This window comes from Chrysoperla carnea, chromosome X (assembly GCF_905475395.1).
Source record: "Chrysoperla carnea chromosome X, inChrCarn1.1, whole genome shotgun sequence".
Taxonomy (NCBI): Eukaryota; Metazoa; Arthropoda; class Insecta; order Neuroptera; family Chrysopidae; genus Chrysoperla; species Chrysoperla carnea.
The window spans coordinates 33,252,476-33,374,417 of record NC_058342.1 but is presented as its reverse complement, the minus strand read 5'-3'; the positions used below and the strand labels follow the sequence as shown (position 1 = coordinate 33,374,417).

General features: G+C 31.6%; 8 protein-coding genes and 4 non-coding genes across 18 annotated transcripts; 8 read left to right on the top strand and 4 right to left on the bottom strand.

Annotated features, from left to right (window-relative positions):
• Positions 1 to 5,595: 5,595 nt before the first annotated feature.
• On the bottom strand, positions 5,596 to 22,989 carry LOC123302710 (nipped-B-like protein A). Of its 2 annotated transcripts, XM_044885762.1 has the most exons (19): positions 22,978 to 22,989; positions 22,747 to 22,810; positions 22,195 to 22,455; positions 20,054 to 20,222; positions 19,464 to 19,582; positions 17,970 to 18,468; positions 16,639 to 17,611; positions 14,915 to 15,194; positions 13,999 to 14,151; positions 11,038 to 13,700; positions 10,518 to 10,907; positions 9,967 to 10,231; positions 9,158 to 9,348; positions 8,452 to 8,763; positions 8,140 to 8,286; positions 7,545 to 7,915; positions 7,260 to 7,434; positions 6,694 to 7,056; positions 5,596 to 6,052 (listed from the first exon to the last, which is right to left on the bottom strand). In XM_044885762.1, exons 3-19 carry the CDS (start codon positions 22,256 to 22,258, stop codon positions 5,837 to 5,839), a joined length of 7,350 nt encoding a protein of 2,449 aa, XP_044741697.1. In that variant the 5' UTR covers positions 22,259 to 22,455; positions 22,747 to 22,810; positions 22,978 to 22,989; the 3' UTR covers positions 5,596 to 5,836. The 2 variants fall into 2 exon arrangements, with proteins under 2 accessions (XP_044741697.1, XP_044741698.1); XM_044885763.1 differs by lacking the exon at positions 22,978 to 22,989 and having other exon boundaries at positions 22,747 to 22,813.
• A 2,268-nt stretch (positions 22,990 to 25,257) lies between these two features.
• On the top strand, positions 25,258 to 28,812 carry LOC123302745 (probable ATP-dependent RNA helicase Dbp73D). The gene is made up of 7 exons (XM_044885818.1): positions 25,258 to 25,398; positions 25,460 to 25,775; positions 26,286 to 26,567; positions 26,809 to 26,986; positions 27,231 to 27,422; positions 27,505 to 27,979; positions 28,375 to 28,812. The coding sequence occupies exons 1-7, from the start codon at positions 25,376 to 25,378 to the stop codon at positions 28,763 to 28,765; spliced, it is 1,857 nt and encodes a 618-aa protein (XP_044741753.1). The 5' UTR covers positions 25,258 to 25,375; the 3' UTR covers positions 28,766 to 28,812.
• A 1,665-nt stretch (positions 28,813 to 30,477) lies between these two features.
• On the bottom strand, positions 30,478 to 39,981 carry LOC123302755 (cysteine protease ATG4C). The gene is made up of 7 exons (XM_044885833.1): positions 39,528 to 39,981; positions 34,817 to 34,936; positions 34,543 to 34,749; positions 32,827 to 33,108; positions 32,282 to 32,503; positions 31,937 to 32,133; positions 30,478 to 31,451 (listed from the first exon to the last, which is right to left on the bottom strand). The coding sequence occupies exons 1-7, from the start codon at positions 39,742 to 39,744 to the stop codon at positions 31,236 to 31,238; spliced, it is 1,461 nt and encodes a 486-aa protein (XP_044741768.1). The 5' UTR covers positions 39,745 to 39,981; the 3' UTR covers positions 30,478 to 31,235.
• Positions 39,982 to 42,059: 2,078 nt separating this feature from the next.
• LOC123302776 (apolipoprotein D-like) lies at positions 42,060 to 44,204 on the bottom strand. The gene is made up of 4 exons (XM_044885866.1): positions 43,957 to 44,204; positions 43,681 to 43,865; positions 42,368 to 42,579; positions 42,060 to 42,224 (listed from the first exon to the last, which is right to left on the bottom strand). The coding sequence occupies exons 1-4, from the start codon at positions 44,202 to 44,204 to the stop codon at positions 42,060 to 42,062; spliced, it is 810 nt and encodes a 269-aa protein (XP_044741801.1).
• A 9,351-nt stretch (positions 44,205 to 53,555) lies between these two features.
• LOC123303068 (protein masquerade-like) lies at positions 53,556 to 66,219 on the bottom strand. Its single transcript, XM_044886166.1, has 8 exons — positions 66,090 to 66,219; positions 62,510 to 62,769; positions 60,817 to 60,889; positions 57,866 to 58,621; positions 56,022 to 56,231; positions 55,719 to 55,953; positions 54,943 to 55,220; positions 53,556 to 53,878 (listed from the first exon to the last, which is right to left on the bottom strand). The coding sequence occupies exons 1-8, from the start codon at positions 66,217 to 66,219 to the stop codon at positions 53,556 to 53,558; spliced, it is 2,265 nt and encodes a 754-aa protein (XP_044742101.1).
• Positions 61,567 to 61,639, top strand: Trnak-cuu. The gene has a single exon. It is a non-coding gene; the product is annotated as a tRNA-Lys (tRNA).
• On the top strand, positions 63,173 to 63,245 carry Trnak-cuu. Its single transcript has one exon. It is a non-coding gene; the product is annotated as a tRNA-Lys (tRNA).
• Positions 64,373 to 64,445, top strand: Trnak-cuu. Its single transcript has one exon. It is a non-coding gene; the product is annotated as a tRNA-Lys (tRNA).
• A 1,242-nt stretch (positions 66,220 to 67,461) lies between the features above and the next one.
• Trnae-uuc lies at positions 67,462 to 67,533 on the top strand. The gene has a single exon. It is a non-coding gene; the product is annotated as a tRNA-Glu (tRNA).
• Positions 67,534 to 70,812: 3,279 nt separating this feature from the next.
• LOC123302738 lies at positions 70,813 to 88,614 on the top strand. The gene is made up of 6 exons (XM_044885808.1): positions 70,813 to 70,967; positions 83,738 to 84,085; positions 84,683 to 84,952; positions 85,609 to 85,735; positions 85,807 to 85,986; positions 86,533 to 88,614. The coding sequence occupies exons 2-6, from the start codon at positions 83,875 to 83,877 to the stop codon at positions 87,854 to 87,856; spliced, it is 2,112 nt and encodes a 703-aa protein (XP_044741743.1). The 5' UTR covers positions 70,813 to 70,967; positions 83,738 to 83,874; the 3' UTR covers positions 87,857 to 88,614.
• Positions 88,615 to 93,974: 5,360 nt separating this feature from the next.
• On the top strand, positions 93,975 to 98,408 carry LOC123302775 (adapter molecule Crk). 4 transcript variants are annotated; one of them, XR_006535553.1, is made up of 7 exons: positions 93,975 to 94,239; positions 94,325 to 94,447; positions 95,798 to 96,002; positions 96,139 to 96,267; positions 96,497 to 96,613; positions 96,677 to 97,414; positions 97,466 to 98,408. XR_006535553.1 is itself a non-coding variant. In XM_044885864.1 (6 exons), the coding sequence occupies exons 1-6, from the start codon at positions 94,205 to 94,207 to the stop codon at positions 96,890 to 96,892; spliced, it is 825 nt and encodes a 274-aa protein (XP_044741799.1). In that variant the 5' UTR covers positions 93,975 to 94,204; the 3' UTR covers positions 96,893 to 98,408. The 4 variants fall into 4 exon arrangements, 2 of the variants coding, with proteins under 2 accessions (XP_044741799.1, XP_044741800.1); XR_006535554.1 differs by having other exon boundaries at positions 97,448 to 98,408; XM_044885864.1 differs by having other exon boundaries at positions 96,677 to 98,408.
• Positions 98,409 to 103,749: 5,341 nt separating this feature from the next.
• On the top strand, positions 103,750 to 117,314 carry LOC123302713 (zinc finger MYM-type protein 3-like). 3 transcript variants are annotated; one of them, XM_044885767.1, is made up of 16 exons: positions 103,750 to 103,777; positions 107,373 to 107,623; positions 107,925 to 108,835; positions 109,082 to 109,361; positions 109,757 to 110,188; positions 110,656 to 110,932; positions 112,101 to 112,303; positions 112,597 to 113,144; positions 114,215 to 114,335; positions 114,397 to 114,806; positions 114,880 to 115,090; positions 115,246 to 115,371; positions 115,587 to 115,708; positions 115,787 to 115,937; positions 116,010 to 116,109; positions 116,991 to 117,314. In XM_044885767.1, the coding sequence occupies exons 2-16, from the start codon at positions 107,374 to 107,376 to the stop codon at positions 117,163 to 117,165; spliced, it is 4,317 nt and encodes a 1,438-aa protein (XP_044741702.1). In that variant the 5' UTR covers positions 103,750 to 103,777; position 107,373; the 3' UTR covers positions 117,166 to 117,314. The 3 variants fall into 3 exon arrangements, with proteins under 3 accessions (XP_044741702.1, XP_044741704.1, XP_044741701.1); XM_044885769.1 differs by lacking the exon at positions 103,750 to 103,777 and adding an exon at positions 105,545 to 105,937 and having other exon boundaries at positions 115,787 to 115,925; XM_044885766.1 differs by lacking the exon at positions 103,750 to 103,777 and adding an exon at positions 105,545 to 105,937.
• Positions 117,315 to 121,942: the final 4,628 nt, after the last annotated feature.

Sequence of the window (121,942 nt, the reverse complement as noted above, 5' to 3'; positions counted from 1 at the left end):
ACGTACGCTCGCTTAAAAAGACTCGAGACAACTGAAAAAATAAATAAACGAATTTGACGTTTTTTCGATCAATATCTCAATAGCGATGGACGATAGGTCAAAAATGTAAAGGACCTTAAATTGTAAATCGTGAGAAAAACAAAAAAGTATTGCAATAAATTTTCGTATCTCAACGGAGAACTGAGTTATTATAAAAAAAAAACTGAATTTAACCCTTTTTTCAAGATGGCGGAAAATCCACAAGGAAATTTCGGTCGACAATTCGAATTTGACCTTTTCTAGGCCTCCTCATATTTGAACAATGATTTTAGGACATATAAATCAAAATTTCTTTATATCAGATTTTGGGAAAATTCGTATATATAAATATTTGCTATTTCTATTGGACTATATTCGTGAAAATATTGACCGATTTTCTTTGTACACTTAAACGATTTAATCAAAATTAGAAATGGGAATGCTAAAAACGATCAAATTATTTTATAAAATTTTTACAACTTTGTTCACTTTGATAAATTCAAAAGAAATAGGATTTCACAGTAGAACACTTAAGGCTACCAATGGACCCGTCCATTCAATTGACACTTTATACGCATCCACGCACATTAGTGTAAATCCGGGAAGTGGGTGCAAAGAGGAAGGGATTCAATCAAAATATTGTTTTATCTGATTTGCTAAGTTACATTCAAAATTTTGAAAGATTTCAACGCCAATATTAATTAACCAAGATAGCTTCAAGAAATCTACATTCAAGATCTTTTTGATCAGTGATTCATCGAAATTATTGACGAAAATCTACATATTTGGATTAATCGTGAATGCAAAAAATATGCGCGATAATTGTAGGGAACTATATTACAATGATTAAGGATGTATGAGCACGGTAGTGGGGGCACAAATTTAAAAAATTGATATTTTCAATTTTGATGAACTTGACGATATAAGACGAAAAGTAAAAATACAATTTTTCGATATCTGGCGTATTTTTCAAAATATCGAAAATTTTGTTTAATTATTGAGCTTTCGATATTTGGTTAACCAAGGCAGGTATCGAAAAATTGTATTCTTATTTTTCGTCTACATTCATGAAGTTATACTAAAATTAATCATCAAAGTTGAAAATAATATAATAATAATTTCAAATATACAGGGTGTTCTGTCATTGATAGCAGAAAATTATACCAGTAAATTAAGCTTATCAAGACAAGTGGAAACGCTCTTTACCAAATCTCGATCTGAGGCCTGATTCGAGAGATATAGCTATGGGAAAAATAAAAAGATTTATAAATTCACAGACCTATCAAATTCATTAAATTAGTATATGCCACTTTCGAATATAGAGGGACTATCATAAAACAATTTAATTGATTGTAAATTGATTTAACTGGGTATCGAATACTAAAAAAAAATATTTTGTTATCTTTATTTATAAAGAAAACAAAAAAATAATACATATTTATCAAATTATTTCACCAATAAAGAGACACTTAAATGTGGGAGGTATCAAATTATACATTTATATCGATTAGGAGGGGATTAAATTGTTTAATACATAACACATAATGTCAACACAACAGCTTTGATAGAACAGCCTTGATTGTGTCCCCCCCGTACCTATATTAATATATAATTAGATACCTTCCCACATCTAAGTGTCTCTGTATTGGTGAAATAACTTGATAAAGTTTTTTTATTCTTTATAAATAAAGACAGCACAATATTTTTTATCAGTATTCGCTACCCAATTAAATCAATTTACAATCAATTATTGTTTTATGATAGTCCCCTCTATATTATCTAAGTGACACCTACTAATTTAATGAATTTAATAGGTCTGTGAATTCATAAATTTTTCTATTTTTCCCATAGCTACATCTCCGGAATTAGACCTCAGATCGAAATTTTGTAAAGAGCTTTTCCATTTGTCTTGATAAGCTTAATTTACTGGTATAATTTTCTGCTATCAATAATAGAACACCCTGTATATCAGATATATGTTGCAATATTATTGCCCGCGAGTTATTAATAGTAACGTAGATCCCTGCAATTATCGAATTCTTAGGAGCCGTAAAAAGCACGATAATCGTAGTTTACACTAATGTATGTACGATAAATTTTGTATTGGACGGGCTCATTTTTCATTGTTTTACATATTTATTTTTTTTTGGTAAATTTGCAATATTTATGGATCCGATCCTATTGCCAAATTTGTACATGAGTATCAATTTATACAGAATTTTTTATTATTATTTTTTTTAATACAATCGATAATTTTTTTGATCGATAATCGATATATATTTTTTTTTACATGAATTACATTGTTTTAATTTTTCTACAACAAAATTTTGCAATTTTCACATGGAATTAGTTTTCAAACCCAAAGTAAAAATAAATTAAAAAAAAAAAAAAAAAAGATTTAGTTGGTCCCCTAAAAAAATTCTATTCAAATTTCGAATGATTCAGAAAGTCAGATTTATTCGTAATTCGTAACACGTTCAGAATTAAGTTTCTACCGAAATTAATTCCGAATTTCTCAAATCAATTACGAATCTCGCTTCGTAGTAAATTTTTTCAACAAAAATTATCACAGCTTGAAAAAGTTTGATTATTCAGATTTTATTGCTATAAAAATAATAAATAAATAAATAAATTTGTAAAAAAAAAATACCTCCAGACTTTCTGGAAAAACCATTAAACATATTTTTTTTTGCTAAATCCATGTAAAAATAGTTATAATTGCATCCCATTTTTTTTAGACAAAACAAAAATATTAAATGCTTGTTTATTTGTTTCTGCGTCGGCGCAATCATGGATTAACTCGATGGGTTCTAGGTAATAGGCAGTGGTTGAGAGAGAGAGAGAGAGACAGAAGGGGGGTGGTGTTGACGGAGGGTGATAAATAAATAAAAAAATTGTATATTTATTATAAATATAGAAAATTTCTTTTATTATATTCAAGAAAAAACTTACAATTTTAAAACTAATTAAATTTTTTTTGAAAAGACAAAATTTACACGTTTAATTGTTTCTTTTAAATTACGCGCATGCGTATAAATAATACGACTTTTATTTTTTAAATTTTGTTATTTAACAAAAATACATTTTGAGAGAGGGTTGAAGGGGGTTGGAAATTTTTCGGGAGAAAACAATTTTTATATAGTGCGTTTTCAAAAAAAAGGCAGGCAGGGTGGAGAGAATCTAATTGAGGGAACGTTCACGTATGTAGGAACCTTCAAGAATTTTTGCCCGTTCTAGATTATCAAGTCCCAAAAAAAATATCTCACGTTTATTTCGGTTCCATTTCTTGTCATGATCCTACGAACACAGAAGGAATTAAAAACAAAAAAATAGTTAAGTAGAACGCACCCTTTTGAAATTACTCATACGTAATAACCATGCGCAGTACAATTACAGAGTGTTAGGGAATATATTGTTTAGAAAAAAGTTTGAGTATCTAATCTCGCCAAATAATGACAAAAAATTCTTCTTTTGTGAACTAAAAGCTAATTAAACGATCTAGGAAAATATTGCGAAATACAAAATATACAATCAATTAATAAATATAGAATTTTCTGACAAAAATTCCTTATCACAAAAGTCTCGTTGAGGGTCCATACCATGACTATATTTTTCTAATTTATATAATAAAACATTTCCGGATCTGTTTCATAGTCAACGGATCCAGGATAAGAAGATCTTGCAATCAAAATTTTCTCATAAAATCCCTTTTTCACGGTAAAACGCCTCAAAATAATGATCCTACAAGGAAAGCAATCCTTGGAAGAGATAATAAAATTTATCCTAGAATTCCTCGATCGCTTAATAGAGTTTCGTTCACGACCAGAAAAGAATTTTCTCGAAAACAAAGAATTCATTTTCATAATAAAACTAAAATGACCCTGTATTTATTTAAAAATAAAATAATAAATAATTGTACACGCATGCGAATGAATAATAAATCATGCGCACAAATCAGTTTGTGTTAACAGGGGGTGAGGAGAGTGGTTGAGGGAGGTAGTATTTTGTACGATCATGCGCACTGAAATCTGATTCATACGTATACGAATTTTAAAAAAAAATTTTCAAACAAGCATTTAATATTTAAACAAAAAGAAAAAAAATTAACAAAACAGGGGAGGGATGTGTTTATACATGATTGGAAAAGGAGGGGGTGAGGTTGTATTGTGGTAAAAAATCAAAAAAGTAAAAAATTAAAAAAAAATAGCTTGTGATTTGTACGTTTTCGATCAAAATACAGTCAAAATCAGTTATATCGACACATTGCTTATTATGACAAATTTGATAAAATGACATATCGGTTTTAGTGACCAAACATCTTTGGTGTTAGTCATCTATAACGATCAATATTTACTATTTTGAACATTATTCACTTAATTTTGAGTTGAATACAATTTATTTATGATATTTTGCTAATTTTTTTTGTAAGGAACAACTTAACGAAATTTTTTACTACAATGTAGTCAAAATATTAAGAATTGTTATGTTACTAGGCACTCATTTGTTCTTTCACTTCGAGAAAAACAGAAAGCCGGGTTGTTAAAACGCCAGATAGAATTTCAAAATGTCGAGTTGGGGCGCCGCATCACAAGTGTAACAGAATTGTCAGTGTCGATAATGTCACATATATGTCCAATTCATAGCTTAACCGGCGCCGTTCAATTAGTGGCCTGCACGATCTTCAGCCATTCATTTTTTAGTAATGCGTATATTGCATACAAATCATCTATTGTTCGAAACTGATAATAATTTGACAGTGTAGTTGTTATCAACCGATACAGAATGACTACATGGCTAATCACTCAACGTACATCGTACGTCTCCGTGTTTTTTCGGGTTACCATATATAAATTATACCACATAGTATGTATAAAAGACAAAGCATCTATTGTTTGAAACTGACAGCATACTATACAACACTTAAGGAGTAATCTCCAATTCGTTCAGGCCAGTAATTGAACGGGGGCGATTAGTAAAAAGGCTAGGCTGTTAATTGAACGGCCAGCGGAAGATAATTGATGTACCTGTGACGTAAAACTGTTACTAAGTAGGGGCTCATTTGTCGCTCAACTAAACTTTATGCTATTTCATCTTGTCTTTTGACGACCGAGCTTTCATTTTTTTCCTCAAAAAAGAATCCTGTTTATAAAAAATTCACTAAATTAGCTCCTAGTAAAGAGAGTGATAAAGTGTCGGATATAACACTTCCGTAAATGTCATTATAACCGGTTTTTGACTGTAATGAAATTTTGAAATGTATTATTTGTTTTGTTTTTTTGTTTTTTTTTTTTAAATCAATTTTTTTTTTTTTTTTGGGTTTTTTTTCATTTTTTTACTTTATAAAATTTTTTCTGTTAATTACTTTAATTGTTAAAAATATTTTTAAATTCACTTAAATTGTGTTGTAATTTTTAAATTTTCATTTTTTTTTTTTAATAATTATAGTTTTTTTTTTTTTTAATTTTACTTATTTATAATATTTTTTATTTCACTTTTGTGCAATATTATTTAAATTTTATCTTTTTTTTACAAAAACAAAAGAAGAATATTTTAAATTTTCTTTTAAGACTTGGGTTTCTTTTTTATATAAATCACTCACGCAGACGCAGCACTAAAGAATTTTTTTTTAGAAGTTTATTTGTATTCTTTATTCACACTGTACTCTAAATAAAAGCTGATAGTGTTTTTTTTTTTTTTATTTATTAAATTATTATGTTTTTGTCACACACGTTCCTTACACACACTGTATATTATTCAAGTTGAGTTTGTGTCTCAATAACAAAAATAAATCACCTACTGAATGGTATTAAATCAGTTGTTACGCTAAAAAGTCTGGATCACTGAAGTCATCGGAATCTGAGCCTGAGGATGTTAATATTTTTTTCCGTTTTCGTTTTGTTCGCGATTTTTTCGATTTTTCAGATGCACGATGCGATCGTGATCGATTTCTTGTATTGTTATCGGAGGTTAAATCAACGGTCGTTATTGGCCGTCGATTTGATATCACTAATTTTGGAACACGTGGCGGACTGTCCTATTAAATTAATTTTTATTATGTTAATATTTTTAAGAAAAGAAAAAAGAAAATTTTTTACTAATTAATAAAATATTTTAGTTTTAATCAGTGGCAGATTTGATGGTAATGACGCCTAACCCAAACGTCTTCGTAAATGAACTAGAGGCGCCCTTTTATAGAAATTTGTATCGACAGATTTCGATAACAATTTTTAAAATCAAACCCAACAATATAACCTAAAATTTTTTAATTTTGACGCCCCTTAACTGTTGTCGGCCTAGACCCACGGGCCTAAGCCTAAACTCCCACTGGTTACACCATGTAGACGAGTTAATAGAAGTTAAAAAGAAATTCGTGTGAAAAACTTGTATACATGTGTGCTGTCGATAAAGCCTCTATTGTTTGAAACTGACAATAACCTGACGGACACAGCACACAGTGTAGTTGTTACCCACAAATCCAAATTGATTACTTAGCTACTCAGCCAATGTACATCTATTAACTCCACTAAGGTTTCTGATTCACACAGATAACAATTTAAAGGGACGTTGTTTCGACTTCCACTTAAAACTATGTAATTCTAACAACCGTACGTTAAAATCAACGCTAGTGTGACCATAACCTGAATATTAAATATAGAAAGAAGGTATTCGACTTACTTTTGTTAAATTAATAACAGGTGTATCTGGAATACCACCCAATGGATCCTTCTCTTGTACTTGCAGCTGTGAGGATGAATTGTACGCGGATTGAAAGGATTTATTGGGTGATGATTCACTAGTCTGAGATGTAGATAGATCCGTTGATATTTGTCCACTTTGATTCTGTGTTGATGGATACGTTGTCTGGCCACTGGTCTGACTGGTCGCTGTGGGGTTTGTTGCGTTACCAGTTGTGTTGTTAACTGCATTAACTGGGTTACCAACCAAACGACTTTGGGGATTTGTTGATGTCGACTTATTATTCGCGTTATCTTCGTCTTCATCATCGTCTGGGTCCAGTTTTAACATTAATTGTTTAAACTAAAAATCAAACACAAAATTAATTCAATTTTTACCCGACTGCGCGAAGGGAAGAATGCATGTTTGTTTATTGAATATCTCATTTATTTTCACTTTAACACGAAAAATAATCCTTGGTCCTAATAAATTTTTCCTAGGATCGATATTTTTCGATTTAGATCCGAAAAAACATGGTCGTGACTTGATTTTTTAAAATTACTTACGTCTACATATTGACTGACTAAATCTTTACGTCCCACTTCATCCAGAACGGGTGGTGGTGTGCCTTGTTTTAGTCGTGTTAGCGTCGCTTTTGGATTAAATATTGAATTTGCTTTTCTGGTCACTGCTTTTTCATATACTTTTGCTGTCTCCGTTGGTGAATATTGTAAAATTTTACTAAAAAAACAAAAACACTCGATTAAAAGTAGAAGAAAATCACTTGTTTCATACTCTTTCTTTCGAGAACATAAAAAAATTCCCAAAAAGAGATCTTCCTCTCAACTTACCTATCACTAATACCATAAGTATCTTTTAGATGTTGTTTTAGAACCAGGAGTAGCAGACATCCTTGTGCCGCCGTTATACAACTCTGTAAGGGTTGTGTATCTTCTGGTAATCGTGCTAGAATATCAGCTTCATCCTCTTCATCGAAATCATCAATGATTTGTGTTGAAGCAGCAATTGATGGAGCTATCTGTGAATAGGACGGCGGTATCAACAGTGACGATGATACAGAATCCGTTGAATGATTCTCTTGTGATGGCAATTGTGTTGAATCATTATTCTCAGATGATTCGTTCTGTTGATTTAGAAATTGGAGTTCTTGGAGATTTTGTTGTAATGATGGTTGTTGAAAACCATTTATCGGTAATAAGGCCTAAAATGTTAAAAAGAAACATTCAAAACATTTTAATTCAAATCATTTTAACATAGACCTCCATAAAGAGAATCAAAAACACTCGGACTATTACGAAATGTTACAGCGGGGCACATATCATCATCTTCTCAGATAGTCAGGCCTCACTTCGGGCCCTTGAGTCGTCTAGTTTTATAGTAAATTTTTTAAAATTTCCATACAAATAGAATACAATATGTGCTTACCTCTCTAAAAGATTGTAGTAAATTTGTCCCTGAGACTGAAATCATAATATCAATATGATGAATTATAAATAATGGCTCGTCCTGTACTTGAAACGGAAAATATGCTAAATTATCAGCTAAATACAGCATATATGATAACGTTGTTCTCTGTAATTGAAAATCATCCAAAAATTTAGCAAACATCGCTTTAAAATTGTCAAAAACATGGTCACATACATCAAAAACGTAAATAAATGATATATATATATAATTTTGGGATGTATTTGACCATGAACCATGTGTACCGTGTGTGTAAAAAGTAAGAATACTTACATTATGTTCATCAAATTGTTTTAAAATAGATAAAACAATTGCACGCCGTTGTTGCTTTGTATTACGTAATATTGAATAAAGAAAACCATTTAATGCTGTGGGTGGTTCTCCTTGTTCTTTAATACGATAGCCACGTACAATTTCATCCGTTTGTATGATACGCTGTAATTGATTCGATAAACGAATACCATATTGTGATTTCATGTGTATAAAACCTGGATACTTTTTCTCAATATCTTGTAGCTGTTTATCCGCACAATGCGATACGATTTTCTCTTCATCGGTGCTCATACTTATCAAATATGGTACAATCTATAAAACAATAATATCAAATCTTTATTAATATTCAATATTGACGGAGATAAGCAACATGAGAGGCTATCAAAACTCAAATAATCTAATCTAACCTGGTTAGGTTAGGTTAGAGCAAAGAGACAAATGACGAACAGACAAATGGGCAACAGAAAATGGACTCTTTAGGTGATTTTATGAACACCTATATCAAAAGTTTGTTCGTAGCATCAATATTTTTAAGTGTTAGAAATTTGGAACTAAACTTAATATACCTTGATATATTAAATTAAAAAGTAAACTCTGCCCTTAAAATTGTGTTACCTGGAGATCTGGACCTCACGGTCTTTAGCCAAAATCCCACACTAATTTTGGAAAGTCTAATAATCGAACTTTTCTAGTCGAATAATCTTACCTGAACAGGATGTACAAGACCTTGTTGCAAGATCAAATGTATAACTCGCATGGCTGTGTGTCGTACAACAATATTAGGATGTATAAACGATTGTAAAATTTCTTTTAAATACAATTGAATAACTGTACTGGCCATTCCCGATGACACATCACCCATTTCCTTTAGATTTTCATCCTTTGAACGTTTCGCCCCTAAAACACAAGATATAAAATTTCATTATTCACATAGATCACTAAGAGAGTAAGGTTATGCACTTGAGGAAGTTGGATGAGGGGTAGCATTCAATGCTAAATGTATAGAGCTTCTTTGCCACTACCATCGAGTGAAATTTTAATAATAATTGTCCCACAAAAACCCTTGAATATTATGAAAAAAGTTAATAAATATTGCGTGATAATAATTGATTTATATTTATTTTATTTGGTTTTCTTGTAAAATATGAGACAAATCATATATGAATTAGTTCATTCCACATTCCATATGTATATCATTCATTCTCTCGGTAAAATCTAACACAAATTGAAACAATTCTACAACAAATTAGTATTTGTAAAATTATTCTAACCTAGCTTTATTTATTTATACTTGGAGTAAATGAATCTGAATAAAGAAAAAATGTGTCTGAAAAAGTTGTTAATCAAAGAAAAAAACAAAGTGAAGTAGTCGCGAATATGTTGAAATTTCACGAGTGCATTACAAAAATGTTTATCTTTGTCATATATTGTTTTTCAAATTCTTATCGTAAAAAAAACGTCCTTACTCCCTCTTAAATGTATAATTAATTGGTGAATAATTTTTGGATAACTTACATTCTTGATCTTGTTTAATCATACGCATCTCTTCCGCCAGTAAATATGTTTCAATATTACGTAACACTTCAATCTTCATTTCTAACGGTGAATTTGTATTGACTAACATACTATGATAAAATTGTTTTAAACTGTCTAAAAGCATAAAATCATAATGGCGGACACATACTGCACCAATCGCCATTAATGTATTCGCTTGAATATTTTTATCGTTTAAATTAAGATAAAACGTTAACATATTAAATACTTGATCTTTAATATCACTCTGAAACAAAATAAGATACATATTAATATCACAAAACAAATTAATATCACTCTAAATCAAAATATTTAGAATACTCCAGAAGTTCCCTTTCCTTCAAAGGAAGTTCTTATGAATTAAACCCTCAAAAAAACTTCCCTTCCTGGCCACAGCCCTTTAAAGATTATGCCTACCATGACCTTTGAAGGGTTTTTGAGGGTTTGACTTTTTCAAAAATAGTGGAATACCCTATTACAGTGGGTTCGGTTCCGTTTGTGTAAAATAAATATTTGAATGTATTAATACTTACAGGTAAATCCCGTATAACATCCTTATCAGTGAAATCAAAATGTCGTAATAGAAGACCAACGGTGTACATGGATCGTCGAACCGTTGGTTTATATTTCTCCTGATTGATTAACGTTGGATCCTTTTCTATTAATTGTTTATAGTTACCTAAATTACCATAATATTTATAAAAACAATCACGTATTAATTTAAAATTTCTGGTAACATTGTTCACAATTGAACTTAAACATGCGATACAACTTGCAACAACAGCTCGATCACTTTGTACTATTAATTTGATTGCATCCTCTTCTAATTGTGCTAAGAATGTCTCTGACGGATGTATTATCAATGGTACAACTAATTCTAATGTTTGAGCCACATAACTCACTATTTGATGATCAAGTTTTGTCTGAAACAAAAATTTTAAAACAAATTAATATTCATGAGCCAGTCATTACCTCGGAAAAAACGAGGTAGATAAGCATACGAATTTAACAAGCTAATCTATCTAAGAGGAACAATAAATTAAGGGTACTTACTTGACATTTGTAACTTAAATACGGCTGTAGAGTACTGGCATGTTTAACCAACAATTGTGGACGTATTTTGGCAAATAAATATAGAGTAATTAAACATGCGACTAAACGTTCAACACCAGCTTGTCCACCTTCCTGGCCTTGACCGCCTTCCTCCAGTCGTAACACATTCTCAATTAAACAATCAACAATCTGTCGACATGCTGTCAACAGTGACTTTGGTGGTTCGGATACAACTTTCGTTGAATCATCTTTATCCTCGCGCGGTTTAAACAACGATATTAACAACATTTCAAACCATTCCATTCCCATATCTTTCGAGGAAGCGACTACATCAATAATATTCATAACTTTACGTAATAAAATATCCGAATCGAATGCCTGTCGTTCTGGGGTCGGAGTAAACCACATGTTTTGAAAGACTTCCATTACTAGCTTCTTGATACCTTCTTCATCGTTGACCCGTCGTATCATTTTAACACAAATCTCAGGTATCTTATGAAATTGAGGACATTCGATACAAATATCTTTTAATATCTTGATAACACGCTTACGCACACTAACACCCGTATCCAAGATACGTGCTAACAACATATTATAATATTTATCGATTAATTCTGGACGACTTAGAACAAATTTACCAACTAGATCAACAGCTGCCTCTCGTACGGACGTTGAAATATCGAGCAATGAATGTTTCACACCAATTTGCATATCAGATCGTGCCAAAACCGATGAATCCGCTTCAACAATCATTGTTAAACATTTGATTGCTTTCGTACGGATTGCAATCGATGTTTCACGTAACACGATTAAAATATGCTTTAAAAATTGATCGAAACTCTGCGAGAACGAGCGTTTTGATGCTAAATATTGTGAAATTAATTCGGCACTTTTATAATCGATGTACGTTTGTAGTACTTGTACACGATTACCCGCTGATAAGTTATCTTGAAATGGACGAATTTTACTGATATAAAACTTTTTTCGTTCCTCGATCATACGATAAAGTTCATTTTGATCCGTTGTATTGTTCGCTAATCGATTTAAAGGTTCATCCATTTCGGAATCAGACCCAGAATCATCACTAGCTTGTTTTGACTTCTTCGATTTGCTATTTGTTTTATCCGATTGTTTATTACCCTGATTTGCAATTGTTTTCTTCTCAGAAATAGCATCACGAAACCATTGAACTAAATAAAAATGGCGAGCGTAACGATGAGCTTGATCTTTTTGTCCGTTCACAGCTAGATAATCCAATAAAACCCGTTGTAAAAAATGGGTACGCTCCTCTTCGGGACTATTAAATTTTATTGTTTGTTGTTTCGATTTAGATGAAGCATTATCTTCATCACCATCTTTGATCTCTTCATTTTTAATATCTTTAATCATTTGATCAATTGTTTCTAATTTACAAGAAGATGTTACAGCATCTTTACGTATTCTTGCCGCGATTACACCAAGATAATCAAGTGACGCAACACGTAAGGCCTGATCCTGCGTTTTATTTGTAAAATTATAAACTAACATTGTACCTAAAAGACTGAGTAACATCTCCGAAGCGGGCCATTCAGGTTTATTTACCGTCGTTAATAAATCCTGGACAAAATTCTCGAATAATGGACGATAATCAATATCCTCATTTTTATTACCACATTTACCAAGGAACACTGTTAAAAATGTTCCAGCCGTGGTTTTTGCTGTCTCGTATTTATTATGTATTAAAATATCTTTGTCAATTGTTTTTGTACTTCCTCCTCCAGCACCTGGACCACTATCGTTTGGAATTTTATCTTTGTCGTAGGAAAGTGTTTCAGGTAATGCGACGACACATTGAATTAATTGTAAAACTAAGGCGGTTAACATTTGGATATATTCTTCTGTATCACTCAGTAATCGATATGAACGAAGACCTCGCTTACTGCTTGGTAATCGTGCTATCGATGAAAGAATATCGTCTAATAATAATCGTCGATGATTCTCGTATCTGGTGAATATTGTTGTTACTAATTTTAAACACGATAATTGTAATTCGCTAACATTATCAACGAAAAATGGTGCAACACCCATAGACGACGCATGTAGCACCGTCGTATCGGTTAACGTTTGAAGTTGTAATAATTCCGCAAGTAAAGCAACAAGTTCATGAATTTTATTATACAATTGGACAATACTTTTCTCACGAACTTGTGTACTCGTATGCTGTCGACTATTACGTTTACGATTATCAACCTTCTTCTTGCTAGTGACTCGATACACCGAATCAAACGATGGAAATATCGTGTTGTGTAATTGATACTTTATAAATAGGATAACACGATCGATTGTATCCTCCAGGTAAACACGTTTAGACATATTTGGTGATGTCATCACGTACATACAGGTTAGAGAAGCATCTACAGCGCTCATAACCCGTTCCATTGCTGTTTCCATCCACATTTGTCGTATATCTTCATTATCGTCGGGATCGGTTAATGGAGATATTCGATCTCCGCCACGTATGCTGTGTTCGAGTAGATTTAATAATCGTACAAGACGATCAGCTGGTATCATATGCATAGCACCGAGGGTTTTCAGTTTGGCTGCCTCACTGCATACTTCTTGGAGTTGATATCGGGATATTAATGGTTCTTCTGATAACATAACATCGTCATCGTTGCGCCGTTCTATAACATTTTTTTATTCATTCGATTAAATATACAATCTAGAAATTCGAATTTCTAAAGGGAAATCGTTTCAAGGCGAATAAATTGTTAGCTAGTAAATTGTTCAAGTTTAAGGGATTATATCCAGTTCCAAGCACAATAAAACGAGTTTTTTTTGGAATAATAAAATTTTCAGAGAATATACGAAAAAATCGATTCTTTGAAAATTCTAACTGGATATAACCCTTTAAGGGAAGAAAAACCGGAAGAAGAATATTAAGTTCTCTGGGATGTATCATAGAAAGAAAAATATACAAACCAAAATATGTTTCATCAACATTTTTCAAAACGTTGTCGATTGATCGACTAAATCGTACATAAGTATTTGTTTCCATTAATTCTTCAATCGATAATTTTTCTAGAACGGGAACGAACCTTCGTTCAACCTTTCGTAATTTTGGTTTTGATACTTCTACAAACAAACAAAAATCAAAAATTAATAAAAAACAAGTGAAAAACATACAATGAATGAGTTAACTGTTGAAATACCCTGTATATAATGTGTTGAATGTCAGGGTTATAAATTAGAAAAGTTTAAAAAGTCAATACAATTATTTATTTGATTTTCGAAAACTTTCGAAAATATTTTCTATAATTTTTTTCGCTATCGAGAATATATTACAACTCCACTAGTTGAAGCTATCTGCAAATTTTCAACTCCCTTTCTTTTATAGTTTTGGAAAAAATGGACTCCAAAATTTTGTCCCTAATTTGCGCCCTCATGGGTAAACAGTGATGTTTACGAAAAAATGTTTCAAACAAAAATTGTTAATTTTTTGATAAGGAACATTTTTTACATTTAAATTTTTGTTCTATCTCTAATGGTTTACAAGATGGATCCTACGGACAAAAATCCCAATATTTTGCTCATTTACGAACACAACCTCACTTTTTACGTCCTAATATCTTTTTTCTGTTTTGAGTTATCGTGTTTATGGACGGACAGGTCGACAGACAAAAAAACGGGCAACCGGAAATGAATTTTATGAACACCTATACTAAAATTTTGTTCGTAGCATCAATATTTTTAAGAGCTACAAACTTGGGACTAAATTTAGTATACTTTCATATATATTAAATATATACAGGGTATACAAATTCAGAGCAAAAATGTAAAATTTGAATAAAAAAGATGAAACCTTAAAAATTAAGTTTTCGTTCTAGTCCAGACTTACCAAATGTAGGTGTTTCGGGTTCTTTGATAGCATTTACTTTGCGTTTTCGTACATTGATTAGGGACGTAAATGAATCTGTTTGCTGTGGTGTACCCAGATCATCTTTACTATCGTCCGTAATCCGTTTAGTCCCTCGTCGTGTTGTTTTTGGTTCGAATGAAACATCTTCTTGGTCGGATTCATCTGTACCCTGATTCGATGTTGTTATTCCTAATTTACTAGCAAGTTGCGGTCGATTTTCAGCGAACTCACTTAAACTTCGCTGCATTAGCGCCTGATCCTGTAAATATATACATTATTTAAACTAGTGAAACAAAATTCAATTCAAGACCTTTCCAAAGACCTTTTATCACCTAGCTTATTAATTAACAAAAGTAATGAACCTTTGAATATTTAAAAACATTTTATCGTTTTTTCACGGAAAAATTTCGGCTTTTCGATCCGATTTTGGATTGCAGAAAAGCTAATAATCCCAGATCCTGGTAAAAATCATTAACCAAAGTAAATTGATCGAGATTTCGAGATTTTTTGGTTGAAACTGATGCTAAATATACGAGTTCCAAGATATCGATACAGAATCAGGTCTTCAGAATCAAATTTCGGACTCTTATCTCAGAAAGGATGAATCCAATCATTAAATGAATCTAATTTTTGTATTCTTTGGGTCAAAATTACCGTATATATTGAGTTTTATCCAAATCTTAGCTTTGCCGATAACATAATAATAATGCGAAAATGAAGAGTACCCATTCTCGAGTTTCGGCTTAGTTTTCGAGTAATCCAAGCCTACAGTAAAAAATTTGGAATAATATATTATGGGGCCTTGGAAATCAATAATTAATGTATGCTCTAGTATTCGAATATTTTATTAAAAAATTATCCAATTTCCTTCGCTTTAAGTGAAAACCAAGAAAAACAAACGAAAATTTTCTTAATATCCGCTCTATTATATTACATTTAAAAAAGAAATTTGGCATTCAAAAACAGGGGAAACATACCTTCGTATTATTTTCACGCATTTTCACATTATGAACGACACACTAAGACTAAGACGAACAATTAAGTGGTGTGATTCTAATTATTTATTTATAAACAAAAGACATCAGCTTTATACATTCAAAGCCTACTATTCTTGCAATTCAAGAATTATATAAAAATGAGGCGCGAAAATTAAAAAATATATTCCAAAATTTATTTGAACATTTACATTGTAGTATAGTCATCTGGTTTTACCTGAAAAGTTTTCCGGGAGTTTTGAAAATCAGTGATTTTATAGATTTTGAGGTGCTCTTTTCGAATTTTCACTTTACTACCTTGTATCTTTGACGCTCGCGCCGCTATATTGGAAAAATGACGTCGAGAAAGAGTTTTTTGACAATATCTCCTTTTCGAGTCATTTTACGAGGAAAATATATCCATACAAAATTAAACCTCAGAGAAAAATGCCTACTATTTACGTTTTAACAATTTTTTTCGAAAAACCAAGTTTCGGTGTACGAACGCCGCAAAGTGATTAGAATACCCCCTTAAATTCTCTGTATCTTTAAATACTTGTGAAATCGAAAACTCATTAACTCGAAATTTTTCGCATTTCCCTTGAGGTTAGAGTTATCGAGGTTCCACTGTAAATTGACAATAGATGTATTTGGGAAATCAAATCTGGTTAAGATCAAACTTTAAGGGTCTCTCCTTTTTGTAACAAAAGTATAAGTAAATTGACTTACCTCTTGAGTGATACGATTAAGTCGGACAACTGGTTGAGGCATACTGACAGCCGTAGACGGTTTATTACTTGTAAACGATTGTTCACCAGTTGAAAATGAGATAGGTGTCGAAGGGGCTGCTGGTGCATCACTAGCTTGTGCTGGTGATGGTCCTCGAATATTCATTGGTTTAATCACATGATCCTGTCGTGTCTCACGCTCACTAACATTCGAACTGATCGCACCACCGACCGTACTAATCGCTGACGCAGACGCGGATGTCGTACTAATCGCACTGGTGTTAGGACGTCGTGACACTGTATTATTATCGATAGCACTAGTATTATTAAAGTATGTTGGGTATGTGGGATTGGACGTCGTCGTCACATGATTACTATTCACCAGGTCATGTGAAGCACTGCTCGTTTGTGTCTGTAGGGTTGGATTTTGTTGAGTAAAACAACCCACACTGTATGGTGTATTGTGTTGGGGTGCTTTTATGATAGACGTATCCGTTGAACTGGCTTGTGGTGGATTATTTAAAGGCACTCGATTTGTCTCTGACGTTGCATACAATGCGTTAACAGTTTGTATTCGTTGCACTGGCAACACTTGTTCAAAATCTTGTTCTAAATTATTATTAGTTGCACTAGATGTCGATGAGGATGATGCCATTTGCGATGAATTATGATGAAATGACGTGTAATCTGGATGATTACCTGGTACACTCTGTTGATGGTGGCTACCATCAACAATCGTTGTATTTTGTGTTGTTACACCTGGTGTTGTGAAACCAAGCGTCTCTGTTGATGAACACGATGAAGACGATGTTTGTGTACCAGACAAATATGATGAATCAATTGATGGCGGATGATGTAATAACGTTGTCGGCGTCGGCACTTGGTCATTTGTACAATTTATTAATTGATTACGTGAAGAAGACACTAATGGAGTTGGAGGTGTTGCTATGTTCTGATGATGATGCCCATAACTACTAAAATTATACAAAATTACACATAAATCAGTTTTTTAAACCCTTATTATTATTATAATTTGGGGATCTTAGATAATCCCCAATTCAGTGTCATATTTACACGGCAGAAGTCTGTAGAGAGTCCAGGGAGCAATCTCGACAGAGAATTTCTAGGCTTTCTGCAATTGCTCTGGCTTAGGCAGAATTCTGTAGCTCCATTTGTTTCAAACAGAGATACTTCGGCTCGAGGGACAAATTATTCTCAAAGACAGCAAAGAGGTCACCGTAATCATTAATCGGGATGCTAGGGATTCATTTACGGCACCCCTATTATTAGTAGTATTTAGGGTAACTTAATTAACTTGAAAAAATTGAATACCTCTGGACTATAGAACTAGGTGACGCAGAAGTTGGTGTTTGTTGTTGCTGCTCTGAGCTTGGTGTTGTATTATTGGTGTTATTATGATGGTAAACTTGTTGTTCGGTTATAACTGACGGTCGATGAGATGACGCTGACGTGGACGATGACGTCGATTGCTGCGCTGATTGCTGCGATGAGTTTGAATGAGGTACTACTGTTGGTACAACAAGTGGAAGACGTGCTGATGCTGGACTTGCTGGACTACCTTGTGGTGTATGCCGATTTGGTCCACATTGCGTTTGTGGTGATAATTGACTCACACCACCAGATGTCTCTGATGATGATTGGCTTGCTGTTTGCGGTTGTGATGTTGATGATGAATTTGTTGATAAATAATTTGTATCATTTATTACACTTCTACCACCACCTGCAGCACTTCCTATCATTACATTTGGATGATTCCAAACTGGGGTCAGCGGAATTTGTTGCTGTTGCTGTTGAGCACGTATTGCATTTGCTGCAAATAAATACAAACTATTACACATTGATCATGCGCACATACATACTATATTAATAAGATCTACAAATATACAGAGTGCTAGAAAAGTGGTTGTTAAAAAAAATGTGGTGATATTAACTTTCAAGGTCACTGCAAAGTGACCTCTCAACTTTTAACTCGTAAGAGACTTTTACTTCGTCTTGTCTAAAGCTGCAGATATTGCCGAGATTAATTGTCACTTTTCTTTTCTCCCATTCCTCAGGGCTTTGTTTCTTTACTCAAATATTCGATTCCTGGTCAATACTTCTGAATTATTTGTAAAGATTTCATAAAAATTTCCTACTTTTCTGGAGTATTGTTGTAATTTGTTTGGTTGAGTTTGTCAACTATAGAAGAGTTGGTTAGGTTCTGAAGTTTTTAGCCCTTACTTTCAAAAATGAAGCATTATTACAGAAATTTTTTGGTCTATTTTTTCCTAAATCCTTTGAATCGTATTGCTCAAGCAAAAATGCTTAAGTTCAAGGATTCTATTGAGATTGTACAAACTACATAATCTTAGAGATACTAACTTTAGCGGAAACTCCTGAAGCTTTCTTATGAAGATTACAGGTCCTAATACTATAATCCACGATCTTCTCGAATGTAATCTTTCTTCAAGAAGCAAATGCGAAGTCTTATTCTGTTGGGGGGTTGCAGAAAGACAATTCGTAATTTACCGAATCAGGGAGTGAATAAGAATCTCGTCTAGCTAACTAGAATTTCATTAGGGCATGCGATAGGGTCAGTTGTGGTATCACAATGGACCCTATGGTCTAAGAGTGTCCTATCCCAGGACGGCCACTCTAACCTAACCTAACCATCTGTTAATAGCAGGCATCTTTCACAGTGAGAAATTTATTTTTGCCGGTGAAGAGATGTTCTCAAAGAAGGTATAAAAAAAACCTTAAGGGTCCAAAGAGCTAAAAACCTGATTGCGATATCCCTTAAAGTTATTTTAAGATAAAATTACTTACCCTGAGGTCCATAATTAAATACGTTTGGATTTTTTTCTAAAATTGCTTGTAACAATTCAGGTTTACACTGTTGCTGGTCCACATGCTGTTCCGTACTGGCGTAATGATCTTTTAATTCTCTACAAAATTAGAACCAAAGTTTTAGAAAACAAAAAATGGAACCAAAATCTTCGAAATATCCTCAAATATCGAAAGTTAATTTTACCTCAATAACTTTTCAATAATCAAAATGCGTAAATAAATTACGCCGTAGCGCAAACTATTTTACGGAAATTCTTTCGATTGATGAGAATATTTATGGGAGTTACATATAATTCAAGATTAAATATTTACAAAAGTAAAATAAAGTAGAATATTTGAAATAAAAGAGTGCGCAAATTTAATTTGCACTTGCGCATAATATAATACATAAAATTGCGGGAAATTCAATAACATGAAATAAATCCCAAATAAATAATAAATAAATAAATTAACAAAACAATAAATTAATTAAAAATTTGTGTTTGATTCAACAAAATGAATTATATGCAACCCCATCTCTGCGATTATAATATTTAATTTGGTTTTAATTTTGTGGAAAAAACACATACATATAATCCGTGGATGATTGCAACAAAGAATGTACAAGTTGAGGTATCAGAGCGTGCTCCCGTGTACCCAGCAAATTCTGCGCTTCTTCCGCGACACGCGGATGAAACAACAGAGATTTGTTGCTTAATGTCTGCAGCAATGGAGATGGCAGAGGCATTTCAGGAAGAACTGAAAAGCACAAAAATAAAAACAAACACGTACACAAATGAGTTTCAGAAAGAAACAATTTTTCATTTTTTTTTTTTATTCAAAATTTTTAAAACGTTTTCTTTTCTGTTCGTTAAACTCCCCGCAAAATATAATGAATTTATGCAATACATCACATTACTCCCATGTTTATAAATTGTATAGGAAATATGAAAAACATGTGTCACAGATGTTTATAATTAACTTAGATTGCCAACTTTTATCAATAATAATGGAGTTTAACATCCATTTTTCAAGCATACATCTATAACAGACGCCACCCATATCATTTATGATGTGGGTGGAGTCGGTTACACCACGATGACAGTGTGATCAATTTATCGCCCCTTTAATTATAATTGATCAGACTGCCGCTACCTGGATTCGAATCCGAAACCTCCCAGTCAGTAGTCAAACGATTAAATGTAGTTGCGCCTTTACTCACTAGGCCACTGAGCTGGTTTGCCAACTTTTATGGAAATAATTACGTGGAAGTTGAGTAGAATTCTAGTTATTTCTAGCTCTTAAAACGCAGCGATCACGATTTCAACGAAATTAGAGGAAACTCTCTAAGTGAATTTTAACTAAACAAGGGCCAAAAAATCCTTCGCGTAATACCGATCAGGTACAATTCGAAAATAATTTTGAAGACTAACAGAAATCTAAAAAAATTTAGGCCAATTTCGTCTAGTTTTACAAAAATTCATCATAAAAGTTTTCATTCATCAAGGAAAGTATACTTTTCTCATCAATTTCTGGGTAGAAAATTGGATAAGACTCTAAATACCAGAAATTGAACTGAATTGGTTAGCGATCTAAGGTTAATACATAAATCGTCTTCATTTAAAATAAGTCACAAAATACTCTAGGTTTATTATATAAACATCTGTGAGGGTTGGTTGGAAAAATGAAAAACATATCAGAGATGTTCATCATATACTTAGATTGCCGATTTATGAAGATTAGATACGTGGACATAATCCTAAAACTATGATCGTTATGAAACGAATATCATTCATCTTTATACGATAAGTACAGTGACGGATTTAATGGGAAGCAAAGTAGTTTCTCACTGGAAATAGGAGGGCCCCAAGTGAAAGGATACCACAAGAAGGACCCAAAGTTCAGTAACGAAGGCTCAAAAAAAGAAGGAATAAGACAAATTATCATAGAAGGGCCTCACAAGAGGTCCCAAGTCCAGTAACGAAGACTAAAAAACGTCTCTATTTATAGATATTCAGGTACCCTAGGGATATTTTTCCCACTAGGCCTTTTTCCTTAAATTCGCCACTAAAGATAACGAAGATTGTTGAGATAAATAATTTTAAAAAATCTACGCGAGTTAATTTTGGAAATTTGATGCCCTAGATATTATAATTGGTCAAATTGGACCATTTATTTATTCAAAAACTAATTAAAATCGAGTTTGGGCGTTATACAAAAATTATATTCGTTTCCATGCGATAAATATGCTACGTAAAGACGAGGAAAATGTCTATTGTTAGGAAAATTGGATTAAACAAGAAATTTATCGAATATTAAACTTCGATTAATAATTTAAAATCGATGAGAATTTGTTTTGAAAATCAAGTGCCATAGAAATTTTCAGCTTAGTAAAATCGGACGGTTAATTAATCCAAAAGAAAATAATAATCAAATTATGAGCGATAAAAATGTTACATTAGGTCCTAGTGACCTGGGGTTAATATCTAGGGCAATCAGTTGGCAGTTTAAATCATAATATAAACATCTATGATCTGTATTCGATTTAAAAAATAATTAAAAATTAATTTTTTGTCTAGAAAAATTCATTCCACAAATGTTTTTCACAATTTCCATAACTTCTTGAACCCCACAAAACAATCATGGGAGTAAAATAAATTTTGGTGGGAAAATCAAAACGTATGGAAAATTTCGAGAAAAACAAAAAGAAAAAATTTGAACAAAAACTTACGGTCAGTTAAACTAGCGACCCCTGCCAAGGTAGTGATCGGAACGCTCGGAATCTCTCGATCCATGGTCAAACACTACCGATGCACAAGGCTCTGTCGAACCATGGCGTCGCCTGAGTTCATCCACAATCACAACTTACTCACGAATCCCATAACGTTGATTTGTATAAATTTTGTAGCGTATTCGTAACAAGTAGTTTTCAGTTTCAGTTTGTTTTATTTTTTTTTCAATTATATAGACACAAAAACTTTGCACAAATTACCTGAATCAAAATAAAATGTCACTTGAAAACACTTAAAAATTGACATAATATGTCATAAATAGTAAATCAAACACAATAGAAGATGACATGAATGGTGACATAAATAGGTTCCACTGTACCATAATATTTTGGTTACTTGGTATTCGTAAATTGTAAGTTAACGGTTTAGAAGTTAAAAAAAAGTGTTTATTTGTTAGAGAATCGACGTGAATTCGATCAAGTAAGGTTATTCAAACGTTTGCCGTAATGAGTACAGCAAATTTAACGCATAAAACATAAAAAGTTCAGTACCTGTTATCAGCATTTTTCAATACTAAAAATTGTTTTGACATTAAAAACTCAGTATTTATTGAACCTGTAACACATAACCCACTGTTAAATATTTACATTAAACAACAGTTAAACAATTTTAAATGAGCACTTTAGTATTTATTTATCAATTTTTTATTATTTTTATTTATCCAAATTATAACGAATATTGTGAAATTCAATGATTTTTATTCAATCAAAATTAATACCTACATTATACAGAATCAGAATCCAATGGCGACACAGACAGTTATTGGGGAGGCAAGCTTATTTAACAATTGGGCTATTTCTTCTTATTCTTTATAAAATATAGATTGTTTGTTTCTTCAATAAAATTCAAACTTACATCGTATCATTATAGATGGCGTTATCTTACATTCATACAGGGTGGAACATTTTTTGCAACTTGTCAAATTGACTTATTTATTTATAACATTATTTTATAAAAATTTTTATAACAAAAGCAAAATAATTGTAATAAAAGAGAAAAAAACAAGAGGGGGGAGGGGGAGATTGCATTTAAATTTGGAGTTTGGACTTGTTAAGGAAGGTACAAATTTCAGAAAGGATTTCATAATTATTTAAGGATAGGAGGTGGGGAATATAATAAGGGACAAAAACATCCGTAAGGGCTAGAGAGCAAAGGCAGAGCAAACGTGATGTGATTTATATCACAATAATGATAGCCGCATCTACATCTGGTGTCGGGGACAATTTGTATTCGATGTAGATGGGCGGGTAATGAGTTGTGTCCTGTTCTCAAACGGCCAATCATAGTTATATTTTTTCAACCCACGTCCCATTTGTGGAACCTTGTTTTCAAGTGATGGGATTAGCTGTAGCTCATACAGTTTGGGCCTTTTAGACGATGTATTCCACATTTGGGTCCAATCACTCAGCATAAAAGTCTTGCAGACGGCCCACAGATCTTGTGCGGGTGGATTCATCTTCTGGACCAGTTTTCAACTTGACTTATATACCATGTGATCAAAAGTTAGCGTCAAGCGTTATCATGGAATTGCACCTTTATGCTTACAATACATTCTATAAAACTTCGCTCCATCATAAATTACCACCCGGTAGTCGATACATAGTACGTATGCAAATCTCTAAACTATGGAGTGTCTCTAAAGTAAATAAAGGATAATTTGCAACATTATTTTGTGTCTTCTTAGAAAACTGATAAGATCAATCGAAATAAAGCCATTGCTTAAAAATAACATTTTTATTGGTTATATTTATTTTTCAGGAGTTCAGGTAAACATTGTAGAACAAAGTTTTGAAAATAATCGACCAAAACGATCATAATTATTATGAAAAAGAAAATAATTCCTAACTAGAAATCGAAATATTTCAGGCTAATTAATTGAAAATATTTTTTAAAAATCCCAGAAAATATACATAAAATCTAACCTTAGATTAGGGACCATTTTACATTACGAGTGCTACCATCTATGATTATATAAAATAGTTATCAAAGATTTTTTGATTTTCAATATAATCGATTAGTAAATATTTTTTCATTATTTTAAGAAATAATTTTGTAAAAAACAAACTTATATATAATTTTAATTAATTGTTTTTGATTTTCATTAATTTACTTCATTTATTAAACAAAGATCAGTACTATCGATAATATAGATTCCTTTATGAACTCTATGACTAAACAAAATCCAATATAAATAAATTTCAATCTTTTCTTTAAAACATTTAATTTTCCCATAATATTTTATGAATTATTGTTGAAATTCTATTTTCTCTATTCGTAGGCTTTTAAAGAGAAAAATTTTCCATTCTATGTAGGCCATTTCAGTCGTTTTATATGCTTCCAACAAAGATAAAAAACTATGTTTATGAATTGACGTATCAAAATGGAAGACATTTTTTTCCATTCAGTTTTCACCATAGAGATAGTATAAAATAGAATAGGTGTAAATAATACAAATTTATTCTTCGATCATTTCATGTTCGTAAATTCATCCTTAAATCATTTTATTCTTAGTTAACATACACTTAGAAAAAAATTACCCTTCGTAAAAGATAACTAGAACCCCTAGAATATCAACAGCCAACTCGCATTCCTGGATATTTCATTATAGAGTTAACGAAAGAGCCAAAAAATTTAAAAACCCGTGCTAACTCGACCCCATTAACAGTAGGGTAAACTCGTAGAACGCCTGGGTATTCCAATAACAATATTAAACAATTTTAATATAATATTTGTGCATTTTTTGCATATTTAATAGTTAAGGGACGAAATGTTAATGTACGGGGATATTTTACTCTGTTACCAAAATCCTATGTAAATTGGGTAATTTCGGAGAAATTTCAAGCGATAATTAAAACAAATTTTAATCGTAATATAATTATCAATTTATCGATCACAGTTTAGATAAATGAAATTTGATACTTTTGGATCTCTATCTCGTAATAATATCTTTATGGTTTTTGTTTATATTCATAAACTTTCCTACAGATGGCTACAAAATATAAAAATGTGAACCATGTGTATTTACAAAATCAGTAAAATTATAAATTAATAAAAAATTTAAGTATTAAACATTTTATTATTGATATTTTCTTAAAATATCAAAACGTTTGAGTTTAAATAATGTCTTTATTTCAAATACGAAGGTAATCATTAATATAATACAAAGTGGTTCGTAAAAATATCACACAGAAAATTTTATTTTAGATATGTTGGAGACGATACAATCGTATCGTCAACCGATAAAGTTCCAAAAGAGGTAGCCGAAAAGAATTTAGAACGATTATTAAAGAAGACAGAAAAACGGAAACGTAATCGCGAGAAGATTAAATTTAAAAAAGCATTTCCACTATCAAAGAAACATAAAACAGAGGTTATCAATGAACATGAGAGGTTACCAGAGGTACCCCAACAAAAAGAAGAAATTGAAATTGTTCTACCTAAAGAAAATGATATTGAAAAACCTCAAACAGAATTTTCATTTCAAGTTATTGGAAATGATAAACTTAATAAAATTAAAGAAGTATGTATCGAAATTTAATATTACTAGTTATTACCCGCTCGTTTTATTGGGAAATTCCCAAATTTATGGGTCATTATTAGACAGAAAGTACTTTCTTCCAACTCTTTTTTGGTCATATTGTTATAAAACACTTTTTACTTAACCTTACTTTTGAAAAATTAGGCTTTTTTTCAAACGCTTATATATCGAAAACGGCGAGGTTGTGTAAAAAATGTCAAGAGTCAAAAAGTGTTTAGAATGGTCCAAAATATAATATCATACCCTTTTTAAGACTAGATCCACAAAATAATCAATTTTGGTGAAAATTGTCAGGAGAGAAAAAATGCTTAGAATTGTTTAACATATAACATCTAAACATCTTTTTGGATGAAATTTTGTTGAGTACACTCAGAAATCATTTTTCATCGGCTTCCATAAAAATATGTTGGCACGGAGTTTCTTTCTGAGTCAAATACTTTATTTCCTCGATTAAAACATAAATATTGATATATTGATTGATGAAATTTCTAGGTAAAACGAGTTTTGCCCCATTGGTTAACACATCCGGTTCAAGTTGATGGAAATTTAAAAGAGTTGAAAGTGAAAATTGAAGATGTTATGTACGTGGAAAAACAATTTCAGGATTTGTTACGAGAAAGTGGTGTAACACATTATTTTCCAGTACAATCAGCTGTTATTCCATATTTTCTACAAGAAATCAATAAACCTTATCCATATTGGCCACGTGATATATGTATTTCCGCTGCCACAGGTAGTGGCAAAACCTTAGCTTTTGTTATACCCGTTATTCAAGTAATTTGTTTTTTTAAAGTCGCATAGTGGTTGGAAAATTCAAAAATCTGACTAAAATGTAGTAGGCCTAGACCTTACAGACCCTACTAAAAATTTCCAACCTTTTTCAAATCTCTCTGCTTTTGGAATTCGATTAATTTTTTTATATAGAAATTTCATGTTTTGGATTTTGGTCAGTTTTTCGAAATTTCCGACCATTGCAAGTTTTTAAAAATGGATAATTATATAAATATAATTTCAGGCATTAAAATATCAAGTTGTACGGAAAATTCGTGCGGTGGTTGTTTTGCCTGTAAAAGAACTTGCAAGTCAAGTGTTTGAAGTATTTAGAAAATTTGCAAAATTAACAAAAGTTCGGGTGACTTTATGCACGGGTAGAATACCATTTGAAGCCGAACAGAAGACAATAATACGAAAAAGTATGCAAAGAGGGCTATGTAGTTATTGGAAGCTTTTGTGTTGGCGGATTCCTAGTCTCTTTGTCTAAAGGTCTTGCATGCCTTGCAGGTGCAAATAACATGTATAGATAATCGTCAGATCGTCCTTCATACAGACCCTACAAGTGAGGTCATCAGAGAATTTGAATACGAAAGTTTCCAAAACGAATTAAAACGAGACCTCCCGATTAACCTGTGCTAATTGCTTTTTTTTATCATTTTGTAGTCGATGACCAGGAATATATTCATTTAAGCGATATAATAGTAACCACTCCTGGAAGACTTGTGGATCATATTCATATGACACCTGGATTTACGTTAAAACACTTAAAATTCTTAATTTTGGACGAAGCAGATCGAATGATTGATCGCGAACAAAATGATTGGATTTATCACTTGGAACAACATATGCGAAAAGGTATAAAAAATTACAGGCTGTCCCAAAACTTTCAAGTAAAAAATTTTATTAGTGTACTATTTATATGAATTTTTTTTTGTAGAGGAAGCAAATTTTCGTGTTGGTAAAATAAATTTACAAACTTTCCAAAATACGAATCCTCCACCACAAAAAATTCTTGCATCCGCAACATTAACACAGGATCCAGAGAAATTATATCAAATTGGATTATTTAAACCAAAACTGTTCACATCGAACACAGCCAATGGTCAAATTGAATTAGAAAATGTGAAAAATGATGATATTGTTGGAAAATTAGCAATGCCACAAGAATTAAATCACAAGTATTTAATCTGTTCGATTGAAATGAAACCACAAGTTTTGTTCTATTTAATTACGAAGTTTAAAATGACGAAAGCTCTATGTTTTACCGGTAGCGGTTTAGAAGCACATCGGTTAACTTTGTTATTACGTCATATGTCCAATAATCAGTTTATTGTGGAAGAATTATCGAGTATTATGAGTCCGAATTCAAGGAAAATCACTTTAACGAACTTTTCAACTGGAAAAATTAACATGTAAGTTATCAATTTTACGTAAATTAACACAAAAAGCACTTAAGGGGATTGTGGAAATGGGGAAAACCCAGAAATTTTCAATGAAGGAAAGCCATAGATTCAAAATGTTCGGGTTTGAAACCTTGGATCTATCTTTCTTGGAAGAGATCCCGACGGAGAAGCTATGGGCTCTCTGTGTGTGCGTCTGGCCTCGGTAGAATCCTTTAGCTTATTCTGATTTTAATAGCGCCTCCTACCCGAAGACGTCTTGTCTTCGGAGGGCACAGGACTCTTGGTCTAGGTGCTAGGGACCCACTAGCGGTACCCCTCTTTTGTTTTATTACTATTATTATGCCCTACCCTACTTTTATTGATTAATTACTTCTCTAACATCGTAAAAATCTTTTTTTTTTCAGTTTGGTAAGTACAGATGCCCTAGCTCGAGGTCTCGACATTCCGGATGTGGACTATGTAATATCATACAATGCACCTAAGCATATTGAAACGTATGTGCATCGTGTAGGACGTACAGGACGAGCCGGAAAAACAGGAACAGCAATTACCTTAGTAAATACAAAACAAAAATCATATTTCTTGAAATTATTTACGAATCAAGTGAATCTAGAGGATATAACTGTTGAAGATGAGATCATTCAAAATGAAACACCAACAGAAGTTTACCAAAAAGCACTGGAACAAACGAAATTGGATTTGGATAATGAAAAACAATTAATGGCGGATAAAAATCAACGACTTAAAAATGTTAAAAAGAAACGAAAGATTAAAAAGAAACAACCAACCACTTAAATTTAAAGCTATATCTTTATTTGTTTTTTTGTTGATTTTTGAAATGATGTCCAAAAAAAATATTTTGATAAATAAATAATGATTTTCATAAAGTTTTGAGTTATTTGTTTAAGCTAAAAATGGAAGGTGGTTGAACTTAGCTACCTCTTCTCATTAGATGCCGATATGTGTTTAGGAATTATAGGTCTAAAATCGGGCGTAATATTTGAAAGAACAAATGAAAATTTGGGAATAATTCGAGTGTCCGTTGTCTGACATGTTGAAAATTGAAATTTTTATTGTGACACCCTTTCTTATTTTAGCTCTATCAATAGCACTAAGAGAAGGAGATAAGTTCAGCCACATCAATGTGGAAGATTCCATTTTAGGATATCTTTTCATAATGATGCCCTACCCCTATTCTGTCATAAAATTTCGAAGAATTTTAGTTTGTCTATTGACGTGCAAAATAAGTGACAAGCATCACCATAAAAAAGTATCTTTAGTTATAAGCCCATGACCCGGGCACCCGTAAATACTAAAATTTATTGTTTCGTAATTTAAATAAGTGCGCGTTCATTCGTTTTTGATAAATAATTTCAAAAAAAAAGCCGAGTGTTGTAAACTGTTCTTGAGCTCGGTTTTCTTTTGTTAATTCATATACTTTCGAGCGAATACCATAGAGCTGTCATTGGCATACGATTGATCGCAGTACGGAGAGGCAGATAAAGTAGACGTGTATTGCTGTCTTCATCTCTCTTGCACGCCTACTATTATGGCTTTACAGCTCTATGATATTATGTCTATGGATAATATTCATATCAATCTTCCAAAATACTTGAATGTGTTGTCAATATTCCGATTCGAAGTAATCAATAAAAATCAATGATTAAACCTTTGGTTTTGAGAAAAAAAAGGAGCATAAGTAAGGGGAAGGGAAATGAAGGGTATAACGCAGTAATCTTTGTTTTTTAGGTTAAAATACCATAGAGAAGCAGCCAGGTAACTGCTAGTAATCAATAACAAAATGAAATAATTATTTAATGGATAACATATATCATATTTAAAATTTCGATGTCGTAATTGTCTTTGTTTTTAACGTTGAAATTGCCCAGCGAAGTATTCAGACAACTGCTAGTAATTAATACATTCAGTATGCCACTTATCTATTCAAAGACGCAAGTTTAAAATAACCAATCGAAATTATTCTTTAATGGATAACTATGGGCGTTATAAACTAAAGTTCTTTTTATTATCACTAGATGGAGTCTTTCTTAGTATTCAAATCCAATATTCTATCGATTTGCAATTGAAAAATTATCTCGAAATATATTTTAGCACCTTTTTAATTCTTTATCGAGAAAACGTTAGGAATAGGCGACCATCACATTTTATTGTTGACGGGTGTCCGGGTCGCGAAGATTTTGCAGTTGAGTCATAAGAAATGTATAGCGCCATTTTGATTTCTTTTTTAATTTACAATTTTTTTTTTGTTATAAGTTAGTGCTGCTTTGCACGCAAAATAATGTCACTAGAAAATAGTGACCAACAAATTTTTAACAATAGCTTTACAATTATAATTTTGATCCACAAATTGGATCCAAAAAAAATTGAGGTTTAAAAATGTACAATTTTCATTTGATTTAAGTTTGATTCGTTCAAAATTTGTATCAAATCTATAATTGTAAAGTCTTTATAATAATTAATATTTAAAATTTAATACAAATGGGAAAATAAAACGAATATTGCGCATATTATATGCGCACTAACAATAAAAGGGTGGGGATGTATCACTTAAAAATACTTAAAAACTAGGAGAATGTGAATTAGGATGATAAAGGATACCTCATAAATTAAATGAAAAACACCTTTCGGTTAAATCGTCTAGAAATTGAATGGGACCAGAGTTCCAAAAGTATTAGTAGCCGTGAATTATTGCTATGTTTCAGATTTGAACCATTTTAGAGATAAAAGATACTTTTGGTCAGCGTGTTAACGCGGTTTTCTGGTCTAGAAATTTGAAAAAATCAATTTTTTTGGTGGATTGTTCAAAATTCGAATTATTTTCGGGGATGCAGCGAATTTTCTGGTAAAGATTCATTAAATGTTGATAAAAAGGCCTTGACAGACTTCTGCAGTTCAGCCTCCCTTTTACTACAGTGAAATCTCGATAACTCGAGGCTCGGTAAGTCGTAATCCTCAGTAAGTATTTTATTGCTGTGTATTTTGTAGCCCCCACTTCACATTCGAAGAATTTTTAATTTTTAAAAATTTTCTTATAATCTTAGTTTGAAAAATGCCTACAATTTAGGCTTCTAAACCAGAATACTCCCTTAAGAATGGCCTTTTACCTTTATTTTCAGACAATTTGACCCCGAATGGTTTTTTTCTCTTAATTTGTGTGGGGTTCAATATTAATGGGTGAATAATTTACATGAAAAAGAAAAATTAAAAAAACACAATTAAAAAAATTTACACACAATTTTCGAATTTAGAGAACTTCGAACTCTTCACTTTCTAGATCATTATCAGAATCTTGTACTGAAAAATTAGCGTATTCTGAGTCTAATAATGGATATAAAGATCGTATTGGTGGTGCTGTGTTTGCGTCACTGCTTTTACCATTACAAAATACAAATAATGGATAATCAGATCCACTTTTTGATTCTGATGTGGAATTTATATGAACTGATGGTGGAATCAGGAACTGAAACAAAAAATTTTTTTAAAATAAATTTTAAAGTGATTTTAAACCTACAATATTGTAAAATATTTATTACATTTAAACTTTTGTTCTATCTCTAACAGTTTAGAAGATGGGTTCTATGGACCCAAGACCCAATTCACCTATATTACTCATTTACTAATAATATTAACACAATTAACTCAGTCAATTGTCAATCTACTGTTTTGCCATAAGACCAATGTAAAATACGCCTATTTTTTAAGTTATTTATTTATTTAACTGATCGAACAACCCTTCCCCACCACCCCTAAGATTTTCAGAATTGATTTAGGCTTAACCGAACTTCATATAAAAGAAAAATAATGCCTTTTATTCAATATTACCCTGACACTCATACATCCTTAATCGATTCGAATACAAAAGGTCACGAACATTCTGATTTTAAAATTGATATCACCTGAATTGTAGGTCATTCTGATTATAAAATATTGCAAGGAACAACTTACCGGTTTAATATTGCGTATAAAATTATAAAAATCTTGTTCTGTATGACAATAAAATCCTATACAACACGATGGATCCATTTTGCTAAGGTGCATTTTACGTGGTGATCGACAATGAAACGATGTTAAGGGGAATCCAGGTGCCCAAACATCAACCATCTCTTGACAGTAGTGAGGATCCAAATGTATTAATTTATCATCTAAAAATAAAATTTTAAAATTGGATTATTGAGAAAGTCAAACGATTTTAAACGGACTTGGGGGATATCCTCAAGGAAAGCATAAAGGATCTATAGGTCTAGGTGTTAAGGAAGAAACTTTCTGTCTACTTTTGTGGAAATTGCGTACCTTGGTAACCAATAAAATAAAGCGAATGTCTTGGTCGTCCACCAATGATTCCAATACAATTTTCAAAACTTAATAGCGTGGTTAAACAGGGAGCGTAAATAGGATTCAATTTTTCCGTTCCTAATCGAACTGGTACTAATAATACTAAGGATTTCCATTTTTTTGGTGATGTTGGATTCCGTGATGATACTAAACATTCATCCAAAACATCTTGAATATATACTGAAAAGAAAGGAAAAAAACATTCGAGATTAGTTTTTGAAAATGCTTGCGTGATCAGGATGGCGTTTAAATTGGTTTCATAAGATTCCCTCAGTCTTTTTGTGGTTAAAAGAAAGATGTCTTCAAAATTCAAGTTTAAAGACTCTAATCTAAGGCAGACATGAGCGAGTTATTTTAAGTCGAAGTCACCATTGTTATAACTTTATTGTGCAAACTTTATCCAAGTCCGCATTGCACACGAATCTCGAAATTCTCGTACTAAGTAGGTTTTTAAAGATCGATTGCCATCCATTCGGATGAATTTTCTTTATAAAAAATTTTACCAGCACAATCTTGTGAAACATAAACAGCAATATCATCGAATTCGTAGTTCTCTTTTGATGCTAATTTCACAGCTTGTTTGAGTATGTGGGCAACGGATGCTGGTCCATACCAATCACCAGGTCGTTTACCAGCCGTTTCGCCAAGCGTAACCAACGTATGTATTGATAATGGACTATTTGGTGAGGGTTTATCACCAAACCATTTGATAATCATACGATGTGTTGCGTCATCGGTGAAGCCACGTCCGGATGTAATCTGTTCATCGGGATTCCATCGCCAACCTAAAACATATTTTTTTCAAATCGTAAAATCAATTGATAACGACTAAAACGGTTGCGAAATTATTTAATGAACATGGTTTTCGTATAGAGCGGCCACAAGAAACTACCTTGAAAAATATCTGAAGAGGAGTGACACCAACCACAGATACGTCTAAAAACAATATTTCGGATCGATTTCTGGCGTTATCTAAAAAACTACTGGTCCAATCATTAAATGAATACGATTTTTGCTTGTTTTGGGTCGAAATTACCTTATGTACTGAGTTTCATCGATATTGGTGACCAATACTTTTTTTCGATTTTTCGTAATTTTCTTAAGGGGTACCCCTTAGAAAAAATCGAAAAAATTGTGACAAATTTTTTGTTTCGGAATTTGATTAAAATCAGTTTATAAGACAAATTTGACCCAAAAAATTCAAAAATCGTTGAAATGGATCGATTGGACGGGTAGTTTTCGAGAAAAACAATATTTCGGGTCGATTTTTAGCATTATCTCGAAAATTATCGGCCCAGTCATTAAATGAATACGATTTTTGCATTCTTTGGGTCGAAATTACCCTATGTACTGAGTTTCATCGATATTGGAGATCAAAAACTTTTTTTCGATTTTTCGTAATTTTCATAAGGGGACCCCAGAAAAAATCGAAAAAATTGTAAAAAATTTGTTGTTTCGGAATTTCATAAAAATCATTTTATAAGACAAATTTGATCCAAAAAATTCAAAAATCGTTGAAATTGAACGATTGGACGAATAGTTTTCGAGAAAAACAATATTTCGGATCGATTTCTGGCGTTATCTCGAAAACTACTGGTCCAATCGTTCAATTTCTACGATTTTTGAATTTTTTGGGTCGAAATTACCTTATGTACTGAGTTTTATCGATATTGGACACCAAAAACTTTTTTTCGATTTTTCGATATTTTCTTAAGGGGTACCCCTTAGAAAAAAATCGAAAAAATTGTAAAAAATTTTTTGCTTCAAAATTTGATAAAAATCAGTTTATAAGCCAAATTTGATCCAAAAAATTCAAAAATCGATGAATTTGAACGATTGGGCGAGTAGTTTTCGAGAAAAACAATATTTCGGATCCATTTCTGGCGTTATCTCGAAAACTACTGGTCCAATCGTTCAATTTCTACGATTTTTGAATTTTTTGGGTCGAAATTACCTTATGTACTGAGTTTTATCGATATTGGAGACCAAAAACTTTTTTCGATTTTTCGTAATTTTCTTAAGGGGTACCCCTTAGAAAAAATCGAAAAATTCATGAACAATTTTTTGTTTCGGAAATTGATTAAACTTGGTTAACAATACAATTTTGACCCAAGAAATATGAAATACAAAGCCCTATATTTTGGAAATTCCCGATTTTTTCCATTTGTGGCCACTCTGGGAATATAAATTTTCGATTATCTAGATTTAAGATTACGTACTTCTGCCTAAAAAATGACACACTAACGCTTGTGCGAGCATCATTTGTCCAGATCGTAACATGCAACCCCATCCACAATCTGATGTAAATGTTGATCCATTTAATATTGGAAATTCACGACGATACGTCAGCCATACTCGACTAATAAAATCTTGTCGAAATCCATCGATACCGTCTGATTCACAATCATCAAATTGCGAGATATTACCTAAAAAAATCAAAATAAATTTAAAAAAAAGAAAACGATACACAGAATCTGGAAGAAAAGTTCTTACCTGCAGATCCAGCTGAAATCGCTATGTCAGGTTGACTATCAGCTTTTCTACGATAACATCGACCTAATAGAATTACTGGAGATTCTTTGGAAAAATTTGTTTTGATTTTTACGGCCCATCCTATAAATAAAAAAATTACGATTAAAAAAATTAATTTTCGATCAAAATTATACCATGTATACATGAAATATATCAAGGTATACTAAATTTAGTCCCAAATTTGTAACGCTTAAAAATATTGATGTTACGAACAAAATTTTGGTATAGGTGTTCATAAAATCACCTAATTAGTCCATTTTCGGTTGTCTGTCCGTCCGCCTATTATCACGAAAAGATATAGCAAGCTTTACAGCGTGCTTTGGACGTAAAAAGTGAGGTTGAGTTCATAAATGAGCAACATGGGTCAAGTGGGTCTTGGATTCGACCCATCTTGTAAACCGTTTGAGATAGAACAAAAGTTTAAATGTAAAAAATGTTTCTTATAAAAAATAAACAACTTTTGTTTGAAACATTTTTTCGTAAACATCACTGTTTACCCGTTAGTATGTATGTATGTGTTTGTTTATTACTATGTATACTAAGGAAGTGAGAAGAAAGATACTCTCACTACTTTGTGTGTAAGAGTGACTATCTTTCTTTACTTACATGGCATAAAAAAAACATTGTGTAATCAAGACTGTCTATACATGGTATTTCAACAATTAACTCAGTCAATTGTTTGTTTTCACAACGAGCTCAATTTTTATCAATATTAATTTTTCAATATATTCCTCATACAATCAATCAATCGATGTTGATTGATAGCTTTAGAAATTAGCTTTTATTCACCATTTTGTGTTCTCTAGTTTTCCATTAATTTGCATGTAGTTTAATTTATTGTTTAAATTTTTATTAAGAAACTTTCCCCCCTCCCCCAAAGCCCCTCGACTCTCCTCTTTGTATTGCTCATAACGTGACGTCACGTTAGTGTCATAACAGGTAGTAATTAATATAAATATTTTAGATAGCTTCGTTAATCAAGCATAAATATTAAATATTTTAAAATTCAATATTATTTATTAATTAATAATTAATGTTTAGGTAATCAAAATACAATTTTGTCAGACAAATACAGTTGAAATTGATTATAGCGACATTGAAGGCAACTTCAATTATGATTTTTTAATTAAAAATAATAGTTTTCGAGATCGCATTTGATTCGTCGACAACTCAAGTTGAATCATTCAACGTTTTATGGTTTCCCTCAGTTTATAAGACAAATTTGACCTAAAAAATCCAAAAATCGTTGAAATTGAACGATTGGGCGAATAGTTTTCGAGAAAAACAATATTTTGGATCCATTTCTGGCGTTATCTCGAAAACTACTGGTCCAATCATTAAATAAATACGATTTTTGTTCTTTTTGGGTCGAAATTACCTTATGTACTGAGTTTTATCGATATTGGAGACCAAAAACTTTTTCTCGATTTTTCGTAATTTTCTTAAGGGGTACGCCTTAGAAAAAATCGAAAAAATTGTGAAAAATTTATTGTTTCGGAATTTGATAAAAATCATTTTCTAAGGCAAATTTTATCAAAAAAATTCAAAAATCGTTGAATTTGAACGATTGGACGAGTAATTTTCGAGAAAAACAATATTTCAGATCGATTTCTGGCGTTATCTCGAAAATTGCTGGTCCAATCATTAAATGAATACGATTTTTGTTTTTTTTGGGTCGAAATTACCTTATGTACTGAGTTTTATCGATATTGGAGACCAAAAACTTTTTTTCGATTTTTCGTAATTTTCTTAAGGGGTACCCCTTAGAAAAAATCGAAAAAAACGAGAAAATTTTTTTGTTTCGGAATTGGATAAAAATCAGTTTATAGGACAAAATTGATCCAAAAAATTCAAAAATCGTTGAATTTTAACGATTGGACGAGTAATTTTCGAGAAAAACAATATTTCGGATCGATTTCTGGCGTTATCTCGAAAACTACTGGTCCAATCATTAAATGAATACGATTTTTGTTTTTTTTGGATCGAAATTACCCTATGTACTGAGTTTCATCGATATTGGAGACCAAAAACTTTTTTTCGATTTTTCGTAATTTTTTTAAGGGGTACCCCTTAGAAAAAATCGAAAAAATTGCGAAAAATTTTTTGTTTCAGAATTTGATAAAAATCAGTTTATAAGACAAAATTGACCTAAAAAATTCAAAAATCGTTGAAATTGAACGATTGGACGAGTAGTTTTCGAGAAAAACTATATTTCGGACCGATTTCTGGGATTATCTCGAAAACTACTGATTCAATCATTAAATAAATATGATTTTTGTTTTTTTTGGGTCGAAATTACCTTATGAACTGAGTTTTATCGATATTGGAGACCAAAAACTTTTTTTCGATTTTTCGTAATTTTCTTAAGGGGTACCCCTTAGAAAAAATCGAAAAAAACGTGAAAAATTTTTTGATTCGTAATTTGATAAAACTCATTCAAGGTAGTAAAAAATTCTTCATTTTCACTTTCCGTCTAAAATGATTCGTCTATTTGATGTGGAAATAGATAATAAGTAATAAATATTAAAATTCAATTCTTCTAAAATTGCTAAATCAGTGCAAGGTTGACATCTTTTTGAAAATTCAATGTTAACTAACTCTAATTTATATATATTCATTACTACCTGTCACATGATAATTATATACAGGATGTTCGGGAAATAATACTCAAAATTAATCCAGGGTGCAACATCTGTCCTGACTTGCCATGCCCCTTGGCACGTCCATAAACAACAAGTTTCTGAGATATCGATTGAAGAAATTTACCCTCATATAATATCTTATCTCAGAAATTATTGTCATAAGGATTCGATTTTTGCATTTTTTGTGCCAAAATTACTCTAAAAAGGGTTTTTTGCCAACTGTTGGAAATTTTCTTACGGGTTTTTCACAACGGGAAAATAACAAGAAAATTTTTTCTTCAAAATTTAATAAAATTTGTTACATAGGGTAATTTTGACCGAAAATTGCAAAAAGTTCTGGGAAAATACTAATTGAATTAAAATTTTATATTTTTTGGGTCGTAACAATCCAAAAACATGAAAATTTGGTTGACTTTCGGCGATAGATCGACATATCGAGGTTATACTGTAACCAAATTTTATGATTATTGTACATGAATTTCTCAATCAAATTGAATTTTAAAGTCGTACAAGAAAATGTTTTACGATTGTGAATTAGTTTAATTTTAACGCATTTTCGAAATTCTTTCCAAATATATCCCGGACTTTCCCATTACTGGCATTTTGCCATTTACGTAATGACATTAATTATTTTGACAGATTAAAATGATACATATGATATTTTCCGGTTTTATTTTTAGTTTATCTGATTTTTATACCATGTGTATATGAAATATACCAGGGTATACAAAGTTTAGTCCCAAGTTTGTAACGCTTAAAAATATTAATGCTACGAACAAAGTTTTGGTATAGGTATTTGGTTCATAAAACCTATTTCCGGTTGTCCGTTTGAATGTCTGTCTGTCTGTCAACAAAATAACTCAAAAACAAAAAGAGATATCAAGTTGAAATTTTTATAGCGTACTTAAGGCGTAAAAAGTGAGGTTAAGTGCGTAAATGAGCAACGTAGGACCCATCTTGTAAACCGTTAGAGATAGAACAAAAGTTTAAATGTAAGAAATTTTTCTTATAAAAAAATAAACAACTTTTGTTTGAAACATTTTTTCGTTAACATCATTATTTACCCGTGAGAGCGCTAATACATATACTAGGTACATATACTATGTATACACGTATTGTATATATTTTTAAATTTATACGTTACAAATATTATGTATGTGTTTGTTTAGCATATAATATATCCATTGAGGAAGTGAGAAGAAAGATACTTTTATTTTATTACTTTGTGTGTAAGAGTGGCTATCTTTCTTTACTTATACATGGTATTTCAACAATTAACTCAGTAAATTGTTTATTTTCACTTTTTTAATATCATTGATCATACTTGTTCCTGATTTTTTTAGAAATTCCTACAGATTAAAGCCATACTTGATTTGTTGTATAATTTTCCTTAAAATAGCATTTTCCAGACTCCCTTTTAAAGGGGGTCTACACCACTTTAAAAAACTTGAACCCTTGAACCTTTTTAAAACTAATTACTTCATAAAAATTAATTATTTTCATTAATATTTTGGTTTTTACAACTTGAGAATGATGTACAGGGAGTTTCGTATATACATGAAGAGAATCAATTTGTTTGCTAGGTGAATATCGGGATAGTTCCTAGCCAAGCCAACCATAGCTTCATACCTCTCCCTTCCTGGCATTTTCCTATCCCTTTTTATGACATGTTCTGTACAATGTTTGTGTTGGTTAAGGAAAAAATGAATTAATTGAATTAATTGGGTAATCCGATAAACATTGATTGTAAAAATGGGAAGATCGTGAACTATTCCAATTTTTCGAACGCATTATTTTGAAAATTAAAAGAAATGAGTAAACAAAATTCCATGAAAACAATATCGAACGACTTAATCTTAAAATGACGAATCGTAAACAGAAACAAAAATTGCACAACAAAAAGAACACATGAAAAATAAAGAAAACTGGAAAATTTGATAACAAAATAGTAAACAGAAGTTTGTAAAATTTATAGGTCAAATGATTACAAAAATTACAAAACAAAAAATGATAGCGAAAATAAATTTTACCATATTTCATGTTATTCCACATGGATAGTAAACGAGTTTTCACTTTTCCTTCAACTTCAGCATAACTGCTTTCATCCACATCAACTGCAACTGCATTTGTTTGTGTGTTGTTCGGTGGCGGTGTGACAGATGAAGTTGACGATGAAGATTGCAAATTTTGTGAAGATTGTGGCCGTAAAAATCCTAAACGTTCTCGTGACAAAATCTGTGTATTCATTTTGGAATCAATTTTTTTCGCACTAAATCACTCACATAAATTACATTTTAATATCATTGACAACTGATTTTAATGTGATGGAATCTTAAGGTCTAATCAGATCTTTCAACAAGTTTTGACAATAAACTGTGTTCATTTGAGATATGAAATATCGTTTTATATATCAGATGTTCAACTGTTTCACTCCATCTTTGTTTAACTTATTGTTTATCACTTGTTTTTATTATGTTGATTGTCTTTTGTTTTAGTTTAATTTTAATTTTGCATTGAAATTATTTATTTATGGTAGATTTAAACTCTACCTAAACTCGACTACGACATTTTTGTATACTAGATCACCGATCAGTGATCTCTATAAAATATAATTTATATGCGGAGACGTAGAAATTAACATTTTGACAATTTTATACATGATAAGAAGATGAAACCCGTTGTAAAATCAACGGGTACAATCACCCGTACCTTCTATACAATGTGTCTGTAAAATGCGATCGTTAATAATAACGAAAAGGATTCACGGATACTATCATGATGAACAGAATATTATCGTTTTCGAGGAAAAATTAATAGTTTTTACCTGTGATTACATTCGTTTACTGATCCATGGGTTGATTATGACTTTAATGGGGTCCAATTAACACGAGTCTGCAGATTTTTGGTTAAGCCTATGACTACGTTGATTCACCAATCCTCACAAAATCCTAACTCCAAATACTTTGATAATATTCTGTTGATGCTAATCATTTACTCCAAATTATGTTAGCTTGAGACTCACCCTAAACACACGATAGTTGATCTACTTCAAATTATGTTAACGTGAGACTCACTAATTCAAAAATTTTTGTCAAAAGACCCAATATGGCCCTGTCAAATTAATAAATTATTGAGCATCTTGCTATAAGAATGTCAGGCTTAGGGTCAAGCGTTTGAGTCGAAGTGTCCCATGCCAGCGAATTCGTTGGATCATTCTCTTTTACGCCATTGTGGTCTGGTATCTGAAGATCAGTCTGATTGTGTTCAGCCTAATCGTTAGCAAAAAAAGCAAACATGTATTAGCTCAATCCGTAGGTTAACCCTAACGTACTTGGGTTGAGTTAGATCTAGGGTTGAATAGGTTTAAAACCAAATTCAATGTGTTTTTAGCAATAAAGAAAGAGTTTCTAACAAAATGTTTCTCAAGAACAAATACTTGTTCTGAAACGACGAAATTATTTCGAAAAGGGTGGTTTTTTTGTGTAAGAGAAGGGTATCCATTATCCAAGATGGCCTTATGAGGTTCATGAGAGGAAAAGTAGGTTTTAAAACAATTAAACGCAGGTTAAGTTAAAATTTAATAACTCCATATAATTTTTTAAAGACAAAAAACTTTCAGGAAAACAATATTTTTTCCCAAGGTGAAATAGGTAATTATTTAGCGGTAATTCCAAATTGATTACTAGTTATTCCGAAATTTTATTATTAATTTAATATTTGATTTACTTATCTAATTAACTGTGAACTGGTTGGATGATAAATAAAATAATTTCGAAATGCCTTTGAAAATACCCATTCATGCCTATAAAATGATCCATCTGCGAGATATTTCTACTTGGATCAAGGGTAGAGGACATTGAATATGACAGATAATTATATGAATGATATTTGACTGGCAGAGACATCTAATTGTGAATTGTTAAACTTCTGTAAATTACAGATATCTGTATTCAAAAATAAACAATTATAAATTGTTCTATGAGCTAACTGACCCAGAGAGGATCCTCTAATCATAGATAAAAGATTTGGTTGGGTTACTCTGACCCAACTCACCAACAAGAGATCTAAAATCGGTTTTCCTGTGATAAAATATCATTTTATTAGCTTCATTAAGACATAAATAGGTCAAACTTTGTTTTTGAAAATGAATTATAATCTATTCATTCATGAGTTTGCATATCCATAAATAATATGAAAATATGCGTTTTATGATTTTGAAAATATACAAAGTGTCCGGAAAATTAATACAGAAAAAAAAGTTAACAAAACACGGAAGCAAGTAAAAAATATGTAATATACTATTCTTTATTTTTTATTATGGCGGTACTTGAATTTCTTTAAAAGCTGCTCATAAGATGAAAAATTAAGCATTACATTTTCTGAACACTCTGTATTAACATTAAATTTGTATAAAGTTAAACAATAAAATGATCTAATTTGTTTCTGAGGATAAAATGGGAAAATAAAATTTTCACACGTAAAAGAAAATTGGTATATTTAATAAAAATAAATAAATACATAAATATTTAAGGAAAAACTATTTGAAAATGTTTGCTGTTTGTTTACGCAGATTGAATTTTCTCAATCAATTTTTCCGGTTGACTTTCGGGCTTAGTGTTTAATACTGTTGATTCTTGAGGTAGTTCTTTGATTTGTTGAGGTGCTTCAATTTTTTCGAGCTCTGATGATTTTAAAATATGTTCAGGTACAGAAACAGCAGATTTTTCCTAAAAAAAAAAATTTAATTTTGTTAATATAATCTCTATTTGTATACAATAAGGGTGACAATACATTTGCTGATTGTATGTAATATGAATTTCTCAATAGCAAATATATTCCCAGCCTTATATTTGCATTTTTTTACACATACCAATCCTTGAGATTTCACTGCACCATCATTTTCATCTACTTCATCAGGAGCAAATCCAGGAGTTCCGAAATCATCGGCTGTTAAAGCACAACTTTCTTGATCGGTTTTCACGAAGAATGCACGACTGATCTTATATTTATCTAATACTCCATATGCTTTTTGTAAAACTGTACCGGCTGGTAATCTTTCACGTGTCATTACCCATGCATTTTCTGAAAAAGAGAATCATTATAGTTCACGCCAGAACACACAGGGATCCTAAATTATCCACTCGATGCGATTTTAAGGAGATATGCAAGGATTGAATAATACTAGACATTTCAATAAAACTTTATAAGTACATTTTTTGATTAACAAATTTTCCAAAAATTACAAAAAATTCTTAGGTCATTGGGATTTTTATTAATTTTTTTATCGTTCAAAGTTGGCTGAAAAAATGATGAATCATATAGTTTATCCTTTTCAATTGGATATTACTCAAAAAATCTAGAGAGTGTGATAAAAAACTATCTAAAATATTTAGACAATCTTGTAGTTTATAATAATACCATCAAAATATAAGGTTGTAATGATATCAAAACAAAATTTTAATTTAATTATGAGTTCATCGAAGATCCATCATTTGATGAACAGATACGACTATAGTTAGTTTATTAATGATTGAAGAGCGATATCTATATTATCAAATTTATAAGCCTCACTTACACACAATATATTATATATTTTTGTAGTTGCCTCCTATTTTAAAGCCAAAAACTAAACTTGACTACAACGCATGTATTTGGTCATAAGTATGTACCGTACAATAAACCAAAACTTTTTACAATACTGTAGGTTTACAATCACCTTAAGATAGTTCTTGTCAAAAAATTCTCTTGTTAATGGGTACTATTTTTGACAACAGTGTACAATACTAAGACATTATTAGTGTATACGTATACTCAAGAAATACATATAAGCGATGTAAAAGCAGGGTAGATTTAGGGTTGAAATAATTTTTATCTTATTTTCAACTTTGATGAATTTTGTTATAACTTCATGAATGTAGATGAATTATCGAAAGCTGAATAATTATAGAAAAATTTCGATTTTCACTAATTTTAAAATTACGCCAGATATCAAAAATATATCGTCAAGTTATAACATAATTCACTATCAAAATTGAAAATACTTTTTCGCTTAAAACTGGTGAATTTATAGCTTTGACCGGAGATTGGAGACCACTTCGAAAACCCAAGACTCCGACCCAAAACCGGATGGAATGGCAACCCTATTAGTATTTTAAAAAAATCCCAACTTTTGTTGATACTTACGTGTATGAATTGGTCCAATTCCACTGCAAGCCCATAAAACAGCAAAACTATCATAATCAGTATCCAAGATAACGTAAGACGTATCATACGATACTGGCAACGTATTATATTTAACGGTAATACGTCCTTCACCACCCTTTGCAATTTCATTAATTTCACCATCGATAATACGTTTCACACCAGTTCTAACAAAATCAACATCCAAATTTTAAAATCATACTCCTCCCAAAAAAAAAATCACCCAACCCCAAAAGGTAAATCGAAATTTGTACTTACATACGATTTGTAATTTTATTCGACACAAAGATTTTACCATTTGGACCTTTTGCATAATTGGTGGTAACACATCGGGAACCCACTTCACTGAATGTAAAATACCGTTCGGATTCATACCATTTACCCAAAAATCGATTCATGTTAAAATCGGCCATTGGTATGTAGCCAGGACAGAATCCTAAATTTGGTACTTGTGCAATTATATTTGGAGTAATTACTCCTAGAATTACAATTAATTTGAAATACATTTTTTGTTTTTTTGATAACACCAAAACAATTAAATATTGATTTAAAGAATAAGTTAAGTAAACTTTACACTGGAAGGTATTTTAACGAAATGATAAGTAAATGATTTGCAGTTGGGTCTTTATATAGCCATAGCAGCCTATAATCGTGTGTAGCGGGTACCCGTTTATTGTACGTACAATCAAGTTACGTTAGCGGCTTGTTGGACTCGTTAGTAAATCTTTCCAAGAACGGAATCTATACCATCTCCAGTTTGTAATTTCTTTAAATTCACTATTGCAATTATTTATTATGCCCAGTACGTATCAAAATATTATAAGTTTGGTCTAAAATTTGTAACGGTTAGAAATATTGATCCAATTTCAAAATTTCCCTAAAAATATAGACTTATACACTGTATTGAAGGTCAACGGAGAGGGATTTAGGTGTACATATTAGGTGTTGCATGCAAGAATAGAAGCGGACGAAATGTGGTTCTGGCGTAAAACTTTAAAAATCTCCTGCATTAATAGAATAAGCAATGTCAAAGTTTTACAGTTTGCGCATACATTGCGAAAACTAGCAAATAATATAAAAAAAGACGGACACTCTGGTTGCAACGGTAATGAGAGAGCAGACAAGCTGGCCAAACTGGAAACCACCATGGCTCCCACTCAAGAAAAGCTTGCGAGGATGCCATACCAAGAAGGTCTTAACAGATTAGGAGATAATCTGAAAAATCAACAATTAAAGGCATGGACCAGCTACGAGGGAGGGCGAATCGCCAAAAGCCTGTTGGGTAAAGGAAACTCGCTCGGGAACAGAGCCGAGGAGATCTTGAAATTAAACAGAGCTGATATTAGAGTCATCGTAGAGTTACTCACAGGGCATGATAACCTGAACAAGTTCCAACATCAGATTGGAAAAAGACAATCTCCCGCGTGTGACAGATGCGGAGAAAATTCAGAAGAAACATCGATCCACTTTCTCTGTTACTGCCCGGCGCTCATACAGCAGCGAAGGAAATTGTTTGGTCCGGCCATAGTCGAACCAGAAGAAATTAGGAAACTCAGCGCTAGGCAAATCCTGGATTTTAGTACATCAGTTGGTTATAATAGCCACTGAAAAGCGTAGCGGGGATAGAGTACAAGGGTCTATTTGGCTAGGTGCTCTAAACCATTGCTTCGAGGCGCGATGCTCGAGCATGGCCCGCTAACCTCCATACCATACCATCTCTCCCCTGGTGGGGAGAAGATAAATAATTAAAAAATTGGGTTTATTTGACGATTGGTTGAGTAGTTTTATGGTATCGCCTGAAATTGTATGTATTTTGGAGAGATGAACTAGATTTTTACTTTTTTTGATGACTTTTTCCCTACGTATTTATTTTTTTTTTTAAATCTGCAAAGCCAAAAAAAGTATTGAATTCCTTGGCATCTTTTTAAGCGCAACGATGGAATCCCAACGATTAAATTTGAAAAAAAATAAATTCTGGTATGTAATGTGTATTTATGGAATAGATATACTATAATTTCTCTAAGGTCAAGTATCAGGAAAAAGCGATTTAACTATTGAAAGGAGTGTCGATTGATCATAACGGGTCTATATATTAATGATTCTCTATATTTTATTTATAATGTTTACCTATGAATTGATAATTTTTACAAGACCGTACCGATATCAATAATTAACATCTTTAGAAGGGGGGAAAATGAGTTCTCTCTTATAGCTAAACACATTTAAGTGAATTTAACATGAAATTTAATTCATTTCGAAGAAATATTTCAAAACAAATTTAATTTATATCAAAAAAACTTTAATAAGATGAAATTGTTGATCAACTTCATTTTAATTTTACAGGGGAAGTGGGCTTAGCAGAGGCGGATTAAAATTTTCGCCTGTAGGTAGTTTCAAAAACTAGCCCCTCCCCCGTAATAAAAATGTATCAATCAATAAAGACTTTTTTTACCCGACTATCAGTCTATGTCTGTTCCTATGTGGCACACTAGAGACCAAACACGTGCACCGATTTTGATGATTCTGACGTCAATCCATTTGTCTTAACAAAGCAAATGCTACTGAAGATATGGCAGTAATGAAAATTTAATATGGCTACCACTAGACGCCATATTGTGAAAATGTAAGTGTGTTCCTATCTGGCACACTAGAGACCAAACGTGTCAGCCGATTTTGATGATTCTGACGTTAATCGATTTGTCTTAAACTTGCGAGTGCTACTGAAGATATGGCAGTAATGAAAATTACATATGGCGGCCACCAGAATATTGCTGTTTTCTAGGGGTAGGAAGTTAGAAGTAGATTTTGATCTATCTACTTTCATGAACATTTAAAAAACAAATTGGCCCAACAGGTTGAGGTACAAAAATATATCTTATTTTACACTTTTTTCGTCTAAAATAATTAATCTGTTAAAAATACTTGGAGTGTCAACACGCACGTTTTCTGATCGAAAAATGGGCTTCCATACTTGATGGCCATTCAGACGTGAATCATGTCTTACAAACTGTTGGTTTGCGCATCCACTACATGTGTTTTATCAAAAGATATGTGAAATGTATTTTTACTACGCCCATGTTGCTTACTTTAAAATTTGCAACAAAGTATAAGATTTAAAAATTCGTCATATTTGTTTATATTCAGATTTAAACAATACAATAAATCGCGCTAATTTTTTAAATTACCAAGTGATAATTATTTTTGTTAAATACTTTCTTAAATTATTATGAAACTTTCCCGTGAAAATGTTTATATAAAATTTGATGCGCCCGCGCTGTTTAATTATAAGAAGATGAACACTTAGTCTTGAAGAAAGTTATGTGCACATGAATATAACAATGTGATGTTCTTTGCGTATTAAATTTGTTTTATTTGAAAATCGTGATGAAAATATTAAATCGCGATTGTTTAAAAAAAAAGAGCCTCGTGAGAATCAGGGCTCCATAACTAAAGTCATATTTTCCCCGCATTAAATGCTTCTTATTATTCAATTTTGATAAATTGTACATTTTCGTTGCACCAGGCACCTCTGAAACCAATTCTGTGACTATATTCGTGTTCAGTGACCCAAAAACCCTCGTGTAACGATTTTGAATCGATTATATAACAAATTTCCCAAAAACTCTACTAGACGACGAGAAACCGTTTACCCTAATCACCAGGTACCTCTGAGACCAATTCTGTTACGATATTCGTAACAGATCCGACTTACTCCTCAATTTTTTCGAACTTTAATCATTTTTTGTGCTTCGTTTCTTCGCCCATAAAGTTTTTGGAAAGAACAAAAATTATACTTTTTGCTTAGGTCCATAGAATTTATAACTTTCCTCGGTGACAGGAGACACACTTCGAAAACCGGAGGAATGACAATCTCCCCGTTCACCTTTGAGACAGTGCATAAGTGTATATTTTTGGGGAAAATATGACGATTCTAAACGTTTTTCAACTTAGCAATACATTTGTCATATACTATTATTTACACTTGTATTTATATACATATGTACCATACAAAGGCAATGTCCTACAATGGCCTAATGAACTTACCCATTTTAACGATCATTGGCGTTTCTAATCAATTTGTATTTAGTTATAGGCCAAATGTTTTGGGATTGCAACATCATTATGGTTAAAACTGTTCAGATTGATTCATAATATTACTAACTAGCAATTGTCCCCTGGAAGTTCATTACCAAGGCAAGTCATTAGATTGTAGGAATTTAGTAGGATTACATACTTGGTCTATCGAAATTGGATAAAATTTGGATGTGATAGAGCAAATTAAAATTTTTTGTATTTTGATGACGTCATAAAGTTAAAAAATTAAATTTTTTTGATAACACAGGCAAATTTGATCCGATCTTATTGAAATTTTTTTTGAAACCCACTAATTTTGGGCCAAACTTTTCAGCTTTGATGTCAGTTATTTGCTAGCTATCACTTACGGGGTTAATTTCGGGACCATGAATCCAAATTCTTTAAATATATTATAGCTAAGTTAATTTTGACCACAAATTTGAAAAGTTTGACTCAAATTTAGTATAATTCCATACTTGGTTTATCAAAATTGGGTAAAATTTGGGAAAGATAGAGCAAAATTAAATTTTTTGGATTTTGATGACGTCATGAAGTTAAAAAATTCAATTTTTTTGATAACACAGGCATATTTAATCCGATTTTATTAAAATTTTTTTTGAAACCCACTAATTTTGGGTCGAACTTTTAAGCTTTGATGTCAGTTTTTTGCTAGCTATCATTTATGGGCTTAATTTCGGGACCAGGACTCTAAATTCTTGAAGTCTATTATAGCTAGGTTAATTTTGACAACAAATTTGAAAAGTATGACCCAAATTTAGTAGGATTCCATGCTTGGTTTATTAAAATTGGGTAAAATTTGGGAAAGATAGAGCAAAATTAAATTTTTTGGATTTTGATGACGTCATGAAGTTAAAAAATTCAATTTTTTTGATAACAGAGGCATATTTGATCCGATCTTATTGAAATTTTTTTTGAAACCCACTAATTTTGAGTCGAACTTTTCAGCTTTGATGTCAGTTTTTTGCTAGCTATCATTTATGTGCTTAATTCCGGGACGAGGACTCCACATTCTTGAAATCTTTTATAGCTAGATTAATTTTGACAACAAATTTGAAAAGTATGACCCAAATTTAGTAGGATTCCATGCTTGGTTTATTAAAATTGGGTAAAATTTGGGAAAGATAGAGCAAAATTAAATTTTTTGGATTTTGATGACGTCATGAAGTTAAAAAATTCAATTTTTTTGATAACAGAGGCATATTTGATCCGATCTTATTGAAATTTTTTTTGAAACCCACTAATTTTGAGTCGAACTTTTCAGCTTTGATGTCAGTTTTTTGCTAGCTATCATTTATGTGCTTAATTCCGGGACGAGGACTCCACATTCTTGAAATCTTTTATAGCTAGATTAATTTTGACCACAAATTTGAAAGGTATGACCCAAATTTAGTAGGATTACATACTTGATTTATTAAAATTGGATAAATTTTGGATGTGATAGAGCAATATTAAATTTTTTTAGATTTGGTATATTTTATTTTCGAAAGAATTACTCCGAATATCAGATAAATTGAATGCAAATAATTGAATTAGGTACATGTTGGATATACGCCTATGAGTGGGCGAAACGTTCTTAAAAAAATAATCTGTTTTCAATTAAAAACAAAAACGTTCCATTATGTTTTGACCCAATAATTTCATTTATTATCGAATTAATTAATCATAATTTTTGTAAAAAAAAAAAAAAAAATAATTAACATAATTACCTCCATGTATGCATTAATATAATAATAGAAGTGATGTTAAGCATCCGAAAATTTAATTTATGACTTTTCAACGGATTTTTATGATCACTTCAGTTAAAGAATTCTCACGGTACGAACTCAAATTTTTACAAGTACGCAAAATATTAACGTTTAAAACTCCTAATTAAACAAAGTGGAAGATATAGAATTGAGATTAGATTACATATAAAACTCTTTTTTGCAAGAAAGAAACAGACAAACATCTTTGAATGGTTATAATTTCTTCGTTTTGAATCAATTTTAATTTAACTTTCAAAATTTATTCTAGTATCAAGTCTACTTTTACATTTTTTTGGGCACTGTGGAAAATTTAATATCAGATTTGAACTGACCTATTTTTGGAACTACAGTTGATAGTATCATCTTGAGTCGCAATTCTACTTGTTTTTTCCGCTATGATTTTTCATTTATCAATTCTCATTAATGAACTACGATCCTATTCATTATAGAAGTAAACGCTATGTTTGTTGTCACACTGCTCGTCCCTCTATTATTCTAAACCTATTTTGTCATTTTAATAAATATGCTCTGATAAGCCATTAGAAGCATCAGTGACATTACAATGTTAAATAGTACTATTCACCAGAAGTATTATCAATATCACCAGTCAGTATGGGCCTGACACCCATACTCAATACAGGTTTGACAGTAATTATATTTCAATGCAGTCAGGATCTTATGAAATCAATTTAATATCTATTCGAGTCCGTACGTTAGATGGGCTTAGGAGACAATCGTTTTTTGTCGACCACTTAAATCTGCCACTGCGTATATGTTATATAATATGGAGGCTATGTGGAGTTCACACCAAATTTTGTTATCAATTTAAAGAGTCGAGAAGGGATGATGCGTAGTATGCCTACATATTATTTACTTACAAAATTGAATATATTTTAAGAATGCTTTTCAAAAGTTTCATAATATTATTAAAACTTAAAATATTTCAACAGATTACTATCTAGAAAATCTAACTAAAGTCTAAGAACATTGCCAGAATTTTCAAAAAAGAAGATGGATAAAAATACACAAAATAATTACCTTAAAAAATAGTTACTACGCGTCCTAGGAACTGCGTTTTTTTTCAAATATTCAAGTAGGATTACATACTTGGTTTATCAAAATCTTATTGGAATTTCACTTATGTGCTTAATTCCGGGACCAAGACGCCACATTCTTGAAACCTATTAGACCTAGGTTAATTTGAAAAGTATGACCTAAATTTAGTAGGATTCCATACTTGGTAGTCAAAATTGGGTAAAATTTGGGAAAGATAGAGCAAAATTAAATTTTTTGGATTTTGATGACGTCATGAAGTTAAAAAATTTAATTTTTTTGATAACACAGGCATATTTGATCCAATTTTATTGGAATTTTTTTTCAAACCCACTAATTTTGGGTCGAACTTTTCAGCTGTGATGTCAGTTTTTTGCTAGCTATCATTTATGGGCTTAATTTCGGGACCAGGACTCCAAATTCTTGAAATCTAATATAGCAAGGTTAATTTTGACCACAAATTTGAAAAGTATGACCCAAATTTAGTAGGATTCCATACTTGGTTTATCAAAATTTTGCAAAATTTGGGCAAGATAGACCAAAATTAAATTTTTTGGATTTTGATGACGTCATGAAGTTAAAAAATTCAATTTTTTTGATAACACAGGCATATTTGATCGGATCTTATTGGAATTTTTTTTGAAATCCACTATTTTTGGGTCATTCTTTTCAGCTGTGATGTCAGTTTTTCGATAGAAATCACTTATGACCTTAATTTTGGGACCAGGACTCCAAATTCTTGAAATCTAATATAGCAAGGTTAATTTTGACCACAAATTTGAAAAGTATGACCCAAATTTAGTAGGATTCCATACTTGGTTTATCAAAATTGGGTAAAATTTGGGAAAGATAGAGCAAAATTAATTTTTTTGGATTTTAATGACGTCATGAAGTTAAAAAATTTAATTTTTTTGATAACACAGGCATTTTTGATCCGATCTTATTGAAATTTTTTTTCAAACCCACTAATTTTGAGTCGAACTTTTCAGCTTTGATGTCAGTTTTTTGCTAACTATCATTTATGAGCTGAATTTCGGGACCAGGACTCCAAATTCTTGAAATCTATTATAGCTAGGTTAATTTTGACCACAAATAAGAAAAATATGACCCAAATTTAGTACGATTGCGTACTTTGCTTTGCAAAATTGAATGTAATTTGGATGTGTAAAAAACTGACTTGTCAAGCCCAAAAAACGGAGTTTAATTTCCTTATCAATAAAAGAAAAGCCAACATTTGGAAAAAATATATTTATAAAAAAAAATACAAGTTACAAAAAAAAAAAAATTGTACAATTTTAAAATAAATAAAAAAAAAATTTGGCAATATGAAAACTTCTTTAGCAAAATTTGCTTTTTTGAGACATAAAATATATTAAAAACAGAAAAAAAAAACAAAAGAAATGCATGATTTGAGCTCCAATTGTGGGTTTGTTTTTTCTTTTTTTTTATATACAACTACATATTTTTACACATTACGCTACAGCAAACGGGAAGCGATCAAGAAAATCGCTCGCAGGAATGTTGTTAATAAAATTTGGTGAATATTTCTAATATAATATTTTTGTAAAATTAATCTATAAAAAATATAATCGTAAACACCTTTTTCATTTTTAGTTTTTAAGATTAAATTTAAGGCTGAATTTTTTTCTTTGGGATTATTTTTTATTCAATTACCGTGATCATATATGCAACCGTTATTACACATACGTATATATGATCACATATATTGCATAATTATTGTGAGAATACCATAGACGTACAAAGTAGAATTTATATATACTAGATTTTTACAAAAAAAACATTGTAAATCCTCCATAATTTTTAATGGATTGTTGCAATAATCTTATGGAATTGTGGGTTTTGAGGTTCAAAAATGGGCAATAGTATTCTTGGAATTATTCCCAAGAGTAGGTTGAATTTTTCTAGATTTTAGTATTTTAAATAGTTTTTTTTGTCAATTTGTAGAATAAAAGCAAAAAGCACTGTTAATTGTTTAAATACAATGTATATACTAAAATTTATTGAGTTATCGAAAAAGAATTTGTTGTAACTCGAGTACCGTTCAACGTAGAAAGCAAAGACTGGTCTTATAAATTTGGAAAAGTTTAGGCAGTGCCAGATAAACCTTCGTCAGGGCTCCTAGGTAATGTCATTGTCCAGGTGAGATTGCAAAAAATAATTTCAGACTGGTCTCCACAAATTTGGACAACTTTAGGGAGTGCCAGATTAACCCTCGCAGGGGCCTAGGAACCGGGGTCTCAGAAGCAATTCACTGGGGCCCCTAGGTTAATTACCTTGGCCTCTCCTTGTTTGAGGCCGTTCCTATACAAATTTTTCCAACTTGACGATCCTTTGTGGCGCTCTTCTCGTAAAAATTTGTTATTTTCTCTTGTGACCGTTCCCGAGACCCCTAGGCAGTTGCCTGATCTGTCTAATAAATAATCCATCTCTGATTTTAGAGAAAGTTCAAGTAAATGTGAGCCAGGGTTAGAGTTTTGGGCTTTTTGTAGAAAATTATTTTGTATTCCATACCTAAACGTAAAATTCCGTGGAATAATTTTTCAAAATGAACCCCTTTAGGCTTGAGAATTTTTTCCAAATATAAACATCGATTTAAAACAAATTTTTCCCATACAGACCCAGAAATTTTGTTTGGAAAAGGCAATATGAACTTTTCACGAATCCCCTTAATAATTCTGGACTTTTGGTTATTAATTATTCTACTGTCTTCGCGCCTGAAATCAATTTCCATTGAATTAATGCAAGATCCAAATTTTTTCTAATAAAAAGAAAATAAAAATTTAATTTTGACCGACACCAAAAAAAAAGAAAAGAAACTACGAATTAAGTAGGATTTATTTAATAAATAATCATGTCTAGTATATATTAATAACTTATAAATCTATGGTTTATGGACAAAAACCTGAGACAAATTTTTTATTGGAAAAAATTCTGTGTAAAAATTTATAAATTGTTAACACTGATAATTTGATTAATCCAACCGATAAACGATGATACTTTAACGTAAACACCCGGTACATCAACACGCCCACATCCAAAACCCCATGAGACCAATCCGGCAAGTTCGTAGAATCCATCATCCTGGCAAACTAACGGACCACCGCCGTCTCCTTGACATGCGTCGTTACCTTCTTCGCCGCCAGCACAAAAACTACTTGCCGGTAAAATGAATATCTTTTCAGTAACCGCATTCACTTTTCGAATACATTCCGCATCACTTACAATTGGAATTTCTGCTTCTCGTACACGCAACGGAATTGGTCCAACTAGAAAATTTCATTTAATGATTATTTGAAATTTTTATTTTTTCTAGAATCCTACTAATATTATAAATGTGAAAGTTTGTACATATGTTTGAATTTTTGTTACTCAATCACACACAAAGTAATAAGAGTGAGATAAAGATCTAAACAAGTTGTTAGAAAAGGATAGAAAAGTTCACATCAAACACAAAGTAATAAGAGTATGATAAAGATCTAAGTAAGTTTTTAGAAAAGTATAGAAAAGTTTATATCAAACGGAAAGTAAAAAGAGTAAGATAAAGACCTAAAGAAGTTGTTAGAAAAGGATAGAGAAGTTCACATCAAATACAAAGTAATATGTTTAAGATAAAGATCTAATCAAGTTTTTAGAAAAGGATAAAGAAGTTCACATCAAACACAAAGTAATAAGAGCAAGATAGAGATCTAAACAAGCTGTTAGAAAAGGACAACAAAGTTCACATCAACCACAAAGTAAATAGAATTGGATTAAGATCTAAATAAGTTGTTAGAAAGGGATAGAGAAGTTCACATCAAAAGCAAAGTAATAAGAGTATCAGTCCGTGATAATAAGGAATAACTTCGGTTTGAACATATTTTTGCAGTGTATGATTAGTATGGTTAAAAAACCGATCTAAGTAACGGTTTTTCGGTTTTTCTTTTATATAAAATTAGAGATTAATAATTTGAGCATACACTAACAGAGTATGAGTGCCATCTATTGAGCGAAAAAACTCATGTGAGAGATTAACATCAAATGTAGTATTATTTTTTATATTATGAAACAATTAGCGCCTTATTAACCTAGAGGGGGCTGCAGTCCCGGATCCTCCAGGCTCCGGAATTCCCAAATGCTATTTGAACAATAAATATTTAAAAAATCTCTTTCTTTTGTTGTTTTTCTACCCTTAAGAGGGTTCCTTTCTTACAAGATCCAGACCTCACCAAGTCAATCCAGGACTGGAAACAATCTGTACCCACCTTAAGGGTTAAATTTAACACTTGAGTGTCCCTAAAACGAGCTAATAATATTCATATGGCATGATATTCGAAAAAATAGTATATCATACCTTCTCCCATGTAACCATATCCTGTAACAGTGCATCGTTTTCCTGCCGCATGGTTAACGCCTCGTGCTGGAAGACATACCAAACATACGCCATCTTTTAATTCAACCTGTCCATGGAGTTTAAGCAACGCTATATCATTATCAAGCGTTTGGCTGTTATGATTGTGATGAATATATGTGGTAGCAACTCTTAAAGTTTGAGCACCCGGACTTCCATACTTTCGAGTTAAATCATGGTCACCAACTCGTACATAAATTGCGTCCCCAGATCGGACAATACTAAAAAAAGTTTTTAATTTAAATATTTTTGAGCCGAGTTTGAAAATTTTCCAGCTAAATTGTACAATCCAAAATTTTTCAATTCTGATTTAGATGAAACTCGGCAGACCTTCAATATTATTGTTTCAATAAACTCATTAGACAATCAATATATTGTTCAATTATATTGATCAAGAGTGGCAAATTGATCGTTTTATTGTCTTCAATATATTTAAATCAATATTACTGTTTAGAAAAACTCCTCAGACAATCAATATCGATATTGACTCAATAATATTGAGTTAATGGGGCAAACTGATCGATTTATTGACTTGATTTCTTTTTCCATCAATTTTTTTTGTTTCAATATACTCCTCAGACGATCAATATGTTGTTCAATATCGATATTGGTGAGGTCAGCCTTAGTCTTAACTAATTTTTTACTAATATTGAGGCTCAATAAATGTTTTTTCTCAATATTCGTTCTAGAAAATTATCTATAGATTTAGAAATAGTTACTTTGTCACGCAATGGGCGGCAGTCAAGACCCATTGAGTACCGATTAAAGCTGCTCCACATAGATATTGATTCAAGGAGTTGATTAAAGCGACTTGCCAACACCATTCGGCATGTTCTCCATCTTCGCCACCCATAACTCGCCCACTTCTGGACGTACCTTTCACACCACAAACGTATTTGCTGTACACTGGCGATCGAGTTGAATTTGGGACACTCATTGGATACACATGTGTTGCTGTAAAAATGAATAAATTTTAATATTTTTATACTAAAAAAAAACCGGTGATGTATTATTTTACTTACTAGTTTCTGGCACTTGTGTTTGAGGCCGTGACGTGGCCATAATTGGTGTTTCAATACGTGGTGATGTATGTTCCGTGACATGATCTGAATGACTTTGCGATAACGACGAGTTATATTTGGTACCATAAACATCCTTTATTAATGATTTTGGAGCACAACATTGAGTACCAGGTTTTCGACATTTGAATAAATCTGTCATTTCAGCATTTCCTAAAAAAAAAGCAGACAATATTTCAACCATTTGAAAGTGAAAGTTTCTAGAAATTTCTGGACTTTGATCGCCATTTTTTAGATCTGGATTCACGAAACGCTTGCGTAATAAACAATATATATGTATAAAATTAAGGATGCACGTGCGCCAGGGCAATTTCGGAAAAAAGGCTTGATTTTTTTGTGTGTTGATTGTATAGTTGGACTAAGTCTGAATAAATTCTGAAAATTTAAGGGGGGAGTGGGGGTTGATGTCGAAAAGTAGGTTTTACCATAGTTTTAGCATAGGAACTGCAAATACCATACTGGATAATAATTATATTGGTTATAAATAATTATATTTTTCGCTTAAATCCAGATAACTCATAGCGGAGATCCTTTTGGAAGTCAAACATTTTTTTGAGGGCAAGCCGAGGGGTTTCCTGGGTTTTTGTCTAGAGTATCCAGTCAAAAGGAGGGGTCTAGTTGCATGCTCGAAAATCGAAGACTCCAGCCCGAAACTGGAGAGATGGCAACTCTTGTTTCAAAATAATTGAATGAAAACGATTTTCTATAAGGATCATGCGAGATTATTACAAAACGGAAACAAAACAAGTCGGAAGTTATAATTCAATGAGTTTGTGGATTGAATTGGAACATAAACAATAAACAATTGACAATCGTAAGTAAAAGAAAAAAAAAGTAGTTTAGTGTAACTAATGACTAATGAGTACTTAGTGAAGACTACCTAGTGACTAATGAGTAGTGACTATTGACTATTGACTAGTGAGTGTAGTGAGTGACACTTAAAAAACTTGATTGATTGGCGTTATAAATCATACTTACATATCAATCATACTTAAGGTAATTGGGTACTTCTAAACAATTTAAACACAATGCTATTGAAATAAATACCACGATTCTCGTAATAAAATTGCACATTAAGAAATTCTATTTAAAAAATACGTCAACCCTAGTAGCTCAGTTGGTTGAGGCGAAATCAATTATGTTCGCGGTATGCCTAGGGTAGGTTAGGTTAGAGTAGCTGTTCTGGAGTGGGACACACTTAGACCATAAGATCCTTTATGATATCGAAAAAAGGGTTGGCCTATCCCGGCCACTACTTCATGAACCATTTCGAGCTGTTTAAGAACAAGCAGGAGAGCTTTGACGCCGACGGACTTTAAGTCGGAGAGGTCGTCAAAGAGAGGCTGGCTCAAGTAAGTCCATCTCCTCATGACAAGAGCTGGCAGTGACAGAGAAGATGAGACATTGTCTCCTCGTCCGTCCTCACCACTGTGACAGCTCCTGCAGTAGTCGTGAAACACTGCCAAGCCCAGGCGTTCAGCATTCCTGCCGCCCAACTAGTTTCCTGTAATAGTCGCAACAACTTTGTTTACAGAGGATCTTGGAAGTGATATAAGTGCTTCGGAACGCCTCCGATTGTACCAAAAATATTTAATAAATTTGGTCAGATTTCTTTAACCAAAAATTCTTTCTTTAAAAAATGATTGATTTTCAAACGTTTTTAATAGTGATGCTTGAATTTTAAATAAAAATGATAAATTTTGATGGAATGTATTTAAAAAATGAAAAGAATTAAGTATATCGAAGATTATGATTACCCAACCACCTTAATAATTAAAGTTACTTACTGAAACATGTAAACGACAAATACGATACAATACATGAGCCAGGGCAGTCTGTCCGGTTGTCTGGCCTTTGTGTAACTGGAATTGGTGTTGTTGTTTGTGGTGTTGGTCGTGGTTTTTGTTTTGGGGTCACTGGTATTCTAGTATTGTCACAGCACATAAATTCTTTTTTACAATTTAATGTATCTGGTATTAGAATTGATGGTCGTTCACAGAATGCCACCATTATGTTATGTATACAGAAGCCAGGACATCGTGGCAATTGAGGTTTTGGTGTTGACGTTGGTTTTGGGGTCGTTGTTACATGATCTGTGGATGAATGTGTCACACAACAGCTTGCGTCACCCGGACAATCCGCTTCCGAATTTACATCATCACAGAACAAGGCAAATAAACCACTTACACATTCACCATTACATGGTCGAAATTTTTGTTGGAGTGCTGTTTTTGGGGGTGCTTGTGTCATGTGTGACGTATGTGGCATATATGGTGTATAGGGGGTTGTCGTATGATGATGGTAATACGATGTTGTGTGTTTGACTGTTGTACCTCCTCCATGTGAGTCGTTATGACTGTTTTGGCCGTTTTTATTTTTATTTGGTATAACCAAATTATTTGGTTTTTTATCGCCGTATAAATCTTGTGTTACACAGCATCTTGAATGTGGTTTACATAAATCTTCGGAGACTAATATCGCTTCACAGTAATCGGCAACTCGTTCTGCTACACAAACTCCTGGACACGGATTTGAACCATTATCTGCACAATAAAAAATTATTTGTATTATTTTCAGAGGTAGATTTTTCATAAGGAAAAGTAGGCACGTACCTACAGGCGCGGAGGGGGGTCTGTATATTTGATTTGAAAGATTTTTCGATGAAAAAGTCTTACATACATAAAATCTCTTAATCTCTTGACCTTTTTTAAATCGCCACCATTGAGTTCGGATATTATTTACATACAATCAAAATTCTTTGAATATTTTTGAAGATTATCAAAGACTTAAATAGTGATTATTACTTTCCAGAAATACTCAAAGAATATTTTCAATACATGAAATTGTTATGCACTTTACTTGAGATAATTTACTGATTAAATAATCATTTAGAACATTGTACTACAGAATGGTTAAGTTCAAGCAAATTTGTCAACTGATTCGTTTAATTCTGAAATAAGCAGTTTGGCAACGTAAAATTATAATAGGTTTTCAATGTTCAAAAAGGATTTTCGGAACCCGTACTCTCAATGAACATGACATATACAACGTGTTCTGTTTAAAAATTTAATACATTTTTTATTATATTATTCTGAGAAAAGAACAATTTATCATTGGACCTAAGCAAACAAACCACACCCATGGTCACATAGTTTGTTTGTTTACGTACAATAATTTAATGTTTTTGCAAAATAATATAATCTAATTAAATCATGTTATAATTTTTAAAAATCCCTACCTCAGTTGAATATTATTTAAAAAAATTTACTAATATCTTCTGATTATCATTGGCTACTGGTTATCGAATGATAGTCAATGAATAATCAAAATTATCAATTTTTTTCATACCTGTAGCTCCCAAATTAGGGCTCAGATCAAAATTTGGAAAAGGGTTTTTTTGTTGGTCTTGATGAGCTTATTTTGGGAAGTTAGGTTTCTGCAGTTAATAACAGAACACGTTGTATACAGAGTGAGCCATTTTAATCTATACACCTGAATATATTGTTTTATAGCTAACCAATGTGCACCACCTGAATGTTTAAGGGAAGCAAAGAAAAACTCCACCAGAAACATGAATTTAAGAATGGATTTCCTAACTATATAATAATAAAAAAATATAATCTATATATGGAGGTCAAATGATCGTTAATATTTAACACCAGATTAGTGAATTGTTTTTATGTACAAAGTGTGTCAAAAAAAATGTATACACTATTATTGTTAAAAAATGTATCCACTCTTAAGAAGGAATTTACTTAGCTAACGCAGCTCCTTCGTTAAGAATATTTTGTTTTAATTTTTATCTTTTATTTTCATATTTTGTTAAGATGTAATATTCCCAATTTGAACACTATAATAAATATCTGTTTTTTTTTCTAAATCTAGAGAGTGTGGAAAATGGAGAAAATGGAACTAGTTCAAAATTTCTTAATAGAATAGATTTTCCGTTCATGGATGGCATTGAATAATTTTTCTATTTTGTTGCTTACTAGATGTCAGTAAGGTATAGTGAGGATATTAGGCTGCATTAGTATTGGCTCTGTGCGTGGTCATGGTAGGGAGAATCAGATCGACACCCACGCTCATAGTGGATAATTTTAGCGTTAAATTATAGCGTCATGACTATTTTTCAATTGTTTACATGTAAATGGTATGGTAAGTGTTAAACAAGTTTAAGTGTTGACTGAAAAAATGATGAATCATATAGGTTATCCTTTTCAATTGGATATTACTCAAAAAATCTAGAGAGTGTGATAAAAAACTATCTAAAATATTTAGACAATCTTGTAGTTTATAATTATACCATCAAAATATAAGGTTGTCGATGATATCAAAACTAAATTTTAATTTAATTATGAGTTCATTGAAGATCCATCATTTGATGAACAGAGACGACTATAGTTAGTTTATTAATGATTGAAGAGAGATATATATATTATTAAATTTATAAGCATCACTTGCACACAATATATTATATATTTTTGTAGTTGCGTGGTATTATAAAGCTAAAACAAATCACATTATTTGAGTACAAAGCATGTATTTGGTTAATATAATTAGGTTTACGATTACCTTAAGTTTCGTAATAAGTGTCACAGATATAAAAAAAATAATGTATACATTTTTACTTGAACACTCTGTACATGCAGGTATATAGATAGGTATTGTGATGTGTGTGTTGAATGCGTGTTATGTGTTTATGATAAGTAGACCGGTTTCCAGTACTTAAAAGACTTACCTGTATCTTTTTTATTGCTATTATTATAACTATTGTTCATCGATTCTTCCTTATCGGCAGCCGCAGCAGCATTCTGTAAATAAGTAATATTTTTAAACTACTAATTATTATTATAATCAATGTGACTTACTTTTTACAATAACATAATTTATGAGATAATACTGAAAACTAAGCCACAATCAATCAAGTTTATTTGCTTTAACTTAAATACTTTTTTTTTTTTTTAAATCAAACTTTACTTAACTCTTCTGTAACTTTTCATTATTAAATCATTTTATACTTTTCCTAACAATTAATTGACGGCAGAAATTTTTCAATGAATAAAGGGTTACATTTTCTATGGTTTTGGGTCGAAGTTTCCGAGTTTTTGAGATGTATCACCGATTTTATCTTATGTTATTAACCCGATAGCACTCGCGTCAACTGTTCGATAATATTCAATCGCGTGATGAGAGTTTAACTAGTTTACCTATGTAAATCATAACCTCTACATAATTTTATTTTTTAATGCACTACGTGATTTTTGAATGATGTTTAAGAGCGAAAATATTAGAGCAAAGAAATAATCGAAATAACTTAATTTCTTTCACAAGTTTTTGTTTAATTTACTGAGTACAACTTATATTAAACTAACGAAAGTACACGAACAGGCCCGAAAATTTCCGAAGTTAATATTTTTGCTTACATTTTTATATATATGAGCAAAATTCTTATAACGACACAAGTTTCAGAAATATTCATTAGCAACAAGCCTGGCTAGCTCAGTCGGTAGAGCATGAGACTCTTAATCTCAGGGTCGTGGGTTCGAGCCCCACGTTGGGCGATGAATTTTTTTCTTCGTATTTTAAAATATTCCTTAACACAAGCAGAGCTGCTTTACATAAAATGAGGGATTCTGAATTACAATGGGTACTCCATAGCAGAAACTGCACATAACGCGAGTGCTGACGGGTGTAGTCAAAAGAATTTTTTGACAACAATTGACCCAATGAATACAGCAATTAATTATCGAGCACACATTCTAGTTTTCTCCTCATAATAATTTTAATATGTTCCTTAAGGATGTACGAGTACCAAGGAAATTTTAATTATAAAGCTTGATTTTTTTATATGAACTTGGACTAAGTCTAAATCAATTCTGGAATTTTTAGGGAGGTTTGTTCAATTATTTAAATTAAAGTTAAAACCTTAATAAACTATTGAAAAACTACTAATTAAGGATGTATGAGCACGGTAGTGGGGACACAATTAAAAAATATATATTTTCAAATTTGATGGTGATTTATTTAATAACCTGACGATATAAGACGAAAAATAAGAATAAAATTTTGCGATATCTGGAGTTATTTTCAAAATATCGAAAATTAAAAATTTTGTTTAATTATTTAGCTGTCGATATTTCGATAACCAAGGTAGATGTCGAAAAATTGTCTTCTTATTTTTCGTCTACATTCATGAAGTTATAACAAAATTTATCATCAAAGTTGAAAATAAAGTACAAATAATTTCAACACTAACTCTAAAATTGCGTTGGTGCTTGTACTACCTTAATTTAAATTGTAGAATACAGTCAAAATAACTTATAACGACATGTATTATAACGAAGAGTCAGTTAGTACTTGGGTCTTTTTAATGTCGTTATAACCGGTTTTGCCTGTATACGCAATAAAAGTGAAATTGATTTAAAACATACATAATTTGAAACAATTGGTTTCTGTGTTGGTTTCTCATGAATTTTATTATTATTGGAAACGTTCGTGTGATGCGTTGAATTTGAGACTTTATCGATGCTTGTCTCGTTCGCAGGCGCTGACTCAATACAGCATCGCATTGATGGGGAACTACATTGTACATCTTCTAGGACATCGTAACATATAAGTGTGGCTAACGCGTGAACACATACACCTGGACAGTCTTTTGAATTTTCTGTACTTGATATTGTCTCCAATAAACCTGCAAAAAATAAACAATATTTGAAACGTTGGAAATGATCAAATTGATCAAATTTTCATGATTTATTTCCTTAATTATTGGAATCATTGGTCAATTGTAATAAAATTTATTTTCTATAACTTTGCTTATGATTCCATACGTGACTGACCCTACATTTTACTCAAAAGAGTACTTTTATTATACCATGTATATGAAATATGTCAAGGTATATTAAGTTTAGTCCCAAGTTTGTAAGGCATGGGTCAAAAGAGTTTGGAAAAAGTCAGCTTCAATTAAAGTGTATCAATTAAAGTGTATCGTACAAAACGTTAAAAATGAGCCAGAAAACATGCCAATTCATTTTAGCCAAACCCAATTAACCATAATTTTGGACATTAGTTTCAGGAATATTCATTATCAAGAAGCCTGGCTAGCTCAGTCGGTAGAGCATGAGACTCTTAATCTCAGGGTCGTGGGTTCGAGCCCCACGTTGGGCGATTAACTTTTTTTTTCGTAAAATGCCCTAAAAATGTTATAAATTTTTAATTTTATAAATATTTTCCAACTTTTTTGTTTCGTTTCGTTAATAGGTTCGTTTTCTACACTATAGACCATCCATGGGCAAACGTGGCTTAGAGAAGCCACTCAGACTTCTGTATCTAACATACAAGTAAGACAGTGATACCCTATCAACTGTCAACCAATAATACAAGTAAGACAGAGAGACAACATTTTTTTCTACCTATCTCATTACTATTAGAAAAACTGAGATAGGTAGAAGAATCGTATACCTGTCTCGCTTCCTCCTATATGAGCAATGCGGACTTACATAAAGAGACACACAATAAACTTTATGGCACGCAATAAACTTATAACAATGGTGGCTTTGTCTTAAAAGAACTCGTCCACGCCTGCTATAGACTATCAACTAAATATTAATTTAAGCCATAAAAAGGTTAAAAATTGATGGTATAGAACAGATAATCGGATTTAAAAAACAGTTTTTTTATTAATATTGCACATTTTTGAATGGATCAAAATAATTTGAATATATAATGATGACACTGACACTTAGAAGCGTACAACCTTGAACTCCGCGCTACGGTCGTGTTGGAATTATATAAGTTGAGTTAAGGTAATACCAACCAATACAGATACATATTAAATATTATGTTCTGAGTACTGTTAGCTTAAGTAAGCTGTAAGGTAAGCTATATGCTGCTATATCGGCACTGGCAGTCCGCAGTGGCACTCTAGAGGAATCAACATAGTGGGAGTTTTAAACTCCATTCAAATTATTATATAAAATACAGTTATTCAATTGTTTTTACTTAGCATAAATTCGTTAAAATTCATAACAACTCAATTTTTAGAATATTGAGGTCTGTATTTTTTGTTTGTTACTAAAACATACAAATAATATACGCTTTTGAGGACAATTCTAAGCGTCCACATTCCATCAGGTTATTTATGGAATGCGGGAACAATTAATCACTTGAATTTTCCCATGATTCCAATTTATTTTTATTAAAATTCATATTCTGATAACTTGCCAATTCATTACAGCCAAACTCAATTAACCATAACTTTGGACACTACTTTCAGGAATATTCCTTATCAAAAAGCCTGGCTAGCTCAGTCGGTAGAGCATGAGACTCTTAATCTCAGGGTCGTGGGTTCGAGCCCCACGTTGGGCGATTAACTTTTTTTCATATTTCAAAATATTCCTTAACACAAGCAGGGCAGATTTACATAAAATAAGGCCTTGTGAACTACAATGGCAATTCCATATCAGACATTGCCTTTTCATTAATATTTAAGGCACCACTTTGTCTAGATACGAAGGCGTTGATGCAAGCTAAAGTATTTCGAAATTTTTAAATAACAGAGGCTCGAAGTATCGAGGTTCTACTGTATTTTAATTACTTTCTTTGATTTTAACACAGTTTAAAAGGTTCTAAAATGAAAAGTAACACTTAAATTTGTCTGATGTCTGAAAGTATGAAAATTAAACGTTATGTATCAAAAAATTATGGCAACTTATTTTTTTTTAAGATCGAAATATCTCTTTCTATCAAATTTCTATTAATATGCTAAAGATTCTTTTCGAAAAAATGGAAAAGAGTTTGAAATCATATTGGCTGATTTCTTTACATGCATGGAAAATTAGTAGATTTTCTATTACAATTTTCTCTTAATAAATATTATAGCGAAAAACATTTTACTATCGGACAATTTAACGAATATAATTGCAAACCCTATACCATTTTTTTTGTGGGTATTTTTCGATATATTCCCGGAGAAAAATATTTCAAAATTTTAATGGACATTTTGGCTCTAATAAAAATAAATTAACAGATCCATAAATAACATTACAATTAAAATAATCATTTGTTTAAACACTATGTGTATAAGTAAATGTACCTATCGATAATTGTTTCTAACAAAAGTTGTTTCCATTTGAAAAAAAAAAAAAGAATCACTTTTCTATTCAAAATTTTCGAATCTATTATGGTTTAAAAGATATATCTTTATGGCCATGTTATACGCCGTTTTGACTTCTTCAGAGTTATCAGACAGATAAATTAATTTAAACAAACAATTGACTGAGTTAATTGTTAAAATTCCCTGTATAAAAAGTATTAAATATCAGTGAATCTTTCAGTCGAAGTTACGTGCAAAATGAACACCAAAGATTTGGCTTAATTTGCGCCGTCACGATTAAACAATTAAGTTATGAAAAAATGTTTCAAACAAAAGTTGTTTATTTTTTCCTAAGGACACAAGACCCAATTGATCTATTACGTCCTGAGTACTTTTTATCTTGATATCTCTTTTCAATTTCGAGTTATCATGTTGACGAACAGACAACCGAAAAATGGATTAATTAGGTAAACACCTATGCCAAAATTTTGTTCGTATCATCAATATTTCTAAGCATTGTAAACTTGGGACTAAAATTAGTATACCTTGATATATATTTCTCAGAGTATAATTACATCTAACCGTTATTAGACTAAACTTATAATACCCGTATAAATACTATGTTTATGCAGAATACAAAAATTAAAATATTAACAGTTATATTCATAAAAAATCGATCAATATGGTTTATTCAGACATTTTTTTTTATTAAAAGTAACGTTATTCTCCACGAATTAAATCATTTAAATTCAAAATTCCCTACAGTAAATTTTTTTTTAAAATAACGTTTAAAATTTAAATGGATCCACCTTAAGATTTTTATAAGCCGAATTACCTTTAAAAAAAAAAGTGTACTAACCCAACGGCTTGCCTATATTTCAAAAAAAAAAAAAAAATACCGTTATTTAATAATCTACCTGTCAAAAAACTTCCAGCCAATGAATCTTCTTCAGCATAAATTTGTAAAACATGTTGCCCTAAAGTACAAATCACCACAAAATATACAAAACATAATTTTCGAGTTTTTCTTATAAAACTTCCTCCCATAATTCACACAAATTTTCAAATTGTCCCAAAAAAAAAACCGAGTAAATAAGTATTGTTGCAAAAATAAACCGCACTTCACTTTAAAAAAAATTGAGAAGTTTATTTAGTAATCATTTTTGTTTGCGCGCGACAAACTTCACGGAAATATAATTAAAATATTTCATTTCAATAAATTTGATAAATGCGAGCGAATCAAGATTTTACAACACTTGAGCGAAAACAATTGAAGACGTGGTATTTAAATGAATTTCAATTCTTGAAGTTTCAGTCAGTGGATTATGAATGAATTTGTGAAACACGCAACGGACAGAAAAATAAAAAAACGGTAAATTTTTGTTAAATAATATAACAGAACAAGTGAACACTTCTTGTATTAGATACAGTGTACAGTCAACTTAAGTTGAGGTATACTGATTACTGATTGCTGATGGTACAATGCCACAATGGTTGCTGATGGGCTCTTCACAATCGTATGATTCTTAAACAACTGTTTTCAAGAATAACATTCCACTATGCAATTGTCTGCGTACGTACCACTTACGTTTCAAAATCGAACAAGTATGAGCTGTTTTTGTTTTTGTTTTCTTCGTTCTGTATTTACGTTTTTCTTTCACCCACAATTCATTGTGGAACATGCTGACAACTACACAGAACATGTATCACCATTTTTGTGATCTAACGATTACTATTTTTGTAAACAGCAACAATTTACTTCTTTTTTTTTAATTGTTTAGTTGACATAATTGTTTACTTTGAAGTGTCCACGACACATATTACTTTTACTACATAATTTATCTGTCCTGGGCAGTGGCGTAGCTATAGGCCAAATTCCACGGAGCCCCGACCCAAGGGGGTCCCGGAAATGAAGCTGTTTCACTTAAGAAGAAGATCGAAAACTACAAAATTTATTATATTATTGATTTTCGATTGCAGAATTCTACAAACTACTAATGTAGCCTCTAAAGCACTTCATCGATCTTTCAAATGCCTTAAAACGTTTGAAAATTTGTTTAGAAGAATTGGAAAGGTATGGACATGAATTTGTAAATTTAAAAATGAAAATTTAAAGTCCATAACCCTTGAATTTTCTAAAACTCGTCCGAGAAAGGATAAAACGCTATTTCGATGAACTTTGTGAAGATGAGCGTCTCCAAGATCCCGAAAGTTTGTTCAAAGTGAAAATATTTAATCGAGTATTGGACATTAATAATCATGTTAAATCGCGCTTCTGTTCAAGTACAGTCCGATATGGTCTAGTGGCTAGGATACCTGGCTTTCACCCAGGAGGCTCGGGTTCGATTCCCGGTATCGGAATTTTTTTTAAATATCTTTGTTTCATAAAAAATACTCCGTAAATCCATAAAAAGTGAAATTTCTTTTGAAGTTGTTTTGTCTGACAAACTTTAACCAACTTGACTCGAATTTGTGGAAACGAGTTCCTTGTTTTTTAAATTTCAAGGTTTTTTTTTTAATTTTCTTCGTTTTTCCTATCGTCATTGACCTCATTCCAATTTCAGTGTTTTGCAGCCTTCAACTTTACAAATGTCACAGATTTATTTAAAAAAGCTGTTGAATTTGTTGACATAAAAAAACATATCTGGATCATTTGCCAAGGAAATTCTCAGTTTTCGGTCCACTTTCAGAGACAAAATAGAAAAGTCTTCGTGTATTAGAGACCTTGCTGATTTAATTTTTAATAAAGAATCATTTTATGCCCTGCAGCTTTCCTGAAGTATGCACTGCATTAATGTTATTTGTTACAATTCCTGTGACTACAGCTAGGGCTGAACGATCATTTTCAAAACTAAAATTATTAAAAACCTATTTAAGGTAAGGCAGGTTATCTAACTTGGTTATTCTGTCTTTTGAAAATTCTATGGCCCAATCTTTAAACTTTGATGATGTTAAAGAAACTTTTGCGGAACAGAAAGTTCGAAGAAAAGATTTTTCTTAATAAATATCTTATTCAAATTGTTATTTCATCGTAAATTCAAGACCCATGATCTTGAAAATGCGAATTAAATAAATTCTATTATCATTTTAGACATTACGTTATTATTTTCAGTTTAAAACAATGAGTTGAAATAAAAATCGATTCAATTAAATCAGTGGTATAGGCAAAAGTGATTACATCTTTGCTATACATATTGCCTAACATGATTTATGAAAAATGAATAGTAGTTATAAGACAATTGTTAAGGAATGAGTACGTAGCTTATTAGATATTTTTTCTAGTCAAAATTCTTTTAAATTATTTGACAAAAAATTCATGGTTTCAGATTTTCCAAATGTATTACAGACATCATCGGACTAAAAATAAGCCAGAGTAAAATGCAAATTTTACACCTGTTAAGGTTTCCCTACAGTATTGTACAAAAGTTTTGGTTTATTGCACAGTACATCCATACAAACCAAATACATGCTTTGTAGTCAAGTAATAAGTTATTTTTAGCTTTACAATACCACGCAACTAAAAAAATATATAATATATTGTGTGCAAGCGATGCTAATAAATTTGATAATATAGATATCTCTCTTCAATCATTAATAAACTAACTATAGTCGTCTCTGTTCATAAAAATTAGATCTTCGATTAACTCGTAATTAAATTAAAATTTTGTTTTGATATCATCGACATCCTTATATTTTGATGGTATTATTATAAACTACAAGATTGTCTAAATATTTTAGATAGTTTTTTATCACACTCTCTAGATTTTTTGAGTTATATCCAATTGAAAAGGATAACCTATATGATTCATCATTTTTTCAGTTAAAACTTAAACTTGTTTAACACTTACCATACCATTTACATGTAAACAATTGAAAAATAGTCATGACGCTATAATTTAACTCTAAAATTATCCACTGTGAGCGTGGGTGTCGATCTGATCCTCCCTACCATGACCACGTACAGAGCCAATACTAATGCAGGCTAATATCCTCACTATACCTTACTGACATCTAGTAAGCAACAAAATAGAAAAATTATTCAATGCCATCCATGAACGGAAAATCTATTCTATTAAGAAATTTTGGACTAGTTCCATTTTCTAAAATGACATGACTCAACTAAAAATTCTTATCGAACAATAATATTTTTAGTTTTATAAATGTGCGTGAACGCTTTTCATTGCCAACGAACGTGGTGCTTGCTCTTCATTCGTTAAATGTGAACTTGACATATGAAAATGAAATTCATTGAAAAACTACTATTTTCATTGCTACTCAATGTTGAATATTTAATCAGCCATTTTGTAATAAAAAAATACGATTAAATAAATATTATTTTTGAAGGATAAATAATGAAAGTTTGTTTTTGTTTTTCTTTATTTATTTAAATAACAGAATTAAAGCGGGAAAATTATGAATCAATTAAATAATAAGGCACGTATTTGTAAGGTTATGATGACGTAATAATCATTCAAAAACATTTTGTATGTTATGCGCATGCTTGAATCACAGATTATTGTTAGGTTTGTTCAAGCAAACTTTGCAAACAAATCTGACGATCAATCTGTTTACAATTAAACGCTGGTGAACTTTTGGGCTGTAACCAAAATCAGAAAATTGCTGCAACATTGCCAGTACCGCGTACAGTAGCAAACTTTAACCAACTGAATCAATAAGGTTGGTTAAAACTCACAAATTTTTGTTCAAATTTTTCATTTTAAGTATAAGTCATTCGTTTAAATTCATCCTGGTACAAAATTTATGAAATTAAAAAACAGCTATTAGAACTTGAACGATTCAAAAATTCCTGGCTTCTTAGTTACACGCAACACATGTAACGCAACACGTGTGATGCAATTGCGTGTAACTAACACGTGTTAGTTGATTAACTTCGTCATTATATCTCAATTTGAACAGTTAGTAGGGATGATACTAAACCCTGAAATTGAATTGGATGTTAGGCATGAAACTAACCCCTAAATTATCAGTTTACTTTTTTATCTTTGAAAAAAGTCTGCCTTTTTGCCTATGAAACATTTTCTGCTTCCTCTTGATGCTCCTCCAGGCCGTTTTTACTTTTCACCATGTGTTGGGCTCTCACAAACTAATCAGGTCAAAACTACGAGGGTCCCTCTTGCGTCAGCTTCCTATGAACCCCTCCTGCCTCCCTTTAACGATGACCTTGAATTTTAAGTATTTATTCGTCCCATCATTTATTTATATTTACACTTTTGTTTTATCTCTAACGGTTTACAAGACTCAATTGACCTATATTGCTCATTTACGAACTCAACCTTCTAAGCATGCTATAAAATTTCAACTTGATATATCTTTTCGTTTTTGAGTTATCGTGAGGACAGACGGACAGACAGACGACAGACGTTTGTTCGTAATATAAATATTTTTAAGTTTTACAAATTTGGGACTAAACTTAGTATAACTTGATATATATTACATATATAAATGGTATAAAAGGAATTCGTCTGCTAAGAATATAAAGGGCATTGATTCTTTTGTCGACCGTATAAAATCCGCCACTGTTCACCATGCGCATACGTTTGAATTACTTACTTGAACAAACTATAGATTCACATATTAATAAATTCGTACAATTTTGTGCACAGTCAAACCGTATTTATTTATACTGTGGTACCATGTGTGTGCTGTTTTAAAAACGTCAATTCCTATTGTTATGACCTGTCAATATTTTTACGTCAAATTTTCAAAGTGGCTTTTTTGTTCATTTTTATGTTAAATATACGTGAATTATGCAACAATTTAATTCATCAATCTAAGTAAGTACAAATTTTAATTAATCACAAAAAAACCAACCCAAATTTCGTCTAAAAATCCATAATCTTTGGTAATTTTTGCAAGCCGATTTCTATTTTTTTTTTCTCAAGTGAAAGTATTTGACATTTGTTTTTTTTGACATATGTTGTTCGAAAATGATTTGAGGACCTAAACGACATTATGTAATTGACTAACTATACAAAATCATAGACTTATATAAACGAAAATAGAAATGTGGGATTTTGATTTAATGACTTGGGACTTGGAACAAAAGCTCAAAAACAATTAGCTTTGTTTTATATGATTGTAGGATTATAAAATAAATGTTTAGCCTTGAATTAAAAGAACTTTTAGCTCTGCTTGAAAGGTGAATTTTTTTCAATTAGTTTTGTATTGCAAAAAAAATGTTTTTTTTTTTTTTTTTTTTATATCAAGGCTGTTAAGTTTTTGATCGGAGTAAATTAGCACGTGTGTTATCTTATCAAATTTGAGTGTCGAATTCTCATATAAACACTTTAATTTATTGTGAAGAGTAAACATGTTTTGTTCGTATTTGTATTCAATTTAAGAATTCCTAAGAATTCAAAATCTGGTTTGAACAGATTATTTATGTATGTTATATGGGGTGACTCAGAAAATTCTAAGATAAAAGTTCCTTTGTAGCTTGATATTGGTTTATAATCGTTTAATAATTGTATGTATGTCTTGGGATTTTTGCAATCAATATTTCATCTACTTCCCGATTTCTGATTGAGCTGAAATTTTGCATGCATATGTAAATCGGATGACAATGCATATTTATGACCTGATTTTGCCATCGCTTCCATCATATTTGATATACATGCTTGTTTTTATTAACTTGGTATTTTGAATGTGATTTACATCCACTCCAAAACGTCGCATTAATTTGAAATTTCGCATACTTATCAATAATCGGATAAGTTTATCCGCGATTATCCTGATCTTTAGGATTGACGTTTTTTTTCACATCTAAAAACAAGCAACTAAAAAGTAAAAAATAAACACGCTATTTTAACTGCCTGAACTAAAATTGATTAAGAAAAAAATCATTTTATTATATAAAAGCGTGGGGTGTGGTTTTTAAGGTATGTTATAATGACTTACAATATTTACAACAATTGAAATCAAGCACCCCGCGCTTTTTTACGATAAAATAAATTTTTCTTAATCCCAGGTTTTTTTACTATTTATATGAAATATATCACGGTATGCTAAGTTTAGTCCCAATTTTGTAACGCTTGAAAATATTGATGCTGCGAACAAAATTTTGGTATAAGTGTTCATAAAATCACCTAATTAGCCCATTTTCTGTTGTCTGTCCGTCCTTCTGTAATCACGATAACTCAAAAACGACAAAAAATATCAAACTGGAATTTTTATAGCGTGCTAAGGACGTAAAAAGTGAGGTTAAGTTCGTAAATGAGCAACATAGGTCAATTGGGTCTTGGATTCGACCCATCTCGTAAACCGTTAGAGATTGAACAAACGTTTAAATATACGATAACTAAAAACGAAAAGAGATATCAAGTTGAAATTTTTATAGTGTGCTTAAGACGTAAAAAGTGAGATTGAGTTCGTAAATAAACAACATACAGGTCAATTGAGTCTTGGATCCGTAGGATCCATCTCGCAAACTGTTAGAGATAGAAAACAAAATTAAATGTAAATAATGTTCTTTATAAAAAAATAAACAACTTTTGTTTGAAACATTTTTTCATGAACATCACTGTTTATCCATAGGGGCACAAATTAGGACAATACTTTGGTGCTCATTTTCTCCAAAACTATAAAAGATAGGGAATTGAAAATTTTCAGGTTGTCTGAAACATTCTCGAAAAAAAATTCTAATAAATACTTTCGATAATTTTTTTTTACTGATGCCAGGAGCGTATTAAACAACTTTTAAGTAGGGACGTCGCGAAATTTAATACCGCTGCTTTTAATATAAAAAAAATCCTATAAAACTTATATTTCTTTATTTTTAAATTTTTATGACTACCCGCTTTCCACTCCCCACTCTCCTCATTATATTGATACACGGCTGATATAATTAATTATTCATAAATATTCAATACATGATAATATAAAAAAAAATTTTTTATACATATTGTCACAAAAAAATTAGTAATACCAATGTCAATTGCGTTTCAATGTTATCTGAAATAAGTTCAAATCAGCACCAGATATTTTTCCTAAAACCTTGTAACATAAAAATAATCAGGAATCCGTACCTACATATGAAATGCTTTAAGCACGCCCGCAATATGATTAATAGATAATAAATACACAGTTAATTATAAATTTAATTGTTTATTTAATTAAAAATTGCACGAAAAATTAATGAAAATTCTAAATAAACATAATTAAATTTAAATGTACGATTTCAAAAAGTTTGTGTTGGTACCATTTAGGAAACATGGTATAATTTTAAAGGACAAGCTTTTATTGTACTCAAAAGTAGAAAATAATTTTATCCATGAGTCAATCATACCAAACTATTTGTAAAAGCTTGAGAAACTTAATTTAAAACATCAAAAATGAATCGGAACGCCTTATCTACTCCACATGCTTAATTATTTTTCGATTCATTCTTGATATTAAGCGCCTCAAGCTTTTACAAATAGTCAGGTATGAGTGGGTATGCAGGTTAGCGGGCCATGCTCGAGCATCGGGCCTCGAAGCAATGGTTCATAGCACCTAGCCAAATAGACCCTTGTACTCTATCCCCGCTACACTTTTCAGTGGCTATTATAACCAACTGATGTACTGAAACCCAGGATCTGCCTAGCGCTGAGTTTCCTAATTTTTTCTGGTTCGACTATGGCCGGACCAAACCATTTCCATCGCTGCTGTATGAGCGCCGGGCAGTAACAGAGAAAGTGGATCGATGTTTCTTCTGAATTTTCTCCGCATCTGTCACACGCGGGAGATTGTCTTTTTCCAATCTGATGTTGGAACTTGTTCAGGTTATCATGCCCTGTGAGTAACTCTACGATGACTCTAATATCAGCTCTGTTTAGTTTCAAGATCTCCTCGGCTCTGTTACCGAGCGAGTTTCCTTCACCCAACAGGCTTTTGGTGATTCGCCCTCCCTCGTAGCTGGTGCATGCCTTTAATTGTTGGTTTTTCAGATTATCTCCTAATCTGTTAAGACCTTCTTGGTATGGCATCCTCGCAAGCTTTTCTTGAGTGGGAGCCATGGTATGAGTGAATCATAGATAAAATTATTTTCTACTTGTTAGTACAAGAAAAGTATTTTTTATGAAAATTTTTAATTTAAAACTAAAAAAAATGTTTATGATGCTGTAAACATAGGAAACTTAAGTTGGATCACTCAATATTTTTAATATTGAGAATACTTTCATTAAAAATAACAAACGTTTGAGAAGCACTTGAAAATGTTGTATGTATATTATTAATATTTTATAAAAGTATATATTGGAAAATTTTCATAAAATCGTAAAAATGATTTTTATTTTTTTATTTTCAAATGGAATAGTTTTCTACTGCGTAGGAGTTGATTTTTCTATTTTTATAAATGTATCAATTCACATTTTCCATTCGAACCAGATTGAATTTTACAATAAAAACACAATCAACTAAGTCTATCATCATACAAGCATTCATTTCACGCGAGTTCATATGCATTTTAATTTAAACCAAGTCGTAAACCTCGATTGAAATCTTCATGCACAAAAAGATCGTATTTTAGGGCCTGAAAACTATATCGTGCACGCCTTTCACTTTTTAATAATACATGTATATAACTTGTATATAACAAAGCATCTATTGTTTGAAACTGACAATAACATGACGGACACAGCATACAGGAGCTGTCACAGTAGTGACGAATAGGAGACAATGTCTCATATTCTGTGTCACTGCCCAGCTCTTGTCATGAGAAGATGGACTTACTTGAGCCAGCCTCTCTTTGACGACCTCTCCGACCTGGAGTCCGTCGACGTTAAAGCTCTCCTGCTGTTCTTAAACAGCTCCAAATGGTTCATGGAGTAGTCACCGGGGATGGGTCAACTCTTTTACGGTATCAAAACGGACCCTATGGTCTAAGTATGTCTCACCCCAGGACAGCCACTCTAACCTAACCTAACCTAACCTAATGAAATCGATTGTTTATAGAACCATTATGAGTACAAATATCAAATTAATTTTTGTTATGGAGAAATTATAAAATAATCGGACTTTTGGTATATTGAACCCTTTTCAGTATAGTTTATCTACACATTTGATATAAATTTTTTGAACTTTCTTTATTCGACAATTGATTTTGTAATATTATGACTGTATGCATATAACCCTCCCTTCCCCTTCTTACAAAGTCTGGTTTTCTGTTTGTAATAAGCGGTCATTCACTTGACAAAAGATTTTCTTTTTGTCTTTTATAATCTACATACATAAGTTTTCCTAAACCAACGTCTGACTTTCATCTGTTTGTTTTAAAGCAAAATTCGATAGTATAAAAAAACAGTATTTTTCCTAGAATTCGTTCTGGTGATAAATTTTTGCGTAAACAACAAATTTTTTCCACATTTTTATGTTCAATTTACATGTCTGTTATTGAAATCCTTGAAATTTTTCCACAAAGTACACTTATATTGGAAATTAAATAACTTAACTTTTATCCAATTAAGATCAAAAGTTCCAAAGTTTTGATCACTTGTGTACAAACTTGGGCGTCCCCAACTTTTAACCCAAGGGGAAACGAACACAGGAATTACTTGCCTAAGGGGAAGGAAGAATTGGCACTATACTGGAAATTAGGCCTTCCAATTGGCAAATACTTTTTCGATTATCAAATTATTTCGAGTTTTGTATTTTTTAGGTCAATTTTATCTTAGAAACTAAGTTTTATCGAATTATGAAGCAAAATTTTTGTGATTTTTTCGAGTATTATAAGGTTGATCGGGCAGTACACTTAAAATTTTTTCATTTGTAAATTAATAATTTAAATTTCGATAGCATCTAACATCACGATTTTCGTAAAAAATAAATAATCTATTTCCGGTTGTCTGTCAGTTTGTCCGTAAGCACGATAACTCAAAAACAAAAAGAGATATCAAGCTGAAAGTTTTATAGCCTGCTAAGGACATAAAAAGTGAGGTCGAATTTGTAAATGAGCAACAAAGGTCAATTGGATCTTGGGCCCCCAAATGCTTGGTGGGAAAGATAATACAATCAGCTTTTATCTAGCGTAACAAATTTATGGAGGGCATTTTAACCCCCACACGCGTTGGCTCCGCGCCTATTCTTAAAATATAATCAGATCAATTGTCTCTCAACAAAAAATGATGTAATTTACGATTGAAATGTTTTTGATAAGAAAATATTGTGATTTTTCTTAATATCTTAACAATTTTTACATATTTTGACTTGGATTATATTTTTATGTAATAATTTTTTCAAAACGTCATGCTACGAATAAACCTTGAATTATTTTATACGATTAGATAATGGAAAAAAAAATTTAATAATATTTATATTTTATTTTATTTTATAAAAAATCAATCAATAATATGCAAAAATTGATTTTGTAAATACAAAAATATGATTAATTCGCAGCTGTGTATACATAAAACATATTAGCCCGCCTCTATACCTGTTTCGTTCCGGTTTGATGGTGGTAATTTTTTTCATTTTAAGGAGATATGCAAGAATTGAATAATACTTTTTGATTAAGAAAGTTTACAAAAATCACAAAAAATTCCTAGGTCATCAGGCTTTTTATTAATTTTTTTATCGTTCAAAGTTGGCTGAAAAAATGATGAATCATATAAGTTATCCTTTTCAATTGGATATTTCTATATCGAAAAATCTATAGAGTGTGATAAAAAACTATCTAAAATATTTAAACAATCTTGTAGTTTATAAAAATTACCATCAAAATATAAGGTTGTAGATGATATCAAAACAAAATTTTAATTTAATTATGAATTCATCGAAGATCCATCATTTGATGAATAGAGACGACTATAGTTAGTTTATTGATGATTGAAGTGAGATATCTATATTATCAAATTTATAAGCATCACTTGCACACAATATATTATATATTTTTTAGTTTTCGTGGTATTGTAAAGCTAAAAAAAATCACATTATTTGAGTACAAAGCATGTATTTGGTTTATATGTATGTACCGTGCAATAAACCAAAACTTTTTTACAATACAGTAGGTCTCCAATCACCTTTATAGTACACAGTAATAAATTTTTCTGTCGATATCACTATGTAAGTCGCCCTATTAGCTCATTTGGTTAAGGCATAATCAATTCCGTCCGCGGTATGCTTAGGGTAGCGGGTTCGATTCCCGCCATCGCAACAAAATTAATTTAAATAATAGTTGTGATGGGCTGGTGTAGTGCATGGCATATGCATGAAGGAGGTGCACTCAGCCTCTGAAATTGAGGAGCTGATGTATGGTTTCGAGCGAGTTTATACTCCGATTCGCATCTGGCCGATTTTTGGGTGTTATGCCGTGCCCATCATCTTGTTTGAGGGCTGAATCCGCGCTTGACTGTTAAGAATTCGTCAAGACAATTTTTAGAATCATCTGCTGTACTACAATCTGAGTGGATATTGAACAGTGTGTGGTCACTGTCACTGGTTCACACTGGTCGCAATAATAAATGACATAAAAGTTTCCTTCATTAATGTAATCAAAATAAATTAAATCAAATGAATGTGCGACGTTTTTTTTTTTTGACTCATAACACAAAATTAATTTCATAATACAAAAATATTGTAAACAAAAAATTAAATATGACCACCAATCATTTTTATGGCCAATATAAGAAATAAATATCACGTGATTTAATATTAATACAAGGTCTTTCAAGAATTTATTTTTTAAAGCACGCTGAAAGTTCGAAGAAACCAAGGAGGTTATATAACATAGAGGCTTAAAAGCATAAGAAACGCAATAAGTGAATTATTGACCGCTAAAAATGAGACCGAAAAAAGGGACCATCTTCCATCTTTGTCTCGCATTCTGACAAAGCGTAAATATTAATGTTTTTTATTATAATAATAATGGGATTTAACCTCCGTTTCTCTGACATATACGCCTATAACAGAAGCCACCCACATCATTATTTGTTAATCTTTATTTATTTAATTACAAACATATTTACAATTACATTTTTGATGTGGGTGGAGTCGGTTACTTCGTTCTTATCCAAGCGACGACAATGTGATCAATTCTGCACTCCCATTAATTATAAATTGTTCACACTGCCGCTGCCTGGATTCGAACCCGCAACCTAAGTCTAAATGGACAAACAGCCCAAGACAAACGCCTTAGACCGCTCGGCCATTTAGGCTCTAATGTTTTGTATTATTGTATAAACACGTGCATGGTTGTGTATTTCATAAAGGTAATATGAGACAGACGAAGACAGCTATACGCGTCCTTTTTTTAGATCTCTCTCTATAACGATCAACCGTTTTGGATAGCGACACCCTTGGGCCTAAACTTGGTAACTGGGACGATTTAAGTAAGAAAATAATATCTCTTATGTAAAATCGAGTCAAATTTTTTGAGACACTCTATAATCTATAAATTCTATTATTTATTTTTCTTTTACTTCCCGGAAACTCTTCTTTTTTTTTTTTGCAAAAGTGAATTTCATCTCAAATTTCACTATTAGCGTAAAAAAATCATGACACATGGATATTTTGTTTACTATAAATTGATATTTTTTACTACTTGCGTATATAAACGTAAAAATATGCTGACATAAATATTTTCATTTTAAAGTAAAACAAGTGAAAACAAACAATTGACTGAGTTAGTTGTTGAAATACCATGCATAAATAGTGTTGATTACTCTATCACATTACACATACATATACAAATTCATACAATTTACGCCTTCACGGGTAAACAGTGATGTTTACGAAAAAATGTTTCAAACAAAAGTTGTTTATTTTTTTATAGGGAACATTTTTTACATTTGAACTTTTGTTCTATCTCGAACGGCTTACAAGATGGGTCCTTCGAACACAAGACCCAATTGACCTATGTTGCTCATTTACCTCACTTTTTACGTCCTGAGTGCGCTGTAAAAATTTCAGCTCGATATCTTTTTTTGTTTTTGAGTTATCGTGCCCACAGACGGACGGACAACCGGAAATGGACTAATTAGGTGATTTTATGAACACCTTGACCAAAATTTTGTTCATAGCATCAATATTTTCAATCGTTACAAAGTTGGGACTAAATTTTATATACCTTGATATATTTCATATAAGAAAATAATGGAGTTTAACCTCCGTTTCTCTGACATATACGCCTTATAACAGAACCCAGCCACATCATTATTTCTTTATTTATTTAACTACATATATATTTTCAATTACATTGTGATGTGGATGGATTCGGTTACTTCGTTCTTATCCAAGCGACGACAATGTGATTCTGCACCTCCATTAATTTTTCACACTGCCGCTGCCTGGACTCGAACCCGCAACCTCCCAGTCAGTAGCCAAACGGTCAAAGACTAACGCCCTAGACCGCTCGACAACTGAGCCGGTTTCAGGACGAGTCAGTTTAGAAAAGAAGACTCCCGTTTTGATGAATTTCGGAGTTGGAGTTAATTTGAATTACACTGTTACACGCTGTAATTAAAGTTAATAAATATATTTTAAAATATGTGTATATAAAATTTAATAAGAGCTTGGTTGCTTGTGTTGCTTATAAATGATAAATTTCCTGTAAACTAGATAAGAGAAATATTGTTTTAATTACAGTTTACGATAATTAATAATTCAAACAATTTTAATAATACATTCATAAATTGTTTATTCAAAATTCAAAACAATCAATTGAACAATAAATTCGTTAATTTAAATTTGTTTCTTTTGTTGTTCGACTAAATTATATTTCTTATTTACTAATTTTCATTTTTGTTCATTTTTTGATCGAATATTTTTTTTATTCACCATGAAAATCGAAATCATAGGGGAAAGGCGAGCTCCCCTGTCCGACCCCACTCCTGGCGACGTCAATCCCCTCTCTAATTTTATCAAGCTTGACTAATATAGACAAACCTTATCAGCTATTTTCATCGTTGATCATTTCCGGGAATTTAAGTACTTGGGAAATTTTGAATATATTAAGGAAAAAACAAGTTTTTTATTCAACTTTTTTACAGAATTTTTCAAATTTAGAATGTAATTTTCATTTTTAGTGCCAAAAAAAAAAACTTTTCACGAAATTGATGAAAATCTTTCAAAATTTGTTTTCCAAGACCATGATTAAAAAATCCGAAGATGTACGTTGTGCGTTGGCTGAGTAGCTATGTAGTAATTCTGTATCGGTGGATAACAATTACACTGCGTGCTGTGTACGTCAGGTTATTGTCAGTTTCAAATAATAGATGCTTTGTTGAAATTGCCCAGCTGGTGGTAACTGCTAATATTGACAATAATTCACTCAATGAGAAAGTAATAAACCGGCGTCTAAAGGTCAGACTCTCATATTCACGGATTGGGTATTGTTTTCATTGAATTTATTTTTGTATAATTTTTTTTATTGTTGATATAAAAAATTTAATATTTGTCAATATATCCAATTACAATTTAATATCTTCAATTACAAAAACTAATTAATTGTTAGTCCACACACACATATTTATAATTGATATGTTCATGTCAACACAATTTTGACAATTTATTGTAAACATGGTATCTACGTCATATCATACGTCCGTCTGTCATTCTCACCACCTAAATTATTAACAATTTATATTTGATCCAATTAATTCAATTACAACGCCATTATTTTTAGTCGAAATTCATTTCAAATTAATATACGATCATCATCACTAATTCAATTGGATTTATACTTTTTAATTTTAAATAAAAGTAGAACGGTATGAGATACTAATATTTGGATTATGTCATTTTTATTTAACCCGTCAGCCCTCATAGACAAAGAAATGAAGCACAAAACATGATTAAAGTTCGAAAAATTTGAGCAGTAAATTGGATTTGAATGCGGTTTTCGGCATTCGATTCATTAGAGCGTCAGGAAATTTTGTGACCTAGTCTGATTTATAAGAAACGATTTCAAACCTGTTACATGGGGGTTTTTGGGGTCGTTGAACACGAATATCGCCACAGAATTGGTCTCAGAGGTACCTGGTGCTCAGAGTAAACGGTTGATCGTCGTCAAGTGGAGTTTTTGGGAAATTCGGTCATACAATCGGTCCAAACTCGTTACACGAGGGTTAGGGGTCGATTTTCTCAGAAACTACTTGCCCAATCGTCCTATGAACCCGATTTTTGAATTTTTTGGGTCGAAATTCACTTATAAACTGAGTTTTATCAAATTTGGGAACAATAAAATTTTCTCGATTTTTTCGATTTTTTCTAAGGGGTACCCCTTAAGAAAATTTCAAAAAATCGAAAAAAAATTTTTTGTCTGCAATTTTGATAAAAATCAGTAAATTAGTTAATTTTGACCCAAAGAAAACAAAAATCGTGTTCATTTAACGATTGGACGTGTAGTTTTCGAGAAATCGTCAGAAATCGATCCAAAACATCGATTTTCCCAGAAACTACTCACCCGATCGTTCTATGAACTCGATTTTTGAATTTTTTGGGTCGAATTTCACTTAGAAACTGAGTTTTATCAAATTTGGAAACAATAAAATTTTCTCGATTTTTTCGATTTTTTCTAAGGGGTACCCCTTAAGAAAATTTCAAAAAATCGAAATAATTTTTTTTTCTGCAATTTTGATAAAAATCAGTAAATTAGTTAATTTTGACCCAAAGAAAACAAAATTCGGGTTCATTTAACGATTGGATGAGTAGTTTTCGAGAAATCGCCAGAAATCGATTAAAAACATCGATTTTCTCAGAAACTATTCGTCCAATTGTAATATGAACTCGATTTTTGAATTTTTTGGGTCAAATTACACTTATAAACTGAGTTTTATCAAATTTGGAAACAATAAAATTTTCTCGATTTTGTCGTTTTTTTCTAAGGGGTACCCCTTAAGAAAATTTCAAAAAATCGAAATAATTTTCTCGTCTGCAATTTTGATAAAAATCAGTATATTCGATAATTTAGACCCACAAAATTCAAAAATCGTATTTATTTATTGCTTGGTTGCATAACTTTTGAAAAATCGTCGAAAATCACTTACGAATTTGCGATTTTTCGGATCGATTTCAGACAATTTTTAATAAAATATTTGTCTAATATTCATATGACCTAAAATTCTGTTACTTTAGGGACTTATTACTCTAGAAAATCAAAAAGCCACGAAATAATTAATTTTGGGATATTTAAAAATTTGCTTATTGTGATTAAATCACAAATATAATCATTAAAAATCACACAAAAGTCATTATTACCCAAAAACACGATTATCTGACCATTTTCACCGATGGGACACTCGATATTACAATTGAATTTTGTATAATTCATGATTCATCATACAAATCTAAAATTTCCAATGATTTTTTAGAAACTGTTGGAATTGATCCAGAAAAAAATTTCATATGAATTATTACAATCTTGCGTTCATTCAACTTTTAGCTGAAATTCATTAGATGTCTCATAACACAAAAAAACACCTAATAACTAAGTTTCAAAATATTTGAAAGTTGATATTATTCAATCTAAGATTTGATCATACCTTTAGGCGTCATTTGTCAAATACATTTTATTTAATTATATTTTTTGTCTACTAGTATAGGTTAGGTTATATTGGCTGTCCACGAAGGACACACTTAGGCTATAGAGAACCTTTGTGATACCATATATGTATGTTACCACCTTTCCGCTTCCATAATTTCATTTATCAGCTCCTCAATTTCAGAGGCTGAGTGCACCTCCTTTCATGCATATACCATGCACTACACCAGCCCATCACAACTATTAATTATATTAATTTTGATCCGACGGCGGGAATCGAACCCGCTACCCTATTGCAAATTCAGACTTTTAATGACGTATAAAAGGGTTGTTGGCTGAAAAAATTAAACATTTTGACTGAAAATTCGAGATCAGTGATCCCAAAAGTCCCTTATACGTCATTAAAAGTGTTAATTTGCAAAAAATGGTCTTTTTTATTTTGAAAGTCTTTCAGAGGAAGATGAGAAAATTAACCCCTCACCCAGGATGAAATCTTGAAACCGCCACTGGTGTACTCAATGAATGATTTTTTTGAACCCGAGGCTCTGGACACTTTCTCAAAGTACCTAATGGAAAGACGGGGCCTGGTAGAGTAATCATGGCAATCCTTACTCTCCCTATCTACGCAAATGAATGATTTTTTTGAGCCCGGGGCCTTGCGCACTTGTCCAAAGAGCCCAATGGAAAGGTGGGGCCTGGTAGATTAATCATGGCAATCCTTGTTCTCCCTAATTATGCCAATGATTGATTTTTTTGAGCCCGGGGCCTTGGGAACTTGTCCAAAGCGCCCAATGGAAAAAAATGGGACCTGGTAGAGTAACAATGCCAACTCTTACTCTCCTTAACTACGCCAATGATCCGTGGAGTCCACTGTATACGCTACTGTTATAAGCCTTTATAAAGAATCAACTATTAACACTGAATGAATTTAATAAACACCGAGCACCGCTTTAAAAGTAATTAAAATATTATAACACGCATCATAAAATTTATTAATTAGTACAATTAAAATATTTGCTGTTAAGAAAGTGTCCTTCACAAACTAAATCACATGTTCAAGTATACTAACTCGTTTTTATTTTTTATTTACAGATTTTTCCTGGTCCTAAAAATGTTTACCACGGATTTCAATCAGTTATTATAACAAAAACCGAATTTTTAGTTACTTAATTTTTTTTTCTATTCTACTTAAATTTTAATATTTGCCCAAAACAAAAACATCAGCCAAAATGAGTGAAAAAGGTGATGAAAAGGAAACGGAAAAAATGTTACCACCAACATTATCGGCGGTACCAGCATCCGTGCGAAATAATAATATACGAGCGAGTTCTGTACCAACGGATAATCGTAAAAAATTAAATAGTGCATCGACGTTAATTAATAATACGTTAAATGAAGAATCGACAAATTCTAATGAAAATTTTTCGAAATTAAATAACAGTAAGTATTTTTTATTCCTTTACTTTTTCCCAACTTACTTTATCAATAGCTTAGAGTAGCCAGAAACGGGAAAAATCGGTAATTATCACGGAATATGATTGTCTGGGAAAAATATAATAAGATTTTTGGGAAATTTGAAAGATTTTGGTTCATAATTATCAAGCGATATCTGTAAAAATCAGTACTTTCGATAATTTTGACCCAAAAAATTCAAAAACCGGGTTCATTTAACGATCGGACGAGTAATTTTCGAGAAATCGTCAGAAATCGATTCAAAACATCGATTTTCCCAGAAACTACACGCCCAATCGTCCTATGAACTCGATTTTTGAATTTTTTGATTCGAAGTTCACTTAATATTTCGACCCGTTGATTCAGAATTTTGAGGAGGGAAAGAAACGCATATTTTTCATATTATACTTTTAAAAAATCGGGAATTATCAGGACATTTTGAAAATTGATTTTTATGGTCCTGTAATTTTGTCGAAAGAGATTATAGGAAACCTTTATCCTTGATATTTCTTATAGAAAACCAGAAACATAAACGCTATCCGCTCATCGAAAAAACACTTAATAAAGAAACTGATTTATTTTTAGGTAAATGTGCCAGATTTGATTTTTCTGGTTCAACAGGATTAGATGATGAACTATGCTACACAAAACAGGAGGATGAATGGGAATGGGTACCACCAGACGGTGGTTGGGGCTGGCTAATTTTATTAGGATCCATGATGGTTAATATTTTAGTACCTGGTACAGTTAAATCGTTTGGTGTGTTGTTTGTCGAATTTTTAGAAGTATTTGAAGCATCACCAGCAGCTGCTGCTTGGATTCCAGCGCTTTGTTATTTTTTATACAGTTCATTAGGTATGTAATTACTATTTAATCAAGGCCCAAAATTATCCTGTGAGTGTTTATAACTTCCATAGCCCTTGGGCTTTTGTAATCCGGTATTATTAAAAACCAGAGGGTGCCGGATTATTGGAAAGTTCATATTAAAGGAATTTGCAAGGATTGAAGTTGGTTGAAAAACGATGAATCATGAAGGTTATCCTTTTCAATTGGATATTTCTATATCAAAAAACCTGAGAGGGGGATAAAAGACTATCTAAAAGAGTTATACAATCTTGTAGTTTATAATAACACCATCAAAATAAAAGGTTGTCGATGATATAAAAAAAAAATTTAATTTAATTATGAGTTCATCGAAGATTCCATCATTTGATGAACAGGGACGACCATAGTTAGTTTATTAATGATTGAAGAGAGATATGTATATTATTAAATTTATAAGCATCACTTGCACACAATATATTATATATTTTTGTAGTTTAATGGTATTGTACAGCTAAAAATAACACATTATTTGACTACAAGGCATGTATTTGGCTTATATGCATGTACCGTGCAATAAACCAAAACTTTTTACCATACTGTAGGGAAACAATCACGTTAAATTTCCACGAAGTATTTTTCTTTTCTCAAGATAATAATATATAATTTCGTTTATTTTGAATTTTTAGGACCATTATCAAGTATTCTATCCGTAAAGTATTCATACAGAACTGTCACTATTTTGGGTGGTACATTCGCTGCTGTTGGTATGATTGTCAGTTTTTGGGCATCATCTGTGACGTACTTATATTTTAGGTAAATAAAATCGTCTAAAATAAACCCCCCTAAATTATTTTCTTATAATTATAAATTTTATTTTTTTGTAGTTATGGTATTTTAGTTGGAACTGGAGCAGGTCTTTCATTTCCACCAACTGTGTACATAGTGACCAGCTATTTTGTTCGATTACGTGGTCTTGCCAATGGTCTATGTATATCTGGATCAGCATTAGGATCAATTATTTTACCTCCTGTTTTGCGAATATTATTGGAATATTATGGTTATAGGTAAAATACGTTTTTAATACATGTTTTCATCAAAATTTTTCCAATTCCCATTCATTTCTTCCCCATAGTTATTGTTGAATCCCCAAGCTTCTCTGACAGTGGTTCACTTTACCCAGGGGTCGTGTTTTCCACCCCCTCTCAGGTTTATATTTGTCTACCTTTGAAAGCCTTCCCGGAATACCAATTGCGTATTCCGGGAAAATGATAGTGACCTGTCAAGAATCTCCCCACCTTTCTCAACTGTGCTTTAATGAGTTTCATGCAAGCACAGTCGAATGATCTAGCTGTGGTTACACACAGTTTGGACTGTCGCATACCTTGCGCAAAGTTCCAGTAAGCAAAATGGGCTTGTCATGACCATTCTTCATTCGATTAATTACGGAGCATCATTCTATGGCAATGAGAGATTCAGGTGAAAGAGTGACTCATAGATTAAAATTATTTTCTACTTTTTAGTACAATAAAAACTTGTCCCTTTTTTATCGATTATTGAAACAACACAACGCTAAAAAAAATACTGACAGTAAATACTTTTAAATTTTTCAGAGGGGCTGTGCTAATAATGGGAGGTATAACATTACACGTTTGGGTCGGTGCATTATTTTACGATCCAGTTGAAAAGCATTTAAAGCGTGTATTAAAAACAAGCTACGATGATGCGATGAGCATAACCAGCGGTGATTTGCAGAACGAATCAAAAGCACCATTAAATCAAATCGAATCAAAACAAAATCAAATCATACATTCGTCCACAATTGACGAATCCACAGCCAAATTACATGATAAATTATTAACAAGTGATAAATCTAGTAGTATATTTGTTCGAAGTGCCTCAAGTGCGGCTGTACAAAATTTCCAAAGTCCTGTTTTGGAGCGTACCCGTAAAATAAGTATGCCAATGCCAAAAGAAATGAATAATTCACAAATGCACAGTACACCAGCATTACATGCTGTTCCCGAATCCGTTGTACATAATCATACTAGTTTCGATTATTTCTCGCAAACGAATCTACCATCGTCGCGGGTATCGAGTCGTGTTCGTTTACCAATCCGTTCACCGTCAACCAGTTCATTTAACTACGTGAGCACACCATATCATGGAAGTACATTATCCGCAATACATCCGCAACAATTCGCTTCATCGTTAACACTTAAATCAATAACATTCAGTCCAATATCAAAATGTAAACATGCAGAGAATAATAAAATTGACGAAGAAAATTCTGAGGAAACAACCCAAAAACTTTTTGATATTTCCTTATTAAAAGACCCAATTTACCTAATCATTTTAATATCGAATTCAACGAATGCGATTAGTTACACAAATTTTATTATCTTGCTGCCAGCGTATGCTACGTCTCTTGGATTTGATAAAACATCCGCTGCGTATTTAATATCCGTTGTGTCGGCGTTAGATCTTGTCGGTCGAATTGGTGGATCTGCGTTAAGTGATTTAAATCTAATCCCAAAAACATGGTACTTTATTGGAGGCTTGCTAGTATCCGGTTTTGGATTAGCGATTTTACCCAGCACAAACACTTATAGCATGATTTGTGTATGTTGTGGGATTTTTGGGTTGGCATCAGGTATTTATGTTGGTATTACTGCAATTATTATGGCGGATATGTTAGGGGAGGATCGTTTAACGTCCACATATGGTATTTCGTTGTTTGTTAACGGTATTTTACAGTTAATCGGACCACCGTTGTGTGGTGTATGGGTTGAATTTTCTCATAACTCCTATGATAGTTTATTCTTTGCGTTGGGATTGATTTTAATCGCTGGATCGTCGATTTGGAGCTTTGTTCCGTTTATTAGACGAAATAAAAAGAAGGAAGTCATTGAAAATAATAGTAAACTATTAAAATAATTCTTTTTTTTTTAAATAATTTTAATAGTATCTCTTTTGTTTATTATACTGACCGGAAAATTTAAAATGGAATATAACGTATTATTTCGAAAATGAACCAGACGCAAATACAGCAACGTAGAAAGATGAAAGCTGGATGAATTGAAAATTTCATATTGGGTTCTATTGGATTGAATTGGAATTCAATCAGAATGAATTGGAATTCAATCGGAATGAATTGGAACCTTGAATCGGACTTTTTTTATCAGAGCGCTTACGTTTTTATTCCCATTTTAGTTCGACTCAGTGTCAGTATACTTTTTAGCATTTGTTAAAACCAAGAACAAAAACTTTATTGTATATAGAAATATATATATATATTTTTGAATCAACTTCGGTTTCCTCCCCCCCTTTAATAAAAGAAAAAATATTACTGTGACGAATTTAAATAAATGGTTTCGAAATTCGAAATGGTGAGGTTACGAAAATATCGTTCCGTAATTTTCCTTACCTAATCAATTCGAATCATTACGTGAAGAAAAAGATATCTTTTTTAGATATTATTGAAGGGGGGAGGATGTTCGAAGTTTAAATCATATTTTTAAAATGCCACATCATAGATTTATAAAATTCAATGTAGAATTTTTCATTTTGTTTTACGTTTTAAGAAAAACAATTTTCATGAATTGTTCTCAGGGTATAAACCGAACCACATTTAGGAATTTAAACGCACGCATAGATTTTATTGAGGGAAATGTGTTGTACATTAAAATAGAAAATTATTTTGTAGATCTATGATGCTTTATTCAAATCTTCCAAAAACATATACAGGGTGTTTGGAAAAACATTATTATAAAATTAAATAAAGTAAGAAGCTTCTAGCCCCCAAAGAAAAACGAAGGTACTTGGAACAAAATTTTAGCTGAACTGTTTTTTAAAACAGATAATAATAATAATAATATTTAAACAGAAAAAGGGTACCACAAATGGGTTCATAGCACCTGAATCAAAAGGTTCTGCGTGCCCTCCTTGAGAAAAGCTCTTTCAGCTGCTACTACAGAAAGCTCACAGCTAATGGGATTATCAAAGATTCCCTGGTAGCTCAATCGAATGCGTTAATCCCTTTTGTGCAAAGGATGGACTTGTCGCAGCTATTCCTTGATTCGATAAATTACGAAGCATCATAGTATGATTTGACAGGCTCCGATGAAAGTGCCAAAGGAACTGCGGCTTCGTTTCCTTTAACGCAAAAGTGGCTCAGTACCCAGATCAGTCTGACACAGTGCCAGGCAATTCAGTTCTCCGAATAACAAAAGTCATTGGCATTTTATAAAGTCTCGATTACATGATATAGATATCAGAACCATAATCGGTCTAGAATTCTTACTTTAATGAACTTTATCACATCCTTACATTCTTCCAAACACCCTGTAACTACATATATATTAAACGAACTCTTTTAAAAATTTGTTTTTTAAAAAGGGGTACCAACTTTGTGATACTTAATGTCAATAATAATGTAAATGTTTCAAAGAGTTCTTAAAAAAAATTATATTCATATGCGTTTTTATAATATTTTCAAAGTCGCAATCAAATACCGAAAATACTCGTTGAATGTATTTAAACCGTCCATAATGCGTTATGGACTATGGTCGGTTTTTATTTGAATTGAATGATAATTTTCGGTGGTTTGATTTATTTTAAAACAGCTAATATTTATACATAAATACATATAGTTAATATTTTTGTCAATTAAAATTTAACTATTTCTCAATTAATATTGATAGACAATTTACACTTAATTATATTTTTATGAAAAATTATTTATTAAAATTTACAAGTACTCGACTTAACCTTCATTTTTCCAGCCTAGTTTTACTGTTTGTTTTCTCTGTTTTTTTCTCACTACCGTTTTGTTTTTTTGAAAATTTAGTTCTTTATTTCAACACATGCATGTTTTTACCCTTTTTACTTTGAATTAATCGGGTACAAGTACATCGGATGACCCATTTTAATCGACGAATCCAAATACGTGAATTACAGCAAAAAAAAAAACTCGTGACGCATTAGATGCTTCTCATTATTTAATATTTTCATATACACGCTGTTTTATTATTGATAGCAGAAAATTAAACCAGTAAATTAAGCTTATCAAGAAAAATGGAAAAGCTCTTTATCAAATTTCGATCTGATGCCTAATTCGGGAGATCTGACTATGGGAAAAATAGAAGAACACTTTAAAATTTTCAATTTTTAAGTGTTCTCTTATCTCTCTTCGGATCAAATAACTCTGAGGATCAAGATCAACGACATCCCATCTTGATCCTGGCAGCTGACATATTTGATTCCGTCGATTAAAATGGACCATCTTGTATTTTAAGTTGTTCGCTCTTTGAACGGGGTATATATTGAATGTGATTGAAAATAGTTTAAACCCAAAAAAAGATCTCTTTTGAATCATTTTGAGTTTCGTTCTACTAATTAACGTCCATTTTAACTTTCAAATTTTATTTCATGCGTTCATTGCTGGCGTAAAAGGTATCACTGTTTCCATTGTAAATTTTATGCCATATAAAAATGGCAGCAAATTCGAAAGGTTTTTTGTAAGGGGGTTTAAAAATACTGGTGCTAGATGTAGGATAATTGATGAAAACCCCGCAGTGAACGTGCTTTAACATCTTTGCATTTATATTTTATATTAATATAGTTTATTTCATATTATATAGTTATTATATACATTTTATGGAACATTTCAATTAATTTGAACTAATAAAAATGCCATTTAATTTCTATTTCAATCCTATAAAGTTCACATCGAATTCCAACGAATTTAGCCAAATATTTTATGCAAGATATACGGAATAGTCAAAAGTCTCGAAAAAATACAACCTTCATAAAAATACTCACTATTAACGAAAATGCACATTGAATAAAAAAAAAACTATCCATAACTGTTTATGGACGGTTTTATTATTAGAATGGTCATTTTCGAGATTTGATTTAAAATAGGTATAATTTTATAAATATAATAACTAGGTCGTAATTTGAATCTGACCGTTTTTATTTGACCGTTAAAATAAGCTATGGTTAGTTTTATTGTTTGAATGATCATTTTCGTGGTTTTATTTTATAAATGTAGTTGACTGAAAATGCACATTGCATTTAAAAAAACGCCATCTTTTAAATTTAGTTCCTATTTTTCAATATTTACCGTTAAAAAATCTAATGTCTAAATAAATATGGAAAATTAGCGTTGAATTAAAGAAAATAATAAAAATAAGCTTTGTTGCGGAAGTTTTTCTATGTTGATGATTGTACGAATTAATTGAAATGTTTCGAAATTTAGTTTTTAAAAATAGAAAATTTATTGTTAAGTAATTAACAAAAAGTATTATTTTTGTATTACAATTAAAAAAAAGAAAATTTTAACCAAAGGCTGTATATAGAAATCGAAAAACATATCAAATTTTCAATTGATTTGTGTCTTATTTTTATTTTTCTCGAAATCTTGAACAACAACACATAATTTCTCAATTTGTAGTAGGATGAGGTTAAAGTTCAGGTATCTGTTAACTATCTTAAATTATGTGACCCATCCCCCTGTATCGCTGTGCAAGTTTTCAAATCTAAATTCCTATAAATGACGAAAGTATGAGGGTGTCTTCATCTTAAATGCGACACACTGTATATTAAATGATCTCTTTCAAAACATGCTTTTAAATTTTTAGACAAATTTGCAATTTTTAATGATAAGTTTTGTTTGCAAAAACTGCCTAATACATTTTTCTTTAATCATAAAAGATTAATTCAGTGGCGGATTTCAGAAAAACGGACCCAGAGGGCAATTCTTATGGAGCGTCCAGTTTTCAAGGTAAAAAAATTTACTTTTTATAGAAAAATAATATTGGCGCTGGAAATTTCGGGAAATAGGACTTTTTTTAAGCAAATTTCCCGCTCTTTAAGGATGGTTTTTTAAATTTCGAAGTACCTTGATGATCGAGCTTTGCTCGTTATTTTTTTTAAAATGAATTCTAGCTAGATTGATTTTTCGTCCTCGAAATCCCCTGTTTCCGAGAGAAAACGACCATACCACATACCAATTTTTATAAAAATCGTTGCAGCCTCGTAGATTCATGATATTTTGTACCACAACCTCTTCATTTGTGTTCGAAAAATTTCTAAATATCATTCCGAATCAAATGATACCTTGTTTTCCGAGAACTAGATCAGGGTCGTTCCCAAATGGTGTTTGTTGACTATACTATAGCGGGCAATTGATTTTTTGCCGATCGTTTAAATCCGCCACTGAAGATTATTGAATTTATTTTCAAATTCTGTTTAATCAATAAAAATTCAGTATTTTATCATTTTAAATAAGAGATAATTTACATAATAAATATTTGATAACTGCTTTGCAAAAGTTCCGAATCATGAAAAAGATATTCTGAATTCTAAAAACAAATTTAAGTAATTCCCCATGTATGTTTTATTCTGAATGAGAAAAAGGTAAGTGCATTTTTATTTATTTATAGAAAATGGAGTGTTTTCCTGTAAATTGACATTTCTATGACATAGAGATAGACTTATTGAACCTGGATGTCCTATGGTAGGTAGATATTTGACTCTAATATCTCAAAAATTATATCTCTGATCAATTTTTTAACATTATATTTTATTTCCTTGAGTCAAAATTAGTCTCAAAACAGATTTTTATAAAAATCAGAAGAACAAAAAACTATTTTCGAAATTTTACAATTTTAAGGGAATGAAAAATTCAAGAAAATACAAAATATTTTCCGTCTATGATTTTCATGAAAACCACATTCTAGACTTATTTTGATTCAAGAAAAACAGAAATTTTATTAATATTGGCGAAAAATCTATACTTTTTGTGCTACAGTCTCTAAAATGTATCTGGATGTCTCGGATTTAAGACAGAAAATCGCAGAAGTAAAGTACCTATACGATTAAAAGGGAAACTAATGGAGTTATGGTTCTTTCCAAACTATTTTCGAACGACATTTTAACTCTAGAAATTGAAATATTTCCAAATAAATTTAACCCTTCTTGAAACAAAATCTCGGCTAACTCGTACTTAAACATATTTTAAATTGACATTAATAGATGCCACTGATATTTTATAAAGCCTCAATTACATGATACAAATAGAATTACGAATAACTAAAACTCAAACGATTGCGTATAATTCGATAAATATATACGCGTTGACTTTTCTTCACAATTGCATCTTGTACTTAGGGGACGATCATGGGATATGTAATTTTCTGAAAATCAACCTCTAACAGAGTGGAAAAACTAATACCATAATATCATGTAGCGATCAAAGTAGGCTCTGATGTCAAAGGTCGTGAACTCTTTTAGAATTAAGACGAGGTAATGGGGTTGATTAAGGGTTGTACGTGGGCTAAGACATAAGATACAATCATTTTGGAAAATACTTTTGAAGATAGATGCAATCGCTCAGGGATTATGGCGAGTATTCAGAAAGTTATGAAACTTATCCAGAGAACGTCTGATGTTATGGCTAGTAAATGACCATAATGAATTTCGGTTTTATCTTATTGGTATCTGTGATTTTAAAGGAATTTATTTTTCTCCCCTCCGGGAGAAAAGTGTCAACTTTCGTCCCGCTATGTTTACCGAAATTGCCACTTTCCGCCTCCGTCGAGCAGAAAGATAGTATGCTCATGTTTGTCATCCGCGACTTCATCTCGGGCGACAATGAAATCGAGATCTAAGACATTCTTTACTTTTGCTCCCTAGATGTATATTGTATTATTAAATTACGTAGTATATTTATGACACTAAAACAGCCTTATTCGAGTTAAAAGAGTCGCACACATGTGAATGTAGCATTATATTTAATCGGATTTAAAGCAAGCATTTTATAATTTCTAAAACGTTAAATGCTATATTCACGCATATTAAAAGCGATTAATTAATTTCATATTTTATAATATTGAATAAAAAAAAATTCTAAAGTACACATCTCTAAGTTCTAAAAATAACGAAAGTGTCATCGAAATTATTTACGAATCATGAACAAATTGAAAAAAAATTAAACATCGACACGATTCCAACAAAACATCAAAAATGAAATTCTTAAAACAAAACATAAATTTAAAAATGTGAATTATCAATTGTTTTAACTTTTTTTGTTATTATAATCTCATAAATAATAAGTTCTGTTTTTGTCTGATTTAATAATCGTGGCAGGGAGTAATTAACTAATTAATTGTATGTGGTTTGTAACCTCACATCTCTAAATGGCTACTCGATTTTGAAAAACCATCGGAAATTTTGTGGTGTTTTTCTTTTGTTTTGTTCTGTTCTCGTTAATTTAACACGATGGCTGGGTCGTTTGATCATCACGATAAAGATAGGTTTGTATTCTGAGTACAATTTTTTTTTTGTGTGTTACGATTGACAGAAATTTATGGAATCTTTTTTTTTGTTCGATTTTGTTAGCTGGTATTTTGGACCGATGTCTCGACAAGATGCAACTGATTTATTAATGAGTGAAAAAGAGGGTGGAGTGTTTTTGGTTCGTGATAGTGCTTCAATTCGTGGTGATTTTGTTTTATGTGTCAGGTATGTAAGATTGTCAAAATTTGAATCAGTTAAACGATAAGTTGGATAAATCTATGTCAGATGTCGAAAGTGGTAAACAATTGAGTGTGTAGTTTTTTAAATAATAAATCGAAATTCTTTAAAATTAGGCTTTTTTTACTGAATGGAAATCGGTAAGGCTATTCGGACACTATCGTGAATCTAACGGCTATCGAAAGCTCCTAAAACGTTTGGTAAAAACTCAAAGCATTTTTTACGCAGATTGCGAATTCGTTTTCAGAGCTGGTTAGGTTAGGTTAATTTAGGTTAGAGTAGCTGTCCTGGGGTGGGACACACTTAGACCATAGGGTCCGTTGTGATATCGAAAAAGGGTTGGCCCATCCCCGGCCACTACTCCATGAAACATTTGGAGCTGTTTAAGAACAGCAGGATAGCTTTGACGTCGATGGACTCCAGGTCGGAGAGGTCGTCAAAGAGAGGCTGGCTTAAGTAAGTCCATCTTCTCATGACAAGAGTTGGGCAGTGACAGAGTAGATGAGACATTGTCTCCAGAGCTGATTGAAAAATTAATAGTTTTATCTTGTGATTGCGTTCATTCACTGATCTACGGATTGGCCAGAGCTTTTATGGGATCGAGTTAGCACGGGTCTGTGGGTTTTTTGACTTTTTGGTTAACGCTGTGATTGCGTTCCTTCATTGAAAATCTTAATAAACTTAGATAATATCCTGTTCGCGCCAATCATCTACTCCAAATTAACGTGAGACTCACGCTAGACACTCGATAGTGTCCGAATGGTAATCCGAAAAAAAAGACTCGGAAAAAATGAACCGATTGGGACACTATTACAGAAATTTTTTCCTAAATCCATCCGAATAACCTCACTCTTCAAAAAAAAGATAAGTAAAGTATGGTGTGGGAACTTGGGCAATCTGCAGATTTTCATAACACCAAATTTACTTCGATTCGCCAAAAATGTAGATCCACGAATATGGATACGAATCTTTGATTTATAGCTGCAAATTTCATTTGATGTGGTTTTAAATTGTGTAAAACAGAGATCTGCTATAAAAGTAACGGATGCGGATTTCCGGCACATCACTAATATATCAATATTGTTACTATGAAATTTACTTATCAAATTCAAAGATTATTATTAGATAATTTTGACATGATAAATACAGAAATCGTCGAAATTCCATACAAATTTCTCAGATCAGGAAATTTCGTAGAAAATATTTGCCTTAGTAGTCAAATGAATTGGCTTTTAAGACTTTCAATTTCAATCATGAGTTTAATAGGAGTGATTCGAATTCAAGGATTAAATTGTAATCCTGTTGTTTCTATTTTTAAAGGCCTTATTTATTTTACAGGGAGGACAGTAAAGTGAGCCATTATATAATAAATAAAATTCAACAATCTGATCAAACAAAGTATCGTATTGGGGATCAAGTTTTCACAGATTTACCAAATCTATTGGCATTTTATAAATTACATTATTTGGATACAACACCATTAATTCGACCGGCTACACATCGTATTGAAAAAGTTATTGCCAAATTTGATTTTGTTGGAGTGGTAAGTATTTTTTAGGCTCTCTCATAGTTTGATAAGTAAAGTGGCCCCTCCGCATAAAGGATTCTTCAGTTTCGGTGAAATTCTTCAAATATAACCTCGAAAATAGTTTTGATAAGGAAATAATTTTTATTTTTAGGATTCAGATGATTTGCCATTTAAAAAAGGTGAAATATTAACAATTATATCCAAAGATGAGGATCAATGGTGGACTGCACAAAATAATTTGGGTCAAATTGGATCAATTCCAGTACCTTACGTACAAAAAGTAATTCATTTTATACTTTTACAGGGTGCGCCATCTGTTATGTCGGTATGTAAACACAGAATAACTTTGACACTTGTCAACCGATTAGACATGTTTTAAAATTTTTCTTTCAAAGTTATTCAATCTTTATAAACCGACATAAAAGATGGCTCCATCCGATGGCTCCGCGATAATTGGCTCCATCAGTTCACCAATATGGCGTTAAATTTTAATATATTTTATTTTTTAGTACGAAGAAAATAATCATTCAAGTATTGAAAATTCGCGACCTGGGTCTGGAGGACCTGCACCAATGAATCAAGCAGCTCAACAAGTTGAAGCCCAAATTAGACGAAGTCAATTAAATGTAAGCACCCAAAATGATATAATTTCCTTGAACAGTTAATTTATAAAATGTAATTTTTTGCAGAGAAAATTGCCGGCTCTGGCTCGCGTAAAACAGGCGCGTGTACCAAATGCGTACGATAAGACTGCTTTAAAATTAGAAGTTGGTGATATGATAAAAGTAACAAAAATCAATATAAATGGTCAGTGGGAGGGTGAATTACGTGGTAAAATAGGTCATTTCCCATTCACGCACGTCGAATTCGTTGAGAACGATGACACGCAGAATGAGGACAGTTAGTCTTTTAGTACTTTTTATCCAATTTTTATTATTATTTTCAAAATTTTTATTTTTTGAAAATTTTGATTCCTTTTTGCCAAATTCTCTCATCTTTAAGTTTAATTATTTTTTTGTTTAAATAATTTGTTCGCATATTCTAATTTTTATAATTCATGCGAAAATTTGCGTCGTTAAAAATCATTTTACAAGAGTTTATTTTATTTTTTCATACATCCAAAAAAATCATTCAATTTGGAATCGAAACAATTATTTATTCCAAAAAATTTAGTATGGTCGTATTTATACAGATATGGGCACAATTACGGTGGAGGGTGGGGGATAAACCTGTTATTTAAGACATTTCAAAATGGGGCAGACATTTTGAAGCATTAAATTTGAGGCTAGATTTGTTTAGATTCGACTGTGCTACAAATTCATGATCATATATTTCACAGATATTGGCCCAAATCAAAGACTGCTGATGAAATTAATTTTGCTCAAATCGTTACGTCTGTCGAGAAGTGCGCCATAGTTTTTTTAGAAGTCTGTCGAAAATGACGCCATAGTTTTTTTTAGAAATTTTATCGAAAAAAGCTCTGCATCAATAAATTATTCGAATTTTTTGGCTCAAATTTCGACAAAATATACTTCAGCGAAGCTGTAGCTCCATTGGATTTCTCCATTAGCCGTATACTTGATTTGCGTGACTTTCTGTCTGTAATTCGAAAGATCCAGGATTATTCTAGAGTCCATATTGTAGAAAGCTTAATTTTTTCGTCAGTTTTAATATGATTTTCGTTTTCCTTGGATCAAAGTTAGTCCGGAAAGTGATTTTTGTAAAAATCGAAGACAAAAAAGCTATGGTATTTGAGATATTAATTTCAATCACCTCGAAAATCGACCAAATACTTCCAGAATATAGGATTGCTTAATATATTATCATGGTTATTACAAGTTACAAGGGCTTCCACAAAAACTTGGTGCTAAGTCCGAATTTTTGTTACATTTCGAACGGTGCTCGAAATGAAATTTAGAATAAACCAAATTTACAATAATTTTTTTTTGGAATAAAAAATTGTAAAACTATTGAGTCTCTACGTAGCTCCAGAATATTTTTAAAGCTAAATTGAGGTCTCCTAATTCACACGAATACGTATAAAGGTTCATTCACACTAAATACCGTTGATTCTTTTAATTAATTTTTTACGTATTTTTCATATCCGTCCGTAAATGAAAATGCCTTATTGGTCACGGATTTGAATTGTGTAACGGATTCAGTGTGTACGAATCTTAAGAATAAATTATGCAACGACTTTTTTTATAGAATAAAACCAGGTAAAGAATTCAAACTTAATCAACGGATTCAAATATTTCCTAAAATATGCCAATTACAAATAAATAATACAGGTGTAATTTGTTGGATTCAAGGAGGTAGAAGTGTAACTTTCAAGGTCAATTTAAATCAGGGTGGCGATCGACCTAGAAACGTTAGGAATTTTTTACAATGTGGTAAAGTCAGGAAACTTAATATCGGTCAGATGGGTCCCTAGCACCTAGATCAAAAGATTCTCTGTGCATTCCTTGAAAACAAGCTGTCACCCACAAGCGAGACGTCTCTGAGTGAGAGGTGCTATTTTAATCAGAGGAAGCTATATGATTCTGTAGAGGCCAGCAGTGAAGTCCACAACTTCATCGCTGGGATTATTCGAAAGATTGATGGCAGTGTGCATTTGTTTGACGTATTTTGGAAGATAGTTGGATCCGTGGATTAAAATAAATAACCCGGTAAATTTAAAATTGAGATTAAAATTATCGATTATTTTCGACGTTTTTCGTATTATTCTATTTATACAAAACAAATGAAAAGTATTAATTAAAAAAAAAAAAAAAAATGTAAATAATTTTCATTGGAAAATTTTCTTTTTTTATGTGCAATATATTCAGAATGAATTTTAGTTTTTATTTTTCGTTTAAACAAAATTTTCCAAGTATCAATAAATGTTTAACTTAGATTTTCGATCGTTGTTAGAAAGAAAAACAACAGAAAATACATCACGAAGTAGAAATTCAAGAGAACGAATTTCGAAATATGTGAAAATCTATAAATATTCAAGGAAAATAATAGAACTGTTTTCATATAAGGCCTTAATTTCATTTTTCTGAATAATTTCCTTATAAGCAGTGATTTTTTGAATTTATCATCAATTAATGAATTTTCCTCTTGGATCTTTTACGTAACGAGTTCTATTTTTTTCCTTCGAAAATTTTGAAATGAAGCATTTATTGACAAGTTTAATTTTAAAGCATGAGTTTTTATTTATATTTTCAAAAAAATAGAAATATTTTCATATTCTGTAAAAATTTATTTCAGAAAATTTTTAATCGTATACAAAACAAAAAATATACACAGTGTGCTCTTTTCTTACACGGGAGTACACCCTGTATTTATTATTATAATTAAGTATGTACAAAATATTAAGTTTAGTTTGTGAGCAGTGGCGAATTTAAGTGATTGGTAAAAGGTACAATTGGCATCTAAGCGCTCGATTCCCTTTCAGGCGGGCCCAACGGATTTCTCTAGCAAAATAAGTTTTTATTTATAAAACTTTGAATTAATTACTTTTGGGGCGCCTTAATTCTACCTTTTGGAGTTCCAACTTATTTTTTGACAACCGGGCTTTCATTTTTCTTCGAAGAAAGATGATATCTAGTGAAAGCTTTATCAAATTAGCACCTAGAGATATTTGTTGGAAAATACTGGAACATAATGCGTTTCAACTCGATATTTTGGTGTTCCAACTTGTTTTTTGACAGCCGGGCCTTCATTTTTCTTCGGAGAAAGATGATTTTTTCCAATGATTCCAATTTTTCTATAAAAAGTCATTTTTTTCCCCTAAAATACTCTACAGGGATTGCCTTTTGGACCTTTTTTAGCTTAAATAAGCCACTGTTTGTGAGATAACCACCAGATGGCCATAAATATATACAAATATAAAAGTCATAGAATTTTTAAGTTGAGTTAAAAAATATCGCATCCAAAAAAAAAAAAAAAAATCATAAAAAATAATCCACAAAATTTTTTAACCAATAAAAACCAAATGAACGCTTTTTAACTGCGCATGTCTTACTCAAATTTTTAATTTTATATTATTGCTCAAATTGAGCGTGTTCAGCATGTTCCAACTAAAAGCACCTTCGCTTTTTTTTTTTATTACAGCGGCCTCATTCACTCTGTAAATCTAGCTTCTTCCCTGTAAACGGGTGCTAAATTTACAGAGAAGGCGGCCGCACTGTTTTTAATTTGAAGAAGATCTATGAACAAACAAAAAATGTTGCCATATTTCATAATGGAATATTTTTTATGATTATGTAATACAGAAATTTGGACTAAAAATATCATGATTTATATTTAGAGTAAGTTTTTTAGGACTGTATTTTATTATAAATTAATTTTTGGAGTTTACTCCGTAACAATCGTTTTTAGTAAAGCTAGTAATCGAATGACGTCATTACGTTTTTGATGCGAAACCTATCGTACACTACTATGCTGAGCTATAAACGCCCTTGGGCTTAAAATAATCGATTTCGTAGCCTGTCTATCAACAGTAGGTGCCCCAACATGGGATTAACCCATGGGATTAGGCGATAATACTTAGTCCCTAGCCTAATCTGTCACTGTGTTAACTTAATGTTTAAAAGCTTCCTAGTTTTTTACCAAGTTTTTTTTTTCCAAAAATCGCACAATTTCGCCGTTGAGTCGAAACAAAAATTTACTCTAAACGTAATCATGCAAGATAAGCTACATTTTTTGCTAAAATTTGCTTGAAATTTGTTGTAAATATTTATTATATTAAAAAAAAATTTAGTCCATACTTTAATAAAAAAAAAGTGTAATATATTACTAACATACACAACATAGATGTTTATACCAGAACTAAGATCGCTTACAAATATAAAATATTATGTGATCGCATTCAACGATCTAAATTTTAGTTTAAACGTCTCTGTATACAGAACAAAAAGTGTGTTGTAAGCAATCTATGTATTGATATGGACATCTATGTATACACATAAATATTTGTATCGGATGAAAATTTGAATTTTAATGAAAGATAATTTGACGAGGTACTCAAAAATAGAATCGTTTTAATTTCGCTTAAAAAAAATGAGACCTCGTTAATGTTTGGAATTGTCCAAAAAATAAACAAACAAGTCAGGGGTGTAGTTCCTATTTTTTATTTGAACAATTTTGGACAATTCTTGGTTTAGCATATCATTAGAAAAATGGAAATTCATATGTGATCAAAAACGCCTAAGTTTTTAAAAAAAAACGACTTTTTTTTCAAGGATTCCAAAAAATGTCCTTCACAAAGCAGCTTAATGCCATTGCCCAAAAATGGTTTTTAAGATACTCTCGGTATATATTTTCATGTTTGCTCATGAGAATTATGCCCAAACTTATTTTTGTATCCTCCATAAGATTGTGATCCAGTCGGAGGTTACACTCTTGCTGGTCGTAGTAATTTTTTGAAGTGATTCGCATTTTCTTATGAACTAATTAGTGATTTAATTGAATTGAATTTAGAGATTTAAATCTTTTTGGAGGTGATTCATTATTTTTGAACAATATATTTATATAATTAATCGTTCGGTCTAATTAATTAATGCGCATGTGTTGCATTTATTCAAAGTGCTATAACAAATAAAAACTGCCAAATTTTCTTTATTTCTCTTCCTTCCCGAAGAATAAAATAAAAACTGGCTATTTATCAATTAGCCCGTGAGCTAATTATACCTGAATGTTATCAAATGCCAAAAAAATTCTAATTCTGACTCCCCGCAGATTTCTGCAGGTGCAAATACCATATATGGAGGTTTCTTCGTCCTCCATACAGATCCTACATGTGGGATCACCAGAGATCCCCCTGTTATGAAGGTGGTAGTTAAATTGACAGTGTCCTGTCAAGAATCCTACCTTGTAAATTTGCCTCCAACCATACTTTTTTACAAAGGTTTGAACCCCACGAGTGATACTATGAGAGTCGCTATCCCCCGACAAATTTACATACTTTTACAAGGGATAGCGACCGTCCAAACCACTCGGGGTTGGAAAAGTGTTGTTTTAGTCTGATGTAAAATAAATGTCAAGGCCAGGTTTTACGTAGCTGATGATATTTAAGTGTTACTAGCTCACGGACTATTATAAATTATTAGAATTATTAAACTATGGCGTGTTTCGACAGGAAGGGAAATAAAAAAAAAAGCAGGCTACAAGAATAATTATTAAAAAAAAAAAAACATTGTCAGTGTTTTATAAAAAAACTGTAAATATTTTAACAAGAATGCAATATGTATTATATTTAAAAAACAAATTTAAATAATTATTATGTCAACAATATTCAAATTTATTTATTTTTATTCATTTTTATCCTTTTTTGACGATCCTATTCAACTCCTACCCAAATTTTATACAGTGGAATCTCAATAACGTGGACGTCAAGGGAAATGCAAAAATTCGACTTGACAAGTAGTTCGAGATTTAATCGATACAAGATTTAATTGATTTAGAGTGAGTAATAAGCATGATTTTTGAACATCTGCTCCATACACCCCCGTTACAAAGTAGAAATATGAGATATCTAAACCTGGCAGAGAAATAAGATTTTATTCGAGATACAAAGTCTAAATAATTCGAGATACCGCGTATTTAGGGGTTGAGCGGAAGAGGTTCGATTTATAGAGATTCTTCCATCATATACGCAATAAATTCATTTTCCAATATGAAAACTTCCTGATGATGGAGATGAATTACTAGGAAAACAGTTCAAAGGTAAGCAAATAGAGTGGAAAAATCTTGAAAACTATTCAATCTTTTATTATACTCTGCATATTTGTAATATATATTAGGGTATACTAAGTTTAGTCCCAAGTATATAACGCTCAAAAATATTGATAGTACGAATAAAATTTTGGTACCTATAGGTGTTCATAAAACCACCTAATTAGTCCATTTCCGGTTTTCTGTCTGCCTGTTCATGGAATAACTCAAAAACGAAAAGAGATACTAATTAAATGAGCAATATAGGTCAATGAGTTTTGGGTTCGTAGATTTATGATATTTATTCTGCAATACTATATTGTATCTTGGAAAGTACAAGTGGTAAATACTAAGTGGAATTCCCCAAGCTATAAAAATTCCATTCCACCCTTAAAAGATCAACCACCCTAGATATGTCTTGTTCGCGTAAAATTATAAATCAATATTTGATATTTTTGAAGAATTAAAAACCATTCTTGCTTATTTGCTGCATATTTAAAAAAATAATATTTCAAACAAATTCAAAATTCTAGCGCGACATTAGTTTTGGTAAGATACAGTGCGCAAACGTTCATTTTTAAGCGCAAAATTTAAATTTAATACTAATACAAAAGATGAATAATTTCACGGATAATAACTTCAAAACGATTAAAATTTAATGTTTAAAAATCAACGTATAAATTTCTAAAATTTTATCTGAATAATTTTGTCTAATTACATTAAATACAACTCAATATTTAGGTAAAATAATCGAAAAATAGTTCAAAAATCGTCGAAAATTTATCAAAAAAAAGTTAGTATTGATACTAATTTTCATCTGGAAGTAAATATCGATATAAGTTTTGTAGTATCACAAAATGATGATAGATGTCTACTGTAGTTTTACAATGTTAAAAAATAGCCTCTAAAACCCTGTCACTTTGTTTTGGGTCTTGAAATAATTATTAAATAATATTTTTTATAAAGTAAGTCAACGAAATTCAGTGATAAAAGTGATTTTTCAAAATATTTATATTGTGTTAACAAGGATATACAAATTTTTTTGAACCCTACTCAAAAAAATTTTATGTGTAGTAAGTACACCACTGGTAGGCAACATTTCATATACATATAATATTCATATATCTTTAATAGGCTTTTCAAAAGGACCTTGTTTTTTAATTTCTTTAAAAATTTTATGTTTTTTCGATTTTTTTGTTCAGGAGTGCAGTATAAGTTATTGCACCCGGTATGAAATTTATAAAATTTAGTTTCCCCCCCAAATGTCTGATAGTACAGTGTCTAAATAAGCTAAATACAAAGATTTTCTAACCAATAAATAACAAATGAAAACTTCATTTAAAATTATCTTTAAAACAAATGAAAGTTTTTTAAAAATTTAAAATGAATGTCGCATTTCTTTTGTTTTTTTTTTTTTTTTTTGTTAAATAAAAAAATTTTTTTAATTTAATAAAAATTTTTTTGAAATTGACATTATAGTCGAGTGCATTTATCATTGTTTTGTGGCAATTTTTCTCTTCAATTGATTTTGATGGAACCTTTTGTATTCGTAAAAGTATAATCCAAAACCTTCTTTGTAACATTATATAACAACCAACTATCATTTTAAATACCCTGAATATACTGAGAAATAGAATATATACTTATGAAATAGGTTTAAAAATTTGAACATCATGATTTTTGACAAATATGCGGATTTATGAAAATACATTAATAGGAATATTTTATAAATACCTAGGCTAAATTTTGGGTCGAATATTGTTATTCTTAACCGTTCTAAAGTTTTATTCACTAGGACACAGTACAAAAATCCAAAAGTTTAGGTAGTAATGGAATATGATTTGAGGTGGAGAGGATGTGGCCATCGCTCAGATTCCTTACCTCAACTTCAAATATTTCAAACTATCCAGAATTGTATATCGGCTACAAAAAGTAGCTTTGAGTCAAGAACATATATATAAGGATGTGAAACTCGAGTGAAGGTCTAGTCCTCAGTCGTTGCTTACTTTGTTCTGCACATCAGGCTGTCTTTTGTTTTCAATTTTTTTTTTTTTTTTTCGATCAATTAAGAGTGATTGGAAAGATTTGCAATTGTTTTCAAACAGCAATGACCGATGGCTAAACCTCGCCTAGATAGGTGTCGTAAATTCAGATACGGGCGCTTATAACTCGGCATAGGAATTTTACGTCCTTCTTGCTTGGCGCATTGATGAAAAGATTTAACAAGGACATTTGTCTAAAATCTAACAAAGAATAAAAAATAAAGTCATTTTTTTAAAGCCTTTTTCAATTAAAACACGGTATTTAAACAATTAACAATGTTTTTCATACAAATATTATACAAGGAGGTTTGTTTAAAATTGAACGAAGAATAAAAATGAATACATTTTTTGGTAGTAAATGCACTCGACTAATAATTGAGTGAGTAAGTAAGTTGGTGTACATGTATTTGTGATTTGTATAAAATTGGACCTCTACAGGTGAATATTAGAACTAGATGGCATAAAGATTGGATTGATGCTAATAATTTTTGTTTGCCTAGATGATACAAAAATATTCAATATTTATATAATTTTTGATAAAATTCAAATAATTTTGAAACAGTTTGTGTGCAGTGTTTTGTTTCTTGAAATCAATAGCAGTTGTTCATTTGTTTATATTTCGTGTAATTCATGATAATATTTAAAGTGGCAGGCTTCCGTGTGTAGTTTTAACATTGTGGAACGCTGTGTACAAATTGCCGATTACATAGACCGCGTCTTTTTATATTTTCGTTAAAATTCAGCATGTTTTACAATGTATTTATGGTTATTTGATAAAAATTTTTATTTTTTTATATAATTAACAATCTTTTCAATTGTTTTTTTAATTACATTCAATTGTTTTTTCGTTTAAAATTTACATGTTTGTATTATGTCGTGAAGTATACCATTTTCAAATAATCAACATTTTTTGTGCTATAACCTAATCGCCAAGACTATTTTAATGTTCATTACATGTATCATATTACCGTACAAATAATTATCGTTTGTTTAATATATAATCGTTTTATCAAACAAATCGGCGGGTAAAATTTCATGTACACGGTATCTCAAAATTGTGAGTGAACACACCCGGCATCTTTGTTTTTAGTGTCGTGTTCATTAAAATTTTATCACGTTCATCTGTTTAGTTGTGTTTTTTTTGTTTTTCTTTTTAATTTTCGTTTTTGAAAATTGAAAATCTGGCGGGTAAAATTTAAATACAAGGTATTTCAAAAATTTTTATTTAATCGAATTTCAAATTTTGTTTTACATACTAAATGAATTTAATTAAAATTATTTATTTAAAAAAATCGAATTTTTACGGAATTACGATTTATAACTAGGAAACTTATCTAAAACCTTGAAAAGTGAAAGTACAGCTTAAAATTTTATGAATAAAAAATTTTTGCTACTCCAAAAATTAATTGAATAAAAGTTTGGCAAAATTATTCTAGCCGAAAAGACACATCAGAATTCGTACACTAGAAAAATTTGCTCATATTTGGAATCTGTCTTTTATCTAAAATGGTTTCGGTTAAACTATTACCCCTTGATGAGATCAAAAGTCTTCACAGGCCCTCAAAATTTGAGCATTTGAGATAAAGCGGCTCAAATTTTTTACATAAGCATTAATATTTTTGGGAGTTTGTAACTGGTGTAATATTCGCCTGAAGTGAAACGTCACTGAAAGAGTTTTATTCCAGTTTTAAAAAACTATTGAAAGAATTCCCCAATTTTTATGTAAGATATTTTTCGATAAGGCTTAAAAATTTAATATCTGACTTCCATTAACTTTTATCCTTCGAAGAATATTACGCCAGATATACGCTTCCGAAAGCGTATATTTCATTTCCGACTCCCCTTATCTCCAAAACCCTTTTTGGTAAAAGTATCAGATTTCAAAGTTTCAGAGATTTTGTTCGAGTACCATTTTTAGTAAAGATTGTGTGGGGCCCTTTGTAAGACCCACAGAGTTAAATTTCTTGAAGGGCAGATTGCTTTTAAGGTTTTTAGAGACTATTGATCTATTGATCTAAAAGTATCCGATTCCACAGTTTTAGAAACTTTGTTCGAATACCATTTTGAGCAAGGATTGTGTGGGGTCCTTTGTAAGGCCCACTGTGTTAATCTTCTTGAGGGGCAGATTACTTTTTAGGGTTTTAGAGACTTTTAATTTATTGATCAAGAAGTAAGAGATTCCACAGTTTCAGGAACTTAGTTCGAGTACCATTTTTAGTAAGGATGTGTGGAGTCCTTTGTAAGACCCGCTGTGTTAATCTGCTTGGGGACAGATTGCCTTTTAGGGTTTAGAGACTTTTGATCTATTGATAAAGAAGTATCAGATTCCACAGTTTCAGAAACTTTGTTCGAATACCATTTTTAGTAAGGATTGTGTGGGAATGAAAAATGCAATTTTTTTTAAATCTCACTTAGTTTTCGAAATATCAAAGTGATAGATAAAACAAGCCATTTTTGAAAAAACACATCGATATAGTACTTTTCGGACAAATCACATCGAAATGATTTCGAATACAATTAAAAAAAGATTATGTATTCAAAATTTGAAGTAAAAACTCAAACCAGAGGCCTTAAATAATTAGAATAGAGAAATTTTCATCTATTAAAGAAGTAACGAATGTTTGTATTTATAAATTTGAAGCATGGACGAGGAGGAACGGCGTTTTACAAATATGAGTGCCGACGAATTTGATCGGGAAACCGAAGAATTATTAGATAAGGCTGGTGTTACACATAGTGAAGTTTTAAAGGATATCACACAAGAGGACGAAGATAACCTGTTGAATAGTGTAGATGAATCAGCGGAACAAGATGATACAGATAAAAGTACACACGATGTTGATGCTGATAAACGAACCAGTGGCGGTGGAGATGATGACGAAAATAGTCCAGGTATTATATTTTGTTTATATTTCTAAGACTTGCCAAACATCACATTGTAAGCATCCTTACTATCCCTTATATGTTTTAAATATGAAAGTAAGGAAATTTGTTTGTTTGTTTTTTTGTACGCTTTCACGCAAAAACTACTGAATGGATTTGAATGAAACTGTAAAATAACTTAGTTCATATTCATTGTTAATTAACAATTGTGATCATTTTATTCAGAAGAACTTTTTGTGAACCATTCTGTATTAAATGGTTATCGGACATTTATTTACCTCATTTTGAAATGTTTTTCTCATTTTCGCAGATAATAATTCACCAAAGAATGATGATCTAGAAAAATCACGAGATCAGGCTGAAGATGAAACGCCAGCTGATTCCACAACCAATGAAGAAACAGAAAAATTAAAAGATGCATCAGAAGATGAATCAAATCAATCATCGAAAAATATCGATGATGCCAAACAAAAATTATTGGATAACGTCGAAGAGAACATTCGGGCTCTGCAATCGGATGAAGTTACAAACTCGAACGAGAATAATGAAGACGATGAGACCACATCCGAATATGTGAACGTAAATTCGAAAAATGATAAATCGAATACCAACGAAGATGGTGCTACAATGGATGTGGATAATGAAGATCCGTTCGGTGGAACCGAAGAATCAATGGATGCAACAAATGATACAAATGATAAAAATGAAAACAATGATAATAATGATAATAATGATAATGATAATGATAAGGATGCTGAAGTCGAAGCTGAAACAGAAGCGGATGCTGAAAAAGATACTGAAGCATCCGAGCATGCACCATCACCAACATCTGATTCACAGCAATCGTCAGCGACAACAAAAGGTGCCGACGAGGAGCTATGTATTATACCAGACACCGAACGTGAGATAACACAAGCTGAAAAGGATGCAGCCACTGCGAAAAAGAAGGAGGAAGGTACTACCGACAAATCGAAACGTAGCGAAAATGGTGAAACAGTAAATGAGCATTCAATGGATCATGACAGTGCAAAATCGGATTCAGGAGCCGGGGATGATGTGACTAATAATAAAGATGATGCAGAACGTGTAGACGGCTTATCACCGATGGACACGTCACAGATAGACGAGAATAATGTCGGTTTAAAAGAACCCATCGAATTGGATGATCGAATTAGTAAATTGGAGGATGAAGAGGAGCAAGATTGTTGTAAATGTGGAGAGGTAAGTTTTTTCACACTTAAGGTAGTACGAGCGCCAAGGCAATTTTAGACATAGGGTTGAAATTATTTGCACCTTATTTTCAATTTTGTTATAACTTAACATGAATGTAGACGAAAAATAAGAAAACAATTTTTCGATATCAGCCTTGGTTTTCGAAATATCGAAAGCCAAATAGCCCTGGCGCTCGTACGTCCTTAAATTAAACTCTAAAATTTAAACTAAATATTTTATTAATTTTTTTTGCAGAAAAAGATGTGTGCGTGGAAATATGTTGATAAAGCGAAAGAAAAAGAGAGTTACTTATGTTCTGAGACATGCTGTAAACTATATTTAGGATCGATGGATAAATCAAGTTCAGCGGGGCAACAACGTGCAGCCAATAAAATAAAAGTGTCCAGAGATAAGAATGCCATACGGGAACCGTTGGTCTATGTTCGTAAATGCCATGAATGTAAAAAAGAAATTGTAAACGAGGAACGAAATTTAAGTTGGGAATGTATGGAATTTTGTAACGACGATTGTTTGGGTAAGTTTTTAAAATAATAATACATTGTAGGGTAATGATTTACTGGGAAACCTGGAAATGTCAGGGAATTCAAATTCTACTGGAAAAGTCATGGAAGTTTATTTTGAAAAAACAGTGACCACCATGTAATAACAAGACAGCTATTTCAATCAGGACCCTAGCACCTAGGCTTAAAGATTCTCCTTGAAATTAAATCATTACCGGATGTGAAGTGTCTCCCGGTGAAAAGTGTTTTTATAAGCAAAGGAAACTGCAAAATTTTATTAAAACCAGGTGCTATGCAGAAAGGGATAACAATTTTCTAGGAGAGATGAATTCAAAGTTTCGATACATTTCAATTTAAAACTTCACAGCAAGAACCTTTGTATTAAAACTATGTTTGTTTGTTTTTTCAGCTAAATATCAAACAGCTGTTGGAGGACATTGTGCTAATTGTAAAGATACAGTCCCATTACCAAGTCTTGGTAAATATTGTGTAAGATTTGGTTACGACATCCGGCAATTCTGTAGCAGTAGCTGTTTGGAAGATTTCAAGAAAGGTTTAAAAGTATGCAGTTACTGTCAGAAGGATATATCTGGTGGTGTAGAAGGATTCCTAGCACCGGTCGGTGATAAAGGACAATTTAAGGATTTTTGTACGCAATCATGTATGGAAAAATATGATACGATGAGTAACAACCATGGCCAAAATAAAACTGTCGCCAGTTGTGATGTGTGCAGTAATGAGAAGTTAATACGATTAGAAATTGAAGTTGAAGGTGTCGTTCATAAATTGTGTAGTGAACCATGTTTTGTGGCTTTTAAATTTGCTAACAATGTTTCACCAGGTAACATTCATTTTTATTCATATTCATGTGTTCGTCCAAAACTAATTTCATTCGAATTTTTACCCGTCAATATTCGTGCCAAGCGTTCGGTAATCTGTAAGTTGCGTGATGAGAGATTCTCCACATGCGTCAAGTATTTCACGCGTTTATTATTCTTTAACTTTGTAAATCATACCCTCTACATTCGTATCACACGCAATAAATTGTCTGAAGAGTTTTTCTTTGTCTTATATATAAGAACGTCCATAAAAACTCTTACTTTATTCATTATAATGGCTAACGAGATGCTTTACGAACGGTATAAATTTTCATGTTCAGAATGAAGCACAACAATTTTAAGAGGAAATCTCAACTTATCGATAAAAAATAACTTGCATATCGATTTTTAATCAGAATACAGGGTGATACAATGATAGACACTTATTTTTGTTTATATAAATTAACTATTTCGATATTTTTTTTTACAGAACAATGCCATATGTGTCAGAAATATTTCGAACAAACAACTTTGGATTACACGATTTATTTCGATGATCAACCTCATCATTTTTGTTGTAAAACATGTCAAAATGTTTACATAATTGCGAACAGAAAAATAGTGCCATGTCAATGGTGTAAAGTGAAGAAATATAATTTTGATATGATCAAAAAAGTATGTCTGAACGGAACCAATTTAATGATGTGCTCGATTAATTGTCTAGCATTGTACCAAGTATCAATTAATGCTGCTGTTTCAACTCGAAAGTAAGTTCTTTTTTAAATCAAATCTTTACATAATTGTTTAGAATCGGCAAATTTTATTTTCTACTTAAAATACTTTAATCCATTGACAGTTCCGGATTAAGTCATGCCAACGCCTATAGACAATGTGAAAATCAGTTTCTTTTTTTTAAGTCTTCGTAAGTCACCTTGATATCTCCTGTGGCGCCCTTCCCATACAAATTTGTTTTTTCCCCTATTTTTTTTTATCTTCCTAACTTGGCGTCCCTTTGTGGCACCCTTCTCGTACGTATCTTTTAAGGTTTTAAAGGAAAGTTGTTTAGTTTTTTATAAGAAACATTATTTATATTTTTGTTGAATCTCCAACGATTTACAAGATGAGTACTACGGACCCAAGACGCAATTGATCTATGTTGCTCATTTACGAAGTTAGCCTCACTTTTTACGTCCTGAACACGTTTTAGTTTTATATCTGTTTTCGTTTTTTTATCGTGTCCACAGAGGGACAATCGCAAATGTTACGAACTAGAGACTAAACTTAGTATACACTGATATATATATTCATATATACAGGGTATACAAACGGAATTGAATTTGTATAGGTCTTTGACAAATAATAAAACGATGAATATTTCGCGGAATGTAAGCCCGCCAAAAACTGAAAAATATAACGCATTTATTACGTAATACTCAATATAACGTTGTTACTTACAATGGCTGTAAAAATATCGTTGCCATGGAAACCAAATTTCGATGTTCGTTTTTTTTCTAAATAACATGAGATTATTATGACAGTCAAAGTTTAAATATAAAGTTGAACAGTACTAGAAAAGTCCTTTCTTCTTGAATATAAAGATAATTCAAAACATCATGCATCCATTTATGCATCATTTTAAAAAAGATACTATGTGCGACATGTAAGTTTTCATTCTGAAAATACGATCATTAAATATTTTCGTAAAAATGATTTAGCCGATCTGAAATGTAGATCTACCAATAATTTCAGATTACAATATCCTTGATGCTGTAATTTGACATGTATTTGGTTTATATGTACCGTGCAATAGACCAAAACTTTTTTTACAATACTGTAGGAAAACAATTATCTTAAAATGAAAGTAAAAATTCAAGACAACATTTCTTTATTGATCACAAAATTCACTCAATATTAATTATGTTTCGAAATTTTTAGCTATCCAATGAATGTGATGAGTTATCCAAACCAAATGAATAAAACTCCAATATCATTACAAACGCAAACAACATTCGAAAAAACACCAAGCAGATCTGTACAGAGTTCAACGGGGAGTGGACATCAAAGTGGGGGTAGCCAATCAAAACGTTATACTACCAGAACTTCTAGAAATTCGTCTTCTGGAAATGAAGGCAAAATAAGTGAGTAAAATCAAATTGATTAGAAAGAGCGGGTATATTCATATACAGTGAAACCTGGTTAAGTGAGACATCAAGGGAACTGCAAATTTGTCTCACTTATGTGTTAGTGACTCAGATATCCAGATATAAATAAATATCTGCTTCATTTACAGAGAGTTCCATTAATAACAACATTTCCTTCACAAATTGCTTTGAAAACTATTCCGTGGTAGTGATCAAAAAATATATTGAATACTGAATCCGCCCCTGTTAGGCTCCGTGCAGAAAATCTACATTAACTAATTTTGTTTCAGAAAATAAATTTGTGAAAGACTTACAACAACCTCCTCCAAGTACCAGTCCACAAATGCCGATTATCACAAGTGTACACTCATTGGCGCAACCACAAACAAATGGTCCGTCAACAGTGACACGATCTTCGTCAAAATCAACAGGAATGCAAACACCAATCGCACCAGCTCAACCATCACCTCCAGTGACACAAATCACACAAACAGCGTCACCAGCTACCCAACAAATCAAACCCAAATATATTCAACAAGTGATTGTGAAACCGCCTCCAGTACCGGAAATACGGAATAAATCCACGATGTGTAAACCGAACATGCATACAAAAGGTGTTTCGTTTAAACCGCATGTGAGCACAAAAGAGACACAAACCGATGACAGTCTGGCGAAAACAGTGATTGTGCCCGTACCCGTTCCAATATACGTTCCATCACCGATGGCATTATTTAGTACACCATTCCCAGTGCCAGTTCCATTCCCGTTACCCGTACCTATACCAATTTTCATTCCAACAACTAGAAATTCAGCGCATGGTATCATGAAAGAGATTAAGGTATGTTTGAAATTTTCAAATATTAAAGAATTGTTAAAAAATATGTTTGACAGGAAACTATTATGAACACAAGGGGGAAGTTTTATGTTTCACAGAGCGTCCCAATAAAACGTACACCCTTTTGATCACAAAAAATAATCCCATAATGATTTTAACGATAAATACGTTGAATAAACTACGTAATCAATACATTACGTAACAAATTTAGGGGGAGGAGGCGGTCAAACTATAATGTTACTATTTGATATGGTACACGGGGGAGGAGGTCCTTCAACGCTTACATGTAATTATCAAAATAAATAAAAAAATTTTGACGAATTTTACTCAACACACACAAATTCTTTTTAACCATAATACTCTAAAATTCAAAGACAAAAAAAGGGTGGTGGTATTGAATCCGTTACGTAATTTAAGTACAGCTCCTACGATAAAACAAAGTCGCTTCCACCTGTATGTCTCTAATCAGTATGTATGCTTAGATCTTTGAAACTACGGAACGGATTTTGATGCGATTTTTTTAGGCACTTATCGAAAAATTGTATTCTTATTTTTCGTCTAAATTCATGAAGTTATAACAAAGTTCATTATCAAAGTTGAAAATAAGGTACAAATAATTTAAACCACAAATCTAAGCTTGCTTTGGCGTTCGTAGTACCTTAATTAAACTTGTTTAAACTTGTTAGACAAAAATATTAGCAATCCTAACAATTATATCATAGATATATATAACATATAGATAGAGGGTCCCCTGTTTTGTAATTGATCTTAATTTGAAGTTAAATTTGTGATATATTTGATATACATACTAGCGCCACCAAATGACTGACTAGAACAAATAACATATGCGTTGAATGGTTTTATTTAATTCCCAGCCACTCACACTGAGACGCTGTTTTTACGCCATAAATTTTATTTTATGCCATATAGATTCTCTATCCATATGTTAAATATCTATGATTGATTTTAATAAAGTAGAGTATCGTTACCATGGAAACGCTTTCAATAAAACTCTTGCACGGTGCAAATTATTCAAAAGAGTCACTCTTCATTATTTTTTTTTTGTATTTTAGAAAATTCAAGTGAAGATACCAACTGATCCATTTGAAGCTGAATTATTAATGATGGCGGAAATGGTTGCTGGCGATAAGAAGGTCGACAACACAGACTCAGAGAGCGAAGATGACGATAACGGTAAGTTTTTTAATCGGTCTTAAAAAACGAAATCGTAAACCTTTGTATAATTTATGTCTAGGTGGTAATGAAGGTGATTTCAGTCCCGAAGCAGTGGATACAAGCAATACATTTGGCGATGACATGTTACAAATGGCATTAAAAATGGCAACAGAATTAGATGAGCCAGCTGTTGATCTAGAAGGTGCTCTTACAGCGAACACAATAACGGCTAGTCAATCACATGATGGAGGTGCTGAAGAAGAGGATGATAATCAACATATGCATCATCATGCAATGATGGCAGAACGGGGTGGTGGTCGAGGAAGAAAACGTCAAGGACGATCACCACGTGCAGGTGCTACGGGCAGTAAACGTGGACGACGTATGAGCGGACATTCAGATATGCCTATGATGCCACCACCACAAGCGACAGCACCGCCCCCACCACCAGAACCTGTAGAGAAACCTGATGCAAATATGTGTCTAAAGGTAAACATGAGCGTAGCCAAAAAAAATGTTTTATTTTTTCTCTCTTAACTTTGATTTTCTTGTACTTTTCCAGTATACGTTTGGTGTGAATGCATGGAAACAATGGGTGACTACAAAGAATGCCGAATTAGAGAAATCCACACTTCCATTAAAACCATTTAAATCAGAAATATTACAATTAACCGCCGATGAATTAAATTATTCGTTATGTTTGTTTGTTAAAGAAGTAAGAAAACCTAATGGATCCGAATATGCACCTGATACAATATACTATCTCTGTCTAGGTAAGTTTTCCGATTATTTTCACGTAATTTTTTCACCTTTAACGCCAGAGTTACTCGGTATCCAAATCATTTTGACTGTTTTATTCAATGCCAGACTGTTCAGTTACTCAAAGCATTAATTTGTTTAATTTAATATTTGTATTTATTTTTCGAAGGTATTCAACAGTATCTATTCGAAAATGGTAGAATAGATAATATATTCACGGACGCATTCTATGAAAAATTCACCGAATGTCTGGATGAAGTTGCCAGAAAGTTTTCCGTACTTTATAACGATTCACGTATGTACTCATTTTTTATTTTAAGCTATGGGGGAGCGAGAAAGTGGGGATGAATAATCGAATATTTTCAAAAATACCCAAGTGGGGTATCAAATAAAAGAGCATGACGTGTACATTACAAAATTGTAACCCCTATGCAAGGGAATATGGGGGAGGGGTGACAGTGAGGATGTTGAAATAGAGCATGCGCATTAATATTTTGAATAATTTTTTAGATTATATCGTAACACGTGTCGAAGAGGAACATTTATGGGAGAGTAAACAACTTGGAGCACACTCACCGCATGTACTTCTAAGTACACTCATGTTCTTCAACACAAAACATTTCAATCTTACAGTATGTATCAGGAATCACGGCCATAAAACATAATATATGAAGCGTTTAATTTGATTTTCGTTGTGGTTTGTTTTCTAGACTGTTGATGAACATATGCAGCTATCATTCTCACATATAATGAAACATTGGAAACGGAATCCAAATCAACCGGGTGCATCCAAAGGACCCGGTTCACGTAATGTTTTATTACGATTCTATCCACCACAATCAGCGTTAGGTGATTCAGCTGGTTAGTAATCGGAAAAAAATGTTCCTCGAAAATTGATTGTCCAAATTTAATTCATTCTTTTTATTTTTGTAGACGCAAATGCTCGAAAGAAAAAAGTATATGAACAACAAGAGAATGAAGAAAATCCATTAAGATGTCCTGTCAAATTGTATGAATTTTACTTATCAAAATGGTGAGTTCAAAATTATTTAATGGAAAATATTGAGATTTTATTTCCGATTTTTTAAAACACTTTCAACTTCAAATCGAAGTCAACTCCGTCGTTATTAAAGAAAACATTTTCAGTTTAAAAAAAATCCCCATTTGACACAATCGTCATAGTTACCAAATCGCTCGAAACTGGACTGGGTCACTTCTGTACACTTCGAGAAACAAGTACATAACAAGAATACCAGAATTAAAAAATTTCCATTAACTTGAAAGATAGAAAAGTCGAATTTCACCGATTTATTCAAGGTCAAGAGACTCCAGACTTTTTCTAAAGGTCAAGTCTGTTTGTCCACTCACCTGGGTATCTTCTGTACACTTCGAGAAACAATTACATAAGAAAGAAAACCAGAAGAAAAAAATTCCCATTAACTTGAAAAGCAGAAAAGTCGAATTTCACCGGTTTATTCAAGGTCAAGATATTCCAGGCCTTTCTTAAAGTTCGAACCCGTCTGACTTGTCCCGGTTTATTCAATTATTAAAGACTCCAGACCTTTTGCATACATGTATATGAGAGTAAATGCCAAGAAAACCAGAAAAAAAGATATTCCAAAGATTACACGAGAGTTTTTGGGGTCGCTGAACACGAATATCGAGACAGAATTGATCTTAGAGGTATCTGATGCAACGGTATCCCCGTCGTTTCCTGGAGTTTTCGAGAAATTCGTCATATAATAAGTCCAAACTTATTAAACGGGTGTTTTTGGGATCGCTGAACACGAATATCGTGACGAAAACTCAAGGGGAAATGGGAAAAATTCAGGGGCATGATTGTGTGGGATGGGTTTTTAGAACTGAAATATCGGTTTTAATAACTAATAAATTTTCGTATTTTGTGTGTTTCAGTCCGGAAAGTGTAAAAACACGAAACGATGTTTTCTATTTACTACCAGAACGATCTTGTGTACCAGATAGTCCTGTATGGTATTCCACAATGGCATTAGGACGTAACGCATTGGAGAAAATGTTACATCGTGTGAAAATGGTGAAAGAAATCAACGTTGCATTACTTACGAGTTAATTTTCACACAAAACACAATACACCCACACACATCAAATCAACAAATTTCCTCTTTTTTATATATAAACAAATTATGATTTTCTTTTTGTGAGATCGATTTCAGATCGAAACTAAAAATTATGCGAGTGAACAATATTTTTTCATATATTTTTGGAACAAAAGCGTGCGAGATTCACCCTTCCCCCTCTCATTTTTTTTTATTTTCACAACAAAATCAATTTTGAAAGTGATTTTTTTCTTTGTTTTTAACAATGTTTATATTTTCTATCCAAAAAATGTTTTTTTTTTTTATAATGAAAATTAAATGGAAAAAAAAGAAAAAAAAAACAATTGACGATTATCAATTTATGTGAAAAACATTTTTTTTTTAAATAGTGTCGTGATTGAAATATATAGAAACAAACAAAAGTTGTAAATTTAAGAACTTTGTGAACACAAAATCTTAGAAATATTTGGTGTCTGTCAAAACAAAACAAAAAATAATTTACTTAAGCAACAAAAAAATTGAAAGTTAAATAAAATTAATTCATTAATTTCGCAAATTTGTTTTTGTACTCACTTTTATTTCGGTTTCTTTTCTGTTATTTTGTAAATAGTTCCGAAATCCTAGTATTTGTTGTCTTGAAAATGATGCGATGGTAACGGTTTTGTGGTTTATGTCATTTGTTATGTTTTTTTTGACCCGTAGAATTGATTTTTGATGGTTTCAGACACCTCTGTTTGGTTAAGTTTACTCTCACCACTTTTTTAGTCTGATTGATTCACATGGTGACCATATTACTGGAAAACTTGGAAATGTCAGGGAATTTCTTGAAGAAAGAGAAAAGTCAGGGAATTTTATCATTTTTGTTGCAATCTTATTTGGTCAGAGAATTTTTGAATTATTCAACTGGAAAATTTGGAAAAACAGTGGTCATCATGATTCGAAAGTTTTGGTCTGTTAATTCTTAACACCCTTTCTTCAAAAAAGTGATGGAAATAAATTCAAAAATTGATTCTATTAGTCTAAAAAAACACGAAAATTGACCTGTATCTTGACCTGTGCGTGAAAAAATCTATGCATAGACTTATAATTACATCATAGACTGCATAAATACCAAAAATGAATTCACAGAAAATAACAAAAAAAACTATCTCCGTAAAAAAGGTATGTATAGACACACTTCTTTGTCAAAAAATACCGAGAACTATTGTCACACTAGGTCCACCTGCAAGTTTTTTCAGTAACAAATAGCTTTTTCCACACATCGTTCTAAGGTGAAAATCAGTCTTCTTAAATCACCTTGGTGCCCCTTTCTGTGTGACCCTTCTCATAATAATTTGTTTTTTCCTTTTTTTTTAGTCTTTGTAAATCAATTTGGTATGTAGTCTTTGTAAATCAATTTGGTATCTCCTTTGTGTTGCCTTTCTCATAAAAGTTTGTTTTTGACCTTTCCGCGGGGCTCCGAGGTAGCTAAACAGTTGACACTCATAAAAATTTATTGATTCAACTTGGTATCTCCTTGTGTGTGGCCCATCTCATAAAAGATTGTTTTTAATCTTTCCCAGGGGCTCTTAGGCAGTTGCCTAAGTCGCCTAATGGTTATTCCGTCACTGCGTAGACCCTCGTGTGATAAGTAAATGTTCTAGCCAAAACAGTGAGCATCTTTTCAACGATCTTTTGGCCGTTTTAATCTGATCCACTGGTAAGTCCATGATTTATTTATAAAATTGTTTCGCCTTTTCTAACATTTTCAGCAAATCCGCAGTCTTATGGGTATTATAAGTCTATGTATCTATGTAGCGAGGGATTTTTTTATTTCTACATAAAAATTTCTTTGGGTGGCCACAAAGTCCAAAAATTGTGTTGCATTTTTATTGGCCCTAAGCTACATGGTAATTTTTAATAAAAAATTACGTAATTTATAATCATTGTTAAAATCATTATGGGATTAATTTGTGGCCACATTATTTTTTAAGCGCATGAACAACAGAAACCGTCAAAATTCAAATTCATGAATTCGAATAACTTCTTCTGATCACAGCACCTTCATTTCAACGAAATATCATAATCACAATCAGAGAGAATAGGATGGAGAGGAAAGTTTTTTTCGAAGAGACACTGTAAACAGAATCTTCCAATGATTGATGACGCCATATTTAATCAATAATTGAGACAAATTGGAGTTTACCACTCTTCAAACTATTTTGATTAAAAATGGCGACAACACCTCAGATTCTGTTTCGGTCATTTTAGATTTGAAACGAGAATGAACTTCAGCTTTCGTATTCATAGATTTAAATAGACTTCATAGGTTCTAAGAAGCCAACCAAAGTACCCCATTTTCTCAATTCTGCCCCACCGAGGAAAGCTGAATTTGGTTAGAATGAGGGAATATTTTATTCTAATTCTGTCGAGACAGCATGGCAATTTTTTCTCGTTTTAGAAGTGTCTGAGACCTACAAAAATTAATGTTAAGTTCTGCGAATAGCCAAGAAAGTTAAGGGCCTAAAAAATGGAAAAAATTTTGAAATATTTCCACATTTTAATCAATACTGAAATATTTTAAGAGCCCTCCTTCGAAGCAGAAACGAGGAAATGTGGCACCTAAATGTAAAAACACTTTTTGCTCTATCGTATCCTCTATGATTTATACAACAATCAAATAAAATATGTGAACGCACAGTCCAAAGGACTCCAAAAAATTTTTTTTTAAATATTTTTTTTTTTTTTTTTAATAATATATTTTTAAGTTCTATTTTTATAAAATGTTTGTAAATATCAATGGAAAAAAAATGAAACTATTATTAAGGATCTACAAATTTGTGTCATTTTTTGGATTTGTGATACATTTCGATAAAAAAATTACACCAATTATTAGAGCCCGAAATAAGCAATGACACGGTCGAATACGGTGATATTATTGTACAAAGATGTACAATAGTACTTCTCCTGGAGGAATGGATCCAATGAGCTCCAAGCTAGGCGTTAAGGACTCCACAGTATTTAAATATATTTAAATGTAATTCGCCTAAAGAGAAAAGTCACTATTCGCCAAAGGAAAGTACTCCTTAAGTGTTGTACAGCGTGCTGTGTCCGCCAGATGATTGTCAGTTTCAAACAATAGATGCTTTGTCTGTTATACGTACTATGTAGTATGATTTATATATGATAACCCCAAAATGTACAATGTACGTTGGCTGAGTAGCTAAGTAGTCATTCTATATTAGTGGATAACAACGACATTGTGTGCTATGTCCGTCAGGTTATTGTCAGTTTCAAATAATAGATGCATATATATGATAACTTGAAGACGTACGATGTACGTTGACTGAGTAGCTATGTAGTCATTCTATATCGGTGGGTAACAACTACACTGTGTGCTATTTCGATCAGGTTATTGTCAGTTTCAACAATATATGTGCTTTGTTTTCGACCGTGCCATGAAAATGTTTCTAATGATTGGTTTAATATTTCATAATTCTCAGAAACAAGTCCATAAAAAAATATAATAATGTGAAATTATATTTTTTACAAAATAGTTAAAACCCATGAAAACACAGTAATTTTTTTTTGTTTTAATTTTTTTTTCAATAATTGGAAATAAACAGGGTGTCCAGCGATTCACAAAAGTAAAATAATCCTCCTGACTGCAGGTATTGCCATGAGTTCTATGGGCTTTAAAAAGTTACAAGAAATTACTTATAGTTCGAACTTTTTAAATCCAGCAGAGCCTTGGAACGATAAATAATTAATGATTCCGAAGAAATACTCGCCCAACCATCAAATAAACCCGATTTTTTAATTTTTTGGATCAAAATTACCTTATAAACTGAGTTCTATCGAATTCTGAAACAGAAAATTTTTTTCGATTTTTTCCTAGGGGTACCCTTTTAAAAAATTGCAAAAAATCGAAAAAAAATTTTTGTTTCGGAATTTGATAAAACACTATTTATAAGGTATAATTGACACAAAAAATACAAAAATCGGGTTCATTTAGCGATTGAACGGGTAATTGTCGAGATATCGCCAGAAATCGTTCCAAAGACTCGTTTTTCTCAAGAATTACTTGTCCAATCGTCAAATTAACCCGATTTTTGAATTTTTTGGATCAAAATTACCTTATAAACTGACTTTTATCGAATTCTGAAACAGAAAATTTTTTTTGATTTTTTCGATTTTTTCCAAGGGATTTTCCCCTTAAAAAAATTGCAAAAAAACGAAAAAAATTTTTTGTTTCGGAATTTGATAAAACACAATTTGTAAGGTAAAATTGACCCAAAAAATATAAAAATCGGGTTCATTTAGCGATTGAACGGGTAATTTTCGAGATATCGCCAGAATTCGATTAAAAGAACCGTTTTTCTCAAAAAATTACTTGTCCAATCGTCAAATAAACCCGATTTTTGAATTTTTTGGACCAAAATTACCTTATAAACTGAGTTTTATCGAGTTCTGAAACAAACAAAATTTCGTGACTTTTTCGATTTTTTCTAAGAGACCTCTTAAGAAAATTTCAAAAAATTCCGAAAAAATTTCTGGTTCCGATTATGATAAAGCTCATAAAACTCATGGAGGTAATTTTGACCAAAAAAATGCAAAAATTGGATTCATTTGATGATTGGATGCATAGAGTTAGAAATATCGCCCAAAAACCACATACAGAGATCGACTTCTCGGATCGATTTCAGACAATTTGAATCACTAGCATTCGGTCACCATTCTCTACAAGGATTTCTCCCATAAAGGAAGTATTATGACCCATCAACAATTTTGTTTTGCTGGATACCTAGTATT

Excerpts from the sequence above, each read along its gene's own strand:
- LOC123302710 (XM_044885762.1), bottom strand. The coding sequence starts at position 22,258 with ATGGATCGAGAGATTCCGAGCGTTCCGATCACTACCTTGGCAGGGGTC. Across the intron at positions 10,908-11,037 it reads ATTTAAGTTACAAATGTCAA|ACAAAACTTGATCATCAAAT; the intron begins GTAAGTACCCTT and ends TTTTTGTTTCAG. Across the intron at positions 10,232-10,517 it reads ATGTTATACGGGATTTACCT|AGTGATATTAAAGATCAAGT; the intron begins GTAAGTATTAAT and ends ATTTTGTTTCAG.
- LOC123302745 (XM_044885818.1), top strand. The coding sequence starts at position 25,376 with ATGTCTTTATTTCAAATACGAAG. Across the intron at positions 27,423-27,504 it reads GGAACAACATATGCGAAAAG|AGGAAGCAAATTTTCGTGTT; the intron begins GTATAAAAAATT and ends TTTTTTTTGTAG. Across the intron at positions 27,980-28,374 it reads TCAACTGGAAAAATTAACAT|TTTGGTAAGTACAGATGCCC; the intron begins GTAAGTTATCAA and ends TTTTTTTTTCAG.
- LOC123302755 (XM_044885833.1), bottom strand. The coding sequence starts at position 39,744 with ATGAATACACAGATTTTGTCACGAGAACGTTTAGGATTTTTACGGCCA. Across the intron at positions 34,750-34,816 it reads GATTTCAGCTGGATCTGCAG|GTAATATCTCGCAATTTGAT; the intron begins GTAAGAACTTTT and ends TGATTTTTTTAG. Across the intron at positions 32,134-32,281 it reads TTATTTTATTGGTTACCAAG|ATGATAAATTAATACATTTG; the intron begins GTACGCAATTTC and ends TTTTATTTTTAG.
- LOC123302776 (XM_044885866.1), bottom strand. The coding sequence starts at position 44,204 with ATGTATTTCAAATTAATTGTAATTCTAGGAGTAATTACTCCAAATATA. Across the intron at positions 43,866-43,956 it reads AATAAAATTACAAATCGTAT|AACTGGTGTGAAACGTATTA; the intron begins GTAAGTACAAAT and ends TGATTTTGTTAG. Across the intron at positions 42,580-43,680 it reads AATTGGACCAATTCATACAC|AAAATGCATGGGTAATGACA; the intron begins GTAAGTATCAAC and ends TCTCTTTTTCAG.
- LOC123303068 (XM_044886166.1), bottom strand. The coding sequence starts at position 66,219 with ATGGGAGGAAGTTTTATAAGAAAAACTCGAAAATTATGTTTTGTATAT. Across the intron at positions 56,232-57,865 it reads TTTGTCGTTTACATGTTTCA|GAAATGCTGAAATGACAGAT; the intron begins GTAAGTAACTTT and ends CTTTTTTTTTAG. Across the intron at positions 55,954-56,021 it reads AACACAAGTGCCAGAAACTA|CAACACATGTGTATCCAATG; the intron begins GTAAGTAAAATA and ends TCATTTTTACAG.
- LOC123302738 (XM_044885808.1), top strand. The coding sequence starts at position 83,875 with ATGAGTGAAAAAGGTGATGAAAAGGAAACGGAAAAAATGTTACCACCA. Across the intron at positions 84,953-85,608 it reads TTTTTTATACAGTTCATTAG|GACCATTATCAAGTATTCTA; the intron begins GTATGTAATTAC and ends TTGAATTTTTAG. Across the intron at positions 85,736-85,806 it reads GTGACGTACTTATATTTTAG|TTATGGTATTTTAGTTGGAA; the intron begins GTAAATAAAATC and ends ATTTTTTTGTAG.
- LOC123302775 (XM_044885864.1), top strand. The coding sequence starts at position 94,205 with ATGGCTGGGTCGTTTGATCATCACGATAAAGATAG. Across the intron at positions 94,448-95,797 it reads GATTTTGTTTTATGTGTCAG|GGAGGACAGTAAAGTGAGCC; the intron begins GTATGTAAGATT and ends TTTATTTTACAG. Across the intron at positions 96,268-96,496 it reads CAGTACCTTACGTACAAAAA|TACGAAGAAAATAATCATTC; the intron begins GTAATTCATTTT and ends TTTATTTTTTAG.
- LOC123302713 (XM_044885767.1), top strand. The coding sequence starts at position 107,374 with ATGGACGAGGAGGAACGGCGTTTTACAAATATGAGTGCCGACGAATTT. Across the intron at positions 110,189-110,655 it reads TGCTAACAATGTTTCACCAG|AACAATGCCATATGTGTCAG; the intron begins GTAACATTCATT and ends TTTTTTTTACAG. Across the intron at positions 115,938-116,009 it reads AGCGTTAGGTGATTCAGCTG|ACGCAAATGCTCGAAAGAAA; the intron begins GTTAGTAATCGG and ends TTATTTTTGTAG.